The sequence below is a fragment of the Capricornis sumatraensis genome, chromosome 6 (genome assembly GCF_032405125.1).
Source record: "Capricornis sumatraensis isolate serow.1 chromosome 6, serow.2, whole genome shotgun sequence".
Taxonomy (NCBI): domain Eukaryota; kingdom Metazoa; phylum Chordata; class Mammalia; order Artiodactyla; family Bovidae; genus Capricornis; species Capricornis sumatraensis.
In genome coordinates this window covers 4,693,836-4,833,752 of record NC_091074.1, presented here as the reverse complement: position 1 = coordinate 4,833,752, position 139,917 = coordinate 4,693,836, and positions in this window count along the sequence as shown.

Genomic DNA, 139,917 nt, shown 5'->3' with positions numbered 1-139,917 from the left:
GAGTGGGGGCATGCACGGGCGCTTTTCTTCCAGGCTGTAGCAGCAATGTCACGCTTACCTCCGCGTGGATCAAAGGATCTGTGGTTTTCCCTCGAGGCTTTCCCTCGAGGCTTTCCCACAGGGCTGTCCCACTTGCCACCGTGGTGTGAGTCGATCCTCGGCGTGAAAGATGAGCCAGTGCAGGGCAAAGAGGTTCCTCTGGAATGGACTGAGACATCTGGGGGATTCTTGGAATGGTGGTACGACCATAGAGTTCCTCTCGCCTTTCCTGTTGAGAGTGCCTCCTCTTGAGATGCGACGGGAATGCCGGGAATTCTTTCCCGTTGAAAGCAGGGAAAGGATCCCTCATCTCGAGCTACGAGGGGGAAACGGGGCTCCTCTGGATATGGGCGGGACCATCGTGCTTCCTCTCGAGTGGAGTCGGGTATGGCGGTGAACTTCTTGAGTTGCAGCAAGGGTGTGAAAGACCCTTTCGAAGTTCCAGAGGTTAGGTGTCATTAGTCTCCAGACGCCTCATTGGAAATAGGCCTCATCTCGCCTGGAAGGGAGAACTTCCTGGATTTTCTCGAGTTGCGGCAGGTGTTCTCGAGTTACGACGGGGACCTCAGGGACCCGCCATGGTGGCCTCAGGAAAGGCCAGTCCCCATGCGAGTTGCTAGGGGGCCTCTCAGGATTCCTCTCCCGTCGATACCGGGGCCAAAAACCTTGTGTGAAGTCAGGGCCGGAACCTGGGATTCCTCTCAGGGGCTGACATGGATCTTTGGGTACTTCTGGAGTCTCCCCAGGGGAGTCAGGCCTCGTTTCGAGTGGAGGCATGCACGTGCGCTTTCCTTCCAGGCTGTAGCAGCAATGTCACGCTTCCCGTCGCGTGGATCAAAGGATCTGTGGTTTTCCCTCGAGGCTTTCCCTCGAGGCTTTCCCACAGGGCTGTCCCACGTGCCACCGTGGTGTGAGTCGATCCTCGGCGTGAAAGATGAGCCAGTGCAGGCAAAGAGGTTCCTCTGGAATGGACTGAGACATCTGGGGGACTCTTGGAATGGTGGTACGACCATGGAGTTCCTATCGCCTTTTCTGTTGAGACTGCCTCCTCTTGAGATGCGACGGGAACGCCGGGAATTCTTTCCCGTTGAAAGCAGGGAAAGGATCCCTCATCTCGAGCTACGAGAGGGAAACGGGGCTCCTCTGGATGTGGGCGGGACCATCGTGCTTCCTCTCGAGTGGAGACGGGTATGGCGGTGAACTTCTTGAGTTGCAGCAAGGGTGTGAAAGACCCTTTCGAAGTTCCAGAGGTTAGGTGTCATTAGTTTCCAGACGCCTCATTGGAAATAGGTCTCATCTCGCCTGGAAGGGAGAACTTCCTGGATTTTCTCGAGTTGCGGCAGGTGTTCTCGAGTTACGACGGGGACCTCAGGGACCCGCCATGGTGGCCTCAGGAAAGGCCAGTCCCCATGCGAGTTGATAGGGGGCCTCTCAGGATTCCTCTCCCGTCGATACCGGGGCCAAAAACCTTGTGTGGAGTCAGGGCCGGAACCGAGGTTTCCTCTCAGGGGTGACATGGAACTTTGGGTATTTCTGGAGTCTCCCCTGGGGAGTCAGGCCTCGTCTCGAGTGGGGGCATGCACGTGCGCTTTCCTTCCAGGCTGTAGCAGCAATGTCACGCTTCCCGTCGCGTGGATCAAAGGATCTGTGGATTTCCCTCGAGGCTTTCCCTCGAGGCTTTGCCGCAGGGCTATCCCACGTTCCACAGTGGTGTGAGTCGATCCTCGGCGTGAAAGATGAGCCAGTGCAGGCAAAGAGGTTCCTCTGGAATGGACTGAGACATCTGGGGGACTCTTGGAATGGTGGTACGACCATGGAGTTCCTATCGCCTTTTCTGTTGAGAGTTCCTTCTCTTGATATGCGACGGGAACGCCGGGAATTCTTTCCCGTTGAAAGCAGGGAAAGGATCCCTCATCTCGAGCTACGAGGGGGAAACGGGGCTCCTCTGGATGTGGGCGGGACCATCGTGCTTCCTCTCGAGTGGAGACGGGTATGGCGGTGAACTTCTTGAGTTGCAGCAAGGGTGTGAAAGACCCTTTCGAAGTTCCAGAGGTTAGGTGTCATTAGTCTCCAGACGCCTCATCGGAAATAGGCCTCATCTCGCCTGGAAGGGAGAACTTCCTGGATTTTCTCGAGTTGCGGCAGGTGTTCTCGAGTTACGACGGGGACCTCAGGGACCCGCCCTGGTGGCCTCAGGAGAGGCCAGTCCCCATGCGAGTTGCTAGGGGGCCTCTCGGGATTCCTCTCCCGTCGATAACGGGGCCAAAAACCTTGTGTGGAGTCAGGGCCGGAACCGAGGATTCCTCTCAGGGGCTGACATGGATCTTTGGGTACTTCTGGAGTCTCCGCAGGGGAGTCAGGCCCCGTCTCGAGTGGGGGCATGCACGTGCGCTTTCCTTCCAGGCTGTAGCAGCAATGTCACGCTTCCCGTCGCGTGGATCAAAGGATCTGTGGTTTTCCCTCTAGGCTTTGCCTCGAGGCTTTCCCACAGGGCTGTCCCACGTGCCACCGTGGTGTGAGTCGATCCTCGGCGTGAAAGATGAGCCAGTGCAGGGCAAAGAGGTTCCTCTGGAATGGACTGAGACATCTGGGGGACTCTTGGAATGGTGGTACGACCATGGAGTTCCTCTCGCCTTTCCTGTTGAGAGTGCCTCCTCTTGAGATGCGACGGGAATGCCGGGAATTCTTTCCCGTTGAAAGCAGGGAAAGGATCCCTCATCTCGAGCTACGAGGGGGAAACGGGGCTCCTCTGGATGTGGGCGGGACCATCGTGCTTCCTCTCGAGTGGACACGGGTATGGCGGTGAACTTCTTGAGTAGCAGCAAGGGTGTGAAAGACCCTTTCGAAGTTCCAGAGGTTAGGTGTCGTTAGTCTCCAGACGCCTCATCGGAAATAGGCCTCATCTCGCCTGGAAGGGAGAACTTCCTGGATTTTCTCGAGTTGTGGCAGGTGTTCTCGAGTTACGACGGGGACCTCAGGGACCCGCCCTGGTGGCCTCAGTAACGGCCAGTCCCCATGGGAGTTGCTAGGGGGCCTCTCGGGATTACTCTCCCGTCGATACCGGGGCCAAAAACCTTGTGTGGAGTCAGGGCCGGAATCGAGGATTCCTCTCAGGGGCTGACATGGATCTTTGGGTACTTGTGGAGTCTCCCCAGGGGAGTCAGGCCTCGTCTCGAGTGGGGGCATGCACGTGCGCTTTCCTTCCAGGCTGTAGCAGGAATGTCACGCTTCCCGTCGCGTGGATCAAAGGATCTGTGGTTTTCCCTCGAGGCTTTCCCTCGAGGCTTTCCCACAGGGCTGTCCCATGTGCCACCGTGGTGTGAGTCGATCCTCGGCGTAAAAGATGAGCCAGTGCAGGGCAAAGAGGTTCCTCTGGAATGGACTGAGACATCTGGGGGACTCTTGGAATGGTGGTACGACCATGGAGTTCCTCTCGCCTTTCCTGTTGAGAGTGCCTCCTCTTGAGATGCGACGGGAACGCCGGGAATTCTTTCCCGTTGAAAGCAGGAAAAGGATCCCTCATCTCGAGCTACGAGGGGGAAACGGGGCTCCTCTGGATGTGGGCGGGACCATCGTGCTTCCTCTCGAGTGGAGACGGGTATGGCAGAGAACTTCTTGAGTTGCAGCAAGGGAGTGAAAGACCCTTTCGAAGTTCCAGAGGTTAGGTGTCATTAGTCTCCAGGCGCCTCATCGGAAATAGGCCTCATCTCGCCTGGAAGGGAGAACTTCCTGGATTTTCTCGAGTTGCGGCAGGTGTTCTCGAGTTATGACGGGGACCTCAAGGACCAGCCCTGGTGGCCTCAGGAGAGGCCAATCCCCATGTGAGTTGCTAGGGGGACTCTGGGATTCCTATCCCGTCGATACCGGGTCCAAAAACCTTGTGTGGAGTCAGGGCCGGAAGCGAGGATTCCTCTCAGGGGCTGACATGGAACTTTGGGTACTTCTGGAGTCTCCCCAGGGGAGTCAGGCCTCGTCTCGAGTGGGGACAGGTACGTGCGCTTTCCTTCCAGGCTGTAGCAGCAATGTCACGCTTCCCGTGGCGTGGATCAAAGGATCTGTGGTTTTCCCACGAGTTTTTCCCTCGAGGCTTTCCCACAGGTCTGTCCCACGTGCCACCGTGGTGTGAGTTGATACTCGGCGTGAAAGATGAGCCAGTGCAGGGCAAAGAGGTTCCTCTGGAATGGACTGAGACATCTGGGGGACTCTTGGAATGGTGGTACCACCATGGAGTTCCTCTCGCCTTTCCTGTTGAGAGTGCCTCCTCTTGAGATGCGACGGGAAAGCCGGGAATTCTTTCCCGTTGAAAGCAGGGAAAGGATCCCTCATCTCGAGCTACGAGGGGGAAACGGGGCTCCTCTGGATGTGGGCGGGACCATCGTGCTTCCTCGCGAGTGGAGACGGGTATGGCGGTGAACTTCTTGAGTTGCAGCAAGGGTGTGAAAGACCCTTTCGAAGTTCCAGAGTTTAGGTGTCATTAGTCTCCAAACGCCTCATCGGAAATAGGATTCTTCTCGCCTGGAAGGGAGAACTTCCTGGATTTTCTCGAGTTGCGACAGGTGTTCTCGAGTTATGACGGAGACCTCAGGGACCCGCCCTGGTGGCCTCAGGAGAGGCCAGTCCCCATGCGAGTTGCTAGGGGGCCTCTCGGGATTCCTCTCCCATTGATACCGGGGCCAAAATCCTTGTGTGGAGTCAGGGCCGGAATCGAGGATTCCTCTCAGGGGCTGACATGGATCTTTGGGTACTTCTGGAGTCTCCCCAGGGCCGTCAGGCCTCGTCTCGAGTGGGGGCATGCACGTGCGCTTTCCTTCCAGGCTGTAGCAGCAATGTCACGCTTCCCGTCGCGTGGATCAAAGGATCTGTGGTTTTCCCTCGAGGCTTTGCCTCGAGGCTTTCCCACAGGGCTGTCCCACGTGCCACCGTGGTGTGAGTCGATCCTCGGCGTGAAAGATGAGCCAGTGCAGGGCAAAGAGGTTCCTCTGGAATGGACTGAGACATCTGGGGGACTCTTGGAATGGTGGTACGACCATGGAGTTCCTCTCGCCTTTCCTGTTGAGAGTGCCTCCTCTTGAGATGCGACGGGAAAGCCGGGAATTCTTTCCCGTTGAAAGCAGGGAAAGGATCCCTCATCTCGAGCTACGAGGGGGAAACGGGGCTCCTCTGGATTTGGGCGGGACCATCGTGCTTCCTCTCGAGTGGACACGGGTATGGCGGTGAACTTCTTGAGTTGCAGCAAGGGTGTGAAAGACCCTTTCGAAGTTCCAGAAGTTAGGTGTCGTTAGTCTCCAGACGCCTCATCGGAAATAGGCCTCATCTCGCCTGGAAGGGAGAACTTCCTGGATTTTCTCGAGTTGTGGCAGGTGTTCTCGAGTTACGACGGGTACCACAGGGACCCGCCCTGATGGCCTCAGGAGAGGCCAGTCCCCATGCGAGTTGCTAGGGGGCCTCTCGGGATTCCTCTCCCGTCGACACCGGGGCCAAAAACCTTGTGTGGAGTCAGGGCCAGAACCGAGGATTCCTCTCAGGGGCTGACATGGATCTTTGGGTACTTCTAGAGTCTCCCCAGGGGAGTCAGGCCTCGTCTCGAGTGGGGGCATGCACGTGTGCTTTCCTTCCAGGCTGTAGCAGCAATGTCACGCTTCCCGTCGCGTGGATCAAATGATCTGTGGTTTTCTCTCGAGGCTTTCCCTCGAGGCTTTCCCACAGGGCTGTCCCACGTGCCACCGTGGTGTGAGTCGATCCTCGGCGTGAAAGATGAGCCAGTGCAGGGCAAAGAGGTTCCTCTGGAATGGACTGAGACATCTGAGGGACTCTTGGAATGGTGGTACGACCATGGAGTTCCTCTCGCCTTTCCTGTTGAGAGTGCCTCCTCTTGAGATGCGACGGGAATGCCGGGAATTCTTTCCCGTTGAAAGCAGGGAAAGGATCCCTCATCTCGAGCTACCAGGGGGAACCGGGGCTCCTCTGGATGTGGGCGGGACCATCGTGCTTCCTCTCGAGTGGAGACGGGTATGGCGGTGAACTTCTTGAGTTGCAGCAAGGGTGTGAAAGACCCTTTCGAAGTTCCAGAAGTTAGGTGTCATTAGTCTCCAGACGCCTCATCGGAAATAGGCCTCATCTCGCCTGGAAGGGAGAACTTCCTGGATTTTCTCGAGTTGCGGCAGGTGTTCTCGAGTTACGACGGGGACCTCAGGGACCCGCCCTGGTGGCCTCAGGAGAGGCCAGTCCCCATGCGAGTTGCTAGGGGGCCTCTCGGGATTCCTCTCCCGTCGATACCGGGGCAAAAACCTTGTGTGGAGTCAGGGCCGGAACCGAGGATTCCTCTCAGGGGCTGACATGGATCTTTGGGTACTTCTGGAGTCTCCCCAGGCGAGTCAGGCCTCGTCTCGAGTGGGGGCATGCACGTGTGCTTTCCTTCCAGGCTGTAGCAGCAATGTCACGCTTCCCTTCGCGTGCATCAAAGGATCTGTGGTTTTCCCTCGAGGCTTTCCCTCGAGGCTTTCCCACAGGGCTGTCCCATGTGCCACCGTGGTGTGAGTCGATCCTCGGCGTGAAAGATGAGCCAGTGCAGGGCAAAGAGGTTCCTCTGGAATGGACTGAGACATCTGGGGGACTCTTGGAATGGTGGTACGACCATGGAGTTCCTCTCGCCTTTCCTGTTGAGAGTGCCTCCTCTTGAGATGCGACGGGAACGCCGGGAATTCTTTCCCGTTGAAAGCAGGGAAAGGATCCCTCATCTCGAGCTACGAGGGGGAAACGGGGCTCCTCTGGATGTGGGCGGGACCATCGTGCTTCCTCTCGAGTGGACACGGGTATGTCGGTGAACTTCTTGAGTTGCAGCAAGGGTGTGAAAGACCCTTTCGAAGTTCCAGAGGTTAGGTGTCATTAGTCTCCAGACGCCTCATCGGAAATAGGCCTCATCTAGCCTGGAAGGGAGAACTTCCTGGATTTTCTCGAGGTGCGGCAGATGTTCTCGAGTTACGACGGGTACCACAGGGACCCGCCCTGATGGCCTCAGGAGTGGCCAGTCCCCATGCGAGTTGCTAGGGGGCCTCTCGGGATTCCTCTCCCGTCGATACCGGGGCCAAAAACCTTGTGTGGAGTCAGGGCCGGAACCGAGGATTCCTCTCAGGGGCTGACATGGATCTTTGGGTACTTCTGGAGTCTCCCCAGGGGAGTCAGGCATCGTCTCGAGTGGGGGCATGCACGTGTGCTTTCCTTCCAGGCTGTAGCAGCAATGTCACGCTTCCCGTCGCGTGCATCAAAGGATCTGTGGTTTTCCCTCGAGGCTTTCCCTCGAGGCTTTCCCACAGGGCTGTCCCACGTGCCACCGTGGTGTGAGTCGATTTTCGGCGTGAAAGATGAGCCAGTGCAGGGCAAAGAGGTTCCTCTGGAATGGACTGAGACATCTGGGGGACTCTTGGAATGGTGGTACGACCATGGAGTTCCTCTCGCCTTTCCTGTTGAGAGTGCCTCCTCTTGAGATGCGACGGGAACACCGGGAATTCTTTCCCGTTGGAAGCAGGGAATGGATCCCTCATCTCGAGCTACGAGGGGGAAACGGGGCTCCTCGGGATGTGGGCGGGACCATCGTGCTTCCTCTCGAGTGGACACGGGTATGTCGGTGAACTTCTTGAGTTGCAGCAAGGGTGTGAAAGACCCTTTCGAAGTTCCAGAGGTTAGGTGTCATTAGTCTCCAGACGCCTCATCAGAAATAGGCCTCATCTAGCCTGGAAGGGAGAACTTCCTGGATTTTCTCGAGGTGCGGCAGGTGTTCTCGAGTTACGACGGGTACCACAGGGACCCGCCCTGATGGCCTCAGGAGAGGCCAGTCCCCATGCGAGTTGCTAGGGGGCCTCTCGGGATTCCTCTCCCGTCGATACCGGGGCCAAAAACCTTGTGTGGAGTCAGGGCCAGAACCGAGGATTCCTCTCAGGGGCTGACATGGATCTTTGGGTACTTCTGGAGTCTCCCCAGGGGAGTCAGGCCTCGTCTCGAGTGGGGGCATGCACGTGCGCTTTCCTTCCAGGCTGTAGCAGCAATGTCAAGCTTCCTGTCGCCTGGATCAAAGGATCTGTGGTTTTCCCTCGAGGCTTTCCCTCGAGGCTTTCCCACAGGGCTGTCCCACGTACCACCGTGGTGTGGGTCGATCCTCGGCGTGAAAGATGAGCCAGTGCAGGGCAAAGAGGTTCCTCTGGAATGGACTGAGACATCTGGGGGAGTCTTGGAATGGTGGTACGACCATGGAGTTCCTCTCGCCTTTCCTGTTGAGAGTGCCTCCTCTTGAGATGCGACGGGAACGCCGGGAATTCTTTCCCGTTGGAAGCAGGGAAAGGATCCCTCATCTCGAGCTACGAGGGGGAAACGGGGCTCCTCGGGATGTGGGCGGGACCATCGTGCTTCCTCTCGAGTGGACACGGGTATGTCGGTGAACTTCTTGAGTTGCAGCAAGGGTGTGAAAGACCCTTTCGAAGTTCCAGAGGTTGGGTGTCATTAGTCTCCAGACGCCTCATCGGAAATAGGCCTCATCTCGCCTGGAAGGGAGAACTTCCTGGATTTTCTCGAGTTGCGGCAGGTGCTCTCGAGTTACGACGGGGACCTCAGGGACCCGCCCTGGTGGCCTCAGGAGAGGCCAGTCCCCATGCGAGTTGCTAGGGGGCCTCTCGGGATTCCTCTCCCGTCGATACCGGGGCCAAAAACCTTGTGTGGAGTCAGGGCTGGAACCGAGGATTCCTCTCAGGGGCTGACATGGATCTTTGGGTACTTCTGGAGTCTCCCCAGGGGAGTCAGGCCTCGTCTCGAGTGGGGGCATGCACGTGTGCTTTCCTTCCAGGCTGTAGCAGCAATGTCACGCTTCCCGTCGCGTGCATCAAAGGATCTGAGGTTTTCTCTCGAGGCTTTCCCACAGGGCTGTCCCACGTGCCACCGTGGTGTGAGTCGATCCTCGGAGTGAAAGATGAGCCAGTGCAGCGCAAAGAGGTTCCTCTGGAATGGACTGAGACATCTGAGGGACTCTTGGAATGGTGGTACGACCATGGAGTTCCTCTCGCCTTTCCTGTTGAGAGTGCCTCCTCTTGAGATGCGACGGGATCGCTGGGAATACTTTCCCGTTGAAAGCAGGGAAAGGATCCCTCATCTCGAGCTACGAGGGGGAAACGGGGCTCCTCTGGATGTGGGCGGGACTATCGTGCTTCCTCTCGAGTGGAGACGGGTATGGCGGTGAACTTCTTGAGTTGCAGCAAGGGTGTGAAAGACCCTTTCGAAGTTCCAGAGGTTACGTGTCAGTCTCCAGACGCCTCATCGGAAATAGACCTCATCTCGCCAGGAAGGGAGAACTTCCTGGATTTTCTCGAGTTGCGGCAGGTGTTCCCGAGTTACGACGGGGACCTCAGGGACCCGCCCTGGTGGCCTCAGGAGAGGCCAGTCCCCATGCGAATTGCTAGGGGGCCTCTCGGGATTACTCTCCCGTCGATACCGGCGCCAAAAACCTTGTGTGGAGTCAGGGCCGGAACCGAGTATTCCTCTCAGGGGCTGACATGGATCTTTGGGTACTTCTGGAGTCTCCCCAGGGGAGTCAGGCCTCGTCTCGAGTGGGGGCATGCACGTGTGCTTTCTTTCCAGGCTGTAGCAGCAATGTCACGCTTCCCGTCGCGTGGATCAAAGGATCTGTGGTTTTCCCTCGAGGCTTTCCCTCGAGGCTTTCCCACAGGGCTCTCCCACGTGCCACCGTGGTGTAAGTCGATCCTCGGCGTGAAAGATGAGCCAGTGCAGGGCAAAGAGGTTCCTCTGGAATGGACTGAGACATCTGGGGGACTCTTGGAATGGTGGTACGACCATGGAGTTCCTCTCGCCTTTCCTGTTGAGAGTGCCTCCTCTTGAGTTGTGACGGGAACTCCGGGAATTCTTTCCCGTTGAAAGCAGGGAAAGGATCCCTCATCTCGAGCTACGAGGGGGAAACGGGGCTCCTCGGGATGTGGGCGGGAGCATCGTGCTTCCTCTCGAGTGGACACGGGTATGTCGGTGAACTTCTTGAGTTGCAGCAAGGGTGTGAAAGACCCTTTCGAAGTTCCAGAGGTTGGGTGTCATTAGTCTCCAGACGCCTCATCGGAAATAGGCCTCATCTCGCCTGGAAGGGAGAACTTCCTGGATTTTCTCGAGTTGCGGCAGGTGCTCTCGAGTTACGACGGGGACCTCAGGGACCCGCCCTGGTGGCCTCAGGAGAGGCCAGTCCCCATGCGAGTTGCTAGGGGGCCTCTCGGGATTCCTCTCCCGTCGATACCGGGGCCAAAAACCTTGTGTGGAGTCAGGGCCGGAACCGAGGATTCCTCTCAGGGGCTGACATGGATCTTTGGGTACTTCTGGAGTCTCCCCAGGGGAGTCAGGCCTCGTCTCGAGTGGGGGCATGCACGTGTGCTTTCCTTTCAGGCTGTAGCAGCAATGTCACGCTTCCCGTCGCGTGCATCAAAGGATCTGTGGTTTTCCCTCGAGGCTTTCCCTCGAGGCTTTCCCACAGGGCTGTCCCACGTGCCACCGTGGTGTGAGTCGATCCTCGGCGTGAAAGATGAGCCAGTGCAGGGCAAAGAGGTTCCTCTGGAATGGACTGAGACATCTGGGGGACTCTTGGAATGGTGGTACGACCATGGAGTTCCTCTCGCCTTTCCTGTTGAGAGTGCCTCCTCTTGAGATGCGACGGGAATGACGGGAATACTTTCCCGTTGAAAGCAGGGAAAGGATCCCTCATCTCGAGCTACGAGGGGGAAACGGGGCTCCTCTGGATGTGGGCGGGACCATCGTGCTTCCTCTCGAGTGGAGACGGGTATGGCGGTGAACTTCTTGAGTTGCAGCAAGTGTGTGAAAGACCCTTTCGAAGTTCCAGAGGTTAGGTGTCATTAGTCTCCAGACGCCTCATCGGAAATAGGCCTCATCTCCCCTGCAAGGGAGAACTTCCTGGATTTTCTCGAGTTGCGGTAGGTGTTCTCGAGTTACGACGGGGACCTCAGGGACCCGCCCTGGTTGCCTCAAGAGGCCAGTCCCCATGCGATTTGCTACGGGGCCTCTCGGGATTCCTCTCCCGTCGATACCGGGGCCAAAAACCTTGTGTGGAGTCAGGGCCGTAACCGAGGATTCCTCTCAGGGGCTGACATGGATCTTTGGGTACTTCTGGAGTCTCCCCAGGGGAGTCAGGCCTCGTCTCGAGTGGGGGCATGCACGTGCGCTTTCCTTCCAGGCTGTAGCAGCAATGTCACGCTTCCCGTGGCGTGGATCAAAGGATCTGTGGTTTTCCCTCGAGGCTTTCCCACAGGGCTGTCCCACGTGCCACCGTGGTGTGAGTCGATCCTCGGCGTGAAAGATGAGCCAGTGCAGGGCAAAGAGGTTCCTCTGGAATGGACTGAGACATCTGGGGGACTCTTGGAATGGTGGTACGACCATGGAGTTCCTCTCTCCTTTTCTGTTGAGAGTGCCTCCTCTTGAGATGCGACGGGAACGCCGGGAATTCTTTCCCGTTGAAAGCAGGGAAAGGATCCCTCATCTCGAGCTACGAGGGGGAAACGGGGCTCCTCTGGATGTGGGCGGGACCATCGTGCTTCCTCTCGAGTGGACACGGGTATGGCGGTGAACTTCTTGAGTTGCAACAAGGTTGTGAAAGACCCTTTCGAAGTTCCAGAGGTTAGGTGTCATTAGTCTCCAGACGCCTCATCGGAAATAGGCCTCATCTCGCCTGGAAGGGAGAACTTCCTGGATTTTCTCGAGTTGCGGCAGGTGTTCTCGAGTTACGACGGGGACCTCAGGGACCCGCTCTGGTGGCCTCAGGAGAGGCCAGTCCCCATGCGAGGTGCTAGGGGGCCTATCGGGATTCCTCTCCCGTCGATACCGGGGCCAAAAACCTTGTGTGCAGTCAGGGCCGGAACCGAGGATTCCTCTCAGGGGCTGACATGGATCTTTGGGTACTTCTGGAGTCTCCCCAGGGGAGTCAGGCCTCGTCTCGAGTGGGGGCATGCACGTGCGCTTTCCTTCCAGGCTGTAGCAGCAATGTCACGCTTCCCGTCGCGTGGATCAAAGGATCTGTGGTTTTCCCTCGAGGCTTTCCCACAGGGCTGTCCCACGTGCCACCGTGGTGTGAGTCGATCCTCGGCGTGAAAGATGAGCCAGTGCAGGGCAAAGAGGTTCCTCTGGAATGGACTGAGACATCTGGGGGACACTTGGAATGGTGGTACGACCATGGAGTTCCTCTCGCCTTTCCTGTTGAGAGTGCCTCCTCTTGAGATGCGACGGGAACGCCGGGAATTCTTTCCCGTTGAAAGCAGGGAAAGGATCCCTCATCTCGAGCTCCGAGGGGGAAACGGGGCTCCTCTGGATGTGGGCGGGACCATCGTGCTTCCTCTCGAGTGGAGACACATATGGCGGTGAACTTCTTGAGTTGCAGCAAGGGTGTGAAAGACCCTTTCGAAGTCCCAGAGGTTAGGTGTCATTAGTCTCCAGACGCCTCATCGGAAATAGGCCTCATCTCGCCTGGAAGGGAGAACTTCCTGGATTTTCTCGAGTTGCGGCAGGTGTTCTCGAGTTACAACGGGGACCTCAGGGACCCGCCCTGGTGGCCTCAGGAGAGGCCAGTCCCCATGCGAGTTGCTAGGGGGCCTCTCGGGATTCCTCTCCCGTCGATACCGGGGTCAAAAACCTTGTGTGGAGTCAGGGCCGGAACCGAGGATTCCTCTCAGGGGCTGACATGGATCTTTGGGTACTTCTGGAGTCTCCCCAGGGGAGTCAGGCCTCGTCTCGAGTCGGGGCATGCACGTGCGCTTTACTTCCAGGCTGTTGCAGCAATGTCACGCTTCCCGTCGCGTGCATCAAAGGATCTGTGGTTTTCCCTCGAGGCTTTCCCTCGAGGCTTTCCCACAGGGCTGTCCCACGTTCCACCGTGGTGTGAGTCGATCCTCGGCGTGAAAGATGAGCCAGTGCAGGGCAAAGAGGTTCCTCTGGAATGGACTGAGACATCTGGGGGAGTCTTGGAATGGTGGTACGACCATGGAGTTCCTCTCGCCTTTCCTGTTGAGAGTGCCTCCTCTTGAGATGCGACGGGAACGCCGGGAATTCTTTCCCGTTGAAAGCAGGGAAAGGATCCCTCATCTCGAGCTATGAGGGGGAAACGGGGCTCCTCTGGATGTGGGTAGGACCATCGTGCTTCCTCTCGAGTGGAGACGGGTATGGCGGTGAACTTCTTGAGTTGCAGCAAGGGTGTGAAAGACCCTTTCGAAGTTCCAGAGGTTACGTGTCCGTCTCCAGATGCCTCATCGGAAATAGACCTCATCTCGCCTGGAAGGGAGAACTTCCTGGATTTTCTCGAGGTGCGGCAGGTGTTCTCGAGTTACGACGGGGACCACAGGGACCCGCCCTGATGGCCTCAGGAGAGGCCAGTCCCCATGCGAGTTGCTAGGGGGCCTCTCGGGATTCCTCTCCCGTCGATACCGGGGCCAAAAACCTTGTGTGGAGTCAGGGCCGGAACCGAGGATTCCTCTCAGGGGCTGACATGGATCTTTGGGTACTTCTGGAGTCTCCCCAGGGGAGTCAGGCCTCGTCTCGAGTGGGGGCATGCACGTGCGCTTTCCTTCCAGGCTGTAGCAGCAATGTCACGCTTCCCGTGGCGTGGATCAAAGGATCTGTGGTTTTCCCTCGAGGCTTTCCCTCGAGGCTTTCCCACAGGGCTGTCCCACGTGCCACCGTGGTGTGAGTCGATCCTCGGCATGAAAGATGAGCCAGTGCAGGGCAAAGAGGTTCCTCTGGAATGGACTCAGACATCTGGAGGACTCTTGGAATGGTGGTACGACCATGGAGTTCCTCTCGCCTTTCCTGTTGAGAGTGCCTCCTCTTGAGATGCGACGGGAATGCCGGGAATTCTTTCCCGTTGAAAGCAGGGAAAGGATCCCTCATCTCTAGCTACGAGGGGGAAACGGGGCTCCTCTGGATGTGGGCGGGACCATCGTGCTTCCTCTCGAGTGGAGACGGGCAAGGAGGTGAACTTCTTGAGTAGCAGCAAGGGTGTGAAAGACCCTTTCGAAGTTCCAGAGGTTGGGTGTCATTAGTCTCCAGACGCCTCATAGGAAATAGGCCTCATCTCGCCTGGAAGGGAGAACTTCCTGGATTTTCTCGAGTTGCGGCAGGTGTTCTCGAGTTAAGACGGGGACCTCAGGGACCCGCCCTGGTGGCCTCAGGAGAGGCCAGTCCCCATGCGAGGTGCTAGGGGGCCTCTCGGGATTCCTCTCCCGTCGATACCGGGGCCAAAAAGCTTGTGTGGAGTCAGGGCCGGAACCGAGGATTCCTCTCAGGGGCTGACATGGATCTTTGGGTACTTCTGGAGTCTCCCCAGGGGAGTCAGGCCTCGACTCGAGTGGGGGCATGCACGTGCGCTTTCCTTCCAGGCTGTAGCAGCAATGTCACGCTTCCCGTCGCGTGGATCAAAGGATCTGTGGTATTCCCTCGAGGCTTTCCCTCGAGGCTTTCCCACAGGGCTGTCCCACGTGCCACCGTGGTGTGAGTCGATCCTCGGCGTGAAAGATTAGCCAGTGCAGGGCAAAGAGGTTCCTCTGGATTGGACTGAGACATCTGGGGGACTCTTGGAATGGTGGTACGACCATGGAGCTCCTCTCGCCTTTCCTGTTGAGAGTGCCTCCTCTTGAGATACGACGGGAACACCGGGAATTCTTTCCCGTTGAAAGCAGGGAAAGGATCCCTCATCTCGAGCTCCGAGGGGGAAACGGGGCTCCTCTGGATGTGGGCGGGACCATCGTGCTTCCTCTCGAGTGGAGACGGGTATGGCGGTGAACTTCTTGAGTTGCAGCAAGGGTGTGAAAGACCCTTTCGAAGTTCCAGAGGTTAGGTGTCATTAGTATCCAGACGCCTCATCGGAAATAGGCCTCATCTCGCCTGGAAGGGGGAACTTCCTGGATTTTCTCGAGTTGCGGCAGGTGTTCTCGAGTTACGACGGTGACCTCAGGGACCCGCCCTGGTGGCCTCAGGAGAGGCCAGTCCCCATGCGAGGTGCTAGGGGGCCTCTCGGGATTCCTCTCCCGTCGATACCGGGGCCAAAAACCTTGTGTGGAGTCAGGGCCGGAACCGAGGATTCCTCTCAGGGGCTGACATGGATCTTTGGGTACTTCTGGAGTCTCCCCAGGGGAGTTAGGCCTCTTCTCGAGTGGGGGCATGCACGTGCGCTTTCCTTCCCGGCTGTAGCAGCAATGTCACGCTTCCCGTCGCGTGGATCAAAGGATCTGTGGTTTTCCCTCGAGGCTTTCCCACAGGGCTGTCCCACGTGCCACCGTGGTGTGAGTCGATCCTCGGCGTGAAAGATGAGCCAGTGCAGGGCAAAGAGGTTCCTCTGGAATGGACTGAGACATCTGGGGGACTCTTGGAATGGTGGTACGACCATGGAGTTCCTCTCGCCTTTCCTGTTGAGAGTGCCTCCTCTTGAGATGCGACGGGCACGCCGGGAAATCTTCCCCGTTGAAAGCAGGGAAAGGATCCATTATCTCGAGCTCCGAGGGGGAAACGGGGCTCCTTTGGATGTGGGCGGGACCATCATGCTTCCTCTCGAGTGGAGACGGGTATGGCGGTGAACTTCTTGAGTTGCAGCAAGGGTGTGAAAGACCCTTTCGAAGTTTCAGAGGTTAGGTGTCATTAGTCTCCAGACGCCTCATCGGAAATAGGCCTCATCTCGCCTGGAAGGGAGAACTTCCTGGATTTTCTCGAGTTGCAGCAGGTGTTCTCGAGTTACGACGGGGACCTCAGGGACCCGCCCTGGTGGCCTCAGGAGAGGCCAGTCCCAATGCGAGTTGCTAGGGGGCCTCTCGGGATTCCTCTCCCGTCGATACCGGGGCCAAAAACTTTGTATGAAGTCAGGGCCGGAACCGAGGATTCCTCTCAGGGGCTGACATGGATCTTTGGGTTCTTCTGGAGTCCCCCCAGGGGAGTCAGGCCTCGTCTCGAGTGGGGGCATGCACGTGCGCTTTCCTTCCAGGCTGTAGCAGCAATGTCACGCTTCCCGTCGCGTGCATCAAAGGATCTGTGGTTTTCCCTCGAGGCTTTCCCTCGAGGCTTTCCCACAGGGCTGTCCCACGTGCCTCCGTGGTGTGAGTCGATCCTCGGTGTGAAAGATGAGCCAGTGCAGGGCAAAGAGGTTCCTCTGGAATGGACTGAGACATCTGGGGGACTCTTGGAATGGTGGTACGACCATGGAGTTCCTCTCGCCTTTCCTGTTGAGAGTGCCTCCTCTTGAGATGTGACGGGAACGCCGGGAATTCCTTCCCGTTGAAAGCAGGAAAGGATCCCTCATCTCGAGCTCCGAGAGGGAAACGGGGCTCCTCTGGATGTGGGCGGGACCATCGTGCTTCCTCTCGAGTGGAGACGGGTATGGCGGTGAACTTCTTGAGTTGCAGCAAGGGTGTGAAAGACCCTTTCGAAGTTCCAGAGGTTAGGTGTCATTAGTCTCCAGACGCCTCATCGGAAATAGGCCTCATCTCGCCTGGAAGGGAGAACTTCCTGGATTTTCTCGAGTTGCGGCAGGTGTTCTCGAGTTAAGACGGGGACCTCAGGGACCCGCCCTGGTGGCCTCAGGAGAGGCCAGTCCCCATGCGAGGTGCTAGGGGGCCTCTCGGGATTCCTCTCCCTTCGATACCGGGGCCAAAAAGCTTGTGTGGAGTCAGGGCCGGAACCGAGGATTCCTCTCAGGGGCTGACATGGATCTTTGGGTACTTCTGGAGTCTCCCCAGCGGAGTTAGGCCTCGACTCGAGTGGGGGCATGCACGTGCGCTTTCCTTCCAGGCTGTAGCAGCAATGTCACGCTTCCCGTGGCGTGTATCAATGGATCTGTGGTTTTCCCTCGAGACTTTCCCACAGGGCTGTCCCACGTGCCACCGTGGTGTGAGTCGATCCTCGGCGTGAAAGATGAGCCAGTGCAGGGCAAAGAGGTTCCTCTGGAATGGACTGAGACATCTGGGGGACTCTTGGAATGGTGGTACGACCATGGAGTTCCTCTCGCCTTTCCTGTTGAGAGTGCCTCCTCTTGAGATGCGACGGGAACGCCGGGAATTCTTTCCCGTTGAAAGCAGGGAAAGGATCCCTCATCTCGAGCTACGAGGGGGAAACGGGGCTCCTCTGGATGTGGGCGGGACCATCGTGCTTCCTCTCGAGTGGACACGGGTATGGCGGTGAACTTCTTGAGTTGCAGCAAGGGTGTGAAAGACCCTTTCGAAGTTCCAGAGGTTAGGTGTCATTAGTCTCCAGACGCCTCATCAGAAATAGGCCTCATCTCGCCTGGAAGGGAGAACTTCCTGGATTTTCTCGAGTTGCGGCAGGTGTTCTCGAGTTACTACGGGGACCTCAGGGACCCGCCCTGGTGGCCTCAGGAGAGGCCAGTCCCTATGCGAGTTGCTAGGGGGCCTCTCGGGATTCCTCTCCCGTCGATACCGGGGCCAACAACCTTGTGTGGAGTCAGGGCCGTAACCGAGGATTCCTCTCATGGGCTGACATGGATCTTTGGGTACGTCTGGAGACTCCCCAGTGGAGTCAGGCCTCGTCTCGAGTGGGGGCATGCACGTGCGCTTTCCTTCCAGGCTGTAGCAGCAATGTCACGCTTCCCTTCGCGTGGATCAAAGGATCTGTGGTTTTCCCTCGAGGCTTTCCCTCGAGGCTTTCCCTCAGGGCTGTCCCACGTGCCACCGTGGTGTGAGTCGATCCTCGGCATGAAAGATGAGCCAGTGCAGGGCAAAGAGTTTCCTCTGGAATGGACTGAGACATCTGGGGGACTCTTGGAATGGTGGTACGACCATGGAGTTCCTCTCGCCTTTCCTGTTGAGAGTGCCTCCTCTTGAGATGCGACGGGAATGACGGGAATACTTTCCCGTTGAAAGCAGGGAAAGGATCCCTCATCTCGAGCTACGAGGGGGAAACGGGGCTCCTCTGGATGTGGGCGGGACCATCGTGCTTCCTCTCGAGTGGAGACGGGTATGGCGGTGAACTTCTTGAGTTGCAGCAAGGGTGTGAAAGACCCTTTCGAAGTTCCAGAGGTTAGGTGTCATTAGTCTCCAGACGTCTCATCGGAAATAGGCCTCATCTCGCCTGAAAGGGAGAACTTCCTGGATTTTCTCGAGTTGCGGCAGGTGTTCTCGAGTTACGACGGGGACCTCAGGGACCCGCCCTAGTGGCCTCAGGAGAGGCCAGTCCCCATGCGAGGTGCTAGGGGGCCTCTCGGGATTCCTCTCCTGTCGATACCGGGGCCAAAAACCTTGTGTGGAGTCAGGGCCGGAACCGAGGATTCCTCTCAGGGGCTGACATGGATCTTTGGGTACTTCTGGAGTCTCCCCAGGGGAGTTAGGCCTCTTCTCGAGTGGGGGCATGCACGTGCGCTTTCCTTCCCGGCTGTAGCAGCAATGTCACGCTTCCCGTCGCGTGGATCAAAGGATCTGTGGTTTTCCCTCGAGGCTTTCCCACAGGGCTGTCCCACGTGCCACCGTGGTGTGAGTCGATCCTCGGCGTGAAAGATGAGCCAGTGCAGGGCAAAGAGGTTCCTCTGGAATGGACTGAAACATCTGGGGGACTCTTGGAATGGTGGTACGACCATGGAGTTCCTCTCGCCTTTCCTGTTGAGAGTGCCTCCTCTTGAGATGCGACGGGAACACCGGGAAATCTTCCCCGTTGAAAGCAGGGAAAGGATCCATCATCTCGAGCTCCGAGGGGGAAACGGGGCTCCTTTGGATGTGGGCGGGACCATCATGCTTCCTATCGAGTGGAGACGGGTATGGCGGTGAACTTCTTGAGTTGCAGCAAGGGTGTGAAAGACCCTTTCGAAGTTCCAGAGGTTACGTGTCAGTCTCCAGACGCCTCATCGGAAATAGACCTCATCTCGCCAGGAAGGGAGAACTTCCTGGATTTTCTCGAGTTGCGGCAGGTGTTCCCGAGTTACGACGGGGACCTCAGGGACCCGCCCTGGTGGCCTCAGGAGAGGCCAGTCCCCATGCGAATTGCTAGGGGGCCTCTCGGGATTACTCTCCCGTCGATACCGGCGCCAAAAACCTTGTGTGGAGTCAGGGCCGGAACCGAGTATTCCTCTCAGGGGCTGACATGGATCTTTGGGTACTTCTGGAGTCTCCCCAGGGGAGTCAGGCCTCGTCTCGAGTGGGGGCATGCACGTGTGCTTTCTTTCCAGGCTGTAGCAGCAATGTCACGCTTCCCGTCGCGTGGATCAAAGGATCTGTGGTTTTCCCTCGAGGCTTTCCCTCGAGGCTTTCCCACAGGGCTCTCCCACGTGCCACCGTGGTGTAAGTCGATCCTCGGCGTGAAAGATGAGCCAGTGCAGGGCAAAGAGGTTCCTCTGGAATGGACTGAGACATCTGGGGGACTCTTGGAATGGTGGTACGACCATGGAGTTCCTCTCGCCTTTCCTGTTGAGAGTGCCTCCTCTTGAGTTGTGACGGGAACTCCGGGAATTCTTTCCCGTTGAAAGCAGGGAAAGGATCCCTCATCTCGAGCTACGAGGGGGAAACGGGGCTCCTCGGGATGTGGGCGGGAGCATCGTGCTTCCTCTCGAGTGGACACGGGTATGTCGGTGAACTTCTTGAGTTGCAGCAAGGGTGTGAAAGACCCTTTCGAAGTTCCAGAGGTTGGGTGTCATTAGTCTCCAGACGCCTCATCGGAAATAGGCCTCATCTCGCCTGGAAGGGAGAACTTCCTGGATTTTCTCGAGTTGCGGCAGGTGCTCTCGAGTTACGACGGGGACCTCAGGGACCCGCCCTGGTGGCCTCAGGAGAGGCCAGTCCCCATGCGAGTTGCTAGGGGGCCTCTCGGGATTCCTCTCCCGTCGATACCGGGGCCAAAAACCTTGTGTGGAGTCAGGGCCGGAACCGAGGATTCCTCTCAGGGGCTGACATGGATCTTTGGGTACTTCTGGAGTCTCCCCAGGGGAGTCAGGCCTCGTCTCGAGTGGGGGCATGCACGTGTGCTTTCCTTTCAGGCTGTAGCAGCAATGTCACGCTTCCCGTCGCGTGCATCAAAGGATCTGTGGTTTTCCCTCGAGGCTTTCCCTCGAGGCTTTCCCACAGGGCTGTCCCACGTGCCACCGTGGTGTGAGTCGATCCTCGGCGTGAAAGATGAGCCAGTGCAGGGCAAAGAGGTTCCTCTGGAATGGACTGAGACATCTGGGGGACTCTTGGAATGGTGGTACGACCATGGAGTTCCTCTCGCCTTTCCTGTTGAGAGTGCCTCCTCTTGAGATGCGACGGGAATGACGGGAATACTTTCCCGTTGAAAGCAGGGAAAGGATCCCTCATCTCGAGCTACGAGGGGGAAACGGGGCTCCTCTGGATGTGGGCGGGACCATCGTGCTTCCTCTCGAGTGGAGACGGGTATGGCGGTGAACTTCTTGAGTTGCAGCAAGTGTGTGAAAGACCCTTTCGAAGTTCCAGAGGTTAGGTGTCATTAGTCTCCAGACGCCTCATCGGAAATAGGCCTCATCTCCCCTGCAAGGGAGAACTTCCTGGATTTTCTCGAGTTGCGGTAGGTGTTCTCGAGTTACGACGGGGACCTCAGGGACCCGCCCTGGTTGCCTCAAGAGGCCAGTCCCCATGCGATTTGCTACGGGGCCTCTCGGGATTCCTCTCCCGTCGATACCGGGGCCAAAAACCTTGTGTGGAGTCAGGGCCGTAACCGAGGATTCCTCTCAGGGGCTGACATGGATCTTTGGGTACTTCTGGAGTCTCCCCAGGGGAGTCAGGCCTCGTCTCGAGTGGGGGCATGCACGTGCGCTTTCCTTCCAGGCTGTAGCAGCAATGTCACGCTTCCCGTGGCGTGGATCAAAGGATCTGTGGTTTTCCCTCGAGGCTTTCCCACAGGGCTGTCCCACGTGCCACCGTGGTGTGAGTCGATCCTCGGCGTGAAAGATGAGCCAGTGCAGGGCAAAGAGGTTCCTCTGGAATGGACTGAGACATCTGGGGGACTCTTGGAATGGTGGTACGACCATGGAGTTCCTCTCTCCTTTTCTGTTGAGAGTGCCTCCTCTTGAGATGCGACGGGAACGCCGGGAATTCTTTCCCGTTGAAAGCAGGGAAAGGATCCCTCATCTCGAGCTACGAGGGGGAAACGGGGCTCCTCTGGATGTGGGCGGGACCATCGTGCTTCCTCTCGAGTGGACACGGGTATGGCGGTGAACTTCTTGAGTTGCAACAAGGTTGTGAAAGACCCTTTCGAAGTTCCAGAGGTTAGGTGTCATTAGTCTCCAGACGCCTCATCGGAAATAGGCCTCATCTCGCCTGGAAGGGAGAACTTCCTGGATTTTCTCGAGTTGCGGCAGGTGTTCTCGAGTTACGACGGGGACCTCAGGGACCCGCTCTGGTGGCCTCAGGAGAGGCCAGTCCCCATGCGAGGTGCTAGGGGGCCTATCGGGATTCCTCTCCCGTCGATACCGGGGCCAAAAACCTTGTGTGCAGTCAGGGCCGGAACCGAGGATTCCTCTCAGGGGCTGACATGGATCTTTGGGTACTTCTGGAGTCTCCCCAGGGGAGTCAGGCCTCGTCTCGAGTGGGGGCATGCACGTGCGCTTTCCTTCCAGGCTGTAGCAGCAATGTCACGCTTCCCGTCGCGTGGATCAAAGGATCTGTGGTTTTCCCTCGAGGCTTTCCCACAGGGCTGTCCCACGTGCCACCGTGGTGTGAGTCGATCCTCGGCGTGAAAGATGAGCCAGTGCAGGGCAAAGAGGTTCCTCTGGAATGGACTGAGACATCTGGGGGACACTTGGAATGGTGGTACGACCATGGAGTTCCTCTCGCCTTTCCTGTTGAGAGTGCCTCCTCTTGAGATGCGACGGGAACGCCGGGAATTCTTTCCCGTTGAAAGCAGGGAAAGGATCCCTCATCTCGAGCTCCGAGGGGGAAACGGGGCTCCTCTGGATGTGGGCGGGACCATCGTGCTTCCTCTCGAGTGGAGACACATATGGCGGTGAACTTCTTGAGTTGCAGCAAGGGTGTGAAAGACCCTTTCGAAGTCCCAGAGGTTAGGTGTCATTAGTCTCCAGACGCCTCATCGGAAATAGGCCTCATCTCGCCTGGAAGGGAGAACTTCCTGGATTTTCTCGAGTTGCGGCAGGTGTTCTCGAGTTACAACGGGGACCTCAGGGACCCGCCCTGGTGGCCTCAGGAGAGGCCAGTCCCCATGCGAGTTGCTAGGGGGCCTCTCGGGATTCCTCTCCCGTCGATACCGGGGTCAAAAACCTTGTGTGGAGTCAGGGCCGGAACCGAGGATTCCTCTCAGGGGCTGACATGGATCTTTGGGTACTTCTGGAGTCTCCCCAGGGGAGTCAGGCCTCGTCTCGAGTCGGGGCATGCACGTGCGCTTTACTTCCAGGCTGTTGCAGCAATGTCACGCTTCCCGTCGCGTGCATCAAAGGATCTGTGGTTTTCCCTCGAGGCTTTCCCTCGAGGCTTTCCCACAGGGCTGTCCCACGTTCCACCGTGGTGTGAGTCGATCCTCGGCGTGAAAGATGAGCCAGTGCAGGGCAAAGAGGTTCCTCTGGAATGGACTGAGACATCTGGGGGAGTCTTGGAATGGTGGTACGACCATGGAGTTCCTCTCGCCTTTCCTGTTGAGAGTGCCTCCTCTTGAGATGCGACGGGAACGCCGGGAATTCTTTCCCGTTGAAAGCAGGGAAAGGATCCCTCATCTCGAGCTATGAGGGGGAAACGGGGCTCCTCTGGATGTGGGTAGGACCATCGTGCTTCCTCTCGAGTGGAGACGGGTATGGCGGTGAACTTCTTGAGTTGCAGCAAGGGTGTGAAAGACCCTTTCGAAGTTCCAGAGGTTACGTGTCCGTCTCCAGATGCCTCATCGGAAATAGACCTCATCTCGCCTGGAAGGGAGAACTTCCTGGATTTTCTCGAGGTGCGGCAGGTGTTCTCGAGTTACGACGGGGACCACAGGGACCCGCCCTGATGGCCTCAGGAGAGGCCAGTCCCCATGCGAGTTGCTAGGGGGCCTCTCGGGATTCCTCTCCCGTCGATACCGGGGCCAAAAACCTTGTGTGGAGTCAGGGCCGGAACCGAGGATTCCTCTCAGGGGCTGACATGGATCTTTGGGTACTTCTGGAGTCTCCCCAGGGGAGTCAGGCCTCGTCTCGAGTGGGGGCATGCACGTGCGCTTTCCTTCCAGGCTGTAGCAGCAATGTCACGCTTCCCGTGGCGTGGATCAAAGGATCTGTGGTTTTCCCTCGAGGCTTTCCCTCGAGGCTTTCCCACAGGGCTGTCCCACGTGCCACCGTGGTGTGAGTCGATCCTCGGCATGAAAGATGAGCCAGTGCAGGGCAAAGAGGTTCCTCTGGAATGGACTCAGACATCTGGGGGACTCTTGGAATGGTGGTACGACCATGGAGTTCCTCTCGCCTTTCCTGTTGAGAGTGCCTCCTCTTGAGATGCGACGGGAATGCCGGGAATTCTTTCCCGTTGAAAGCAGGGAAAGGATCCCTCATCTCTAGCTACGAGGGGGAAACGGGGCTCCTCTGGATGTGGGCGGGACCATCGTGCTTCCTCTCGAGTGGAGACGGGCAAGGAGGTGAACTTCTTGAGTAGCAGCAAGGGTGTGAAAGACCCTTTCGAAGTTCCAGAGGTTGGGTGTCATTAGTCTCCAGACGCCTCATAGGAAATAGGCCTCATCTCGCCTGGAAGGGAGAACTTCCTGGATTTTCTCGAGTTGCGGCAGGTGTTCTCGAGTTAAGACGGGGACCTCAGGGACCCGCCCTGGTGGCCTCAGGAGAGGCCAGTCCCCATGCGAGGTGCTAGGGGGCCTCTCGGGATTCCTCTCCCGTCGATACCGGGGCCAAAAAGCTTGTGTGGAGTCAGGGCCGGAACCGAGGATTCCTCTCAGGGGCTGACATGGATCTTTGGGTACTTCTGGAGTCTCCCCAGGGGAGTCAGGCCTCGACTCGAGTGGGGGCATGCACGTGCGCTTTCCTTCCAGGCTGTAGCAGCAATGTCACGCTTCCCGTCGCGTGGATCAAAGGATCTGTGGTATTCCCTCGAGGCTTTCCCTCGAGGCTTTCCCACAGGGCTGTCCCACGTGCCACCGTGGTGTGAGTCGATCCTCGGCGTGAAAGATTAGCCAGTGCAGGGCAAAGAGGTTCCTCTGGATTGGACTGAGACATCTGGGGGACTCTTGGAATGGTGGTACGACCATGGAGCTCCTCTCGCCTTTCCTGTTGAGAGTGCCTCCTCTTGAGATACGACGGGAACACCGGGAATTCTTTCCCGTTGAAAGCAGGGAAAGGATCCCTCATCTCGAGCTCCGAGGGGGAAACGGGGCTCCTCTGGATGTGGGCGGGACCATCGTGCTTCCTCTCGAGTGGAGACGGGTATGGCGGTGAACTTCTTGAGTTGCAGCAAGGGTGTGAAAGACCCTTTCGAAGTTCCAGAGGTTAGGTGTCATTAGTATCCAGACGCCTCATCGGAAATAGGCCTCATCTCGCCTGGAAGGGGGAACTTCCTGGATTTTCTCGAGTTGCGGCAGGTGTTCTCGAGTTACGACGGTGACCTCAGGGACCCGCCCTGGTGGCCTCAGGAGAGGCCAGTCCCCATGCGAGGTGCTAGGGGGCCTCTCGGGATTCCTCTCCCGTCGATACCGGGGCCAAAAACCTTGTGTGGAGTCAGGGCCGGAACCGAGGATTCCTCTCAGGGGCTGACATGGATCTTTGGGTACTTCTGGAGTCTCCCCAGGGGAGTTAGGCCTCTTCTCGAGTGGGGGCATGCACGTGCGCTTTCCTTCCCGGCTGTAGCAGCAATGTCACGCTTCCCGTCGCGTGGATCAAAGGATCTGTGGTTTTCCCTCGAGGCTTTCCCACAGGGCTGTCCCACGTGCCACCGTGGTGTGAGTCGATCCTCGGCGTGAAAGATGAGCCAGTGCAGGGCAAAGAGGTTCCTCTGGAATGGACTGAGACATCTGGGGGACTCTTGGAATGGTGGTACGACCATGGAGTTCCTCTCGCCTTTCCTGTTGAGAGTGCCTCCTCTTGAGATGCGACGGGCACGCCGGGAAATCTTCCCCGTTGAAAGCAGGGAAAGGATCCATTATCTCGAGCTCCGAGGGGGAAACGGGGCTCCTTTGGATGTGGGCGGGACCATCATGCTTCCTCTCGAGTGGAGACGGGTATGGCGGTGAACTTCTTGAGTTGCAGCAAGGGTGTGAAAGACCCTTTCGAAGTTTCAGAGGTTAGGTGTCATTAGTCTCCAGACGCCTCATCGGAAATAGGCCTCATCTCGCCTGGAAGGGAGAACTTCCTGGATTTTCTCGAGTTGCAGCAGGTGTTCTCGAGTTACGACGGGGACCTCAGGGACCCGCCCTGGTGGCCTCAGGAGAGGCCAGTCCCAATGCGAGTTGCTAGGGGGCCTCTCGGGATTCCTCTCCCGTCGATACCGGGGCCAAAAACTTTGTATGAAGTCAGGGCCGGAACCGAGGATTCCTCTCAGGGGCTGACATGGATCTTTGGGTTCTTCTGGAGTCCCCCCAGGGGAGTCAGGCCTCGTCTCGAGTGGGGGCATGCACGTGCGCTTTCCTTCCAGGCTGTAGCAGCAATGTCACGCTTCCCGTCGCGTGCATCAAAGGATCTGTGGTTTTCCCTCGAGGCTTTCCCTCGAGGCTTTCCCACAGGGCTGTCCCACGTGCCTCCGTGGTGTGAGTCGATCCTCGGTGTGAAAGATGAGCCAGTGCAGGGCAAAGAGGTTCCTCTGGAATGGACTGAGACATCTGGGGGACTCTTGGAATGGTGGTACGACCATGGAGTTCCTCTCGCCTTTCCTGTTGAGAGTGCCTCCTCTTGAGATGTGACGGGAACGCCGGGAATTCCTTCCCGTTGAAAGCAGGAAAGGATCCCTCATCTCGAGCTCCGAGAGGGAAACGGGGCTCCTCTGGATGTGGGCGGGACCATCGTGCTTCCTCTCGAGTGGAGACGGGTATGGCGGTGAACTTCTTGAGTTGCAGCAAGGGTGTGAAAGACCCTTTCGAAGTTCCAGAGGTTAGGTGTCATTAGTCTCCAGACGCCTCATCGGAAATAGGCCTCATCTCGCCTGGAAGGGAGAACTTCCTGGATTTTCTCGAGTTGCGGCAGGTGTTCTCGAGTTAAGACGGGGACCTCAGGGACCCGCCCTGGTGGCCTCAGGAGAGGCCAGTCCCCATGCGAGGTGCTAGGGGGCCTCTCGGGATTCCTCTCCCTTCGATACCGGGGCCAAAAAGCTTGTGTGGAGTCAGGGCCGGAACCGAGGATTCCTCTCAGGGGCTGACATGGATCTTTGGGTACTTCTGGAGTCTCCCCAGCGGAGTTAGGCCTCGACTCGAGTGGGGGCATGCACGTGCGCTTTCCTTCCAGGCTGTAGCAGCAATGTCACGCTTCCCGTGGCGTGTATCAATGGATCTGTGGTTTTCCCTCGAGACTTTCCCACAGGGCTGTCCCACGTGCCACCGTGGTGTGAGTCGATCCTCGGCGTGAAAGATGAGCCAGTGCAGGGCAAAGAGGTTCCTCTGGAATGGACTGAGACATCTGGGGGACTCTTGGAATGGTGGTACGACCATGGAGTTCCTCTCGCCTTTCCTGTTGAGAGTGCCTCCTCTTGAGATGCGACGGGAACGCCGGGAATTCTTTCCCGTTGAAAGCAGGGAAAGGATCCCTCATCTCGAGCTACGAGGGGGAAACGGGGCTCCTCTGGATGTGGGCGGGACCATCGTGCTTCCTCTCGAGTGGACACGGGTATGGCGGTGAACTTCTTGAGTTGCAGCAAGGGTGTGAAAGACCCTTTCGAAGTTCCAGAGGTTAGGTGTCATTAGTCTCCAGACGCCTCATCAGAAATAGGCCTCATCTCGCCTGGAAGGGAGAACTTCCTGGATTTTCTCGAGTTGCGGCAGGTGTTCTCGAGTTACTACGGGGACCTCAGGGACCCGCCCTGGTGGCCTCAGGAGAGGCCAGTCCCTATGCGAGTTGCTAGGGGGCCTCTCGGGATTCCTCTCCCGTCGATACCGGGGCCAACAACCTTGTGTGGAGTCAGGGCCGTAACCGAGGATTCCTCTCATGGGCTGACATGGATCTTTGGGTACGTCTGGAGACTCCCCAGTGGAGTCAGGCCTCGTCTCGAGTGGGGGCATGCACGTGCGCTTTCCTTCCAGGCTGTAGCAGCAATGTCACGCTTCCCTTCGCGTGGATCAAAGGATCTGTGGTTTTCCCTCGAGGCTTTCCCTCGAGGCTTTCCCTCAGGGCTGTCCCACGTGCCACCGTGGTGTGAGTCGATCCTCGGCATGAAAGATGAGCCAGTGCAGGGCAAAGAGTTTCCTCTGGAATGGACTGAGACATCTGGGGGACTCTTGGAATGGTGGTACGACCATGGAGTTCCTCTCGCCTTTCCTGTTGAGAGTGCCTCCTCTTGAGATGCGACGGGAATGACGGGAATACTTTCCCGTTGAAAGCAGGGAAAGGATCCCTCATCTCGAGCTACGAGGGGGAAACGGGGCTCCTCTGGATGTGGGCGGGACCATCGTGCTTCCTCTCGAGTGGAGACGGGTATGGCGGTGAACTTCTTGAGTTGCAGCAAGGGTGTGAAAGACCCTTTCGAAGTTCCAGAGGTTAGGTGTCATTAGTCTCCAGACGTCTCATCGGAAATAGGCCTCATCTCGCCTGAAAGGGAGAACTTCCTGGATTTTCTCGAGTTGCGGCAGGTGTTCTCGAGTTACGACGGGGACCTCAGGGACCCGCCCTAGTGGCCTCAGGAGAGGCCAGTCCCCATGCGAGGTGCTAGGGGGCCTCTCGGGATTCCTCTCCTGTCGATACCGGGGCCAAAAACCTTGTGTGGAGTCAGGGCCGGAACCGAGGATTCCTCTCAGGGGCTGACATGGATCTTTGGGTACTTCTGGAGTCTCCCCAGGGGAGTTAGGCCTCTTCTCGAGTGGGGGCATGCACGTGCGCTTTCCTTCCCGGCTGTAGCAGCAATGTCACGCTTCCCGTCGCGTGGATCAAAGGATCTGTGGTTTTCCCTCGAGGCTTTCCCACAGGGCTGTCCCACGTGCCACCGTGGTGTGAGTCGATCCTCGGCGTGAAAGATGAGCCAGTGCAGGGCAAAGAGGTTCCTCTGGAATGGACTGAAACATCTGGGGGACTCTTGGAATGGTGGTACGACCATGGAGTTCCTCTCGCCTTTCCTGTTGAGAGTGCCTCCTCTTGAGATGCGACGGGAACGCCGGGAAATCTTCCCCGTTGAAAGCAGGGAAAGGATCCATCATCTCGAGCTCCGAGGGGGAAACGGGGCTCCTTTGGATGTGGGCGGGACCATCATGCTTCCTATCGAGTGGAGACGGGTATGGCGGTGAACTTCTTGAGTTGCAGCAAGGGTGTGAAAGACCCTTTCGAAGTTCCAGAGGTTAGGTGTCATTAGTCTCCAGACGTCTCATCGGAAATAGGCCTCATCTCGCCTGAAAGGGAGAACTTCCTGGATTTTCTCGAGTTGCGGCAGGTGTTCTCGAGTTACGACGGGGACCTCAGGGACCCGCCCTGGTGGCCTCAGGAGAGGCCAGTCCCCATGCGAGTTGCTTGGGGGCCTCTCGGGATTCCTCTCCCGTCGATACCGGGGCCAAAAACTTTGTATGGAGTCAGGGCCGGAACCGAGGATTCCTCTCAGGGGCTGACATGGATCTTTGGGTTCTTCTGGAGTCCCCCCAGGGGAGTCAGGCCTCGTCTCGAGTGGGGGCATGCACGTGCGCTTTCCTTCCAGGCTGTAGCAGCAATGTCACGCTTCCCGTCGCGTGCATCAAAGGATCTGTGGTTTTCCCTCGAGGCTTTCCCTCGAGGCTTTCCCACAGGGCTGTCCCACGTGCCTCCGTGGTGTGAGTCGATCCTCGGCGTGAAAGATGAGCCAGTGCAGGGCAAAGAGGTTCCTCTGGAATGGACTGAGACATCTGGGGGACTCTTGGAATGGTGGTACGACCATGGAGTTCCTCTCGCCTTTCCTGTTGAGAGTGCCTCCTCTTGAGATGTGACGGGAACGCCGGGAATTCCTTCCCGTTGAAAGCAGGAAAGGATCCCTCATCTCGAGCTCCGAGAGGGAAACGGGGCTCCTCTGGATGTGGGCGGGACCATCGTGCTTCCTCTCGAGTGGAGACGGGTATGGCGGTGAACTTCTTGAGTTGCAGCAAGGGTGTGAAAGACCCTTTCGAAGTTCCAGAGGTTAGGTGTCATTAGTCTCCAGACGCCTCATCGGAAATAGGCCTCATCTCGCCTGGAAGGGAGAACTTCCTGGATTTTCTCGAGTTGCGGCAGGTGTTCTCGAGTTAAGACGGGGACCTCAGGGACCCGCCCTGATGGCCACAGGAGAGGCCAGTCCCCATGCGAGGTGCTAGGGGGCCTCTCGGGATTCCTCTCCCTTCGATACCGGGGCCAAAAAGCTTGTGTGGAGTCAGGGCCGGAACCGAGGATTACTCTCAGGGGCTGACATGGATCTTTGGGTACTTCTGGAGTCTCCCCAGCGGAGTTAGGCCTCGACTCGAGTGGGGGCATGCACGTGCGCTTTCCTTCCAGGCTGTAGCAGCAATGTCACGCTTCCCGTGGCGTGTATCAAAGGATCTGTGGTTTTCCCTCGAGACTTTCCCACAGGGCTGTCCCACGTGCCACCGTGGTGTGAGTCGATCCTCGGCGTGAAAGATGAGCCAGTGCAGGGCAAAGAGGTTCCTCTGGAATGGACTGAGACATCTGGGGGACTCTTGGAATGGTGGTACGACCATGGAGTTCCTCTCGCCTTTCCTGTTGAGAGTGCCTCCTCTTGAGATGCGACGGGAACGCCGGGAATTCTTTCCCGTTGAAAGCAGGGAAAGGATCCCTCATCTCGAGCTACGAGGGGGAAACGGGGCTCCTCTGGATGTGGGCGGGACCATCGTGCTTCCTCTCGAGTGGACACGGGTATGGCGATGAACTTCTTGAGTTGCAGCAAGGGTGTGAAAGACCCTTTCGAAGTTCCAGAGGTTAGGTGTCATTAGTCTCCAGACGCCTCATCGGAAATAGGCCTCATCTCGCCTGGAAGGGAGAACTTCCTGGATTTTCTCGAGTTGCGGCAGGTGTTCTCGAGTTACGACGGGGACCTCAGGGACCCGCCCTGGTGGCCTCAGGAAAGGCCAGTCCCCATGCGAGTTGCTAGGGGGCCTCTCGGGATTCCTCTCCCGTCGATACCGGGGCCAAAAACCTTGTGTGGAGTCAGGGCCGGAACCGAGGATTCCTCTCAGGGGCTGACATGGATCTTTGGGTACTTCTGGAGTCTCCCCAGGGGAGTCAGGCCTCGTCTCGAGTGGGGGCATGCACGTGCGCTTTCCTTCCAGGCTGTAGCAGCAATGTCACGCTTCCCGAAGCGTGGATCATAGGATCTGTGGTTTTCCCTCGAGGCTTTCCCTCGAGGCTTTCCCACAGGGCTGTCCCACGTGCCACCGTGGTGTGAGTCGATCCTCGGCGTGAAAGATGAGCCAGTGCAGGGCAAAGAGGTTCCTCTGGAATGGACTGAGACATCTGGGGGACTCTTGGAATGGTGGTACGACCATGGAGTTCCTCTCGCCTTTCCTGTTGAGAGTGCCTCCTCTTGAGATGCGACGGGAACGCCGGGAATTCTTTCCCGTTGAAAGCAGGCAAAGGATCCCTCATCTCGAGCTACGAGGGGGAAACGGGGCTCCTCTGGATGTGGGCGGGACCATCCTGCTTCCTCTCGAGTGGAGACGGGTATGGAAGTGAACTTCTTGAGTTGCAGCAAGGGTGTGAAAGACCCTTTCGAAGTTCCAGAGGTTAGGTGTCATTAGTCTCCAGACGCCTCATCGGAAATAGGCCTCATCTCGCCTGGAAGGGAGAACTTCCTGGATTTTCTCGAGATGCGGCAGGTGTTCTCGAGTTACGACGGGGACCTCAGGGACCCGCCCTGGTGGCCTCAGGAGAGGCCAGTCCACATGCGAGTTGCTAGGGGGCCTCGCGGGATTCCTCTCCCGTCGATACCGGGGCCAAAAACCTTGTGTGGAGTCAGGGCCGGAAACGAGGATTCCTCTCAGGGGCTGACATGGATCTTTGGGTACTTCTGGAGTCTCCGCAGGGGAGTCAGGCCTCGTCTCGAGTCGGGGCATGCACGTGCGTTTTCTTTCCAGGCTGTAGCAGCAATGTCACGCTTCCCGTCGCGTGGATCAAAGGATCTGTGGTTTTCCCTCGAGGCTTTCCCACAGGGCTGTCCCACGTTCCACCGTGGTGTGAGTCGATCCTCGGCGTGAAAGATGAGCCAGTGCAGGGCACAGAGGTTCCTCTGGAATGGACTGAGACATCTGGGGGACTCTTGGAATGGTGGTACGACCATGGAGTTCCTCTCGCCTTTCCTGTTGAGAGTGCCTCCTCTTGAGATGCGACGGGAACGCCGGGAATTCTTTCCCGTTGAAAGCAGGGAAAGGATCCCTCATCTCGAGCTACGAGGGGGAAACGGGGCTCCTCTGGATGTGGGCGGGACCATCGTGCTTCCTCTCGAGTGGAGACGGGTATTGCCGGGGTCCAGCCCCGGTGGATCCAGGGAATTCGAAGGGTGGACGGCGTTGGCGTGGAAAGACTTGTTTTTTTATTAATATAAGATTAGATTAAGAAACTGTAGTGCAGTAGGAAGATTAAGTGGAGAAAGAGGGCTGAATAGCTTGGTTTACGCGGAAGACCAATAAAATTCCAGACAAGGAATTTGCACCATCTACGTTGGGCCACCGGTGCCCGCTTGAATATCTAAGGGTGCCTCGCCTTAAGCTCCCTTTCTCGCGGATCTTAATAACCAGGGCAAATAAGTAGACCTGGCGAGCCTCCGCGCCCCAGATGGAAATTCAGCCTGAAATTAAAGTAAAGAGCAGAGGGAAGAAAAGGGAGAGAAAAAGAGAGAGAGAGAGAGACACGGGGGGAGCCATATTCCCAAGACACCAGGCCGAGACTAGTCCGAGAAACTGGTCTGAGAATCTGGTCCCGTCCTTTATTGTTCAGAAGGCCTTTTATACTTTTGATAAAACATGGAGATCAATGGGTAACACAAAGTTATGCAGCGTTAGCAGTCCAGACTCTTATCAAAACCAGGCTTTTCTCTCTGCATACCTAATTGTATACACAAGTCTTAGGTAATTTACATCATCTTCCAACCAAAAGGGCCAATTAACATTTTACAGCCTTTTTTCTGATAAGGGTTTGTCAACCACAAGACTTATTTGTGTTGATCTTCCCAAGGTCTGGTGCCACTCTCGGAAAGCACTAAAGAAAGTTACATTCTTAGACAGCAAGGATACAGCAACTTATAACAAGTAGAGGGAGTGCAGTGATTTATAGCAAAAGAGAAGCAATTAACTCAAAAGTCTAGTGTTGCTAACATCAAAACTACTATGTATCTTTTTCTACATCCTGCTTACATTAACATCCTTCCAGGTGCCTAAAAGATAAAGAATAAGGAGGTCTGGCAGCAATCCTTGAGTCAACAGTGAAAACCCTCTACCAATATAATTTTTAACTCTTTAGAAAAGGCTCTGTATCTTTAAGATGCTTTTAAGCTTTGTGCCTCCCGCGGTTGGGGGGCTGTAAGCAATTCACAAGCTGTAAGCTTTGTGCCTCTCGCGGTTGGGGGGCTGTAAGCAATTCACAAGCTGTAAGAGGTCTGGGGAACCTGTTAGGCAGACTAGAGAGCTATCAGAGGGGTTTAACTGAAACATCCCTTTCAAATGCAGAAGACTAAAACCCTGAATTGACTTTTTTCCAGAGAATATCAGAAAAGTGGAAAAGCAGAGCACAAAAGCCGGCAGATTTTTGCTGGGGTACATGCTTAGGAATATCCAGAGGGGTCCCTGAAGTCTGAGCACGCCTTGCGTATGTCAGCTTCCTTCCTCATGACCTTGTCACGGGCGGGATTCCTCACACTGGCTTCCGGCAACTCCCCCTTCTTTATTAGTTTTTTAAAAAAATTAGGTGCAGTTCAGTCGCGAGATTCCGAATGCTCTGCCGAAGAGTCCTGACAACACAAGGAAGCACGATTACAAGGAGCAGGATTATGGCACCCACAGCAGCATAGCTAGAGACAGTAGTCAGAAGAGTTTTTCCAGAAATGAAGTCAGAGAAGGTGTGGAAAAAGTCATTGGCTTCTCCTGCGGCGGTAAAATCTAATCGGGAGTGTTCCAAGGTCTGAATCTGATTATGAAGTTTCCCTAAATCTAAACTAATATCTGAGCTGTTCCAGACACCTAAAATATGATTTTTGACCCTCTCCCATTTAAAATCTGTCTCATTTACTTTCAGGGATGTAACACATATCCACCGGTAATCGGCATGACATGAAAGAGCCAATTTCATTTTCAGACTCTGTAATTCATTCCCAATATGCATTACTGCTTCTTCTAAGGCATCAATCCTTATTTCTAGCTTCCTATCTATAATTTCCTGGGTTGCCAGCGTTAGAGAAACATTTTTGGATACGGTGTCAACATATTGGGCAGTATACACTTGTTGAGACAATGATAATGCCGCCACAGTAACAGAAGTAATTGCGGTTATCAAAGCTGATATTCCCAAAACAAGTAAGCCCACAAACCGTCGTGTTCGCATTAAATCTTGTAGCTGTTGCAGTACAGCTAGGCCATGGTTATCATACCAATACGTGGCTACAGTTACAGGTACCATGAGATAGGGCGGACGTTTTAAAACCATGAAAGAGCAAACTTTATATTGAGGAGTTAAACAGGATGAAAGCATACATTGTTCACAAGACACTACATGGGGTCCACCTGTATAATTCAATTGTATGTTAAGTCTTTCAGAATCATTAGTGAAAAGAAAAACATAAGGAGAGGGTAGACAAGCTAAAATAGAGTAAATAGAGGTATTTTTTGGTCGGATTAAAATAATAGGGGCGGTAGCCGCAAGGGCTCTCCAAATTTCTGGCTGCCAAAAGGTTTTACCTCTAGTTATATAAGACAGCATAGGGGGAACAAATTGGTTATGATGCCGTCTGGTGGCAACTAACGGCCAAGAAATTGAATATTCTTTCCAATTATCCAATCTATTGATAAAGTCATCGTCAGACTCAGGGTCTTGACCTGGATTTGGGTTGCTCCAGTCCTGAATCGCACAATTTCTTCCTCCCGGCATATTGTAATCTACTCTCGAATTATAAATACAAGATTTCCAAATCGGATATCCTGAATGATCATCTATAGTTTTCCAAATAACATCTGAGGGAGCAACATCATCACAATTTGGATATTCTGATGGAGTTTTGAGAGACAAAGACTTATAGGGGCCAAGGACCCCAGGCATACGGGCTCGTAATATCCAAGCAGACCGATCCCCTATAGATGCAAATTTAGAGGTTGGGGAATCTGTCATAACTGCTTTTGTGGAGGCTCCAATGCATCCTGTCTTGGTAAAGAAGTCTCCTGTAAGGCCAGGAGGAAAATTAAAGCAGACAGGAAAATCATCTGCTAGTCCTTTAAAGGTATAATTGAAATTAATAGGGTATTGGTCTTTTGTATAGGAAGTATAAGATCCTCCCAAAAGGCGAGGCTGGTCTGTACTAACTCGTATGGGGTCACTGTTCCAAGTAACAACTTGGAAAGTTGGAGGATCCGGGAGAAACGCCCAATATTTGGTTGGAATGGGAGCAGCGCTTACCTGGCAAGAGAGCAAGGCAAGCATGGCAATAAACACCTTTTCAGGAGAGACTGACGATCCCTGTAGGGTAGCTATCCCCTGTGCCTGGCGACAGAGAGCTTTAATCTGTCCCCAGGTGGGCAAGGAGGCTTGTTGGGTTGACTGAGCTGGGCGTCCTAATGGATTCCTGCGAGGCAAAAAATCAGGGGGTGCAATATCCTGTATCTGAAGTCGTGACATCTGTCCAGTGGGTGGCTCCGATCCGCGCCTATCCGGGATCTCCAATGTCAGCTGTCCTGGGGTCAGCGGCGTTTCCCGTGCTGGCGGAGGGAGCGGGGGAAGAGGGAGTTTCTTCCTTTTTAGAGATCGCGGTGGCGGGGGATTCTGGTATCCGGGGAGCTGAGACATGGCGAATTAGTCTGTCTGGAACCCAAATCGGAGCGTCCGCGTCCTGTGGAAAAACACAAGCATACCCTCGCCCATTGGTTAATAAGGGGTCAGGACCTTTCCATTGTCCGGAAAGAAGGTCCCTCCATTTTACTAATGGTTTTGCATTCAATTGCTCTGGGCACCAATGGCGAAGCATTGCAGTGTTTCCGGATGAATCAGCATTTAAGTTATTTATTACGAAAAGAGCATGTTGCAAAATCTGATGGGGGGAACTATATTTAAATTCCCCTTCTTTTAGTTTTTGAATATGGATTTTCAGTGTTTGATGTGCTCTTTCCACAATGGCTTGTCCTTGTGGGTTATAAGGGATGCCGGTGTTATGTTTAATTTGAAATCTTGTACAGAATTGCTGAAAAGATTTAGAAGTGTAAGCAGGAGCATTATCAGTTTTTAAAGCTTTTGGCAAGCCCAGATAGGAAAAGCATGTAAAAAGATGTTGTATTACATCTTTAACTGCTTCCCCTGTACGAGCAGTGGCAATAATAACATGAGAGAAGGTATCTACAGTTACATGAACAAAAGACAGTTTTCCAAATGAAGAGACATGGGTTACATCCATTTGCCAGAGTGCATTAGGTTTGAGACCGCGAGGGTTAACTCCCAGAGGCAAAGCATTCACGGTAGTAGGACAATGTGAACAAGAACGAACAATCTCTCGGGCAGATTCTCGAGGAATTTGAAACTGGTATCGTAAGGCAGTGGCATTTTGGTGATGAAGTGAGTGAGAAGCTCGAGCTTCTTCAAAAACAGAAGCCACTGAAATCCTGGTTAACGAATCTGCCAATTCATTGAGAGCATTTAAAGGGCCAGGCAGGCCGGAATGAGCCCGAATGTGGCCGATAAAGAACGCCCGATTTCTTTTCCATATTTGCTGCTGCAGTTTAGTTAACAAATGGAAGATAGCAGTTTTGTTTTCAGGTAAAACTGCAGTCTCAATGTGTGGAAACAGCCTGACCACATACTGAGAGTCAGAATAAAGGTTAAATTCTTTCTCCGCAAACATAACAAAGGCCTCAATAACAGCTGTGATTTCAGCCCTTTGAGCTGAAGTTTCTTGTGTTTCCAAAAGTTTTTGATGATCTCTTGTGACTATAGAGGCTCTACCGTTAGCCGATCCATCAGTAAAGACTACCTGAGCATCTGAAATAGGGAACTGTTTACACCGGACAGGAAAAATAACTGGATGGTTAGACATAAAATTTAGTAAAACATGCGAGGGTAAATGATGCAAAATTTGACCACAGTAATTCCCTATGGCAATCTGCCAGTCTTCATCAAACATTAAAAGAGCATCAAGCTGCTCCTTATTATATGGAATTACAATCTCTGATGGCTCTTTACCAAACAATTCAATGCTCCGCTTCCTTCCTTTTAGCATTAATGTGGCAATTAAACCAGGATAAGAAGCCACGACTTTTTTAGCTTGGGTAGGAAGATGGATCCATTCTAAAGGGCCGCGTTGCCACAGAACTCCCGTAGGCGCCGTTGGAGTAGCTAGGCAAAGGAACTGCCACGTCATCGTCAAATCAATTCTTTTTACATAGCTATTTGATAAGGCTGCTTCTACTTTGCCTAGGGCTTCTTGAGCCTCAGCTGTTAATTGTCTTTTTGAGGTTGGATCAGGATCCCCGCGTAAAGTGTTAAAAAGAGGTTTTAATTCGGCAGTGGTTAATTTTAAATATGGTCTAATCCAATTAATATCACCTAAGAGTTTTTGATAATCATTTAAAGTAATAAGATGGTCTTTTCTCAATTGCAGCGGGGTATGAGTCACCGTTTCCGAATTTATGACTCTTCCTAAGTAAGTTATGGGCGGATTGATTTGAATTTTTTCTGGGGCAATTTTTAGGCCTCTGTCTGTCAATGCCTGGGTCAGGTCCTGGAGCACAGTCTGCAGGTGAACTCTATCAGGATGAGCTATTAAAATATCATCCATATAGTGAATCATATACACGTGTTCATATTTAGCCCTAGTATCTTCTAGAGCGGCATTAACAAATTTTTGGCATAAAGTAGGGCTATTTTTCATTCCCTGAGGCAGAACCTTCCACTGAAACCGTAAATAAGGCTGTTTAAGATTTTCTGATGGCAGACTAAAGGCAAATCGCTTTTTATCCTCAGGATTTAAGGGAATAGTGAAAAAACAATCTTGTAAATCAATAACAATTATATTATATCCCTCTGGAACGGCTACTGGGGAAGGGAGCCCAGGCTGTAAGGCCCCCATGTCCTCCATGGTGGCATTAATAGCTCTCAAATCCTGTAAAAGTCGCCATTTACCAGATTTTTTCTTAATGACAAAAATAGGAGTGTTCCAGGGGCTATTGGAGGGCTCAATATGTCCCAATTCTAATTGTTCAAAGATTAATGCTTTAGCTGCCAATAATTTTTCCTTATGCAGAGGCCACTGTTCTACCCACACCGGATCTTGAGATTTCCATGTGATGGGGTCGGCAGCAAAAACAATGGCCTCAATTATAAATTTGGATATCCCAATCCAGCACGTAGCTTGCGAGGAGTTGGGCAAATTGGCTCAATTATTCCTGTCTGTTGTTTACCCAATCCTTTTGATGGATCATAGCCCATCTGCAACATCTGAGAGGTCACTTTATCATCAGGGCTAAAAAGTAACACTCCCATTTGAGATAGCACGTCCCTCCCCCACAGGGTAAGGGGGAGCGAAGGAACGACATAAGGTTGGAAAGTTCCACGGGTATCCTCAAATTGCCAATCTAAAATTTTTGCACTTTTGGCTATTGTGGGGGCTCTTCCTATCCCCACCAAGTTATTTTCAGTAGTATGTGTGGGCCAGGAGCTGGGCCAGTCTTTTCCTGAAATGCAAGAAACATCTGCTCCTGTGTCTAATAACCCCACAATAGACTTGCCATTAATCAGGATAGTCTTCATAGGACGTTTCTGAGTAATTTCTGTTATCCAAAAAACCATATCACTAGACCCAAATCCTTTATCCTGCCTTTCATTTTGAGTAGCTGTGCGCCCAATTGCAGTGTGGTAAGGCAAAAGCAAAAGTTGGGCTATTCTTTGTCCCTGATGTATTTGGAAAGTTTTAGTTGGGGGTGAAATCATTATCTGGATTTCTCCTGTATAATCTGAGTCAATTACTCCAGGGATGATTGTGAGACCTTGCATAGCTAAGGAACTTCTGCCTAGTATAATTCCTACTAAACCTGTTGGTAATGGGCCTTTAACTCCTGTAGGTATTTTTACAGTGGGGCTATCTGGTGTTAATATTGCTGAGGTGGTGGAACTGAGGTCCAGTCCTGCGCTGCCTGGGGTTGCTCTGATGAGTTCTGCGATGGGACGAAGGGAATGAATGGGTTCAGTGAGGCTGCCCCAATTGTTGTCGGGGCCTGAGGCTGGCCCCTCAATCCGTTTCCCGACTGCTGGTCGGGGCCCAAAAAGGCTCCATTTCTATGGAATTGTGACCTACATTCTTTTGCCCAGTGATATCCTTTTTGACAACGAGGGCAGAGAGATCTAGGGAGATTAGTAGGCACAGCCGGGGAGGGAGAATTCGGCAGAGAAGAACCGGCTGCTTTTTGGGGACAAGCTCGCATAAGGTGCCCTTCCCGTCCGCAAGAGAAGCAGGCCTTGGATAAACCAATATTCTGGCCTGGACTACTGGAATGACTCTTTGACGGGTTATTTCTATTTGTAAAAAAGGACTGTACTGCCTGCTGGTAAGAATTTCCCTTTATGGCTGCAGCTATGGCAACGCCCTGCATCATCGCTGGTCCTACATCTGCACATTGCCTGATATAATCTATTATTTCCCCAGTTTTTTTAATAGGACGTAAAATGGCCTGGCAGGTAGAATTAGCATTTTCAAATGCCAGTTGTTTTATCAATATACTAGCTGCCTCAGTGTTGGAAATTACTCTGTTGACTGCCTCTGCAAGTCTTGATATAAAGTCTTCATATGGCTCTTCTGGTTTTTGTTTAACATTTGAGAAGGAAGAGGTAGATTCTTTCCCTTCAGGCAACAAACGCCAAGCCCCAAGGGCGCAGGCGGTTACTTGATCTAAAGTGGTTTTATCTAATCCCATTTGATCTCTAAGTGTTCCAAAATCATTAGTCCCTGCCAACATATTTTTTATAATATATCTTGGGCCATATTTTTGGTTAGCATCAGCCTGTTTTTGGGCTAGATCTTCATATTCAGTTCTCCAAAGTACATATTGACCTCCAGACAGACAAGCTTTAGCGACTGTCTTCCAGTCATGGGGTGTCATCCATCTGCCCGCTAAAGCTTCCACCAATGATACAGTGTACGGGGCTTTAGGCCCATACAAAGCACAAGCCTGTTTGAGTTCTTTAATCATTTTCATTGGAATGGGTTCCCAGTGGGGGGCTGTTCTCCCACCACTTCCACCAAATATTATGGGGAAACAAGCCTCAAGGTGGGGATCAAGTTCATCATCTGGGCTAGAGAAAACTCTTCTTCGGGGAGCTTCTAGTGGAGGCCCCTCACCCTTATAGGGAGGGGGGGGGCAAGGGGTGTCCTATGTCACTTTCTTCGTACTTTGGGAATTTTTTATCCGTTCTGTGTTTAGGTCTTACGGATGTTTTATCTGGGGAATCTGGCCTTAAACTCTCAGGTGCATATAATCTGATGGGGGACATTTGTCTTGAGCCTCTGGAAGCAGAAGGCTTAATTAAGGAAATTTCTCTTGAATTTGTGGAAGCAGGTGGTCTGGTTGGGGAAGTTTTTATTAAGCTCTTTGGAGCAGATAATCTAATTGGAGAAGTTTCTCTTAAACTCCTTGGAGCATCTTTATTTAATAAAGACCAGTCCTCATCAGAATGATCTTGACTTACTTCCTCTTCCAAATCTTCCTCATCTGAAAGCTGCTCTTTTTTGTCATCTCTATCTATTACCTTTTCTTGGGCAGTCATTGCAGCTATCATTTGACTCAACTGCCGATAGTTAGGTGTAGCCTCCTTTTCATCACTCTCCTCTTCGATAGATACCTTTTTCTCTGCACTTTCCTCTTTAAGATGTACCTTTTCAGATTCAGGGGCAGGGTCTAGAGCGTCCCTAATTATATTCCATAAGGAAAAGGCGTCAGTAGGCACCTTTTGTGAGCCATGTTCAGCATGGTAAGTTTTTAGTTGTTTTCCTACTCTCTCCCAGGTGTCTAAGTTAACAGTGCCTTCTTCTGGAAACCAGGGACACTGTTCTTGTACAAAGGAAAAAAATGAATGAATATTGGATTTTTTAACTTTAATTCCTCGTTTAGTTAGTAACTGCAAGATTACTCCTGTAAAAAGCTGTCTTTCTTTTGATTCACTGTTACCCATGTCAGAAAATTAAGTCTTATAGAAAAGTCTACCTCAACAAAAAGGTTTTACCTTTGGCGAGGGGGGTTTTGTTTTCAACCCTAAGATAGCAGGTTTCTTTTCAACCTCTAGAGCACCAGGTTTCTCTTAAACCCTTGAACACTTCCCACTCCTCCTCACCCTGTCTATCCTACAGGGGGGTCCGCGGCACCCTGAGTGGGGTCCTAGCCGTCCCGAACACTCAACACTGGGGGAGTACCCGAAAGTACTCCGGGGGGAGTGATTAAGTCACTCCGGGGGGGAGCAACAGAGAGTGCTCCGGGGGGAGCAACAGAGAGTGCTCCGGGGGGAGCTACAGAGAGTGCTCCGGGGGGAGCTTTTGCTCCGAGGAACCTACCTTCGAATAGCCTGTTCCGGGCGCCACTTGCCGGGGTCCAGCCCCGGTGGATCCAGGGAATTCGAAGGGTGGACGGCGTTGGCGTGGAAAGACTTGTTTATTTATTAATATAAGATTAGATTAAGAAACTGTAGTGCAGTAGGAAGATTAAGTGGAGAAAGAGGGCTGAATAGCTTGGTTTACGCGGAAGACCAATAAAATTCCAGACAAGGAATTTGCACCATCTACGTTGGGCCACCGGTGCCCGCTTGAATATCTAAGGGTGCCTCGCCTTAAGCTCCCTTTCTCGCGGATCTTAATAACCAGGGCAAATAAGTAGACCTGGCGAGCCTCCGCGCCCCAGATGGAAATTCAGCCTGAAATTAAAGTAAAGAGCAGAGGGAAGAAAAGGGAGAGAAAAAGAGAGAGAGAGAGAGACAGGGGGGGAGCCAGATTCCCAAGACACCAGGCCGAGACTAGTCCGAGAAACTGGTCTGAGAATCTGGTCCCGTCCTTTATTGTTCAGAAGGCCTTTTATACTTTTGATAAAACATGGAGATCAATGGGTAACACAAAGTTATGCAGCGTTAGCAGTCCAGACTCTTATCAAAACCAGGCTTTTCTCTCTGCATACCTAATTGTATACACAAGTCTTAGGTAATTTACATCATCTTCCAACCAAAAGGGCCAATTAACATTTTACAGCCTTTTTTCTGATAAGGGTTTGTCAACCACAAGACTTATTTGTGTTGATCTTCCCAAGGTCTGGTGCCACTCTCGGAAAGCACTAAAGAAAGTTACATTCTTAGACAGCAAGGATACAGCAACTTATAACAAGTAGAGGGAGTGCAGTGATTTATAGCAAAAGAGAAGCAATTAACTCAAAAGTCTAGTGTTGCTAACATCAAAACTACTATGTATCTTTTTCTACATCCTGCTTACATTAACATCCTTCCAGGTGCCTAAAAGATAAAGAATAAGGAGGTCTGGCAGCAATCCTTGAGTCAACAGTGAAAACCCTCTACCAATATAATTTTTAACTCTTTAGAAAAGGCTCTGTATCTTTAAGATGCTTTTAAGCTTTGTGCCTCCCGCGGTTGGGGGGCTGTAAGCAATTCACAAGCTGTAAGCTTTGTGCCTCTCGCGGTTGGGGGGCTGTAAGCAATTCACAAGCTGTAAGAGGTCTGGGGAACCTGTTAGGCAGACTAGAGAGCTATCAGAGGGGTTTAACTGAAACATCCCTTTCAAATGCAGAAGACTAAAACCCTGAATTGACTTTTTTTCAGAGAATATCAGAAAAGTGGAAAAGCAGAGCACAAAAGCCAGCAGATTTTTGCTGGGGTACATGCTTAGGAATATCCAGAGGGGTCCCTGAAGTCTGAGCACGCCTTGCGTATGTCAGCTTCCTTCCTCATGACCTTGTCACGGGCGGGATTCCTCACACTGGTTTCCGGCAGGGTATGGTGGTGAACTTCTTGAGTTGCAGCAAGGCTGTGAAAGACCCTTTCGAAGTTCCAGAGGTAAGGTGTCATTAGTCTCCAGACGCCTCATCGGAAATAGGCCTCATCTCGCCTGGAAGGGAGAACTTCCTGGATTTTCTCGAGAAGCGGCAGGTGTTCTCGAGTTACGACGGGGACCTCATGGACCCGCCCTGGTGGCCTCAGGAGAGGCCAGTCCCTATGCGAGTTGCTAGGGGGCCTCTCGGGATTCCTCTCCCGTCGATACCGGGGCCAAAAACCTTGTGTGGAGTCAGGGCCGGAACCGAGGATTCCTCTCAGGGGCTGACATGGATCTTTGGGTACTTCTGGAGTCTCCCCAGCGGAGTCAGGCCTCGTCTCGAGTGGGGGCATGCACGTGCACTTTCCTTCCAGGCTGTAGCAGCAATGTCACGCTTCCCGTCGCGTGGATCAAATGATGTGTGGTTTTCCCTCGAGGCTTTCCCACAGGGCTGTCCCACGTGCCACCGTGGTGTGAGTCGATCCTCGGCGTGAAAGATGAGCCAGTGCAGGGCAAAGAGGTTCCTCTGGAATGGACTGAGACATCTGGGGGACTCTTGGAATGGTGGTACGACCATGGAGTTCCTCTCGCCTTTCCTGTTGAGAGTGCCTCCTCTTGAGATGCGACGGGAACGCCGGGAATTTTTTGCCGTTGAAAGCAGGGAAAGGATCCCTCATCTCGAGCTACGAGGGGGAAACGGGGCTCCTCTGGATGTGGGCGGGACCATCGTGCTTTCTCTCGAGTGGAGACGGGTATGGCGGTGAACTTCTTGAGTTGCAGCAAGGGTGTGAAAGACCCTTTCGAAGTTCCAGAGGTTAGGTGTCATTAGTCTCCAGACGCCTCATCGGAAATAGGCCTCATCTCGCCTGGAAGGGAGAACTTCCTTGATTTTCACGAGTTGCGGTAGGTGTTCTCGAGTTACGACGGGGACCTCAGGGACCCGCCCTGGTGGCCTCAGGAGAGGCCAGTCCCTATGCGTGTTGCTAGGGGGCCCCTCGGGATTCCTCTCCCGTCGATACCGGGGCCAAAAACCTTGTGTGGAGTCAGGGCCGGAACCGAGGATTCCTCTCAGGGACTGATATGGATCTTTGGGTACTTCTGGAGTCTCGCCAGGGGAGACAGGCCTCGTCTCGTGTGGGGGCATGCACGTGCACTTTCCTTCCAGGCTGTAGCAGCAATGTCACGCTTCCCGTCGCGTGGATCAAAGGATCTGCGGTTTTCGCTCGAGGCTTTCCCTCGAGGCTTTCCCACAGGGCTGTCCCACGTGACACCGTGGTGTGAGTCGACTCTCGGCGTGAAAAATGAGCCAGTGCAGGGCAAAGAGGTTCCTCTGGAATGGACTGAGACATCTGGGGGACTCTTGGAATGGTGGTACGACCATGGAGTTCCTCTCGCCTTTCCTGTTGAGAGTGCCTCCTCTTGAGATGCGACGGGAACGCCGGGAATTCTTTCCCGTTGAAAGCAGGGAAAGGATCCCTCATCTCGAGCTACGAGGGGGAAACGGGGCTCCTCTGGATGTGGGCGGGACCATCCTGCTTCCTCTTGAGTGGACACGGGTATGGCGGTGAACTTCTTGAGTTGCAGCAAGGGTGTGAAAGACCCTTTCGAAGTTCCAGAGGTTAGGTGTCATTAGTCTCCAGACGCCTCATCGGAAATAGGCCTCATCTCGCCTGGAAGGGAGAACTTCCTGGATTTTCTCGAGTTGCGGCAGGTGTTCTCGAGTTACGACGGGGACCTCTGGGACCCGCCCTGGTGGCCTCAGGAGAGGCCAGTCCCCATGCGAGTTGTTAGGGGGCCTCTCGGGATTCCTCTCCCGTCGATACCGGGGCCAAAAACCTTGTGTGGAGTCAGGGCCGGAACCGAGGATTCCTCTCAGGGGCTGACATGGATCTTTGGGTACTTCTGGAGTCTCCCCAGGGGAGTCAGGCCTCGTCTCGAGTGGGGGCATGCACGTGCGCTTTCCTTCCAGGCTGTAGCAGCAATGTCACGCTTCCCGTCGCGTGGATCAAAGGATCTGTGGTTTTCCCTCGAGGCTTTCCCTCGAGGCTTTCCCACAGGGCTGTCCCACGTGCCACCGTGGTGTGAGTCAATCCTGGGCGTGAAAGATGAGCCAGTGCAGAGCAAAGAGGTTCCTCTGGAATGGACTGAGACATCTGGGGAACTCTTGGAATGGTGGTACGACCATGGAGTTCCTCTCGCCTTTCCTGTTGAGAGTGCCTCCTCTTGAGATGCGACGGGAACGCCGGGAATTCTTTCCCGTTTAAAGCAGGGAAAGGATCCCTCATCTCGAGCTACGAGGGGGAAACGGGGCTCCTCTGGATGTGGGCGGGACCATCGTGCTTCCTCTCTAGTGGAGACGGGTATGGTGGTGAACTTCTTGAGTTGCAGCAAGGCTGTGAAAGACCCTTTCGAAGTTCCAGAGGTAAGGTGTAATTAGTCTCCAGACGCCTCATCGGAAATAGGCCTCATTTCGCCTGGAAGGGAGAACTTCCTGGATTTTCTCGAGTTGCGGCAGGTGTTCTCGAGTTACGACGGGGACCTCAGGGACCCGCCCTGGTGGCCTCAGGAGAGGCCAGTCCCTATGCGAGTTGCTAGGGGGCCTCTCGGGATTTCTCTCCCGTCGATACCGGGGCCAAAAACCTTGTGTGGAGTCAGGGCCGGAACCGAGGATTCCTCTCAGGGGCTGACATGGATCTTTGGGTACTTCTGGAGTCTCCCCAGGGGAGTCAGGCCTCGTCTCGAGTGGGGGCATGCACGTGCACTTTCCTTCCAGGCTGTAGCAGCAATGTCACGCTTCCCGTCGCGTGGATCAAATGATGTGTGGTTTTCCCTCGAGGCTTTCCCACAGGGCTGTCCCACGTGCCACCGTGGTGTGAGTCGATCCTCGGCGTGAAAGATGAGCCAGTGCAGGGCAAAGAGGTTCCTCTGGAATGGACTGAGACATCTTGGGGACTCTTGGAATGGTGGTACGACCATGGAGTTCCTCTCGCCTTTCCTGTTGAGAGTGCCTCCTCTTGAGATGCGACGGGAACGCCGGGAATTCTTTCCCGTTGAAAGCAGGGAAAGGATCCCTCATCTCGAGCTACGAGGGGGAAACGGGGCTCCTCTGGATGTGGGCGGGACCATCGTGCTTCCTCTCTAGTGGAGACGGGTATGGCGGTGAACTTCTTGAGTTGCAGCAAGGGTGTGAAAGACCCTTTCGAAGTTCCAGAGGTTAGGTGTCATTAGTCTCCAGACGCCTCATCGGAAATAGGCCTCATCTCGCCTGGAAGGGAGAACTTCCTGGATTTTCTCGAGTTGCGGCAGGTGTTCTCGAGTTACGACGGGGACCTCAGGGACCCGCCCTGGTGGCCTCAGGAGAGGCCAGTCCCTATGCGAGTTGCTAGGGGGCCTCTCGGGATTCCTCTCCCGTCGATACCGGGGCCAAAAACCTTGTGTGGAGTCAGGGCCGGAACCGAGGATTCCTCTCAGGGGCTGACATGGAACTTTGGGTACTTCTGGAGTCTCCCCAGGGGAGTCAGGCCTCGTCTCGAGTGGGGGCATGCACGTGCACTTTCCTTCCAGGCTGTAGCAGCAATGTCACGCTTCCCGTCGCGTGGATCAAATGATGTGTGGTTTTCCCTCGAGGCTTTCCCACAGGGCTGTCCCACGTGCCACCGTGGTGTGAGTCGATCCTCGGCGTGAAAGATGAGCCAGTGCAGGGCAAAGAGGTTCCTCTGGAATGGACTGAGACATCTGGGGGACTCTTGGAATGGTGGTATGACCATGGAGTTCCTCTCGCCTTTCCTGTTGAGAGTGCCTCCTCTTGAGATGCGACGGGAACGCCGGGAATTTTTTGCCGTTGAAAGCAGGGAAAGGATCCCTCATCTCGAGCTACGAGGGGGAAACGGGGCTCCTCTGGATGTGGGCGGGACCATCGTGCTTTCTCTCGAGTGGAGACGGGTATGGCGGTGAACTTCTTGAGTTGCAGCAAGGGTGTGAAAGACCCTTTCGAAGTTCCAGAGGTTAGGTGTCATTAGTCTCCAGACGCCTCATCGGAAATAGGCCTCATCTCGCCTGGAAGGGAGAACTTCCTTGATTTTCACGAGTTGCGGCAGGTGTTCTAGAGTTAAGACGGGGACCTCAGGGACCCGCCCTGTTGGCCTCAGGAGAGGCCAGTCCCTATGCGTGTTGCTAGGGGGGCCCTCGGGATTCCTCTCCCGTCGATACCGGGGCCAAAAACCTTGTGTGGAGTCAGGGCCGGAACCGAGGATTCCTCTCAGGGACTGATATGGATCTTTGGGTACTTCTGGAGTCTCGCCAGGGGAGACAGGCCTCGTCTCGTGTGGGGGCATGCACGTGCACTTTCCTTCCAGGCTGTAGCAGCAATGTCACGTTTCCCGTCGCGTGGATCAAAGGATCTGCGGTTTTCGCTCGAGGCTTTCCCTCGAGGCTTTCCCACAGGGCTGTCCCACGTGACACCGTGGTGTGAGTCGACTCTCGGCGTGAAAAATGAGCCAGTGCAGGGCAAAGAGGTTCCTCTGGAATGGACTGAGACATCTGGGGGACTCTTGGAATGGTGGTACGACCATGGAGTTCCTCTCGCCTTTCCTGTTGAGAGTGCCTCCTCTTGAGATGCGACGGGAACGCCGGGAATCCTTTCCCGTTGAAAGCAGGGAAAGGATCCCTCATCTCGAGCTACGAGGGGGAAACGGGGCTCCTCTGGATGTGGGCGGGACCATCGTGCTTCCTCTCGAGTGGAGACGGGTATGGCGGTGAACTTCTTGAGTTGCAGCAAGGGTGTGAAAGACCCTTTCGAAGTTCAAGAGGTTTGGTGTCATTAGTCTCCAGAGGCCTCATCGGAAATAGGCCTCATCTCGCCTGGAAGGGAGAACTTCCTGGATTTTCTCGAGTTGCGGCAGGTGTTCTTAAGTTACGACGGGGAACTCAGGGACCCGCCCTGGTGGCCTCAGGAGAGGCCAGTCCCCATGCGAGTTGCTAGGGGGCCTCTCGGGATTCCTCTCCCGTCGATACCGGGGCAAAAAACCTTGAGTGGAGTCAGGGCCGGAACCGAGGATTCCTCTCAGGGGCTGACATGGATCTTTGGGTACTTCTGGAGTCTCCCCAGGGGAGTCAGGCCTCGTCTCGAGTGGGTGCATGCACGTGCGCTTTCCTTCCAGGCTGTAGCAGCAATGTCACGCTTCCCGTCGCTTGGATCAAAGGATCTGTGGTTTTCCCTCGAGGCTTTCCCTCGAGGCTTTCCCACAGGGCTGTCCCACGTGCCACCGTGGTGTGAGTCGATCCTCGGCGTGAAAGATGAGCCAGTGCAGGGCAAAGAGCTTCCTCTGGAATGGACTGAGACATCTGGGGGACTCTTGGAATGGTGGTACGACCATGGAGTTCCTCTCGCCTTTCCTGTTGAGAGTGCCTCCTCTTGAGATGCGACGGGAACGCCGGGAATTCTTTCCCGTTTAAAGCAGGGAAAGGATCCCTCATCTCGAGCACCGAGGGGAAAACGGGGCTCCTCTGGATGTGGGCGGGACCATCTTGCTTCCTCTCGAGTGGAGACGGGTATGGCGGAGAACTGCTTGAGTTGCAGCAAGGGTGTGAAAGACCCTTTCAAAGTTCCAGAGGTTAGGTGTAATTAGTCTCCATACGCCTCATCGGAAATAGGCCTCATCTCGCCTGGAAGGGAGAACTTCCTGGATTTTCTCGAGTTGCGGCAGGTGTTCTTAAGTTACGACGGGGAACTCAGGGACCCGCCCTGGTGGCCTCAGGAGAGGCCAGTCCCCATGCGAGTTGCTAGGGGGCCTCTCGGGATTCCTCTCCCGTCGATACCGGGGCAAAAAACCTTGAGTGGAGTCAGGGCCGGAACCGAGGATTCCTCTCAGGGGCTGACATGGATCTTTGGGTACTTCTGGAGTCTCCCCAGGGGAGTCAGGCCTCGTCTCGAGTGGGTGCATGCACGTGCGCTTTCCTTCCAGGCTGTAGCAGCAATGTCACGCTTCCCGTCGCTTGGATCAAAGGATCTGTGGTTTTCCCTCGAGGCTTTCCCTCGAGGCTTTCCCACAGGGCTGTCCCACGTGCCACCGTGGTGTGAGTCGATCCTCGGCGTGAAAGATGAGCCAGTGCAGGGCAAAGAGCTTCCTCTGGAATGGACTGAGACATCTGGGGGACTCTTGGAATGGTGGTACGACCATGGAGTTCCTCTCGCCTTTCCTGTTGAGAGTGCCTCCTCTTGAGATGCGACGGGAATGCAGGGAATTCTTTCCCGTTGAAAGCAGGGAAAGGATCCCTCATCTCGAGCTACGAGGGGGAAACGGGGCTCCTTTGGATGTGGTCGGGACCATCGTGCTTCCTCTCGAGTGGAGACGGGTATGGTGGTGAACTTCTTGAGTTGCACCAAGGGTGTGAAAGACCCTTTCGAAGTTCCAGAGGTTAGGTGTCATTAGTCTCCAGACGCCTCATCGGAAATAGGCCTCATCTCGCCTGGAAGGGAGAACTTCCTGGATTTTCTCGAGTTGCGGCAGGTGTTCTCGAGTTACGACGGGGACCTCAGGGACCCGCCCTGGTGGCCTCAGGAGAGGCCAGTCCCTATGCGAGTTGCTAGGGGGCCTCTCGGGATTCCTCTCCCGTCGATACCGGGGCCAAAAACCTTGTGTGGAGTCAGGGCCGGAACCGAGGATTCCTCTCAGGGGCTGACATGGAACTTTGGGTACTTCTGGAGTCTCCCCAGGGGAGTCAGGCCTCGTCTCGAGTGGGGGCATGCACGTGCACTTTCCTTCCAGGCTGTAGCAGCAATGTCACGCTTCCCGTCGCGTGGATCAAATGATGTGTGGTTTTCCCTCGAGGCTTTCCCACAGGGCTGTCCCACGTGCCACCGTGGTGTGAGTCGATCCTCGGCGTGAAAGATGAGCCAGTGCAGGGCAAAGAGGTTCCTCTGGAATGGACTGAGACATCTGGGGGACTCTTGGAATGGTGGTATGACCATGGAGTTCCTCTCGCCTTTCCTGTTGAGAGTGCCTCCTCTTGAGATGCGACGGGAACGCCGGGAATTTTTTGCCGTTGAAAGCAGGGAAAGGATCCCTCATCTCGAGCTACGAGGGGGAAACGGGGCTCCTCTGGATGTGGGCGGGACCATCGTGCTTTCTCTCGAGTGGAGACGGGTATGGCGGTGAACTTCTTGAGTTGCAGCAAGGGTGTGAAAGACCCTTTCGAAGTTCCAGAGGTTAGGTGTCATTAGTCTCCAGACGCCTCATCGGAAATAGGCCTCATCTCGCCTGGAAGGGAGAACTTCCTTGATTTTCACGAGTTGCGGCAGGTGTTCTAGAGTTAAGACGGGGACCTCAGGGACCCGCCCTGTTGGCCTCAGGAGAGGCCAGTCCCTATGCGTGTTGCTAGGGGGGCCCTCGGGATTCCTCTCCCGTCGATACCGGGGCCAAAAACCTTGTGTGGAGTCAGGGCCGGAACCGAGGATTCCTCTCAGGGACTGATATGGATCTTTGGGTACTTCTGGAGTCTCGCCAGGGGAGACAGGCCTCGTCTCGTGTGGGGGCATGCACGTGCACTTTCCTTCCAGGCTGTAGCAGCAATGTCACGTTTCCCGTCGCGTGGATCAAAGGATCTGCGGTTTTCGCTCGAGGCTTTCCCTCGAGGCTTTCCCACAGGGCTGTCCCACGTGACACCGTGGTGTGAGTCGACTCTCGGCGTGAAAAATGAGCCAGTGCAGGGCAAAGAGGTTCCTCTGGAATGGACTGAGACATCTGGGGGACTCTTGGAATGGTGGTACGACCATGGAGTTCCTCTCGCCTTTCCTGTTGAGAGTGCCTCCTCTTGAGATGCGACGGGAACGCCGGGAATCCTTTCCCGTTGAAAGCAGGGAAAGGATCCCTCATCTCGAGCTACGAGGGGGAAACGGGGCTCCTCTGGATGTGGGCGGGACCATCGTGCTTCCTCTCGAGTGGAGACGGGTATGGCGGTGAACTTCTTGAGTTGCAGCAAGGGTGTGAAAGACCCTTTCGAAGTTCAAGAGGTTTGGTGTCATTAGTCTCCAGAGGCCTCATCGGAAATAGGCCTCATCTCGCCTGGAAGGGAGAACTTCCTGGATTTTCTCGAGTTGCGGCAGGTGTTCTTAAGTTACGACGGGGAACTCAGGGACCCGCCCTGGTGGCCTCAGGAGAGGCCAGTCCCCATGCGAGTTGCTAGGGGGCCTCTCGGGATTCCTCTCCCGTCGATACCGGGGCAAAAAACCTTGAGTGGAGTCAGGGCCGGAACCGAGGATTCCTCTCAGGGGCTGACATGGATCTTTGGGTACTTCTGGAGTCTCCCCAGGGGAGTCAGGCCTCGTCTCGAGTGGGTGCATGCACGTGCGCTTTCCTTCCAGGCTGTAGCAGCAATGTCACGCTTCCCGTCGCTTGGATCAAAGGATCTGTGGTTTTCCCTCGAGGCTTTCCCTCGAGGCTTTCCCACAGGGCTGTCCCACGTGCCACCGTGGTGTGAGTCGATCCTCGGCGTGAAAGATGAGCCAGTGCAGGGCAAAGAGCTTCCTCTGGAATGGACTGAGACATCTGGGGGACTCTTGGAATGGTGGTACGACCATGGAGTTCCTCTCGCCTTTCCTGTTGAGAGTGCCTCCTCTTGAGATGCGACGGGAATGCAGGGAATTCTTTCCCGTTGAAAGCAGGGAAAGGATCCCTCATCTCGAGCTACGAGGGGGAAACGGGGCTCCTTTGGATGTGGTCGGGACCATCGTGCTTCCTCTCGAGTGGAGACGGGTATGGTGGTGAACTTCTTGAGTTGCACCAAGGGTGTGAAAGACCCTTTCGAAGTTCCAGAGGTTAGGTGTCATTAGTCTCCAGACGCCTCATCGGAAATAGGCCTCATCTCGCCTGGAAGGGAGAACTTCCTGGATTTTCTCGAGTTGCGGCAGGTGTTCTCGAGTTACGACGGGGACCTCAGGGACCCGCCCTGGTGGCCTCAGGAGAGGCCAGTCCCTATGCGAGTTGCTAGGGGGCCTCTCGGGAATCCTCTCCCGTCGATACCGGGGCCAAAAACCTTGTGTGGAGTCAGGGCCGGAACCGAGGATTCCTCTCAGGGGCTGACATGGATCTTTGGGTACTTCTGGAGTCTCCCCAGGGGAGTCAGGCCTCGTCTCGAGTGGGGGCATGCACGTGCACTTTCCTTCCAGGCTGTAGCAGCAATGTCACGCTTCCCGTCGCGTGGATCAAATGATGTGTGGTTTTCCCTCGAGGCTTTCCCACAGGGCTGTCCCACGTGCCACCGTGGTGTGAGTCGATCCTCGGCGTGAAAGATGAGCCAGTGCAGGGCAAAGAGGTTCCTCTGGAATGGACTGAGACATCTGGGGGACTCTTGGAATGGTGGTACGACCATGGAGTTCCTCTCGCCTTTCCTGTTGAGAGTGCCTCCTCTTGAGATGCGACGGGAACGCCGGGAATTTTTTGCCGTTGAAAGCAGGGAAAGGATCCCTCATCTCGAGCTACGAGGGGGAAACGGGGCTCCTCTGGATGTGGGCGGGACCATCGTGCTTTCTCTCGAGTGGAGACGGGTATGGCGGTGAACTTCTTGAGTTGCAGCAAGGGTGTGAAAGACCCTTTCGAAGTTCCAGAGGTTAGGTGTCATTAGTCTCCAGACGCCTCATCGGAAATAGGCCTCATCTCGCCTGGAAGGGAGAACTTCCTTGATTTTCACGAGTTGCGGTAGGTGTTCTCGAGTTACGACGGGGACCTCAGGGACCCGCCCTGGTGGCCTCAGGAGAGGCCAGTCCCTATGCGTGTTGCTAGGGGGCCCCTCGGGATTCCTCTCCCGTCGATACCGGGGCCAAAAACCTTGTGTGGAGTCAGGGCCGGAACCGAGGATTCCTCTCAGGGACTGATATGGATCTTTGGGTACTTCTGGAGTCTCGCCAGGGGAGACAGGCCTCGTCTCGTGTGGGGGCATGCACGTGCACTTTCCTTCCAGGCTGTAGCAGCAATGTCACGCTTCCCGTCGCGTGGATCAAAGGATCTGCGGTTTTCGCTCGAGGCTTTCCCTCGAGGCTTTCCCACAGGGCTGTCCCACGTGACACCGTGGTGTGAGTCGACTCTCGGCGTGAAAAATGAGCCAGTGCAGGGCAAAGAGGTTCCTCTGGAATGGACTGAGACATCTGGGGGACTCTTGGAATGGTGGTACGACCATGGAGTTCCTCTCGCCTTTCCTGTTGAGAGTGCCTCCTCTTGAGATGCGACGGGAACGCCGGGAATTCTTTCCCGTTGAAAGCAGGGAAAGGATCCCTCATCTCGAGCTACGAGGGGGAAACGGGGCTCCTCTGGATGTGGGCGGGACCATCCTGCTTCCTCTTGAGTGGACACGGGTATGGCGGTGAACTTCTTGAGTTGCAGCAAGGGTGTGAAAGACCCTTTCGAAGTTCCAGAGGTTAGGTGTCATTAGTCTCCAGACGCCTCATCGGAAATAGGCCTCATCTCGCCTGGAAGGGAGAACTTCCTGGATTTTCTCGAGTTGCGGCAGGTGTTCTTGAGTTACGACGGGGACCTCTGGGACCCGCCCTGGTGGCCTCAGGAGAGGCCAGTCCCCATGCGAGTTGTTAGGGGGCCTCTCGGGATTCCTCTCCCGTCGATACCGGGGCCAAAAACCTTGTGTGGAGTCAGGGCCGGAACCGAGGATTCCTCTCAGGGGCTGACATGGATCTTTGGGTACTTCTGGAGTCTCCCCAGGGGAGTCAGGCCTCGTCTCGAGTGGGGGCATGCACGTGCGCTTTCCTTCCAGGCTGTAGCAGCAATGTCACGCTTCGCGTCGCGTGGATCAAAGGATCTGTGGTTTTCCCTCGAGGCTTTCCCTCGAGGCTTTCCCACAGGGCTGTCCCACGTGCCACCGTGGTGTGAGTCAATCCTGGGCGTGAAAGATGAGCCAGTGCAGGGCAAAGAGGTTCCTCTGGAATGGACTGAGACATCTGGGGAACTCTTGGAATGGTGGTACGACCATGGAGTTCCTCTCGCCTTTCCTGTTGAGAGTGCCTCCTCTTGAGATGCGACGGGAACGCCGGGAATTCTTTCCCGTTTAAAGCAGGGAAAGGATCCCTCATCTCGAGCTACGAGGGGGAAACGGGGCTCCTCTGGATGTGGGCGGGACCATCGTGCTTCCTCTCTAGTGGAGACGGGTATGGTGGTGAACTTCTTGAGTTGCAGCAAGGCTGTGAAAGACCCTTTCGAAGTTCCAGAGGTAAGGTGTAATTAGTCTCCAGACGCCTCATCGGAAATAGGCCTCATTTCGCCTGGAAGGGAGAACTTCCTGGATTTTCTCGAGTTGCGGCAGGTGTTCTCGAGTTACGACGGGGACCTCAGGGACCCGCCCTGGTGGCCTCAGGAGAGGCCAGTCCCTATGCGAGTTGCTAGGGGGCCTCTCGGGATTTCTCTCCCGTCGATACCGGGGCCAAAAACCTTGTGTGGAGTCAGGGCCGGAACCGAGGATTCCTCTCAGGGGCTGACATGGATCTTTGGGTACTTCTGGAGTCTCCCCAGGGGAGTCAGGCCTCGTCTCGAGTGGGGGCATGCACGTGCACTTTCCTTCCAGGCTGTAGCAGCAATGTCACGCTTCCCGTCGCGTGGATCAAATGATGTGTGGTTTTCCCTCGAGGCTTTCCCACAGGGCTGTCCCACGTGCCACCGTGGTGTGAGTCGATCCTCGGCGTGAAAGATGAGCCAGTGCAGGGCAAAGAGGTTCCTCTGGAATGGACTGAGACATCTTGGGGACTCTTGGAATGGTGGTACGACCATGGAGTTCCTCTCGCCTTTCCTGTTGAGAGTGCCTCCTCTTGAGATGCGACGGGAACGCCGGGAATTCTTTCCCGTTGAAAGCAGGGAAAGGATCCCTCATCTCGAGCTACGAGGGGGAAACGGGGCTCCTCTGGATGTGGGCGGGACCATCGTGCTTCCTCTCTAGTGGAGACGGGTATGGCGGTGAACTTCTTGAGTTGCAGCAAGGGTGTGAAAGACCCTTTCGAAGTTCCAGAGGTTAGGTGTCATTAGTCTCCAGACGCCTCATCGGAAATAGGCCTCATCTCGCCTGGAAGGGAGAACTTCCTGGATTTTCTCGAGTTGCGGCAGGTGTTCTCGAGTTACGACGGGGACCTCAGGGACCCGCCCTGGTGGCCTCAGGAGAGGCCAGTCCCTAGGCGAGTTGCTAGGGGGCCTCTCGGGATTCCTCTCCCGTTGATACCGGGGCCAAAAACCTTGTGTGGAGTCAAGGCCGGAACCGAGGATTCCTCTCAGGGGCTGACATGGATCTTTGGGTACTTGTGGAGTCTCCCCAGGGGAGTCAGGCCTCGTCTCGAGTGGGGGCATGCACGTGCGCTTTCCTTCCAGGCTGTAGCAGCAATGTCACGCTTCCCGTCGCGTGGATCAAAGGATCTGTGGTTTTCCCTCGAGGCTTTCCCTCGAGGCTTTCCCACAGGGCTGTCCCACGTGCCACCGTGGTGTGAGTCGATCCTCGGCGTGAAAGATGAGCCAGTGCAGGGCAAAGAGGTTCCTCTGGAATGGACTGAGACATCTGGGGGACTCTTGGAATGGTGGTACGACCATGGAGATCTTCTCGCCTTTCCTGTTGAGAGTGCCTCCTCTTGAGATGCGACGGGAACGCCGGGAATTCTTTCCCGTTTAAAGCAGGGAAAGGATCCCTCATCTCGAGCACCGAGGGGAAAACGGGGCTCTTCTGGATGTGGGCGGGACCATCGTGCTTCCTCTCGAGTGGAGACGGGTATGGCGGAGGCCTGCTTGAGTTGCAGCAAGGGTGTGAAAGACCCTTTCAAAGTTCCAGAGGTTAGGTGTAATTAGTCTCCATACGCCTCATCGGAAATAGGCCTCATCTCGCCTGGAAGGGAGAACTTCCTGGATTTTCTCGAGTTGCGGCAGGTGTTCTTAAGTTACGACGGGGAACTCAGGGACCCGCCCTGGTGGCCTCAGGAGAGGCCAGTCCCCATGCGAGTTGCTAGGGGGCCTCTCGGGATTCCTCTCCCGTGGATACCGGGGCAAAAAACCTTGAGTGGAGTCAGGGCCGGAACCGAGGATTCCTCTCAGGGGCTGACATGGATCTTTGGGTACTTCTGGAGTCTCCCCAGGGGAGTCAGGCCTCGTCTCGAGTGGGTGCATGCACGTGTGCTTTCCTTCCAGGCTGTAGCAGCAATGTCACGCTTCCCGTCGCTTGGATCAAAGGATCTGTGGTTTTCCCTCGAGGCTTTCCCTCGAGGCTTTCCCACAGGGCTGTCCCACGTGCCACCGTGGTGTGAGTCGATCCTCGGCGTGAAAGATGAGCCAGTGCAGGGCAAAGAGCTTCCTCTGGAATGGACTGAGACATCTGGGGGACTCTTGGAATGGTGGTACGACCATGGAGTTCCTCTCGCCTTTCCTGTTGAGAGTGCCTCCTCTTGAGATGCGACGGGAATGCAGGGAATTCTTTCCCGTTGAAAGCAGGGAAAGGATCCCTCATCTCGAGCTACGAGGGGGAAACGGGGCTCCTTTGGATGTGGTCGGGACCATCGTGCTTCCTCTCGAGTGGAGACGGGTATGGTGGTGAACTTCTTGAGTTGCACCAAGGGTGTGAAAGACCCTTTCGAAGTTCCAGAGGTTAGGTGTCATTAGTCTCCAGACGCCTCATCGGAAATAGGCCTCATCTCGCCTGGAAGGGAGAACTTCCTGGATTTTCTCGAGTTGCGGCAGGTGTTCTCGAGTTACGACGGGGACCTCAGGGACCCGCCCTGGTGGCCTCAGGAGAGGCCAGTCCCTATGCGAGTTGCTAGGGGGCCTCTCGGGATTCCTCTCCCGTCGATACCGGGGCCAAAAACCTTGTGTGGAGTCAGGGCCGGAACCGAGGATTCCTCTCAGGGGCTGACATGGAACTTTGGGTACTTCTGGAGTCTCCCCAGGGGAGTCAGGCCTCGTCTCGAGTGGGGGCATGCACGTGCACTTTCCTTCCAGGCTGTAGCAGCAATGTCACGCTTCCCGTCGCGTGGATCAAATGATGTGTGGTTTTCCCTCGAGGCTTTCCCACAGGGCTGTCCCACGTGCCACCGTGGTGTGAGTCGATCCTCGGCGTGAAAGATGAGCCAGTGCAGGGCAAAGAGGTTCCTCTGGAATGGACTGAGACATCTGGGGGACTCTTGGAATGGTGGTATGACCATGGAGTTCCTCTCGCCTTTCCTGTTGAGAGTGCCTCCTCTTGAGATGCGACGGGAACGCCGGGAATTTTTTGCCGTTGAAAGCAGGGAAAGGATCCCTCATCTCGAGCTACGAGGGGGAAACGGGGCTCCTCTGGATGTGGGCGGGACCATCGTGCTTTCTCTCGAGTGGAGACGGGTATGGCGGTGAACTTCTTGAGTTGCAGCAAGGGTGTGAAAGACCCTTTCGAAGTTCCAGAGGTTAGGTGTCATTAGTCTCCAGACGCCTCATCGGAAATAGGCCTCATCTCGCCTGGAAGGGAGAACTTCCTTGATTTTCACGAGTTGCGGCAGGTGTTCTAGAGTTAAGACGGGGACCTCAGGGACCCGCCCTGTTGGCCTCAGGAGAGGCCAGTCCCTATGCGTGTTGCTAGGGGGCCCCTCGGGATTCCTCTCCCGTCGATACCGGGGCCAAAAACCTTGTGTGGAGTCAGGGCCGGAACCGAGGATTCCTCTCAGGGACTGATATGGATCTTTGGGTACTTCTGGAGTCTCGCCAGGGGAGACAGGCCTCGTCTCGTGTGGGGGCATGCACGTGCACTTTCCTTCCAGGCTGTAGCAGCAATGTCACGTTTCCCGTCGCGTGGATCAAAGGATCTGCGGTTTTCGCTCGAGGCTTTCCCTCGAGGCTTTCCCACAGGGCTGTCCCACGTGACACCGTGGTGTGAGTCGACTCTCGGCGTGAAAAATGAGCCAGTGCAGGGCAAAGAGGTTCCTCTGGAATGGACTGAGACATCTGGGGGACTCTTGGAATGGTGGTACGACCATGGAGTTCCTCTCGCCTTTCCTGTTGAGAGTGCCTCCTCTTGAGATGCGACGGGAACGCCGGGAATTCTTTCCCGTTGAAAGCAGGGAAAGGATCCCTCATCTCGAGCTACGAGGGAGAAACGGGGCTCCTCTTGATGTGGGCGGGACCATCGTGCTTCCTCTCGAGTGGAAACGGGTATGGCGGTGAACTTCTTGAGTTGCAGCAAGGGTGTGAAAGACCCTTTCGAAGTTCCAGAGGTAAGGTGTCATTAGTCTCCAGACGGCTCATCGGAAATAGGCCTCATCTCGCCTGGAAGAGAGAAATTCCTGGATTTTCTCGAGTTGCGGCAGGAGTTCTCGAGTTACGGCGGTGACATCAGGGACCCGCCCTGGTGGCCTCAGGAGAGGCCAGTCCCCATGCGAGTTGCTAGGGGGCCTCTCGGGATTCCTCTCCCGTCGATACCGGGGCCAAAAACCTTGTGTGGAGTCAGGGCCGGAACCGAGGATTCCTCTCAGGGGCTGACATGGATCTTTGGGTACTTCTCGAGTCTCCCCAGGGGAGTCAGGCCTCGTCTCGAGTGGGGGCATGCACGTGCGCTTTCCTTCCAGGCTGTAACAGCAATGTCACGCTTCCCGTCGCGTGGATCAACGGATCTGTGGTTTTCCCTCGAGGCTTTCCCTCGAGGCTTTCCCACAGGGCTGTCCCGCGTGCCATCGTGGTGTGAGTCGATCCTCGGCGTGAAAGATGAGCCAGTGCAGGGCAAAGAGCTTCCTCTGGAATGGACTGAGACATCTGGGGGACTCTTGGAATGGTGGTACGACCATGGAGTTCCTCTCGCCTTTCCTGTTGAGAGTGCCTCCTCTTGAGATGCGACGGGAACGCCGGGAATTCTTTACCGTTGAAAGCAGGGAAAGGATCCCTCATATCGAGCTACGAGGGGGAAACGGGGCTCCTCTGGATGTGGGCGGGACCATCGTGCTTCCGCTCGAGTGGAGACGGGTTTGGCGGTGAACTTCTTGAGTTGCAGCAAGGGTGTGAAAGACCCTTTCAAAGTTCCAGAGGTTAGGTGTCATTAGTCTCCAGACACCTCATCGGAAATAGGCCTCATCTCGCCTGGAAGGGAGAACTTCCTGGATTTTCTCGAGTTGCGGCATGTGTTCTCGAGTTAGGACGGGGACCTCCGGGACCGGCCCTGGTGGCCTCAGGAACGGCCAGTCCCCATGCAAGTTGCTAGGGGGCCTCTCGGGATTCCTCTCCCGTCGATACCGGGGCCAAAATCCTTGTGTGGAGTCAGGGCCGGAACCGAGGATTCCTCTCAGGGGCTGACATGGATCTTTGGGTACTTCTGGAGTCTCCCCAGGGGAGTCAGGCCTCGTCTCGAGTGGGGGCATGCACGTGCGCTTTCCTTCCAGGCTGTAGCAGCAATGTCACGCTTCCCGTCGCGTGGATCAAAGGATCTGTGGTTTTCCCTCGAGGCTTTCCCACAGGGCTGTCCCACGTGCCAACGTGGTGTGAGTCGATCCTCGGCGTGAAAGATGAGCCAGTGCAGGGCAAAGAGGTTCCTCTGGAATGGACTGAGACCTCTGGGGGACTCTTGGAATGGTGGTACGACCATAGAGTTCCTCTCGCCTTTCCTGTTGAGAGTGCCTCCTCTTGAGATGCGACGGGAACGCCCGGAATTCTTTCCCGTTGAAAGCAGGGAAAGGATCCCTCATCTCGAGCTGCGAGGGGGAAACGGGGCTCCGCTGGATGTGGGCGGGACTATCGTGCTTCCGCTCGAGTGGAGACGGGTATGGCGGTGAACTTCTTGAGTTGCAGCAAGGGTGTGAAAAACCCTTTCGAAGTTCCAGAGTTTAGGTGTCATTAGTCTCCAGACGCCTCATCGGAAATAGGCCTCATCTCGCCTGGAAGGGAGAACTTCCTGGATTTTCTCGAGTTGCGGCAGGTGTTCTCGAGTTACGACGGGGACCTCAGGGACCCGCCCTGGTGGCCTCAGGAGAGGCCAGTCCCCATGAGACTTGCTAGGGGGCCTCTCGGGATTCCTCTCCCTTCGATACCGGGGCCAAAAACCTTGTGTGGAGTCAGGGCCGGAACCGAGGATTCCTCTCAGGGGCTGACATGGATCTTTGGGTACTTCTGGAGTCTCCCAAGCGGAGTCAGGTCTCGTCTCGTGTGGGGGCATGCACGTGCGCTTTCCTTCCAGGCTGTAACAGCAATGTCACGCTTCCCGTTGCGTGGAACAAAGGATCTGTGGTTTTCCCTCGAGGCTTTCCCACAGGGCTGTCCCGCGTGCCATCGTGGTGTGAGTCGATCCTCGGCGTGAAAGATGAGCCAGTGCAGGGCAAAGAGCTTCCTCTGGAATGGACTGAGACATCTGGGGGACTCTTGGAATGGTGGTACGACCATAGAGTTCCTCTCGCCTTTCCTGTTGAGAGTGCCTCCTCTTGAGATGCGACGGGAACGCCGGGAATTCTTTCCCGTTGAAAGCAGGGAAAGGATCCCTCATCTCGAGTTACGAGGGGGAAACGGGGCTCCTCTGGATGTGGGCGGGACCATCGTGCTTCCTCTCGAGTGGAGACGGGTATGGCGGTGAACTTCTTGAGTTGCAGCAAGGGTGTGAAAGACCCTTTCGAAGTTCCAGAGGTTAGGTGTCATTAGTCTCCAGACTCCTCATCGGAAATAGGCCTCATCTCGCCTGGAAGGGAGAACTTCCTGGATTTTCTCGAGTTGCGGCAGGTGTTCTCGAGTTACGACGGGGACCTCAGGGACCCGCCCTGGTGGCCTCAGGAACGGCCAGTCCCCATGCGAGTTGCTAGGGGGCCTCTCGAGATTCCTCTCCCGTCGATACCGGGGCCAGAAACCTTGTGTGGAGTCAGGGCCGGAACCCAGGATTCCTCTCAGGGGCTGACATGGATCTTTGGGTACTTCTGGAGTCTCCCCAGGGGAGTCAGGCCTCGTCTCGAGTGGGGGCATGCACGTGCACTTTCCTTCCAGGCTGTAGCAGCAATGTCACGCTTCCCGTCGCGTGGATCAAAGGATCTGTGGTTTTCCCTCGAGGCTTTCCCTCGAGGCTTTCCCACAGGGCTGTCCCTCGTGCCACCGTGGTGTGAGTCGATCCTCGGCGTGAAAGATGAGCCAGTGCAGGGCAAAGAGGTTCCTCTGTAATGGACTTTGACATCTGGGGGACTCTTGGAATGGTGGTACGACCATGGAGTTCCTCTCGCCTTTCCTGTTGAGAGTGCCTCCTCTTGAGATGCGACGGGAACACCGGGAATTCTTTCCCGTTGAAAGCAGGGAAAGGATCCCTCATTTCGAGCTACGAGGGGGAAACGGGGCTCCTATGGATGTGGGCCGGACCATCGTGCTTCCTCTCGAGTGGAGACGGGTATGGCGGCGAACTTCTTGAGTTGCAGCAAGGGTGTGAAAGACCCTTTCGAAGTTCCAGAGGTTAGGTGTCATTAGTCTCCAGACGCCTCATCGGAAATAGGCCTCATCTCGCCTGGAAGGGAGAACTTCCTGGATTTTCTCGAGTTGCGGCAGCTGTTCTCGAGTTACGACGGGGACCTCAGGGACCCGCCCTGGTGGCCTCAGGAACGGCCAGTCCCCATGCGCGTTGCTAGGGGGCCTCTCGGGATTCCTCTCCCGTCGATACCGGGGCAAAAAACCTTGTGTGGAGTCAGGGCCGGAACAGAGGATTCCTCTCAGGGGCTGACATGGATCTTTGGGTACTTCTGGAGTCTCCCCAGGGGAGTCAGGCCTCGTCTCGAGTGGGGGCATGCACGTGCGCTTTCCTTCCAGGCTGTAGCAGCAATGTCACGCTTCCCGTCGCGTGGATCAAAGGATCTGTGGTTTTCCCTCGAGGCTTTCCCTCGAGGCTTTCCCACAGGGCTGTCCCACGTGCCACCGTGGTGTGAGTCGATCTTCAGCGTGAAAGATGAGCCAGTGCAGGGCAAAGAGGTTCCTCTGGAATGGACTGAGACATCTGGGGGACTCTTGGAATGGTGGTACGACCATGGAGTTCCTCTGGCCTTTCCTGTTGAGAATGCCTCCTGTTGAGATGCGACGGGAACGCCGGGAATTCTTTCCCGTTGAAAGCAGGGAAAGGATCCCTCATCTCGAGCTACGAGGGAGAAACGGGGCTCCTCTTGATGTGGGCGGGACCATCGTGCTTCCTGTCGAGTGGAGACGGGTATGGCGGTGAACTTCTTGAGTTGCAGCAAGGGTGTGAAAGACCCTTTCGAAGTTCCAGAGGTAAGGTGTCATTAGTCTCCAGACGGCTCATCGGAAATAGGCCTCATCTCGCCTGGAAGAGAGAAATTCCTGGATTTTCTCGAGTTGCGGCAGGAGTTCTCGAGTTACGGCGGTGACATCAGGGACCCGCCCTGGTGGCCTCAGGAGAGGCCAGTCCCCATGCGAGTTGCTAGGGGGCCTCTCGGGATTCCTCTCCCGTCGATACCGGGGCCAAAAACCTTGTGTGGAGTCAGGGCCGGAACCGAGGATTCCTCTCAGGGGCTGACATGGATCTTTGGGTACTTCTGGAGTCTCCCCAGGGGAGTCAGGCCTCGTCTCGAGTGGGGGCATGCACGTGCGCTTTCCTTCCAGGCTGTAACAGCAATGTCACGCTTCCCGTCGCGTGGATCAACGGATCTGTGGTTTTCCCTCGAGGCTTTCCCTCGAGGCTTTCCCACAGGGCTGTCCCGCGTGCCATCGTGGTGTGAGTCGATCCTCGTCGTGAAAGATGAGCCAGTGCAGGGCAAAGAGGTTCCTCTGGAATGGACTGAGACATCTGGGGGACTCTTGGAATGGTGGTACGACCATGGAGTTCCTCTCGCCTTTCCTGTTGAGAGTGCCTCCTCTTGAGATGCGACGGGAACGCCGGGAATTCTTTACCGTTGAAAGCAGGGAAAGGATCCCTCATATCGAGCTACGAGGGGGAAACGGGGCTCCTCTGGATGTGGGCGGGACCATCGTGCTTCCGCTCGAGTGGAGACGGGTTTGGCGGTGAACTTCTTGAGTTGCAGCAAGGGTGTGAAAGACCCTTTCAAAGTTCCAGAGGTTAGGTGTCATTAGTCTCCAGACACCTCATCGGAAATAGGCCTCATCTCGCCTGGAAGGGAGAACTTCCTGGATTTTCTCGAGTTGCGGCATGTGTTCTCGAGTTAGGACGGGGACCTCCGGGACCGGCCCTGGTGGCCTCAGGAACGGGCAGTCCCCATGCAAGTTGCTAGGGGGCCTCTCGGGATTCCTCTCCCGTCGATACCGGGGCCAAAATCCTTGTGTGGAGTCAGGGCCGGAACCGAGGATTCCTCTCAGGGGCTGACATGGATCTTTGGGTACTTCTGGAGTCTCCCAAGCGGTGTCAGGTCTCGTCTCGTGTGGGGGCATGCACGTGCGCTTTCCTTCCAGGCTGTAACAGCAATGTCACGCTTCCCGTCGCGTGGAACAAAGGATCTGTGGTTTTCCCTCGAGGCTTTCCCACAGGGCTGTCCCGCGTGCCATCGTGGTGTGAGTCGATCCTCGGCGTGAAAGATGAGCCAGTGCAGGGCAAAGAGGTTCCTCTGGAATGGACTGAGACATCTGGGGGACTCTTGGAATGGTAGTACGACCATAGAGTTCCTCTCGCCTTTCCTGTTGAGAGTGCCTCCTCTTGAGATGCGACGGGAACGCTGGGAATTCTTTCCCGTTGAAAGCAGGGAAAGGATCCCTCATCTCGAGTTACGAGGGGGAAACGGGGCTCCTCTGGATGTGGGCGGGACCATCGTGCTTCCTCTCGAGTGGAGACGGGTATGGCGGTGAACTTCTTGAGTTGCAGCAAGGGTGTGAAAGACCCTTTCGAAGTTCCAGAGGTTAGGTGTCATTAGTCTCCAGACGCCTCATCGGAAATAGGCCTCATCTCGCCTGGAAGGGAGAACTTCCTGGATTTTCTCGAGTTGCGGCAGGTGTTCTCGAGTTACGACGGGGACCTCAGGGACCCGCCCTGGTGGCCTCAGGAACGGCCAGTCCCCATGCGCGTTGCTAGGGGGCCTCTCGGGATTCCTCTCCCGTCGATACCGGGGCCAAAAACCTTGTGTGGAGTCAGGGCCGAAACAGAGGATTTCTCTCAGGGGCTGACATGGATCTTTGGGTACTTCTGGAGTCTCCCCAGGGGAGTCAGGCCTCGTCTCGAGTGGGGGCATGCACGTGCACTTTCCTTCCAGGCTGTAGCAGCAATGTCACGCTTTCCGTCGCGTGGATCAAAGGATCTGTGGTTTTCCCTCGAGGCTTTCCCTCGAGGCTTTCCCACAGGGCTGTCCCTCGTGCCACCGTGGTGTGAGTCGATCCTCGGCGTGAAAGATGAGCCAGTGCAGGGCAAAGAGGTTCCTCTGTAATGGACTTTGACATCTGGGGGACTCTTGGAATGGTGGTACGACCATGGAGTTCCTCTCGCCTTTCCTGTTGAGAGTGCCTCCTCTTGAGATGCGACGGGAACACCGGGAATTCTTTCCCGTTGAAAGCAGGGAAAGGATCCCTCATTTCGAGCTACGAGGGGGAAACGGGGCTCCTATGGATGTGGGCCGGACCATCGTGCTTCCTCTCGAGTGGAGACGGGTATGGCGGCGAACTTCTTGAGTTGCAGCAAGGGTGTGAAAGACCCTTTCGAAGTTCCAGAGGTTAGGTGTCATTAGTCTCCAGACGCCTCATCGGAAATAGGCCTCATCTCGCCTGGAAGGGAGAACTTCCTGGATTTTCTCGAGTTGCGGCAGCTGTTCTCGAGTTACGACGGGGACCTCAGGGACCCGCCCTGGTGGCCTCAGGAACGGCCAGTCCCCATGCGCGTTGCTAGGGGGCCTCTCGGGATTCCTCTCCCGTCGATACCGGGGCAAAAAACCTTGTGTGGAGTCAGGGCCGGAACAGAGGATTCCTCTCAGGGGCTGACATGGATCTTTGGGTACTTCTGGAGTCTCCCCAGGGGAGTCAGGCCTCGTCTCGAGTGGGGGCATGCACGTGCGCTTTCCTTCCAGGCTGTAGCAGCAATGTCACGCTTCCCGTCGCGTGGATCAAAGGATCTGTGGTTTTCCCTCGAGGCTTTCCCTCGAGGCTTTCCCACAGGGCTGTCCCACGTGCCACCGTGGTGTGAGTCGATCTTCAGCGTGAAAGATGAGCCAGTGCAGGGCAAAGAGGTTCCTCTGGAATGGACTGAGACATCTGGGGGACTCTTGGAATGGTGGTACGACCATGGAGTTCCTCTGGCCTTTCCTGTTGAGAATGCCTCCTGTTGAGATGCGACGGGAACGCCGGGAATTCTTTCCCGTTGAAAGCAGGGAAAGGATCCCTCATCTCGAGCTACGAGGGAGAAACGGGGCTCCTCTTGATGTGGGCGGGACCATCGTGCTTCCTGTCGAGTGGAGACGGGTATGGCGGTGAACTTCTTGAGTTGCAGCAAGGGTGTGAAAGACCCTTTCGAAGTTCCAGAGGTAAGGTGTCATTAGTCTCCAGACGGCTCATCGGAAATAGGCCTCATCTCGCCTGGAAGAGAGAAATTCCTGGATTTTCTCGAGTTGCGGCAGGAGTTCTCGAGTTACGGCGGTGACATCAGGGACCCGCCCTGGTGGCCTCAGGAGAGGCCAGTCCCCATGCGAGTTGCTAGGGGGCCTCTCGGGATTCCTCTCCCGTCGATACCGGGGCCAAAAACCTTGTGTGGAGTCAGGGCCGGAACCGAGGATTCCTCTCAGGGGCTGACATGGATCTTTGGGTACTTCTGGAGTCTCCCCAGGGGAGTCAGGCCTCGTCTCGAGTGGGGGCATGCACGTGCGCTTTCCTTCCAGGCTGTAACAGCAATGTCACGCTTCCCGTCGCGTGGATCAACGGATCTGTGGTTTTCCCTCGAGGCTTTCCCTCGAGGCTTTCCCACAGGGCTGTCCCGCGTGCCATCGTGGTGTGAGTCGATCCTCGTCGTGAAAGATGAGCCAGTGCAGGGCAAAGAGGTTCCTCTGGAATGGACTGAGACATCTGGGGGACTCTTGGAATGGTGGTACGACCATGGAGTTCCTCTCGCCTTTCCTGTTGAGAGTGCCTCCTCTTGAGATGCGACGGGAACGCCGGGAATTCTTTACCGTTGAAAGCAGGGAAAGGATCCCTCATATCGAGCTACGAGGGGGAAACGGGGCTCCTCTGGATGTGGGCGGGACCATCGTGCTTCCGCTCGAGTGGAGACGGGTTTGGCGGTGAACTTCTTGAGTTGCAGCAAGGGTGTGAAAGACCCTTTCAAAGTTCCAGAGGTTAGGTGTCATTAGTCTCCAGACACCTCATCGGAAATAGGCCTCATCTCGCCTGGAAGGGAGAACTTCCTGGATTTTCTCGAGTTGCGGCATGTGTTCTCGAGTTAGGACGGGGACCTCCGGGACCGGCCCTGGTGGCCTCAGGAACGGGCAGTCCCCATGCAAGTTGCTAGGGGGCCTCTCGGGATTCCTCTCCCGTCGATACCGGGGCCAAAATCCTTGTGTGGAGTCAGGGCCGGAACCGAGGATTCCTCTCAGGGGCTGACATGGATCTTTGGGTACTTCTGGAGTCTCCCAAGCGGTGTCAGGTCTCGTCTCGTGTGGGGGCATGCACGTGCGCTTTCCTTCCAGGCTGTAACAGCAATGTCACGCTTCCCGTCGCGTGGAACAAAGGATCTGTGGTTTTCCCTCGAGGCTTTCCCACAGGGCTGTCCCGCGTGCCATCGTGGTGTGAGTCGATCCTCGGCGTGAAAGATGAGCCAGTGCAGGGCAAAGAGGTTCCTCTGGAATGGACTGAGACATCTGGGGGACTCTTGGAATGGTGGTACGACCATAGAGTTCCTCTCGCCTTTCCTGTTGAGAGTGCCTCCTCTTGAGATGCGACGGGAACGCTGGGAATTCTTTCCCGTTGAAAGCAGGGAAAGGATCCCTCATCTCGAGTTACGAGGGGGAAACGGGGCTCCTCTGGATGTGGGCGGGACCATCGTGCTTCCTCTCGAGTGGAGACGGGTATGGCGGTGAACTTCTTGAGTTGCAGCAAGGGTGTGAAAGACCCTTTCGAAGTTCCAGAGGTTAGGTGTCATTAGTCTCCAGACGCCTCATCGGAAATAGGCCTCATCTCGCCTGGAAGGGAGAACTTCCTGGATTTTCTCGAGTTGCGGCAGGTGTTCTCGAGTTACGACGGGGACCTCAGGGACCCGCCCTGGTGGCCTCAGGAACGGCCAGTCCCCATGCGCGTTGCTAGGGGGCCTCTCGGGATTCCTCTCCCGTCGATACCGGGGCCAAAAACCTTGTGTGGAGTCAGGGCCGAAACAGAGGATTTCTCTCAGGGGCTGACATGGATCTTTGGGTACTTCTGGAGTCTCCCCAGGGGAGTCAGGCATCGTCTCGATTGGGGGCATGCACGTGCGCTTTCCTTCCAGGCTGTAGCAGCAATGTCACGCTTCCCGTCGCGTGGATCAAAGGATCTGTGGTTTTCCCTCGAGGCTTTCCCTCGAGGCTTTCCCACAGGGCTGTCCCACGTGCCACCGTGGTGTGAGTCGATCCTCGGCGTGAAAGATGAGCCAGTGAAGGCAAAGAGGTTCCTCTGGAATGGACTGATATATCTGGGGGACCTTTGAAATGGTGGTATGAACATGGATTTCCTCTCGCCTTTCCTGTTGAGAGTGCCTCCTCTTGAGATGCGACGGGAACGCCGGGAATTCTTTCCCGTTGAAAGCAGGGAAAGGATCCCTCATCTCGAGCTACGGGGGGGAAACGGGGCTCCTCTGGATGTGGGCGGGACCTTCGTGCTTCGTCTCGAGTGGAGACGGGTATGGCGGTGAACTTCTTGAGTTGCAGCAAGGGTGTGAAAGTCCCTTTCGAAGTTTCAGAGGTTAGGTGTCATTAGTCTCCATGCGCCTCATCGGAAATAGGCCTCATCTCACCTGGAAGGGAGAACTTCCTAGATTTTCTCGAGTTGCGGCAGGTGTTCTCGAGTTACGACAGGGACTTCAGGGACCCGCCCTGGTGGCCTCAGGAGAGGCCAGTCCCCATGCGAATTGCTAGGGGGCCTCTCGGGATTCCTCTCCCGTCGATACCGGGGCCAAAAACCTTGTGTGGAGTCAGGGCCGGAACAAAGGATTCCTCTCAGGGGCTGACATGGATCTTTGGGTACTTCTGGAGTCTCCCCAGGGGAGTCAGGCCTCGTCTCGAGTGGGGGCATGCACGTGCGCTTTCCTTCCAGGCTGTAACAGCAATGTCACGCTTCCCGTCGCGTGGATCAAAGGATCTGTGGTTTTCCCTCGAGGCTTTCCCACAGGGCTGTCCCGCGTGCCATCGTGGTGTGAGTCGATCCTCGGCGTGAAAGATGAGCCAGTGCAGGGCAAAGAGGTTCCTCTGTAATGGACTGAGACATCTGGGGGACTCTTGGAATGGTGGTACGACCATAGAGTTCCTCTCGCCTTTCCTGTTGAGAGTGCCTCCTCTTGAGATGCGACGGGAACGCCGGGAATTCTTTCCCGTTGAAAGCAGGGAAAGGATCCCTCATCTCGAGCTACGAGGGGGAAACGGGGCTCCTCTGGATGTGGGCGGGACCATCGTGCTTCCTCTCGAGTGGAGACGGGTATGGCGGTGAACTTCTTGAGTTGCAGCAAGGGTGTGAAAGACCCTTTCGAAGTTCCAGAGGTTAGGTGTCATTAGTCTCCAGACGCCTCATCGGAAATAGGCCTCATCTCGCCTGGAAGGGAGAACTTCCTGGATTTTCTCGAGTTGCGGCAGGTGTTCTCGAGTTACGACGGGGACCTCAGGGACCCGCCCTGGTGGCCTCAGTAGAGGCCAGTCCCCATGAGACTTGCTAGGGGGCCTCTCGGGATTCCTCTCCCGTCGATACCGGGGCCAAAAACCTTGTGTGGAGTCAGGGCCGGAACCGAGGATTCCTCTCAGGGGCTGACATGGATTTTTGGGTACTTCTGGAGTCTCCCAAGCGGTGTCAGGCCTCGTCTCGTTTGGGGGCATGCACGTGCGCTTTCCTTCCAGGCTGTAACAGCAATGTCACGCTTCCCGTCGCGTGGATCAAAGTATCTGTGGTTTTCCCTCGAGGCTTTCCCACAGGGATGTCCCGCGTGCCATCGTGGTGTGAATCGATCCTCGGCGTGAAAGATGAGCCAGTGCAGGGCAAAGAGGTTCCTCTGGAATGGACTGAGACATCTGGGGGACTCTTGGAATGGTGGTACGACCATGGAGTTCCTCTCGCCTTTCCTGTTGAGAGTGCCTCCTCTTGAGATGCGACGGGAACGCCGGGAATTCTTTCCCGTTGAAAGCAGGGAAAGGATCCCTCATCTCGAGCTACGAGGGGGAAACGGGGCTCCTCTGGATGTGGGCGGGACCATCGTGCTTCCTCTCGAGTGGAGACAGGTATGGCGGTGAACTTCTTGAGTTGCAGCAAGGGTGTGAAAGACCCTTTCGAAGTTCCAGAGGTTAGGTGTCATTAGTCTCCAGACTCCTCATCGGAAATAGGCCTCATCTCGCCTGGAAGGGAGAACTTCCTGGATTTTCTCGAGTTGCGGCAGGTGTTCTCGAGTTACGACGGGGACCTCAGGGACCCGGCCTGGTGGCCTCAGGAGAGGCCAGTCCCCATGAGAGTTGCTAGGGGGCCTCTCGGGATTCCTCTCCCGTCGATACCGGAGCCAAAAACCTTGTGTGGAGTCAGGGCCGGAACCGAGGATTCCTCTCAGGGGCTGACATGGATCTTTGGGTACTTCTGGAGTCTCCCCAGGGGAGTCAGGACTCGTCTCGAGTGGGGGCATGCACGTGCGCTTTCCTTCCAGGCTGTAGTAGCAATGTCACACTTCCCGTGGCGTGGATCAAAGGATCTGTGGTTTTCCCTCTAGGCTTTCCCTCGAGGCTTTCCCACAGGGCTGTCCCACGTGCCACCGTGGTGTGAGTCGATCCTCGGCGTGAAAGATTAGCCAGTGCAGGGCAAAGAGGTTCCTCTGGAATGGACTGAGACATCTGGGGGACTCGTGGAATGGTGGTACGACCATGGAGTTCCTCTCGCCTTTCCTGTTGAGAGTGCCTCCTCTTGAGATGCGATGGGAACGCCGGGAAGTCTTTCCCGTTGAAAGCAGGGAAAGGATCCCTCATCTCGAGCTACGAGGGGGAAACGGGGCTCCTCTGGATGTGGGCGGGACCATCGTGCTTCCTCTCGAGTGGAGACAGGTATGGCGGTGAACTTCTTGAGTTGCAGAAAGGGTGTGAAAGACCCTTTCGAAGTTCCAGAGGTTAGGTGTCATTAGTCTCCAGACGCCTCATCGGAAATAGGCCTCATCTCGCCTGGAAGGGAGAACTTCCTGGATTTTCTCGAGTTGCGGCAGGTGTTCTCGAGTTACGACGGGGACCTCAGGGACCCGCCCTGGTGGCCTCAGGAGAGGCCAGTCCCCATGAGAGTTGCTAGGGGGCCTCTCGGGATTCCTCTCCCGTCGATACCGGAGCCAAAAACCTTGTGTGGAGTCAGGGCCGGAACCGAGGATTCCTCTCAGGGGCTGACATGGATCTTTGGGTACTTCTGGAGTCTCCCCAGGGGATTCAGGCCTCGTCTCGAGTGGGGGCATGCACGTGCGCTTTCCTTCCAGGCTGTAGTAGCAATGTCACACTTCCCGTGGCGTGGATCAAAGGATCTGTGGTTTTCCCTCTAGGCTTTCCCTCGAGGCTTTCCCACAGGGCTGTCCCACGTGCCACCGTGGTGTGAGTCGATCCTCGGCGTGAAAGATGAGCCAGTGCAGGGCAAAGAGGTTCCTCTGGAATGGACTGCGACATCTGGGGGACTCGTGGAATGGTGGTACGACCATGGAGTTCCTCTCGCCTTTCCTGTTGAGAGTGCCTCCTCTTGAGATGCGACGGGAACGCCGGGAATTCTTTCCCGTTGAAAGCAGGGAAAGGATCCCTCATCTCGAGCTGCGAGGGGGAAACGGGGCTCCTCTGGATGTGGGCGGGACCATCGTGCTTCCTCTCGAGTGGAGACGGGTATGGCGGTGAACTTCTTGAGTTGCAGCAAGGGTGTGAAAGACCCTTTCGAAGTTCCAGAGTTTAGGTGTCATTAGTCTCCAGAGGCCTCATCGGAAATAGGCCTCATCTCGCCTGGAAGGGAGAACTTCTTGGATTTTCTCGAGTTGCGGCAGGTGTTCTCGAGTTACGACGGGTACCTCAGGGACCCGCCCTGGTGGCCTCAGAAGTGGCCCGTCCCCATGAGACTTGCTAGGGGGCCTCTCGTGATTCCTCTCCCATCGATACCGGGGACAAAAACCTTGTGTGGAGTCAGGGCCGGAACCGAGGATTCCTCTCAGGGGCTGACATGGATCTTTGGGTACTTATGGAGTCTCCCCAGGGGAGTCAGGCCTCGTCTCGAGTGGGGGCATGCACGTGCGCTTTCCTTCCAGGCTGTAGCAGCAATGTCACGCTTCCCGTGGCGTGGATCAAAGGATCTGTGGTTTTCCCTCGAGGCTTTCCCTCGAGGCTTTCCCACAGGGCTGTCCCACGTGCCACCGTGGTGTGAGTCGATCCTCGGCGTGAAAGATGAGCCAGTGCAGGGCAAAGAGATTCCTCTGGAATGGACTGAGACATCTGGGGGACTCTTGGAATGGTGGTACGACCATGGAGTTCCTCTGGCCTTTCCTGTTGAGAATGCCTCCTGTTGAGATGCGACGGGAACGCCGGGAATTCTTTCCCGTTGAAAGCAGGGAAAGGATCCCTCATCTCGAGCTACGAGGGAGAAACGGGGCTCCTCTTGATGTGGGCGGGACCATCGTGCTTCCTGTCGAGTGGAGACGGGTATGGCGGTGAACTTCTTGAGTTGCAGCAAGGGTGTGAAAGACCCTTTCGAAGTTCCAGAGGTAAGGTGTCATTAGTCTCCAGACGGCTCATCGGAAATAGGCCTCATCTCGCCTGGAAGAGAGAAATTCCTGGATTTTCTCGAGTTGCGGCAGGAGTTCTCGAGTTACGGCGGTGACATCAGGGACCCGCCCTGGTGGCCTCAGGAGAGGCCAGTCCCCATGCGAGTTGCTAGGGGGCCTCTCGGGATTCCTCTCCCGTCGATACCGGGGCCAAAAACCTTGTGTGGAGTCAGGGCCGGAACCGAGGATTCCTCTCAGGGGCTGACATGGATCTTTGGGTACTTCTGGAGTCTCCCCAGGGGAGTCAGGCCTCGTCTCGAGTGGGGGCATGCACGTGCGCTTTCCTTCCAGGCTGTAACAGCAATGTCACGCTTCCCGTCGCGTGGATCAACGGATCTGTGGTTTTCCCTCGAGGCTTTCCCTCGAGGCTTTCCCACAGGGCTGTCCCGCGTGCCATCGTGGTGTGAGTCGATCCTCGTCGTGAAAGATGAGCCAGTGCAGGGCAAAGAGGTTCCTCTGGAATGGACTGAGACATCTGGGGGACTCTTGGAATGGTGGTACGACCATGGAGTTCCTCTCGCCTTTCCTGTTGAGAGTGCCTCCTCTTGAGATGCGACGGGAACGCCGGGAATTCTTTACCGTTGAAAGCAGGGAAAGGATCCCTCATATCGAGCTACGAGGGGGAAACGGGGCTCCTCTGGATGTGGGCGGGACCATCGTGCTTCCGCTCGAGTGGAGACGGGTTTGGCGGTGAACTTCTTGAGTTGCAGCAAGGGTGTGAAAGACCCTTTCAAAGTTCCAGAGGTTAGGTGTCATTAGTCTCCAGACACCTCATCGGAAATAGGCCTCATCTCGCCTGGAAGGGAGAACTTCCTGGATTTTCTCGAGTTGCGGCATGTGTTCTCGAGTTAGGACGGGGACCTCCGGGACCGGCCCTGGTGGCCTCAGGAACGGGCAGTCCCCATGCAAGTTGCTAGGGGGCCTCTCGGGATTCCTCTCCCGTCGATACCGGGGCCAAAATCCTTGTGTGGAGTCAGGGCCGGAACCGAGGATTCCTCTCAGGGGCTGACATGGATCTTTGGGTACTTCTGGAGTCTCCCAAGCGGTGTCAGGTCTCGTCTCGTGTGGGGGCATGCACGTGCGCTTTCCTTCCAGGCTGTAACAGCAATGTCACGCTTCCCGTCGCGTGGAACAAAGGATCTGTGGTTTTCCCTCGAGGCTTTCCCACAGGGCTGTCCCGCGTGCCATCGTGGTGTGAGTCGATCCTCGGCGTGAAAGATGAGCCAGTGCAGGGCAAAGAGGTTCCTCTGGAATGGACTGAGACATCTGGGGGACTCTTGGAATGGTGGTACGACCATAGAGTTCCTCTCGCCTTTCCTGTTGAGAGTGCCTCCTCTTGAGATGCGACGGGAACGCTGGGAATTCTTTCCCGTTGAAAGCAGGGAAAGGATCCCTCATCTCGAGTTACGAGGGGGAAACGGGGCTCCTCTGGATGTGGGCGGGACCATCGTGCTTCCTCTCGAGTGGAGACGGGTATGGCGGTGAACTTCTTGAGTTGCAGCAAGGGTGTGAAAGACCCTTTCGAAGTTCCAGAGGTTAGGTGTCATTAGTCTCCAGACGCCTCATCGGAAATAGGCCTCATCTCGCCTGGAAGGGAGAACTTCCTGGATTTTCTCGAGTTGCGGCAGGTGTTCTCGAGTTACGACGGGGACCTCAGGGACCCGCCCTGGTGGCCTCAGGAACGGCCAGTCCCCATGCGCGTTGCTAGGGGGCCTCTCGGGATTCCTCTCCCGTCGATACCGGGGCCAAAAACCTTGTGTGGAGTCAGGGCCGAAACAGAGGATTTCTCTCAGGGGCTGACATGGATCTTTGGGTACTTCTGGAGTCTCCCCAGGGGAGTCAGGCCTCGTCTCGAGTGGGGGCATGCACGTGCACTTTCCTTCCAGGCTGTAGCAGCAATGTCACGCTTTCCGTCGCGTGGATCAAAGGATCTGTGGTTTTCCCTCGAGGCTTTCCCTCGAGGCTTTCCCACAGGGCTGTCCCTCGTGCCACCGTGGTGTGAGTCGATCCTCGGCGTGAAAGATGAGCCAGTGCAGGGCAAAGAGGTTCCTCTGTAATGGACTTTGACATCTGGGGGACTCTTGGAATGGTGGTACGACCATGGAGTTCCTCTCGCCTTTCCTGTTGAGAGTGCCTCCTCTTGAGATGCGACGGGAACACCGGGAATTCTTTCCCGTTGAAAGCAGGGAAAGGATCCCTCATTTCGAGCTACGAGGGGGAAACGGGGCTCCTATGGATGTGGGCCGGACCATCGTGCTTCCTCTCGAGTGGAGACGGGTATGGCGGCGAACTTCTTGAGTTGCAGCAAGGGTGTGAAAGACCCTTTCGAAGTTCCAGAGGTTAGGTGTCATTAGTCTCCAGACGCCTCATCGGAAATAGGCCTCATCTCGCCTGGAAGGGAGAACTTCCTGGATTTTCTCGAGTTGCGGCAGCTGTTCTCGAGTTACGACGGGGACCTCAGGGACCCGCCCTGGTGGCCTCAGGAACGGCCAGTCCCCATGCGCGTTGCTAGGGGGCCTCTCGGGATTCCTCTCCCGTCGATACCGGGGCAAAAAACCTTGTGTGGAGTCAGGGCCGGAACAGAGGATTCCTCTCAGGGGCTGACATGGATCTTTGGGTACTTCTGGAGTCTCCCCAGGGGAGTCAGGCCTCGTCTCGAGTGGGGGCATGCACGTGCGCTTTCCTTCCAGGCTGTAGCAGCAATGTCACGCTTCCCGTCGCGTGGATCAAAGGATCTGTGGTTTTCCCTCGAGGCTTTCCCTCGAGGCTTTCCCACAGGGCTGTCCCACGTGCCACCGTGGTGTGAGTCGATCTTCAGCGTGAAAGATGAGCCAGTGCAGGGCAAAGAGGTTCCTCTGGAATGGACTGAGACATCTGGGGGACTCTTGGAATGGTGGTACGACCATGGAGTTCCTCTGGCCTTTCCTGTTGAGAATGCCTCCTGTTGAGATGCGACGGGAACGCCGGGAATTCTTTCCCGTTGAAAGCAGGGAAAGGATCCCTCATCTCGAGCTACGAGGGAGAAACGGGGCTCCTCTTGATGTGGGCGGGACCATCGTGCTTCCTGTCGAGTGGAGACGGGTATGGCGGTGAACTTCTTGAGTTGCAGCAAGGGTGTGAAAGACCCTTTCGAAGTTCCAGAGGTAAGGTGTCATTAGTCTCCAGACGGCTCATCGGAAATAGGCCTCATCTCGCCTGGAAGAGAGAAATTCCTGGATTTTCTCGAGTTGCGGCAGGAGTTCTCGAGTTACGGCGGTGACATCAGGGACCCGCCCTGGTGGCCTCAGGAGAGGCCAGTCCCCATGCGAGTTGCTAGGGGGCCTCTCGGGATTCCTCTCCCGTCGATACCGGGGCCAAAAACCTTGTGTGGAGTCAGGGCCGGAACCGAGGATTCCTCTCAGGGGCTGACATGGATCTTTGGGTACTTCTGGAGTCTCCCCAGGGGAGTCAGGCCTCGTCTCGAGTGGGGGCATGCACGTGCGCTTTCCTTCCAGGCTGTAACAGCAATGTCACGCTTCCCGTCGCGTGGATCAACGGATCTGTGGTTTTCCCTCGAGGCTTTCCCTCGAGGCTTTCCCACAGGGCTGTCCCGCGTGCCATCGTGGTGTGAGTCGATCCTCGTCGTGAAAGATGAGCCAGTGCAGGGCAAAGAGGTTCCTCTGGAATGGACTGAGACATCTGGGGGACTCTTGGAATGGTGGTACGACCATGGAGTTCCTCTCGCCTTTCCTGTTGAGAGTGCCTCCTCTTGAGATGCGACGGGAACGCCGGGAATTCTTTACCGTTGAAAGCAGGGAAAGGATCCCTCATATCGAGCTACGAGGGGGAAACGGGGCTCCTCTGGATGTGGGCGGGACCATCGTGCTTCCGCTCGAGTGGAGACGGGTTTGGCGGTGAACTTCTTGAGTTGCAGCAAGGGTGTGAAAGACCCTTTCAAAGTTCCAGAGGTTAGGTGTCATTAGTCTCCAGACACCTCATCGGAAATAGGCCTCATCTCGCCTGGAAGGGAGAACTTCCTGGATTTTCTCGAGTTGCGGCATGTGTTCTCGAGTTAGGACGGGGACCTCCGGGACCGGCCCTGGTGGCCTCAGGAACGGGCAGTCCCCATGCAAGTTGCTAGGGGGCCTCTCGGGATTCCTCTCCCGTCGATACCGGGGCCAAAATCCTTGTGTGGAGTCAGGGCCGGAACCGAGGATTCCTCTCAGGGGCTGACATGGATCTTTGGGTACTTCTGGAGTCTCCCAAGCGGTGTCAGGTCTCGTCTCGTGTGGGGGCATGCACGTGCGCTTTCCTTCCAGGCTGTAACAGCAATGTCACGCTTCCCGTCGCGTGGAACAAAGGATCTGTGGTTTTCCCTCGAGGCTTTCCCACAGGGCTGTCCCGCGTGCCATCGTGGTGTGAGTCGATCCTCGGCGTGAAAGATGAGCCAGTGCAGGGCAAAGAGGTTCCTCTGGAATGGACTGAGACATCTGGGGGACTCTTGGAATGGTGGTACGACCATAGAGTTCCTCTCGCCTTTCCTGTTGAGAGTGCCTCCTCTTGAGATGCGACGGGAACGCTGGGAATTCTTTCCCGTTGAAAGCAGGGAAAGGATCCCTCATCTCGAGTTACGAGGGGGAAACGGGGCTCCTCTGGATGTGGGCGGGACCATCGTGCTTCCTCTCGAGTGGAGACGGGTATGGCGGTGAACTTCTTGAGTTGCAGCAAGGGTGTGAAAGACCCTTTCGAAGTTCCAGAGGTTAGGTGTCATTAGTCTCCAGACGCCTCATCGGAAATAGGCCTCATCTCGCCTGGAAGGGAGAACTTCCTGGATTTTCTCGAGTTGCGGCAGGTGTTCTCGAGTTACGACGGGGACCTCAGGGACCCGCCCTGGTGGCCTCAGGAACGGCCAGTCCCCATGCGCGTTGCTAGGGGGCCTCTCGGGATTCCTCTCCCGTCGATACCGGGGCCAAAAACCTTGTGTGGAGTCAGGGCCGAAACAGAGGATTTCTCTCAGGGGCTGACATGGATCTTTGGGTACTTCTGGAGTCTCCCCAGGGGAGTCAGGCATCGTCTCGATTGGGGGCATGCACGTGCGCTTTCCTTCCAGGCTGTAGCAGCAATGTCACGCTTCCCGTCGCGTGGATCAAAGGATCTGTGGTTTTCCCTCGAGGCTTTCCCTCGAGGCTTTCCCACAGGGCTGTCCCACGTGCCACCGTGGTGTGAGTCGATCCTCGGCGTGAAAGATGAGCCAGTGAAGGCAAAGAGGTTCCTCTGGAATGGACTGATATATCTGGGGGACCTTTGAAATGGTGGTATGAACATGGATTTCCTCTCGCCTTTCCTGTTGAGAGTGCCTCCTCTTGAGATGCGACGGGAACGCCGGGAATTCTTTCCCGTTGAAAGCAGGGAAAGGATCCCTCATCTCGAGCTACGGGGGGGAAACGGGGCTCCTCTGGATGTGGGCGGGACCTTCGTGCTTCGTCTCGAGTGGAGACGGGTATGGCGGTGAACTTCTTGAGTTGCAGCAAGGGTGTGAAAGTCCCTTTCGAAGTTTCAGAGGTTAGGTGTCATTAGTCTCCATGCGCCTCATCGGAAATAGGCCTCATCTCACCTGGAAGGGAGAACTTCCTAGATTTTCTCGAGTTGCGGCAGGTGTTCTCGAGTTACGACAGGGACTTCAGGGACCCGCCCTGGTGGCCTCAGGAGAGGCCAGTCCCCATGCGAATTGCTAGGGGGCCTCTCGGGATTCCTCTCCCGTCGATACCGGGGCCAAAAACCTTGTTTGGAGTCAGGGCCGGAACAAAGGATTCCTCTCAGGGGCTGACATGGATCTTTGGGTACTTCTGGAGTCTCCCCAGGGGAGTCAGGCCTCGTCTCGAGTGGGGGCATGCACGTGCGCTTTCCTTCCAGGCTGTAACAGCAATGTCACGCTTCCCGTCGCGTGGATCAAAGGATCTGTGGTTTTCCCTCGAGGCTTTCCCACAGGGCTGTCCCGCGTGCCATCGTGGTGTGAGTCGATCCTCGGCGTGAAAGATGAGCCAGTGCAGGGCAAAGAGGTTCCTCTGTAATGGACTGAGACATCTGGGGGACTCTTGGAATGGTGGTACGACCATAGAGTTCCTCTCGCCTTTCCTGTTGAGAGTGCCTCCTCTTGAGATGCGACGGGAACGCCGGGAATTCTTTCCCGTTGAAAGCAGGGAAAGGATCCCTCATCTCGAGCTACGAGGGGGAAACGGGGCTCCTCTGGATGTGGGCGGGACCATCGTGCTTCCTCTCGAGTGGAGACGGGTATGGCGGTGAACTTCTTGAGTTGCAGCAAGGGTGTGAAAGACCCTTTCGAAGTTCCAGAGGTTAGGTGTCATTAGTCTCCAGACGCCTCATCGGAAATAGGCCTCATCTCGCCTGGAAGGGAGAACTTCCTGGATTTTCTCGAGTTGCGGCAGGTGTTCTCGAGTTACGACGGGGACCTCAGGGACCCGCCCTGGTGGCCTCAGTAGAGGCCAGTCCCCATGAGACTTGCTAGGGGGCCTCTCGGGATTCCTCTCCCGTCGATACCGGGGCCAAAAACCTTGTGTGGAGTCAGGGCCGGAACCGAGGATTCCTCTCAGGGGCTGACATGGATTTTTGGGTACTTCTGGAGTCTCCCAAGCGGTGTCAGGCCTCGTCTCGTTTGGGGGCATGCACGTGCGCTTTCCTTCCAGGCTGTAACAGCAATGTCACGCTTCCCGTCGCGTGGATCAAAGTATCTGTGGTTTTCCCTCGAGGCTTTCCCACAGGGATGTCCCGCGTGCCATCGTGGTGTGAATCGATCCTCGGCGTGAAAGATGAGCCAGTGCAGGGCAAAGAGGTTCCTCTGGAATGGACTGAGACATCTGGGGGACTCTTGGAATGGTGGTACGACCATGGAGTTCCTCTCGCCTTTCCTGTTGAGAGTGCCTCCTCTTGAGATGCGACGGGAACGCCGGGAATTCTTTCCCGTTGAAAGCAGGGAAAGGATCCCTCATCTCGAGCTACGAGGGGGAAACGGGGCTCCTCTGGATGTGGGCGGGACCATCGTGCTTCCTCTCGAGTGGAGACAGGTATGGCGGTGAACTTCTTGAGTTGCAGCAAGGGTGTGAAAGACCCTTTCGAAGTTCCAGAGGTTAGGTGTCATTAGTCTCCAGACTCCTCATCGGAAATAGGCCTCATCTCGCCTGGAAGGGAGAACTTCCTGGATTTTCTCGAGTTGCGGCAGGTGTTCTCGAGTTACGACGGGGACCTCAGGGACCCGGCCTGGTGGCCTCAGGAGAGGCCAGTCCCCATGAGAGTTGCTAGGGGGCCTCTCGGGATTCCTCTCCCGTCGATACCGGAGCCAAAAACCTTGTGTGGAGTCAGGGCCGGAACCGAGGATTCCTCTCAGGGGCTGACATGGATCTTTGGGTACTTCTGGAGTCTCCCCAGGGGAGTCAGGCCTCGTCTCGAGTGGGGGCATGCACGTGCGCTTTCCTTCCAGGCTGTAGTAGCAATGTCACACTTCCCGTGGCGTGGATCAAAGGATCTGTGGTTTTCCCTCTAGGCTTTCCCTCGAGGCTTTCCCACAGGGCTGTCCCACGTGCCACCGTGGTGTGAGTCGATCCTCGGCGTGAAAGATTAGCCAGTGCAGGGCAAAGAGGTTCCTCTGGAATGGACTGAGACATCTGGGGGACTCGTGGAATGGTGGTACGACCATGGAGTTCCTCTCGCCTTTCCTGTTGAGAGTGCCTCCTCTTGAGATGCGATGGGAACGCCGGGAAGTCTTTCCCGTTGAAAGCAGGGAAAGGATCCCTCATCTCGAGCTACGAGGGGGAAACGGGGCTCCTCTGGATGTGGGCGGGACCATCGTGCTTCCTCTCGAGTGGAGACAGGTATGGCGGTGAACTTCTTGAGTTGCAGAAAGGGTGTGAAAGACCCTTTCGAAGTTCCAGAGGTTAGGTGTCATTAGTCTCCAGACGCCTCATCGGAAATAGGCCTCATCTCGCCTGGAAGGGAGAACTTCCTGGATTTTCTCGAGTTGCGGCAGGTGTTCTCGAGTTACGACGGGGACCTCAGGGACCCGCCCTGGTGGCCTCAGGAGAGGCCAGTCCCCATGAGAGTTGCTAGGGGGCCTCTCGGGATTCCTCTCCCGTCGATACCGGAGCCAAAAACCTTGTGTGGAGTCAGGGCCGGAACCGAGGATTCCTCTCAGGGGCTGACATGGATCTTTGGGTACTTCTGGAGTCTCCCCAGGGGATTCAGGCCTCGTCTCGAGTGGGGGCATGCACGTGCGCTTTCCTTCCAGGCTGTAGTAGCAATGTCACACTTCCCGTGGCGTGGATCAAAGGATCTGTGGTTTTCCCTCTAGGCTTTCCCTCGAGGCTTTCCCACAGGGCTGTCCCACGTGCCACCGTGGTGTGAGTCGATCCTCGGCGTGAAAGATGAGCCAGTGCAGGGCAAAGAGGTTCCTCTGGAATGGACTGCGACATCTGGGGGACTCGTGGAATGGTGGTACGACCATGGAGTTCCTCTCGCCTTTCCTGTTGAGAGTGCCTCCTCTTGAGATGCGACGGGAACGCCGGGAATTCTTTCCCGTTGAAAGCAGGGAAAGGATCCCTCATCTCGAGCTGCGAGGGGGAAACGGGGCTCCTCTGGATGTGGGCGGGACCATCGTGCTTCCTCTCGAGTGGAGACGGGTATGGCGGTGAACTTCTTGAGTTGCAGCAAGGGTGTGAAAGACCCTTTCGAAGTTCCAGAGTTTAGGTGTCATTAGTCTCCAGAGGCCTCATCGGAAATAGGCCTCATCTCGCCTGGAAGGGAGAACTTCTTGGATTTTCTCGAGTTGCGGCAGGTGTTCTCGAGTTACGACGGGTACCTCAGGGACCCGCCCTGGTGGCCTCAGAAGTGGCCCGTCCCCATGAGACTTGCTAGGGGGCCTCTCGTGATTCCTCTCCCATCGATACCGGGGACAAAAACCTTGTGTGGAGTCAGGGCCGGAACCGAGGATTCCTCTCAGGGGCTGACATGGATCTTTGGGTACTTATGGAGTCTCCCCAGGGGAGTCAGGCCTCGTCTCGAGTGGGGGCATGCACGTGCGCTTTCCTTCCAGGCTGTAGCAGCAATGTCACGCTTCCCGTGGCGTGGATCAAAGGATCTGTGGTTTTCCCTCGAGGCTTTCCCTCGAGGCTTTCCCACAGGGCTCTCCCACGTGCCACCGTGGTGTGAGTCGATCCTCGGCGTGAAAGATGAGCCAGTGCAGGGCAAAGAGATTCCTCTGGAATGGACTGAGACATCTGGGGGACTCTTGGAATGGTGGTACGACCATGGAGTTCCTCTCGCCTTTCCTGTTGAGAGTGCCTCCTCTTGAGATTCGACGGGAACGCCGGGAAATCTTTCCCGTTGAAAGCAGGGAAAGGATCCCTCATCTCGAGCTACGAGGGGGAAACGGGGCTCCTCTGGATGTGGGCCGGACCATCGTGCTTCCTCTCGAGTGGAGACAGGTATGGCGGTGAACTTCTTGAGTTGCAGCAAGGGTGTGAAAGACCCTTTCGAAGTTCCAGAGGTTAGGTGTCATTAGTCTCCAGACGCCTCATCGGAAATAGGCCTCATCTCGCCTTGAAGGGAGAACTTCCTGGATTTTCTCGAGTTGCGGCATGTGTTCTCGAGTTACGACGGGGACCTCAGGGACCCGCCCTGGTGGCCTCAGGAAAGGCCAGTCCCCATGCGAGTTGCTAGGGGGCCTCTCGAGATTCCTCTCCCGTCGATACCGGGGCCAAAAACCTTGTGTGGAGTCAGGGCCGGAACCGAGGATTCCTCTCAGGGGCTGACATGGATCTTTGGGTACTTCTGGAGTCTCCCCAGGGGAGTCAGGCCTCGTCTCGAGTGGGGGCATGCACGTGCGCTTTCCTTCCAGGCTGTAGCAGCAATGTCACGCTTCCCGACGCGTGGATCAAAGGATCTGTGGTTTTCCCTCGAGGCTTTCCCTCGAGGCTTTCCCACAGGGCTGTCCCACGTGCCACCGTGGTGTGAGTCGATCCTCGGCGTGAAAGATGAGCCAGTGCAGGGCAAAGAGGTTCCTCTGGAATGGACTGCGACATCTGGGGGACTCTTGGAATGGTGGTACGACCATGGAGTTCCTCTCGCCTTTCCTGTTGAGAGTGCCTCCTCTTGAGATGCGACGGGAATGCCGGGAATTCTTTCCCGTTGAAAGCAGGGAAAGGATCCCTCATCTCGAGCTACGAGGCGGAAACGGGGCTCCTCTGGATGTGGGCGGGACCATCGTGCTTCCTCTCGAGTGGAGACGGGTACGGCGGTGAACTTCTTGAGTTGCAGCAAGGGTGTGAAAGACCCTTTCGAAGTTCCAGAGGTTAGGTGTCATTAGTCTCCAGACGCCTCATCGGAAATAGGCCTCATCTCGCCTGGAAGGGAGAACTTCCTGGATTTTCTCGAGTTGCGGCAGGTGTTCTCGAGTTACGACGGGGACCTCAGGGATCCGCCCTGGTGGCCTCAGGAGAGGCCAGTCCCTATGAGAGTTGCTAGGGGGCCTTTCGGGATTCCTCTCACGTCGATACTGGGGCCAAAAACCTTGTGTGGAGTCAGGGCCGGAACCGAGGATTCCTCTCAGGGGCTGACATGGATCTTTGGGTACTTCTGGAGTCTCCCCAGGGGAGTCAGGCCTCGTCTCGAGTGGGGGCATGCACGTGCACTTTCCTTCCAGGCTGTAGCAGCAATGTCACTCTTCCCTTCGCGTGGAACAAAGGATCTGTGGTTTTCCCTCGAGGCTTTCCCTCGAGGCTTTCCCACAGGGCTGTCCCACGTGCCACTGTGGTGTGAGTCGATCCTCGGCGTGAAAGATGAGCCAGTGCAGGGCAAAGAGGTTCCTCTGGAATGGACTGAGACATCTGGGGGACTCTTGGAATGGTGGTACGACCATGGAGTTCCTCTCGCCTTTCCTGTTGAGAGTGCCTCCTCTTGAGATGCGACGGGAATGCCGGGAATTCTTTCCCGTTGAAAGCAGGGAAAGGATCCCTCATCTCGAGCTACGAGGCGGAAACGGGGCTCCTCTGGATGTGGGCGGGACCATCGTGCTTCCTCTCGAGTGGAGACGGGTACGGCGGTGAACTTCTTGAGTTGCAGCAAGGGTGTGAAAGACCCTTTCGAAGTTCCAGAGGTTAGGTGTCATTAGTCTCCAGACGCCTCATCGGAAATAGGCCTCATCTCGCCTGGAAGGGAGAACTTCCTGGATTTTCTCGAGTTTCGGCAGGTGTTCTCGAGTTACGACGGGGACCTCAGGGACCCGCACTGGTGGCCTCAGGAACGGCCAGTCCCCATGCGAGTTGCTAGGGGGCCTCTCGGGATTCCTCTCCCGTCGATACCGGGGCCAAAAACCTTGTGTGGAGTCAGGGCCGGAACAGAGGATTTCTCTCAGGGGCTGACATGGATCTTTGGGTACTTCTGGAGTCTCCCCAGGGGAGTCAGGCCTCGTCTCGAGTGGGGGCATGCACGTGCACTTTCCTTCCAGGCTGTAGCAGCAATGTCATGCTTCCCGTCGCGTGGATCAAAGGATCTGTGGTTTTCCCTCGAGGCTTTCCCTCGAGGCTTTCCCACAGGGCTGTCCCTCGTGCCACCGTGGTGTGAGTCGATCCTCGGCGTGAAAGATGAGCCAGTGCAGGGCAAAGAGGTTCCTCTGTAATGGACTTTGACATCTGGGGGACTCTTGGAATGGTGGTACGACCATGGAGTTCCTCTCGCCTTTCCTGTTGAGAGTGCCTCCTCTTGAGATGCGACGGGAACACCGGGAATTCTTTCCCGTTGAAAGCAGGGAAAGGATCCCTCCTTTCGAGCTACGAGGGGGAAACGGGGCTCCTCTGGATGTGGGCCGGACCATCGTGCTTCCTCTCGAGTGGAGACGGGTATGGCGGCGAACTTCTTGAGTTGCAGCAAGGGTGTGAAAGACCCTTTCGAAGTTCCAGAGGTTAGGTGTCATTAGTCTCCAGACGCCTCATCGGAAATAGGCCTCATCTCGCCTGGAAGGGAGAACTTCCTTTATTTTCTCGAGTTGCGGCAGGTGTTCTCGAGTTACGACGGGGACCTCAGGGACCCGCCCTGGTGGCCTCAGGAACGGCCAGTCCCCATGCGCGTTGCTAGGGGGCCTCTCGGGATTCCTCTCCCGTCGATACCGGGGCCAAAAACCTTGTGTGGAGTCAGGGCCGAAACAGAGGATTTCTCTCAGGGGCTGACATGGATCTTTGGGTACTTCTGGAGTCTCCCCAGGGGAGTCAGGCATCGTCTCGATTGGGGGCATGCACGTGCGCTTTCCTTCCAGGCTGTAGCAGCAATGTCACGCTTCCCGTCGGGTGGATCAAAGGATCTGTGGTTTTCCCTCGAGGCTTTCCCTCGAGGCTTTCCCACAGGGCTGTCCCACGTGCCACCGTGGTGTGAGTCGATCCTCGGCGTGAAAGAGGAGCCAGTGAAGGCAAAGAGGTTCCTCTGGAATGGACTGATATATCTGGGGGACCTTTGAAATGGTGGTATGAACATGGATTTCCTCTCGCCTTTCCTGTTGAGAGTGCCTCCTCTTGAGATGCGACGGGAACGCCGGGAATTCTTTCCCGTTGAAAGCAGGGAAAGGATCCCTCATCTCGAGCTACGAGGGGGAAACGGGGCTCCTCTGGATGTGGGCGGGACCATCGTGCTTCGTCTCGAGTGGAGACGGGTATGGCGGTGAACTTCTTGAGTTGCAGCAAGGGTGTGAAAGTCCCTTTCGAAGTTTCAGAGGTTAGGTGTCATTAGTCTCCATGCGCCTCATCGGAAATAGGCCTCATCTCACCTGGAAGGGAGAACTTCCTGGATTTTCTCGAGTTGCGGCAGGTGTTCTCGAGTTACGACAGGGACTTCAGGGACCCGCCCTGGTGGCCTCAGGAGAGGCCAGTCCCCATGCGAATTGCTAGGGGGCCTCTCGGGATTGCTCTCCCGTCGATACCGGGGCCAAAAACCTTGTGTGGAGTCAGGGCCGGAACAAAGGATTCCTCTCAGGGGCTGACATGGATCTTTGGGTACTTCTGGAGTCTCCCCAGGGGAGTCAGGCCTCGTCTCGAGTGGGGGCATGCACGTGCGCTTTCCTTCCAGGCTGTAACAGCAATGTCACGCTTCCCGTCGCGTGGATCAAAGGATCTGTGGTTTTCCCTCGAGGCTTTCCCACAGGGCTGTCCCGCGTGCCATCGTGGTGTGAGTCGATACTCGGCGTGAAAGATGAGCCAGTGCAGGGCAAAGAGGTTCCTCTGGAATGGACTGAGACATCTGGGGGACTCTTGGAATGGTGGTACGACCATAGAGTTCCTCTCGCCTTTCCTGTTGAGAGTGCCTCCTCTTGAGATGCGACGGGAACGCCGGGAATTCTTTCCCGTTGAAAGCAGGGAAAGGATCCCTCATCTCGAGCTACGAGGGGGAAACGGGGCTCCTCTGGATGTGGGCGGGACCATCGTGCTTCCTCTCGAGTGGAGACGGGTATGGCGGTGAACTTCTTGAGTTGCAGCAAGGGTGTGAAAGACCCTTTCGAAGTTCCAGAGGTTAGGTGTCATTAGTCTCCAGACGCCTCATCGGAAATAGGCCTCATCTCGCCTGGAAGGGAGAACTTCCTGGATATTCTCGAGTTGCGGCAGGTGTTCTCGAGTTACGACGGGGACCTCAGGGACCCGCCCTGGTGGCCTCAGTAGAGGCCAGTCCCCATGAGACTTGCTAGGGTGCCTCTCGGGATTCCTCTCCCGTCTTTAACGGTGCCAAAAACCTTGTGTGGAGTCAGGGCCGGAACCGAGGATTCCTCTCAGGGGCTGACATGGATTTTTGGGTACTTCTGGAGTCTCCCAAGCGGTGTCAGGCCTCGTCTCGTTTGGGGGCATGCACGTGCGCTTTCCTTCCAGGCTGTAACAGCAATGTCACGCTTCCCGTCGCGTGGATCAAAGGATCTGTGGTTTTCCCTCGAGGCTTTCCCACAGGGATGTCCCGCGTGCCATCGTGGTGTGAATCGATCCTCGGCGTGAAAGATGAGCCAGTGCAGGGCAAAGAGGTTCCTCTGGAATGGACTGAGACATCTGGGGGACTCTTGGAATGGTGGTACGACCATGGAGTTCCTCTCGCCTTTCCTGTTGAGAGTGCCTCCTCTTGAGATGCGACGGGAATGCCGGGAATTCTTTCCCGTTGAAAGCAGGGAAAGGATCCCTCATCTCGAGCTACGAGGGGGAAACGGGGCTCCTCTGGATGTGGGCGGGACCATCGTGCTTCCTCTCGAGTGGAGACGGGTATGGCGGTGAACTTCTTGAGTTGCAGCAAGGGTGTGAAAGACCCTTTCGAAGTTCCAGAGGTTAGGTGTCATTAGTCTCCAGGCGCCTCATCGGAAATAGGCCTCATCTCGCCTGGAAGGGAGAACTTCCTGGATTTTCTCGAGTTGCGGCAGGTGTTCTCGAGTTACGACGGGGACCTCAGGGACCCGGCCTGGTGGCCTCAGGAGAGGCCAGTCCCCATGAGAGTTGCTAGGGGGCCTCTCGGGATTCCTCTCCCGTCGATACCGGAGCCAAAAACCTTGTGTGGAGTCAGGGCCGGAACCGAGGATTCCTCTCAGGGGCTGACATGGATCTTTGGGTACTTCTGGAGTCTCCCCAGGGGAGTCAGGCCTCGTCTCGAGTGGGGGCATGCACGTGCGCTTTCCTTCCAGGCTGTAGTAGCAATGTCACACTTCCCGTGGCGTGGATCAAAGGATCTGTGGTTTTCCCTCTAGGCTTTCCCTCGAGGCTTTACCACAGGGCTGTCCCACGTGCCACCGTGGTGTGAGTCGATCCTCGGCGTGAAAGATTAGCCAGTGCAGGGCAAAGAGGTTCCTCTGGAATGGACTGCGACATCTGGGGGACTCTTGGAATGGTGGTACGACCATGGAGTTCCTCTCGCCTTTCCTGTTGAGAGTGCCTCCTCTTGAGATGCGATGGGAACGCCGGGAATTCTTTCCCGTTGAAAGCAGGGAAAGGATCCCTCATCTCGAGCTACGAGGGGGAAACGGGGCTCCTCTGGATGTGAGCCGGACCATCGTGCTTCCTCTCGAGTGGAGACAGGTATGGCGGTGAACTTCTTGAGTTGCAGAAAGGGTGTGAAAGACCCTTTCGAAGTTCCAGAGGTTAGGTGTCATTAGTCTCCAGACGCCTCATCGGAAATAGGCCTCATCTCGCCTGGAAGGGAGAACTTCCTGGATTTTCTCGAGTTGCGGCAGGTGTTCTCGAGTTACGACGGGGACCTCAGGGACCCGCCCTGGTGGCCTCAGGAGAGGCCAGTCCCCATGAGAGTTGCTAGGGGGCCTCTCGGGATTCCTCTCCCGTCGATACCGGAGCCAAAAACCTTGTGTGGAGTCAGGGCCGGAACCGAGGATTCCTCTCAGGGGCTGACATGGATCTTTGGGTACTTCTGGAGTCTCCCCAGGGGAGTCAGGCCTCGTCTCGAGTGGGGGCATGCACGTGCGCTTTCCTTCCAGGCTGTAGTAGCAATGTCACACTTCCCGTGGCGTGGATCAAAGGATCTGTGGTTTTCCCTCGAGGCTTTCCCTCGAGGCTTTCCCACAGGGCTGTCCCACGTGCCACCGTGGTGTGAGTCGATCCTCGGCGTGAAAGATGAGCCAGTGCAGGGCAAAGAGGTTCCTCTGGAATGGACTGCGACATCTGGGGGACTCGTGGAATGGTGGTACGACCATGGAGTTCCTCTCGCCTTTCCTGTTGAGAGTGCCTCCTCTTGAGATGCGACGGGAACGCCGGGAATTCTTTCCCGTTGAAAGCAGGGAAAGGATCCCTCATCTCGAGCTGCGAGGGGGAAACGGGGCTCCTCTGGATGTGGGCGGGACCATCGTGCTTCCTCTCGAGTGGAGACGGGTATGGCGGTGAACTTCTTGAGTTGCAGCAAGGGTGTGAAAGACCCTTTCGAAGTTCCAGAGTTTAGGTGTCATTAGTCTCCAGAGGCCTCATCGGAAATAGGCCTCATCTCGCCTGGAAGGGAGAACTTCCTGGATTTTCTCGTGTTGCGGCAGGTGTTCTCGAGTTACGACGGGTACCTCAGGGACCCGCCCTGGTGGCCTCAGAAGTGGCCCGTCCCCATGAGACTTGCTAGGGGGCCTCTCGTGATTCCTCTCCCATCGATACCGGGGACAAAAACCTTGTGTGGAGTCAGGGCCGGAACCGAGGATTCCTCTCAGGGGCTGACATGGATCTTTGGGTACTTATGGAGTCTCCCCAGGGGAGTCAGGCCTCGTCTCGAGTGGGGGCATGCACGTGCGCTTTCCTTCCAGGCTGTAGCAGCAATGTCACGATTCCCGTGGCGTGGATCAAAGGATCTGTGGTTTTCCCTCGAGGCTTTCCCTCGAGGCTATCCCACAGGGCTGTCCCACGTGCCACCGTGGTGTGAGTCGATCCTCGGCGTGAAAGATGAGCCAGTGCAGGGCAAAGAGATTCCTCTGGAATGGACTGAGACATCTGGGGGACTCTTGGAATGGTGGTACGACCATGGAGTTCCTCTCGCCTTTCCTTTTGAGAGTGCCTCCTCTTGAGATTCGACGGGAACGCCGGGAAATCTTTCCCGTTGAAAGCAGGGAAAGGATCCCTCATCTCGAGCTACGAGGGGGAAACGGGGCTCCTCTGGATGTGGGCCGGACCATCGTGCTTCCTCTCGAGTGGAGACAGGTATGGCGGTGAACTTCTTGAGTTGCAGCAAGGGTGTGAAAGACCCTTTCGAAGTTCCAGAGGTTAGGTGTCATTAGTCTCCAGACGCCTCATCGGAAATAGGCCTCATCTCGCCTGGAAGGGAGAACTTCCTGGATTTTCTCGAGTTGCGGCAGGTGTTCTCGAGTTACGACGGGGACCTCAGGGACCCGCCCTGGTGGCCTCAGGAACGGCCAGTCCCCATGCGAGTTGCTAGGGGGCCTCTCGAGATTCCTCTCCCGTCGATACCGGGGCCAAAAACCTTGTGTGGAGTCAGGGCCGGAACCGAGGATTCCTCTCAGGGGCTGACATGGATCTTTGGGTACTTCTGGAGTCTCCCCAGGGGAGTCAGGCCTCGTCTCGAGTGGGGGCATGCACGTGCACTTTACTTCCAGGCTGTAGCAGCAATGTCACGCTTCCCGTCGCGTGGATCAAAGGATCTGTGGTTTTCCCTCGAGGCTTTCCCTCGAGGCTTTCCCACAGGGCTGTCCCACGTGCCACCGTGGTGTGAGTCGATCCTCGGCGTGAAAGATGAGCCAGTGCAGGGCAAAGAGGTTCCTCTGGAATGGACTTTGACATCTGGGTGACTCTTGGAATGGTGGTACGACCATGGAGTTCCTCTCGCCTTTCCTGTTGAGAGTGCCTCCTCTTGAGATGCGACGGGAACACCGGGAATTCTTTCCCGTTGAAAAAGGGAAAGGATCCCTCATTTCGAGCTACGAGGGGGAAACGGGGCTCCTCTGGATGTGGGCCGGACCATCGTGCTTCCTCTCGAGTGGAGACGGGTATGGCGGTGAACTTCTTGAGTTGCAGCAAGGGTGTGAAAGACCCTTTCGAAGTTCCAGAGGTTAGGTGTCATTAGTCTCCAGACGCCTCATCAGAAATAGGCCTCATCTCGCCTGGAAGGGAGAACTTCCTGGATTTTCTCGAGTTGCGGCAGGTGTTCTCAAGTTACGACAGGGACATCAGGGACCCGCCCTGGTGGCCTCAGGAGAGGCTGGTCCTCATGCGAGTTGCTAGGGGGCCTCTCGGGATTCCTCTCCCGTCGATACCGGGGCCAAAAACCTTGTGTGGAGTCAGGGCCGGAACCGAGGATTCCTCTCAGGGGCTGACATGGATCTTTGGGTACTTCTGGAGTCTCCCCAGGGGAGTCAGGCCTCGTCTCGAGTGGGGGCATGCACGTGCGCTTTCCTTCCAGGCTGTAGCAGCAATGTCACGCTTCCCATCGCGTGGATCAAAGGATCTGTTGTTTTCCCTCGAGGCTTTCCCTCGAGGCTTTCCCACAGGGCTGTCCCACGTGCCACCGTGGTGTGAGTCGATCCTCGGCGTGAAAGATGTGCCAGTGCAGGGCAAAGAGGTTCCTCTGGAATGGACTGAGACATCTGGGGGACTCTTGGAATGGTGGTACGACCATGGAGTTCCTCTCGCCTTTCCTGTTGAGAGTGCCTCCTCTTGAGATGCGACGGGAACTTCGGGAATTCTTTCCCGTTGAAAGCAGGGAAAGGATCCCTCATCTCGAGCTACGAGGGGGAAACGGGGCTCCTCTGGATGTGGGCGGGACCATCGTGCTTCCTCTCGAGTGGAGACGGGTATGGCGGTGAACTTCTTGAGTTGCAGCAAGGGTGTGAAAGACCCTTTCGAAGTTCCAGAGGTTAGGTGTCATTAGTCTCCAGACGCCTCATCGGAAATAGGCCTAATCTCGCCTGGAAGGGAGATCTTCCTGGATTTTCTCGAGTTGCGGCAGGTGTTCTCGAGTTACTACGGGGACCTCAGGGACCCGCTCTGGTGGCCTCAGGAGAGGCCAGTCCTCATGCGAGTTGCTAGGGGGCCTCTCGGGATTCCTCTCCCGTCGATACCGGGGCCAAAAACCTTGTGTGGAGTCAGGGCCGGAACCGAGGATTCCTCTCAGGGGCTGACATGGATCTTTGGGTACTTCTGGAGTCTCCCCAGGGGAGTCAGGCCTCGTCTCGAGTGGGGGCATGCACGTGCGCTTTCCTTCCAGGCTGTAGCAGCAATGTCACGCTTCCCGTCGCGTGGATCAAAGGATCTGTGGTTTTCCCTCGAGGCTTTCCCTCGAGGCTTTCCCACAGGGCTGTCCCACGTGCCACCGTGGTGTGAGTCGATCCTCGGTGTGAAAGATGTGCCAGTGCAGGGCAAACTGGTTCCTCTGGAATGGACTGAGACATCTGGGGGACTCTTGGAATGGTGGTACGACCATGGAGTTCCTCTCGCCTTTCCTGTTGAGAGTGCCTCCTCTTGAGATGCGACGGGAACTTCGGGAATTCTTTCCCGTTGAAAGCAGGGAAAGGATCCCTCATCTCGAGCTACGAGGGGGAAACGGGGCTCCTCTGGATGTGGGCGGGACCATCGTGCTTCCTCTCGAGTGGAGACGGGTATGGCGGTGAACTTCTTGAGTTGCAGCAAGGGTGTGAAAGACCCTTTCGAAGTTCCAGAGGTTAGGTGTCATTAGACTCCAGACGCCTCATCGGAAATAGGCCTCTTCTCGCCTGGAAGGGAGAACTTCCTGGATTTTCTCGAGTTGCGGCAGGTGTTCTTGAGTTACGACGGGGACCTCAGGGACCCGCCCTGGTGGCCTCAGGAGAGGCCAGTCCCCATGCGAGTTGCTAGGGGGCCTCTCGGGATTCCTCTCCCGTCGATACCGGGGCCAAAAACCTTGTGTGGAGTCAGGGCCGGAACCGAGGATTCCTCTCAGGGCCTGACAGAGATCTTTGGGTACTTCTGGAGTCTCCCCAGGGGAGTCAGGCCTCGTCTCGAGTTGGGGCATGCACGTGCGCTTTCCTTCCAGGCTGTAGCAGCAATGTCACGCTTCCCGTCGCGTGGATCAAAGGATCTGTGGTTTTCCCTCGAGGCTTTCCCTCGAGGCTTTCCCACAGGGCTGTCCCACGTGCCACCGTGGTGTGAGTCGATCCTCGGCGTGAAAGATGAGCCAGTGCAAGGCAAAGAGGTTCCTCTGGAATGGACTGAGACATCTGGGGGACTCTTGGAATGGTGGTACGACCATGGAGTTCCTCTCGCCTTTCCTGTTGAGAGTTCCTCCTGTTGAGATGCGACGGGAACTCCGGGAATTCTTTCCCGTTGAAAGCAGGGAAAGGATCCCTCATCTCGAGCTACGAGAGGGAAACGGGGCTCCTCTGGATGTGGGCGGGACCATCGTGCTTCCTCTCAAGTGGAGACGGGTATGGCGGTGAACTTCTTGAGTTGCAGCAAGGGTGTGAAAGACCCTTTCAAAGTTCCAGAGGTTAGGTGTCATTAGTCTCCAGACGCCTCATCGGAAATAGGCCTCATCTCGCCTGGAAGGGAGAACTTCCTGGATTTTCTCGAGTTGCGGCAGGTGTTCTCGAGTTACGACGGGGACCTCAGGGACCCGCCCTGGTGGCCTCAGGAGAGGCCAGTCCCCATGCTAGTTGCTAGGGGGCCTCTCAGTATTCCTCTCCCGTCGATACCGGGGCCAAAAACCTTGTGTGGAGTCAGGGCCGGAACCGAGGATTCCTCTCAGGGGCTGACATGGATCTTTGGGTACTTCTGGAGTCTCCCCAGGGGAGTCAGGCCTCGTCTCGAGTGGGGGCATGCACGTGCGCTTTCCTTCCAGGCTGTAGCAGCAATGTCAGGCTTCCCGTGTCATGGATCAAAGGATCTGTGGTTTTCCCTCGAGGCTTTCCCTCGAGGCTTTCCCACAGGTCTTTCCCTCGTGTCACCGTGGTGTGAGTCGATCCTCGGCGTGAAAGATCAGCCAGTGCAGGGCAAAGAGGTTCCTCTGGAATGGACTGAGACATCTGGGGGACTCTTGGAATGGTGGTAGGACCATGGAGTTCCTCTCGCCTTTCCTGTTGAGAGTGCCTCCTCTTGAGATGCGACGGGAACGCCGGGAATTCTTTCCCGTTGAAAGCAGGGAAAGGATCCCTCATCTCGAGCTACGAGGGGGAAACGGGGCTCCTCTGGATGTGGGCGGGACCATCGTGCTTCCTCTCGAGTGGAGACGGGTATGGCGGTGAACTTCTTGAGTTGCAGCAAGGGTGTGAAAGACCCTTTCGAAGTTCCAGAGGTTAGGTGTCATTAGTCTCCAGACGCCTCATCGGAAATAGGCCTCATCTCGCCTTCAAGGGAGAACTTCCTGGATTTTCTCGAGTTGCGGCAGGTGTTCTCGAGTTACGACGGGGACCTCAGGGACCCGCCCTGGTGGCCTCAGGAGAGGCCAGTCCCCATGCGAGTTGCTAGGGGGCCTCTCGGGATTCCTCTCCCGTCGATACCGGGGCCAAAAACCTTGTGTGGAGTCAGGGCCGGAACCGAGGATTCCTCTCAGGGGCTGACATAGATCTTTGGGTACTTCTGGAGTCTCCCCAGGGGAGTCAGGCCTCGTCTCGAGTGGGGGCATGCACGTGCGCTTTCCTTCCAGGCTGTAGTAGCAATGTCACGCTTCCCGTTGCGTGGATCAAAGGATCTGTGGTTTTCCCTCGAGGCTTTCCCTCGAGGCTTTCCCACAGGGCTGTCCCAGGTGCCACCATGGTGTGAGTCGATCCTCGGCGTGAAAGATGAGCCAGTGCAGGGCAATGAGGTTCCTCTGCATTGGACTGAGACATCTGGGGGACTCTTGGAATGGTGGTACGACCATGGTGTTCCTCTCGCCTTTCCTGTTGAGAGTGCCTCCTCTTGAGATGCGACGGGAACGCCGGGAATTCTTTCCCGTTGAAAGCAGGGAAAGGATCCCTCATCTCGAGCTACGAGGGAGAAACGGGGCTCCTCTGGATGTGGGCGGGACCATCGTGCTTCCTCTCGAGTGGAGACGGGTATGGCGGTGAACTTCTTGAGTTGCAGCAAGGGTGTGAAAGACCCTTTCGAAGTTCCAGATGTTAGGTGTCATTAGTCTCCAGACGCCTCATCGGAAATAGGCCTCCTCTCGCCTGGAAGGGAGAAATCCTGGATTTTCTCGAGTTTCGGCAGGTGTTCTCGAGTTTCGACGGGAACCTCAGGGACCCGCCCTGGTGGCCTCAGGAAAGGCCAGTCCCCATGCGAGTTGCTAGGGGGCCTCTCTGGATTCCTCTCCCGTCGATACCGGGGCCAAAAACCTTGTGTGGAGTCAGGGCCGGAACCGAGGATTCCTCTCAGGGGCTGACATGGATCTTTGGGTACTTCTGGAGGCTCCCCAGGGGAGTCAGGCCTCGTCTCGAGTGGGGGCATGCACGAACGCTTTTCTTCCAGGCTGTAGCAGCAATGTCACGCTTCCCGTCCCGTAGATCAAAGGATCTGTGGTTTTCCCTCGAGGCTTTCCCTCGAGGCTTTCCCACAGGGCAATCCCACGTGCCACCGTGGTGTGAGTCGAACCTCGGCGTGAAAGATGAGCCAGTGCAGGGCAAAGAGGTTCCTCTGGAATGGACTGAGACATCTGGGGGACTCTTGGAATGGTGGTAGGACCATGGAGTTCCTCTCGCCTTTCCTGTTGAGAGTGCCTCCTCTTGAGGTGCGACGGGAACGCTGGGAATTCTTTCCCGTTGAAAGCAGGGAAAGGATCCCTCATCTCGAGCTACGAGGGGGAAACGGGGCTCCTCGGGATGTGGGCGGGACCATCGTGCTTCCTCTCGAGTGGAGACGGGTATGGCGGTGAACTTCTTGAGTTGCAGCAAGGGTGTGAAAAACCCTTTCGAAGTTCCAGAGGTTAGGTGTCATTAGTCTCCAGACACCTCATCGGATATAGGCCTCATCTCGCCTGGACGGGAGAACTTCCTGGATTTTCTCGAGTTTCGGCAGGTTTTCTCGAGTTACGACGGGAACCTCAGGGACCCGCCCTGGTGGCCTCAGGAAAGGCCAGTCCCCATGCGAGTTGCTAGGGGGCCTCTCTGGATTCCTCTCCCGTCGATACCGGGGCCAAAAACCTTGTGTGGAGTCAGGGCTGGAACCGAGGATTCCTCTCAGGTGCTGACATGGATCTTTGGGTACTTCTGGAGTCTCCCCAGGGGAGTCAGGCCTCGTCTCGAGTGGGGGCATGCACGAACGCTTTTCTTCCAGGCTGTAGCAGCAATGTCACGCTTCCCGTCCCGTAGATCAAAGGATCTGTGGTTTTCCCTCGAGGCTTTCCCTCGAGGCTTTCCCACAGGGCTGTCCCACGTGCCACCGTGGTGTGAGTCGATCCTCGGCGTGAAAGATCAGCCAGTGCAGGGCAAAGAGGTTCCTCTGGAATGGACTGAGACATCTGGGGGACTCTTGGAATGGTGGTACGACCATGGAGTTCCTCTCGCCTTTCCTGTTGAGAGTGCCTCCTCTTGAGATGTGACCGGAACGCCAGGAATTCTTTCCCGTTGAAAGCAGGGAAAGGTTCCCACATTTAGAGCTAGGAGGGGGAAACGGGGCTCCTCTGGATGTGGGCGGGACCATCGTGCTTCCTCTCGAGTGGAGACGGGTATGGCGGTGAACTTCTTGAGTTGCAGCAAGGGTGTGAAAGACCCTTTCGAAGTTCCAGAGGTTAGGTGTCATTAGTCTCCAGACGCCTCATCGGAAATAGGCCTCATCTTGCCTGGAAGGGAGAACTTCCTGGATTTTCTCGAGTTGCGGCAGGTGTTCTCGAGTTATGACGGGAACCTCAGGGACCCGCCCTGGTGGCCTCAGGAAAGGCCAGTCCCCATGCGAGTTGCTAGGGGGCCTCTCTGGATTCCTCTTCCGTCGATACCGGGGCCAAAAACCTTGTGTGGAGTCAGGGCCGGAACCGAGGATTCCTCTCAGGGGCTGACATGGATCGTTGGGTACTTCTGGAATCTCCCCAGGGGAGTCAGGCCTCGTCTCGAGAGGGGGCATGCACGTGCGCTTTCCTTCCAGGCTGTAGCAGCATTGTCACGCTTCCCGTCGCGTGGATCAAAGGATCTGTGGTTTTCCCTCGAGGCTTTCCCTCGAGGCTTTCCCACAGGGCTGTCCCACGTGCCACCGTGGTGTGAGTCGATCCTCGGCGTGAAAGATGAGCCAGTGCAGGGCAAAGAGGTTCCTCTGGAATGGACTGAGACATCTGGGGGACTCTTGGAATGGTGGTACGACCATGGAGTTCCTCTCGCCTTTCCTGTTGAGAGTGCCTCCTCTTGAGATGCGACGGGAACGCTGGGAATTCTTTCCCGTTGAAAGCAGGGAAAGGATCCCTCATCTCGAGCTACGAGGGGGAACCGGGGCTCCTATGGATGTGGGCGGGACCATCGTGCTTCCTCTCGAGTGGAGACGGGTATGGCGGTGAACTTCTTGAATTGCAGCAAGGGTGTGAAAGACCCTTTCGAAGTTCCAGAGGTTAGGTGTCATTAGTCTCCAGACGCCTCATCGGAAATAGGCCTCATCTCGCCTGGAAGGGAGAACCTCCTGGATTTTCTCGAGTTGCGGCAGGTGTTCTTGAGTTACGACGGGGACATCAGGGACCCGCCCTGGTGGCCTCAGGAGAGGCCAGTCCTCATGCGAGTTGCTAGCGGGCCTCTCGGGATTCCTCTCCCGTCGATACCGGGGCCAAAAACCTTGTGTGGAGTCAGGGCCGGAACCGAGGATTCCTCTCAGGGGCTGACATGGATCTTTGGGTACTTCTGGAGTCTCCCCAGGGGAGTCAGGCCTCGTCTCGAGTGGGGGCATGCACGTGCGCTTTCCTTCCAGGCTGTAGCAGCAATGTCACGCTTCCCGTCGCGTGGATCAAAGGATCTGTGGTTTTCCCTCGAGGCTTTCCCTCGAGGCTTTCCCACAGGGCTGTCCCACGTGCCACCGTGGTGTGAGTCGATCCTCGACGTGAAAGATGAGCCAGTGCAGGGCAAAGAGGTTCCTCTGGAATGGACTGAGACATCTGGGGGACTCTTGGAATGGTGGTACGACCATGGAGTTCCTCTCGCCTTTCCTGTTGAGAGTGCCTCCTCTTGAGTTGCGACGGGAACGCCGGGAATTCTTTCCCGTTGAAAGCAGGGAAAGGATCCCTCATCTCGAGCTACGAGGGGAAACGGGGCTCCTCTGGATGTGGGCGGGACCATCGTGCTTCCTCTCGAGTGGAGACGGGTATGGCGGTGAACTTCTTGAGTTGCAGCAAGGGTGTGAAAGACCCTTTCGAAGTTCCAGAGGTTAGGTGTCATTAGTCTCCAGACGCCTCATCGGATATAGGCCTCATCTCGCCTGGAAGGGAGAACTTCCTGGATTTTCTCGAGTTGCGGCAGGTGTTCTCGAGTTACGACGGGGACATCAGGGACCGCCCTGGTGGCCTCAGGAGAGGCTGGTCCTCATGCGAGTTGCCAGGGGGCCTCTCGGGATTCCTCTCCCGTCGATACCGGGGCCAAAAACCTTGTGTGGAGTCAGGGCCGGAACCGAGGATTCCTCTCAGGGGCTGACATGGATCTTTGGGTACTTCTGGAGTCTCCCCAGGGGAGTCAGGCCTCGTCTCGAGTGGGGCATGCACGTGCGCTTTCCTTCCAGGCTGTAGCAGCAATGTTCCGATTCCCGTGGCGTGGATCAAAGGATCTGTGGTTTTCCCTCGAGGCTTTCCCTCGAGGCTTTCCCACACGGCTGTCCCACGTGCCACCGTGGTGTGAGCCGATCCTCGGCGTGAAAGATGTGCCAGTGCAGGCCAAAGAGGTTCCTCTGGAATGGACTGAGACATCTGGGGGACTCTTGGAATGGTGGTACGACCATGGAGTTCCTCTCGCCTTTCCTGTTGAGAGTGCCTCCTCTTGAGATGCGACGGGAACACCGGGAATTCTTTCCCAATGAAAGCAGGGAAAGGATCCCTCATCTCGAGCTACGAGGGGGAAACGGGGCTCCTCTGGATGTGGGCGGTACCATCGTGCTTCCTCTCGAGTGGAGACGGGTATGGCGGTGAACTTCTTGAGTTGCAGCAAGGGTGTGAAAGACCCTTTCGAAGTTCCAGAGGTTAGGTGTCATTAGTCTCCAGACGCCTCATCGGAAATAGGCCTCATCTCGCCTGGAAGGGAGAACTTCCTGGATTTTCTCGAGTTGCGGCAGGTGTTCTCGAGTTACGACGGGGACCTCAGGGACCCGCCCTGGTGGCCTCAGGAGAGGCCAGTCCCCATGCGACTTGCTAGGGGGCCTCTCGCGATTCCTCTCCCGTCGATACCGGGGCCAAAAACCTTGTGTGGAGTCAGGGCCGGAACCGAGGATTCCTCTCAGGGGCTGACATGGATCTTTGGGTTCTTCTGGAGTCTCCCCAGGGGAGTCAGGCCTCGTCTCGAGTGGGGGCATGCACGTGCGCTTTCCTTCCAGGCTGTAGCAGCAATGTCACGCTTCCCGTGGCGTGGATCAAAGGATCTGTGGTTTTCCCTCGAGGCTTTCCCTCGAGGCTTTCCCACAGGGCTGTCCCACGTGCCACCGTGGTGTGAGCCGATCCTCGGCGTGAAAGATGAGCCAGTGCAGGGCAAAGAGGTTCCTCTGGAATGGAGTGAGACATCTGGGGGACTCTTGGAATGGTGGTACGACCATGGAGTTCCTCTCGCCTTTCCAGTTGAGAGTGCCTCCTCTTGAGATGCGAGGGGAACGCCGGGAATTCTTTCCCGTTGAAAGCAGGGAAAGGATCCCTCATCTCGAGCTACGAGGGGGAAACGGGGCTCCTCTGGATGTGGGCGGGATCATCGTGCTTCCTCTCGAGTGGAGACGGGTATGGCGGTGAACTTCTTGAGTTGCAGCAAGGGTGTAAAAGACCTTTTCGAAGTTCCAGAGGTTAGGTGTCATTAGTCTCCAGACGCCTCATCGGAAATAGGCCTCATCTCGCCTGGAAGGGAGAACTTCCTGGATTTTCTCGAGTTGCGGCAGGTGTTCTCCAGATACGACCGGGACCTCAGGGACCCGCCCTGGTGGACTCAGGAGAGGCCAGTCCCCATGCGACTTGCTAGGGGGCCTCTCGGGATTCCTCTCCCGTCGATACCGGGGCCAAAAACCTTGTGTCGAGTCAGGGCCAGAACCGAGGATTCCTCTCAGGGGCTGACATGGATCTTTGGGTTCTTCTGGAGTCTCCCCAGGGGACTCAGGCCTCGTCTAGAGTGGGGGCATGCACGTGCGCTTTCCTTCCAGCCTGTAGCAGCAATGTCACACTTCCCGCCGCGTGGATCAAAGGATCTGTGGTTTTCCCTCGAGGCTTTCCCTCGAGGCTTTCCCACAGGGCTGTCCCACGTGCCACCGTGGTGTGAGCCGATCCTCGGCGTGAAAGATGAGCCAGTGCAGGGCAAAGAGGTTCCTCTGGAATGGACTGAGACATCTGGGGGACTCTTGGAATGGTGGTACGACCATGGAGTTCCTCTCGCCTTTCCTGTTGAGAGTGCCTCCTCTTGAGATGCGACGGGAACGCCGGGAATTCTTTCCCGTTGAAAGCAGGGAAAGGATCCCTCATCTCGAGCTACGAGGGGGAAACGGGGCTCCTCTGGATGTGGGCGGGACCATCGTGCTTCCTCTCGAGTGGAGACGGGTATGGTGGTGAACTTCCTGAGTTGCAGCAAGGGTGTGAAAGACCCTTTCGAAGTTCCAGAGGTTAGGTGTCATTAGTCTCCAGACGCCTCATCGGAAATAGGCCTCATCTCGCCTGGAAGGGAGAACTTCCTGGATTTTCTCGAGTTGCGGCAGGTGTTCTCGAGTTACGACGGGGACCTCAGGGACCCGCCCTGGTGGCCTCAGAAGAGGCCAGTCTTCATGCGAGTTGCTAGGGGGCCTCTCGGGATTCCTCTCCCGTCGATACCGGGGCCAAAAACCTTGTGTGGAGTCAGGGCCGGAACCGAGGATTCCTCTCAGGGGCTGACATGGATCTTTGGGTACTTCTGGAGTCTCCCCAGGGGAGTCAGGCCTCGTCTCGAGTGGGGGCATGCACGTGCGCTTTCCTTCCAGGCTGTAGCAGCAATGTCACGCTTCCCGTGGCGTGGATCAAAGGATCTGTGGTTTTCCCTCGAGGCTTTCCCTCGAGGCTTTCCCAAAGGGCTGTCCCACGTGCCACCGTGGTGTGAGTCGATCCTCGGCGTGAAAGATGAGCCAGTGAAGGGCAAAGAGGTTCCTCTGGAATGGACTGAGACATCTGGGGGACTCTTGGAATGGTGGTACGACCATGGAGTTCCTCTCGCCTTTCCTGTTGAAAGTGCCTCCTCTTGAGATGCGACGGGAACGCCGGGAATTCTTTCCAGTTGAAAGCAGGGAAAGGATCCCTCATCTCGAGCTACGAGGGGGAAACGGGGCTCCTCTGGATGTGGGCGGGACCATCGTGCTTCCTGTCGAGTGGAGACGGGTATGGCGGTGAACTTCTTGAGTTGCAGAAAGGGTGTGAAAGACCCTTTCGAAGTTCCAGAGGTTAGGTGTCATTAGTCTCCAGACGCCTCATCGGAAATAGGCCTCATCTCGCCTGGAAGGGAGAACTTCCTGGAATTTCTCGAGTTGCGGCAGGTATTCTCGAGTTACGACGGGGACCTCAGGGACCCGCCCTGGTGGCCTCAGGAGAGGCCAGTCCCCATGCGAGTTGCTAGGGGGCCTCTCGGGATTCCTCTCCCGTCGATACCGGGGCCAAAAACATTGTGTGGAGTCAGGGCCGGAACCGAGGATTCCTCTCAGGGGCTGACATGGATCTTTGGGTACTTCTGGAGTCTCCCCAGGGGAGTCAGGCCTCGTCTCGAGTGGGGGCATGCACGTGCGCTTTCCTTCCAGGCTGTAGCAGCAATGTCACGCTTCCCTTGGCGTGGATCAAAGGATCTGTGGTTTTCCCTCGAGGCTTTCCCTCGAGGCTTTCCCACAGGGCTGTCCCACGTGCCACCGTGGTGTGAGTCGATCCTCGGCGTGAAAGATGAGCCAGTGCAGGGCAAAGAGGTTCCTCTGGAATGGACTGAGACATCTGGGGGACTCTTGGAATGGTGGTACGACCATGGAGTTCCTCTCGCCTTTCCTGTTGAGAGTGCCTCCTCTTGAGATGCGACGGGAACGCCGGGAATTCTTTCCCGTTGAAAGCAGGGAAAGGATCCCTCATCTCGAGCTACGAGGGGGAAACGGGGCTCCTCTGGATGTGGGCGGGACCATCGTGCTTCCTGTCGAGTGGAGACGGGTATGGCGGTGAACTTCTTGAGTTGCAGCAAGGGTGTGAAAGACCCTTTCGAAGTTCCAGAGGTTAGGTGTCATTAGTCTCCAGACGCCTCATCGGAAATAGGCCTCATCTCGCCTGGAAGGGAGAACTTCCTGGATTTTCTCGAGTTGCGGCAGGTGTTCTCGAGTTACGACGGGGACCTCAGGGACCCGCCCTGGTGGCCTCAGGAGAGGCCAGTCCCCATGCGAGTTGCTAGGGGGCCTCTCGGGATTCCTCTCCCGTCGATACCGGGGCCAAAAACCTTGTGTGGAGTCAGGGCCGGAACCGAGGATTCCTCTCAGGGGCTGACATGGATCTTTGGGTACTTCTGGAGTCTCCCCAGGGGAGTCAGGCCTCGTCTCGAGTGGGGGCATGCACTTGCGCTTTCCTTCCAGGCTGTAGCAGCAATGTCACACTTCCCGTCGCGTGGATCAAAGGATCTGTGGTTTTCCCTCGAGGCTTTCCCTCGAGGCTTTCCCACTGGGCTGTCCCACGTGCCACCGTGGTGTGAGCCGATCCTCGGCGTGAAAGATGAGCCAGTGCAGGGCAAAGAGGTTCCTCTGGAATGGACTGAGACATCTGGGGGACTCTTGGAATGGTGGTAGGACCATGGAGTTCCTCTCGCCTTTCCTGTTGAGAGTGCCTCCTCTTGAGATGCGACGGGAACGCCGGGAATTCTTTCCCGTTGAAAGCAGGGAAAGGATCCCTCATCTCGAGCTACGAGGGGGAAACGGGGCTCCTCTGGATGTGGGCGGGACCATCGTGCTTCCTCTCGAGTGGAGACGGGTATGGCGGTGAACTTCTTGAGTGGCAGCAAGGGTGTGAAAGACCCTTTCGAAGTTCCAGAGGTTAGGTGTCATTAGTCTCCAGACGCCTCATCGGAAATAGGCCTCATCTCGCCTGGAAGGGAGAACTTCCTGGATTTTCTCGAGTTGAGGCAGGTGTTCTCGAGTTACGACGGGGACCTCAGGGACCCGCCCTGGTGGCCTCAGGAGAGGCCAGTCCCCATGCGACTTGCTAGGGGGCCTCTCGGGCTTCCTCTCCCGTCGATACCGGGGCCAAAAACCTTGTGTCGAGTCAGGGCCAGAACCGAGGATTCCTCTCAGGGGCTGACATGGATCTTTGGGTTCTTCTGGAGTCTCCCCAGGGGAGTCAGGCCTCGTCTAGAGTGGGGGCATGCACGTGCGCTTTCCTTCCAGCCTGTAGCAGCAATGTCAGACTTCCCGTCGCGTGGATCAAAGGATCTGTGGTTTTCCCTCGAGGCTTTCCCTCGAGGCTTTCCCACAGGGCTGTCCCACGTGCCACCGTGGTGTGAGTCGATCCTCGGCGTGAAAGATGAGCCAGTGCAGGGCAAAGAGGTTCCTCTGGAATGGACTGAGACATCTGGGGGACTCTTGGAATGGTGGTACGACCATGGAGTTCCTCTCGCCTTTCCTGTTGAGAGTGCCTCCTCTTGAGATGCGACGGGAACGCCGGGAATTCTTTCCCGTTGAAAGCAGGGAAAGGATCCCTCATCTCGAGCTACGAGGGGGAAACGGGGCTCCTCTGGATGTGGGCGGGACCATCGTGCTTCCTCTCGAGTGGAGACGGGTATGGCGGTGAACTTCTTGAGTTGCAGCAAGGGTGTGAAAGACCCTTTCGAAGTTCCAGAGGTTAGGTGTCATTAGTCTCCAGAAGCCTCATCGGAAATAGGCCTCATCTCGCCTGGAAGGGAGAACTTCCAGGATTTTCTCGCGTTGCGGCTCGTGTTCTCGAGTTACGACGGGGACCTCAGGGACCCGCCCTGGTGGCCTCAGGAGAGGCCAGTCCCCATGCGACTTGCTAGGGGGCCTCTCGGGATTCCTCTCCCGTCGATACCGGGGCCAAAAACCTTGTGTGGAGTCAGGGCCGGAACCGAGGATTCCTCTCAGGGGCTGACATGGATCTTTGGGTACTTCTGGAGTCTCCCCAGGGGAGTCAGGCCTCGTCTCGAGTGGGGGCATGCACGTGCGCTTTCCTTCCAGGCTGTAGCAGCAATGTCACGCTTCCCGTGGCGTGGATCAAAGGATCTGTGGTTTTCCCTCGAGGCTTTCCCTCGAGGCTTTCCCAAAGGGCTGTCCCACGTGCCACCGTGGTGTGAGTCGATCCTCGGCGTGAAAGATGAGCCAGTGAAGGGCAAAGAGGTTCCTCTGGAATGGACTGAGACATCTGGGGGACTCTTGGAATGGTGGTACGACCATGGAGTTCCTCTCGCCTTTCCTGTTGAGAGTGCCTCCTCTTGAGATGCGACGGGAACGCCGGGAATTCTTTCCAGTTGAAAGCAGGGAAAGGATCCCTCATCTCGAGCTACGAGGGGGAAACGGGGCTCCTCTGGATGTGGGCGGGACCATCGTGCTTCCTGTCGAGTGGAGACGGGTATGGCGGTGAACTTCTTGAGTTGCAGCAAGGGTGTGAAAGACCCTTTCGAAGTTCCAGAGGTTAGGTGTCATTAGTCTCCAGACGCCTCATCGGAAATAGGCCTCATCTCGCATGGAAGGGAGAACTTCCTGGAATTTCTCGAGTTGCGGCAGGTGTTCTCGAGTTACGACGGGGACCTCAGGGACCCGCCCTGGTGGCCTCAGGAGAGGCCAGTCCCCATGCGAGTTGCTAGGGGGCCTCTCGGGATTCCTCTCCCGTCGATACCGGGGCCAAAAACATTGTGTGGAGTCAGGGCCGGAACCGAGGATTCCTCTCAGGGGCTGACATGGATCTTTGGGTACTTCTGGAGTCTCCCCAGGGGAGTCAGGCCTCGTCTCGAGTGGGGGCATGCACGTGCGCTTTCCTTCCAGGCTGTAGCAGCAATGTCACGCTTCCCGTGGCGTGGATCAAAGGATCTGTGGTTTTCCCTCGAGGCTTTCCCTCGAGGCTTTCCCACAGGGCTGTCCCACGTGCCACCGTGGTGTGAATCGATCCTCGGCGTGAAAGATGAGCCAGTGCAGGGCAAAGAGGTTCCTCTGGAATGGACTGAGACATCTGGGGGACTCTTGGAATGGTGGTACGACCATGGAGTTCCTCTCGCCTTTCCTGTTGAGAGTGCCTCCTCTTGAGATGCGACGGGAACGCCGGGAATTCTTTCCCGTTGAAAGCAGGGAAAGGATCCCTCATCTCGAGCTACGAGGGGGAAACGGGGCTCCTCTGGATGTGGGCGGGACCATCGTGCTTCCTGTCGAGTGGAGACGGGTATGGCGGTGAACTTCTTGAGTTGCAGCAAGGGTGTGAAAGACCCTTTCGAAGTTCCAGAGGTTAGGTGTCATTAGTCTCCACACGCCTGATCGGAAATAGGCCTCATCTCGCCTGGAAGGGAGAACTTCCTGGATTTTCTCGAGTTGCGGCAGGTGTTCTCGAGTTACGACGGGGACCTCAGGGACCCGCCCTGGTGGCCTCAGGAGAGGCCAGTCCCCATGCGAGTTGCTAGGGGCCTCTCGGGATTCCTCTCCCGTCGATACCGGGGCCAAAAACCTTGTGTGGAGTCAGGGCCGGAACCGAGGATTCCTCTCAGGGGCTGACATGGATCTTTGGGTACTTCTGGAGTCTCCCCAGGGGAGTCAGGCCTCGTCTCGAGTGGGGGCATGCACTTGCGCTTTCCTTCCAGGCTGTAGCAGCAATGTCACACTTCCCGTCGCGTGGATCAAAGGATCTGTGGTTTTCCCTCGAGGCTTTCCCTCGAGGCTTTCCCACTGGGCTGTCCCACGTGCCACCGTGGTGTGAGCCGATCCTCGGCGTGAAAGATGAGCCAGTGCAGGGCAAAGAGGTTCCTCTGGAATGGACTGAGACATCTGGGGGACTCTTGGAATGGTGGTACCACCATGGAGTTCCTCTCGCCTATCCTGTTGAGAGTGCCTCCTCTTGAGATGCGACGGGAACGCCGGGAATTCTTTCCCGTTGAAAGCAGGGAAAGGATCCCTCATCTCGAGCTACGAGGGGGAAACGGGGCTCCTCTGGATGTGGGCGGGACCATCGTGCTTCCTCTCGAGTGGAGACGGGTATGGCGGTGAACTTCTTGAGTTGCAGCAAGGGTGTGAAAGACCCTTTCGAAGTTCCAGAGGTTAGGTGTCATTAGTCTCCAGATGCCTCATCGGAAATAGGCCTCATCTCGCCTGGAAGGGAGAACTTCCTGGATTTTCTCGAGTTGCGGCAGGTGTTCTCGAGTTACAACGGGGACCTCAGGGACCCGCCCTGGTGTCCTCACAAGAGGCCAGTCTTCATGCGAGTTGCTAGGGGGCCTCTCGGGATTCCTCTCCCGTCGATACCGGGGCCAAAAACCTTGTGTGGAGTCAGGGCCGGAACCGAGGATTCCTCTCAGGGTCTGACATGGATCTTTGGGTACTTCTGGAGTCTCCCCAGGGGAGTCAGGCCTCGTCTCGAGTGGGGGCATGCACGTGCGCTTTCCTTCCAGGCTGTAGCAGCAATGTCACGCTTCCCGTGGCGTGGATCAAAGGATCTGTGGTTTTCCCTCGAGGCTTTCCCTTGAGGCTTTCCCACAGGGCTGTCCCACGTGCCACCGTGGTGTGAGCCGATCCTCGGCGTGAAAGATGAGCCAGTGCAGGGCAAAGAGATTCCTCTGGAATGGACTGAGACATCTGGGGGACTCTTGGAATGGTGGTACGACCATGGAGTTCCTCTCGCCTTTCCTGTTGAGAGTGCCTCCTCTTGAGATGCGACGGGAATGCCGGGAATTCTTTCCCGTTGAAAGCAGGGAAAGGATCCCTCATCTCGAGCTACGAGGGGGAAACGGGGCTCCTCTGGATGTGGGCGGGACCATCGTGCTTCCTCTCGAGTGGAGACGGGTATGGCGGTGAACTTCTTGAGTTTCAGCAAGGGTGTGAAAGACCCTTTCGAAGTTCCAGAGGTTAGGTGTCATTAGTCTCCAGACGCCTCATCGGAAATAGGCCTCTTCTCGCCTGGAAGGGAGAACTTCCTGGATTTTCTCGAGTTGCGGCAGGTGTTCTCCAGATACGACCGGGACCTCAGGGACCCGCCCTGGTGGCCTCAGGAGAGGCCAGTCCCCATGCGACTTGCTAGGGGGCCTCTCGGGATTCCTCTCCCGTCGATACCGGGGCCAAAAACCTTGTGTCGAGTCAGGGCCAGAACCGAGGATTCCTCTCAGGGGCTGACATGGATCTTTGGGTTCTTCTGGAGTCTCCCCAGGGGAGTCAGGCCTCGTCTACAGTGGGGGCATGCACGTGCGCTTTCCTTCCAGCCTGTAGCAGCAATGTCACGCATCCCGTCGCGTGGATCAAAGGATCTGGGGTTTTCCCTCGAGGCTTTCGCACAGGGCTGTCCCACGTGCCACCGTGGTGTGAGTCGATCCTCGGCGTGAAAGATGAGCCAGTGCAGGGCAAAGAGGTTCCTCTGGAATGGACTGAGACATCTGGGGGACTCTTGGAATGGTGGTTCGACCATGGAGTTCCTCTCGCCTTTCCTGTTAAGAGTGCCTCCTCTTGAGATGCGACGGGAACGCCGTGATTCTTTCCCGTTGAAAGCAGGGAAAGGATCCCTCATCTCGAACTACGAGTGGGAAACGGGGCTCCTCTGGATGTGGGCGGGACCATCGTGCTTCCTCTCGAGTGAAGACGGGTATGGCGGTGAACTTCTTGAGTTGCAGCAAGGGTGTGAAAGAACCTTTCGACCTTCCAGAGGTTAGGTGTCATTAGTCTCCAGACGCCTCATCGGAAATAGGCCTCATCTCGCCTGGACGGGAGAACTCCCTGGATTTTCTCGAGTTGCGGCAGGTGTTCTCGAGTTACGACGGGGACCTCAGGGACCCGCCCTGTTGGCCTCAGGAAGGCCAGTCCCCATGCGAGTTGCTAGGGGGCCTCTCGGGTTTCCTCTCCCGTCGATACCGGGGCCAAAAACCTTGTGTGGAGTCAGGGCCGGAACCGATGATTCCTCTCAGGGGCTGACATGGATCTTTGGGTACTTCTGGAGCCTCCCCAGGGGAGTCAGGCCTCGTCTCGAGTGGGGGCATGCACGTGCGCTTTCCTTCCAGGCTGTAGCAGCAATGTCACGCATCCCGTCGCGTGGATCAAATGATCTGGGGTTTTCCCTCGAGGCTTTCGCACAGGGCTGTCCCACGTGCCACCGTGGTGTGAGTCGATCCTCGGCGTGAAAGATGAGCCAGTGCAGGGCAAAGAGGTTCCTCTGGAATGGACTGAGACATCTGGGGGACTCTTGGAATGGTGGTTCGATCATGGAGTTCTTCTCGCCTTTCCTGTTGAGAGTGCCTCCTCTTGAGATGCGATGGGAACGCCGGGAATTCTTTCCCGTTGAAAGCAGGGAAAGGATCCCTCATTTCGAGCTACGAGGGGGAAACGGGGCTCCTCTGGATGTGGGCGGGACCATCGTGCTTCCTCTCGAGTGGAGAGGGGTATGGCGGTGAACTCCTTGAGAGCAGCATGGGTGTGGAAGACCCTTTCGAAGTTCCAGAGGTTAGGTGTCATTAGTCTCCAGACGCCTCATCGGAAATAGGCCTCATCTCACCTGGAAGGGAGAACTTCCTGGATTTTCTCGAGTTGCGGCAGGTGTTCTCGAGTTACGACGGGGACCTCAGGGACCCACCCTTGTGGCCTCAGGAAAGGCCAGTCCCCATGCGAGTTGCTAGGGGGCCTCTCGGGATTCCTCTCCCTTCGATACCAGGGCCAAAAAACTTGTGTGGATTCAGGGCCGGAACCGAGTATTCCTCTCATGGGCTGACATGGATCTTTGGGTACTTCTGGAGTATCCCCAGGGGAGTCAGGCCTCGTCTCTAGTGGGGGAATGCACGTGCGCTTTCCTTCCTGGCTGTAACAGCAATGTCACGCTTCCCGTCGCGTGGATCAAAGGATCTGGGTTTTTCCCTCGAGGCTTTCCCTCGAGGCTTTCCCACAGGGCTGTCCCACGTGCCACCGTGGTGTGAGTCGATCCTCGGCGTGAAAGATGAGCCAGTGCAGGGCAAGCACGTTCCGCTGGAATGGACTGAGACATCTGGGGGACTCTTGGAATGGTGATACGACCATGGAGTTCCTCTCGCCTTTCTGTTGAGAGTGCCTCCTCTTGAGATGCGACGGGAACGCCGGGAATGCTTTCCCGTTGAAAGCAGGGAAAGGAACCCTCATCTCGAGCTACGAGGGGGAAACGGGGCTCCTCTGGATGTGGGCGGGACCATCGTGCTTCCTCTCAAGTGGAGGCGGGTATGGCAGTTAACTTCTTGAGTTGCAGCAAGGGTGTGAAAGACCCTTTCGAGGTTGTAGAGGTTAGGTGTCATTAGTCTCCAAACGCCTCATCGGAAATAGGCCTCATCTCGCCTGGAACGGAGAACTTCCTGGATTTTCTCGAGTTGCAGCAGGTGTTCTCGAGTTACGACGGGGACCTCAGGGACCCGCCCTGGTTGCCTCAGGAAAGGCCAGTCCCCATACGAGTTGCTAGGGGGCCTCTCGTGATTCCTTTCCCGTCGATACCGGGGCCAAAAACGTTGTGTGGAGTCAGGGCCGGAACCGAGGATTCCTCTCAGGGGCTGACATGGATCTTTGGGTACTTCTGGAGTCGCCCCAGGGGAGTAAGGCCTCTTCTCGAGTGGAGGCATGCACGTGCGCTTTCCTTCCAGGCTGTAGCAGCATTGTCACGCTTCCCATCGCATGGATCATAGGATCTCTGGTTTTCCCTCGAGGCTTTCCCACAGGTCTGTCCCACGTGCCACCGTGGTGTGACTCGATCCTCGGCGTGAAAGATGAGCCAGTGCAGGGCAAAGAGGTTCCTCTGGAATGGACTGAGACATTAGGGGGACTCTTGGAATGGTGATACGACCATAGAGTTCCTCTCGGCTTTCCTGTTGAGAGTGCCTCCTCTTGAGATGCAACGGGAACGCCGGGAATTCTTTCCCGTTGAAAGCAGGGAAAGGATCCCTCATCTCGAGCTACGAGGGGGAAACGGGGCTCCTCTGGATGTGGGCGGGACCATCGTGCTTCCTCTCGAGTGGAGACGGGTATGGCGGTGAACTTCTTGAGTTGCAGCAAGGGTGTGAAAGACCCTTTCGAAGTTCCAGAGTTTAGGTGTCATTAGTCTCCAGACGCCTCATCGGAAATAGGCCTCATCTCGCCTGGAAGGGAGAACTTCCTGGATTTTCTCGAGTTCTGGCAGGTGATCTCGAGTTTCGACGGGGACCACAGGGACCAGCCCTGGTGGCCTCAGGAGAGGCCAATCCCAATGCGAGTTGCTAGGGGGCCTCTGGGATTCCTCTCCCGTCGATACCGGGTCCAAAAACCTTGTGTGGAGTCAGGGCCGGAAACGAGGATTCCTCTTAGGTGCTGACATGGATCTTTGGTTACTTCCGGAGTCTCCCCAGGGGAGTCAGGCCTCGTCTCGAGTGGGGACAGGCACGTGCGCTTTCCTTCCAGGCTGTAGCAGTAATGTCACGCTTCCCGTGGCGTGGATCAAAGGATCTGTGGTTTTCCCACGAGGCTTTCACTCGAGGCTTTCCCACAGGTCTGTCCCACGTGCCACCGTGGTGTGAGTCGATCCTCAGCATGAAAGATGAGCCAGTGCAGGGCAAAGAGGTTCCTATGGAATGGACTGAGACATCTGGGGGACTCTTGGAATGGTGGTACGACCATGGAGTTCCTCTCGCCTTTCCTGTTGAGAGTGCCTCCACTTGAGATGCGACGGGAACGCCGGGAATTCTTTCCCGTTGAAAGCAGGGAAAGGATCCCTCATCTCGAGCTACGAGGGGGAAACGGGGCTCCTCTGGATGTGGGCGGGACCATCGTGCTTCCTCGCGAGTGGAGACGGGTATGGCGGTGAACTTCTTGAGTTGCAGCAAGGGTGTGAAAGACCCTTTCGAAGTTCCAGAGGTTAGGTGTCATTAGTCTCCAGACGCCTCATCGGAAATAGGCCTCATCTCGCCTGGAAGGGAGAACTTCCTGGATTTTCTCGAGTTGCGGCAGGTGTTCTCGAGTTACAGCGGGGACCTCAGGGACCAGCCCTGGTGGCCTCAGGAGAGGCCAATCCCCATGCGAGTTGCTAGGGGGACTCTGGAATTCCTCTCCCGTCGATACCGGGTCCAAAAACCTTGTGTGGAGTCAGGGCAGGAACCGAGGTTTCCTCTCTGGGGCTGACATGGATCTTTGGGTACTTCTGGAGTCTCCCCAGGGGAGTCAGGCCTCGTCTCGAGTGGGGACAGGCACGTGCGCTTTCCTTCCAGGCTGTAGCAGCAATGTCACGCTTCCCGTGGCGTGGATCAAAGGATCTGTGGTTTTCCCACGAGGCTTTCCCTCGAGGCTTTCCCACAGGTCTGTCCCACGTGCCACCGTGGTGTGAATCGATCCTCGGCGTGAAAGATGAGCAAGTGCAGGGCAAAGTGGTTCCTCTGGAATGGACTGAGACATCTGGGGGACTCTTGGAATGGTGGTACGACCATGGAGTTCCTCTCACCTTTCCTGTTGAGAGTGCCTCCTCTTGAGATGCGACGGGAACGCCGGGAATTCTTTCCCGTTGAAAGCAGGGAAAGGATCCCTCATCTCGAGCTACGAGGGGGAAACGGGTCTCCTCTGGATGTGGGCGGGACCATCGTGCTTCGTCTCAAGTGGAGACGGGTATGGCGGTGAACTTCTTGAGTTGCAGCAAGGGTGTGAAAGACCCTGTCGAAGTTCCAGAGGTTAGGTGTCATTAGCCTCAAGACGCCTCATTGGAAATAGGCCTCATCTAGCCTGGAAGGGAGAACTTCCTGGATATTCTCGAGTTGCGGCAGGTGTTCTTGAGTTACGACGGGGACCTCAGGGACCAGCCAAGGTGGCCTCAGGAGAGGCCAATCCCCATGCGAGTTGCTAGGGGGCCTCTGGGATTCCTCTCCCGTCCATACCGGGTCCAAAAACCTTGTGTGGAGTCAGGGCCGGAAACGAGGATTCCTCTCAGGTGCTGACATGGATATTTGGGTACTTCTGGAGTCTCCCCAGGGGAGTCAGGCCTCGTCTCGTGTGGGGGCATGCACGTGCGCTTTCCTTCCAGGCTTTAGCAGCAATGTCACGCTTCCCGTGGCCTGGATCAAAGGATCTGTTCTTTTCCCTCGAGGCTTTCCCTGGAGGCTTTCCCACAGGGCTGTCCCACGTGCCACCGTGGTGTGAGTCGATCCTCGGCGTGAAAGATGAGCCAGTGCAGGGCAAAGAGGTTCCTCTGGAATGGACTGAGACATCTGGGGGACTCTTGGAATGGTGGTACGACCATGGAGATCCTCTCGCCTTTCCTGTTGAGAGTGCCTCCTCTTGAGATGCGACGGGAACGCCGGGAATTCTTTCCCGTTGAAAGCAGGGAAAGGATCCCTCATCTCGAGCTACGAGGGGGAAACGGGGCTCCTCTGGATGTGGGCGGGACTATCGTGCTTCCTCTCGAGTGGAGACGGGTATGGCGGTGAACTTCTTGAGTTGCAGCAAGGGTGTGAAAGACCCTTTCGAAGTTCCAGAGGTTAGGTGTCATTAGTCTCCAGACGCCTCATCGTAAATAGGCCTCATCTCGCCTGGAAGGGAGAACTTCCTGGATTTTCTCGAGTTGCGGCAGGTGTTCTCGAGATACGACGGGGACCTCAGGGACCCGCCCTGGTGGCCTCAGGAGAGGCCAGTCCTCATGCGAGTTGCTAGGGGGCCTCTCGGGATTCCTCTCCCGTTGATACTGGGGCCAAAAACCTTGTGTGGAGTCAGGGCCGGAACAGAGGATTCCTCTCAGGGGCTGACATGGATCTTTGGGTACTTCTGGAGTCTCCCCAGGGGAGTCAGGCCTCGTCTCGAGTGGGGGCATGCACGTGCGATTTCCTTCCAGGCTGTAGCAGCAATGTCACGCTTCTCGTGACGTGGATCAAAGGATGTGTGGTTTTCCCTCGAGGCTTTCCCTCGAGGATTTCCCACAGGGCTGTCCCACGTGCCACCGTGGTGTGAGTCGATCCTCGGCGTGAAAGATGAGCCAGTGCAGGGCAAAGAGGTTCCTCTGGAATGGACTGAGACATCTGGGGGACTCGTGGAATGGTGGTACGACCATGGAGTTCCTCTGGCCTTTTCTGTTGAGAGTGCCTCCTCTTGAGATGCGACGGGAACGCCGGGAATTCTTTCCCGTTGAAAGCAGGGAAAGGATCCCTCATCTCGAGCTACGAGGGGGAAACGGGTCTCCTCTGGATGTGGGCGGGACCATCGTGCTTCCTTTCGAGTGGAGACGGGTATGGCGCTGAACTTCTTGAGTTGCAGCAAGGCTGTGAAAGACCCTTTCGAAGTTCCAGAGGTTAGGTGTCATTAGTCTCCAGACGCATCATCGGAAATAGGCCTCATCTCACCTGGAAGGGAGAACTTCCTGGATTTTCTCGAGTTGCGGCAGGTGTTCTCGAGTTACGACGGGGACCTCAGGGACCCGCCCTGGTGGCCTCAGCAGAGGCCAGTCCCATGCGATTTGCTAGGGGGCCTCTCGGGATTCCTCTCCCATCGATACCGGGGCCAAAAACCTTGTGTGGAGTCAGGGCCGGAACCGAGGATTCCTCTCAGGGGCTGACATGGATCTTTGGGTACTTCTGGAGTCTCCCCAGGGGAGTCAGGCCTCGTCTCGAGTGGGGGCATGCACGTGCGCTTTCCTTCCAGGCTGTAGCTGCAATGTCTCGCTTCCCGTCGCGTGGATCAAAGGATCTGTGGTTTTCCCTCGAGGCTTTCCCTCGAGGCTTTCCCACAGGGCTGTCCCACGTGCCACCGTGGTGTGAGTCGATCCTCGGCGTGAAAGATGAGCCAGTGCAGGGCAAAGAGGTTCCTCTGGAATGGACTGAGACATCTGGGGGACTCTTGGAATGGTGGTACGACCATGGAGTTCCTCTCGCCTTTCCTGTTGAGAGTGCCTCCTCTTGAGATGCGACGGGAACGCCGGGAATTCGTTCCCGTTGAAAGCAGGGAAAGGATCCCTCATCTCGAGCTACGAGGGGGAAACGGGGCTCCTCTGGATGTGGGCGGGACCATCGTGCTTCCTCTCGAGTGGAGACGGGTATGGCGGAGAACTTATTGAGTTGCAGCAAGGGTGTGAAAGACCCTTTCGAAGTTCCAGAGGTTAGGTGTCATTAGTCTCCAGACGCCTCATCGGAAATAGGCCTCATCTCGCCTGGAAGGGAGAACTTCCTGGATTTTCTCGAGTTGCGGCAGGTGTTCTCGAGATACGACGGGGACCTCAGGGACCCGCCCTGGTGGCCTCAGGAGAGGCCAGTCCTCATGCGAGTTGCTAGGGGGCCTCTCGGGATTCCTCTCCCGTTGATATCGGGGCCAAAAACCTTGTGTGGAGTCAGGGCCGGAACCGAGGATTCCTCTCAGGGGCTGACATGGATCTTTGGGTACTTCTGGAGTCTCCCCAGGGGAGTCAGGCCTCGTCTCCAGTGGGGGCATGCACGTGCGCTCTCCTTCCAGGCTGTAGCAGCAATGTCACACTTCCCGTTGCGTGGATCAAAGGATCTGTGGTTTTCCCTCGAGGCTTTCCCTCGAGGCTTTCGCACAGGGCTGTCCCACGTGCCACCGTGGTGTGAGTCGATCCTCGGCGTGAAAGATGAGCCAGTGCAGGGCAAAGAGGTTCCTCTGGAATGGACTGAGACATCTGGGGGACTCTTGGAATGGTGGTACGACCATGGAGTTCCTCTCGCCTTTCCTGTTGAGAGTGCCTCCTCTTGAGATGCGACGGGAACGCCGGGAATTCTTTCCCGTTGAAAGCAGGGAAAGGATCCCTCATCTCGAGTTACTAGGGGGAAACGGGGCTCCTCTGGATGTGGGCGGGACCATCGTGCTTCCTCTCGAGTGGAGACGGGTATGGCGGTGAACTTCTTGAGTGGCAGCAAGGGTGTGAAAGACGCTTTCGAAGTTCCAGAGGTTAGGTGTCATTAGTCTCCAGACGCCTCATCGGAAATAGGCCTCATCTCGCCTGGAAGGGAGAACTTCCTGGATTTTCTCGATTTGCGGCAGGTGTTCTCGAGTTTCGACGGGGACCTCAGGGACCCGCCCTGGTGGCCTCAGGAGAGGCCAGTCCCCATGCGAGTTGCTAGGGGGCCTCTCGGGATTCCTCTCCCGTCGATACCGGGGCCAAAAACCTTGTGTGGAGTCAGGGCCGGAACCGAGGATTCCTCTCAGGGGCTGACATGGATCTTTGGGTACTTCTGGAGTCTCCCCAGGGGAGTCAGGCCTCGTCTCCAGTGGGGGCATGCACGTGCGCTTTCCTTCCATGCTGTAGCAGCAATGTCACACTTCCCGTCGCGTGGATCAAAGGATCTGTGGTTTTCCCTCGAGGCTTTCCCTCGAGGCTTTCCCACAGGGCTGTCCCACGTGCCACCGTGGTGTGAGCCGATCCTCGGCGTGAAAGATGAGCCAGTGCAGGGCAAAGAGGTTCCTCTGGAATGGACTGAGACATCTGGGGGACTCTTGGAATGGTGGTACGACCATGGAGTTCCTCTCGCCTTTCCTGTTGAGAGTGCCTCCTCTTGAGATGCGACGGGAACGCCGGGAATTCTTTCCCGTTGAAAGCAGGGAAAGGATCCCTCATCTCGAGCTACGAGGGGGAAACGGGGCTCCTCTGGATGTGGGCGGGACCATCGTGCTTCCTCTCGAGTGGAGACGGGTATGGCGGAGAACTTCTTGAGTTGCAGCAAGGGTGTGAAAGACCCTATCGAAGTTCCAGAGGTTAGGTGTCATTAGTCTCCAGACGCCTCATCGGAAATAGGCCTCATCTCGCCTGGAAGGGAGAACTTCCTGGATTTTCTCGAGTTCCGGCAGGTGTTCTCGAGATACGACGGGGACCTCAGGGACCCGCCCTGGTGGCCTCAGGAGAGGCCAGTCCTCATGCGAGTTGCTAGGGGGCCTCTCGGGATTCCTCTCCCGTTGATATCGGGGCCAAAAACCTTGTGTGGAGTCAGGGCCGGAACCGAGGATTCCTCTCAGGGGCTGACATGGATCTTTGGGTACTTCTGGAGTCTCCCCAAAGGAGTCAGGCCTCGTCTCGAGTGGGGGCATGCACGTGCGCTCTCCTTCCAGGCTGTAGCAGCAATGTCACACTTCCCGTTGCGTGGATCAAAGGATCTGTGGTTTTCCCTCGAGGCTTTCCCTGGAGGCTTTCCCACAGGGCTGTCCCACGTGCCACCGTGGTGTGAGTCGATCCTCGGCGTGAAAGATGAGCCAGTGCAGGGCAAAGAGGTTCCTCTGGAATGGACTGAGACATCTGGGGGACTCTTGGAATGGTGGTACGACCATGGAGTTCCTCTCGCCTTTCCTGTTGAGAGTGCCTCCTCTTGAGATGCGACGGAAACGCCGGGAATTCGTTCCCGTTGAAAGCAGGGAAAGGATCCCTCATCTCGAGCTACGAGGGGGAAACGGGGCTCCTCTGGATGTGGGCGGGACCATCGTGCTTCCTCTCGAGTGGAGACGGGTATGGCGGAGAACTTCTTGAGTTGCAGCAAGGGTGTGAAAGACCCTTTCGAAGTTCCAGAGGTTAGGTGTCATTAGTCTCCAGACGCCTCATCGGAAATAGGCCTCATCTCGCCTGGAAGGGAGAACTTCCTGGATTTTCTCGAGTTCCGGCAGGTGTTCTCGAGATACGACGGGGACCTCAGGGACCCGCCCTGGTGGCCTCAGGAGAGGCCAGTCCTCATGCGAGTTGCTAGGGGGCCTCTCGGGATTCCTCTCCCGTTGATATCGGGGCCAAAAACCTTGTGTGGAGTCAGGGCCGGAACCGAGGATTCCTCTCAGGGGCTGACATGGATCTTTGGGTACTTCTGGAGTCTCCCCAGGGGAGTCAGGCCTCGTTTCCAGTGGGGGCATGCACGTGCGCTCTCCTTCCAGACTGTAGCAGCAATGTCACACTTCCCGTTGCGTGGATCAAAGGATCTGTGGTTTTCCCTCGAGGCTTTCCCTCGAGGCTTTCCCACAGGGCTGTCCCACGTGCCACCGTGGTGTGAGTCGATCCTCGGCGTGAAAGATGAGCCAGTGCAGGGCAAAGAGGTTCCTCTGGAATGGACTGAGACATCTGGGGGACTCTTGGAATGGTGGTACGACCATGGAGTTCCTCTCGCCTTTCCTGTTGAGAGTGCCTCCTCTTGAGATGCGACGGGAACGCCGGGAATTCTTTCCCGTTGAAAGCAGGGAAAGGATCCCTCATCTCGAGTTACTAGGGGGAAACGGGGCTCCTCTGGATGTGGGCGGGACCATCGTGCTTCCTCTCGAGTGGAGACGGGTATGGCGGTGAACTTCTTGAGTGGCAGCAAGGGTGTGAAAGACGCTTTCGAAGTTCCAGAGGTTAGGTGTCATTAGTCTCCAGACGCCTCATCGGAAATAGGCCTCATCTCGCCTGGAAGGGAGAACTTCCTGGATTTTCTCGAGTTGCGGCAGGTGTTCTCGAGTTACGACGGGGACCTCAGGGACCCGCCCTGGTGGCCTCAGGAGAGGCCAGTCCCCATGCGAGTTGCTAGGGGGCCTCTCGGGATTCCTCTCCCGTCGATACCGGGGCCAAAAACCTTGTGTGGAGTCAGGGCCGGAACCGAGAATTCCTCTCAGGGGCTGACATGGATATTTGGGTACTTCTGGAGTCTCCCCAGGGGAGTCAGGCCTCGTCTCGTGTGGGGGCATGCACGTGCGCTTTCCTTCCAGGCTTTAGCAGCAATGTCACGCTTCCCGTGGCCTGGATCAAAGGATCTGTTCTTTTCCCTCGAGGCTTTCCCTGGAGGCTTTCCCACAGGGCTGTCCCACGTGCCACCGTGGTGTGAGTCGATCCTCGGCGTGAAAGATGAGCCAGTGCAGGGCAAAGAGGTTCCTCTGGAATGGACTGAGACATCTGGGGGACTCTTGGAATGGTGGTACGACCATGGAGATCCTCTCGCCTTTCCTGTTGAGAGTGCCTCCTCTTGAGATGCGACGGGAACGCCGGGAATTCTTTCCCGTTGAAAGCAGGGAAAGGATCCCTCATCTCGAGCTACGAGGGGGAAACGGGGCTCCTCTGGATGTGGGCGGGACTATCGTGCTTCCTCTCGAGTGGAGACGGGTATGGCGGTGAACTTCTTGAGTTGCAGCAAGGGTGTGAAAGACCCTTTCGAAGTTCCAGAGGTTAGGTGTCATTAGTCTCCAGACGCCTCATCGTAAATAGGCCTCATCTCGCCTGGAAGGGAGAACTTCCTGGATTTTCTCGAGTTGCGGCAGGTGTTCTCGAGATACGACGGGGACCTCAGGGACCCGCCCTGGTGGCCTCAGGAGAGGCCAGTCCTCATGCGAGTTGCTAGGGGGCCTCTCGGGATTCCTCTCCCGTTGATACTGGGGCCAAAAACCTTGTGTGGAGTCAGGGCCAGAACAGAGGATTCCTCTCAGGGGCTGACATGGATCTTTGGGTACTTCTGGAGTCTCCCCAGGGGAGTCAGGCCTCGTCTCGAGTGGGGGCATGCACGTGCGATTTCCTTCCAGGCTGTAGCAGCAATGTCACGCTTCTCGTGACGTGGATCAAAGGATGTGTGGTTTTCCCTCGAGGCTTTCCCTCGAGGATTTCCCACAGGGCTGTCCCACGTGCCACCGTGGTGTGAGTCGATCCTCGGCGTGAAAGATGAGCCAGTGCAGGGCAAAGAGGTTCCTCTGGAATGGACTGAGACATCTGGGGGACTCGTGGAATGGTGGTACGACCATGGAGTTCCTCTGGCCTTTTCTGTTGAGAGTGCCTCCTCTTGAGATGCGACGGGAACGCCGGGAATTCTTTCCCGTTGAAAGCAGGGAAAGGATCCCTCATCTCGAGCTACGAGGGGGAAACGGGTCTCCTCTGGATGTGGGCGGGACCATCGTGCTTCCTTTCGAGTGGAGACGGGTATGGCGCTGAACTTCTTGAGTTGCAGCAAGGCTGTGAAAGACCCTTTCGAAGTTCCAGAGGTTAGGTGTCATTAGTCTCCAGACGCATCATCGGAAATAGGCCTCATCTCACCTGGAAGGGAGAACTTCCTGGATTTTCTCGAGTTGCGGCAGGTGTTCTCGAGTTACGACGGGGACCTCAGGGACCCGCCCTGGTGGCCTCAGGAGAGGCCAGTCCCATGCGATTTGCTAGGGGGCCTCTCGGGATTTCTCTCCCATCGATACCGGGGCCAAAAACCTTGTGTGGAGTCAGGGCCGGAACCGAGGATTCCTCTCAGGGGCTGACATGGATCTTTGGGTACTTCTGGAGTCTCCCCAGGGGAGTCAGGCCTCGTCTCGAGTGGGGGCATGCACGTGCGCTTTCCTTCCAGGCTGTAGCTGCAATGTCTCGCTTCCCGTCGCGTGGATCAAAGGATCTGTGGTTTTCCCTCGAGGCTTTCCCTCGAGGCTTTCCCACAGGGCTGTCCCACGTGCCACCGTGGTGTGAGTCGATCCTCGGCGTGAAAGATGAGCCAGTGCAGGGCAAAGAGGTTCCTCTGGAATGGACTGAGACATCTGGGGGACTCTTGGAATGGTGGTACGACCATGGAGTTCCTCTCGCCTTTCCTGTTGAGAGTGCCTCCTCTTGAGATGCGACGGGAACGCCGGGAATTCGTTCCCGTTGAAAGCAGGGAAAGGATCCCTCATCTCGAGCTACGAGGGGGAAACGGGGCTCCTCTGGATGTGGGCGGGACCATCGTGCTTCCTCTCGAGTGGAGACGGGTATGGCGGAGAACTTATTGAGTTGCAGCAAGGGTGTGAAAGACCCTTTCGAAGTTCCAGAGGTTAGGTGTCATTAGTCTCCAGACGCCTCATCGGAAATAGGCCTCATCTCGCCTGGAAGGGAGAACTTCCTGGATTTTCTCGAGTTGCGGCAGGTGTTCTCGAGATACGACGGGGACCTCAGGGACCCGCCCTGGTGGCCTCAGGAGAGGCCAGTCCTCATGCGAGTTGCTAGGGGGCCTCTCGGGATTCCTCTCCCGTTGATATCGGGGCCAAAAACCTTGTGTGGAGTCAGGGCCGGAACCGAGGATTCCTCTCAGGGGCTGACATGGATCTTTGGGTACTTCTGGAGTCTCCCCAGGGGAGTCAGGCCTCGTCTCCAGTGGGGGCATGCACGTGCGCTCTCCTTCCAGGCTGTAGCAGCAATGTCACACTTCCCGTTGCGTGGATCAAAGGATCTGTGGTTTTCCCTCGAGGCTTTCCCTCGAGGCTTTCGCACAGGGCTGTCCCACGTGCCACCGTGGTGTGAGTCGATCCTCGGCGTGAAAGATGAGCCAGTGCAGGGCAAAGAGGTTCCTCTGGAATGGACTGAGACATCTGGGGGACTCTTGGAATGGTGGTACGACCATGGAGTTCCTCTCGCCTTTCCTGTTGAGAGTGCCTCCTCTTGAGATGCGACGGGAACGCCGGGAATTCTTTCCCGTTGAAAGCAGGGAAAGGATCCCTCATCTCGAGTTACTAGGGGGAAACGGGGCTCCTCTGGATGTGGGCGGGACCATCGTGCTTCCTCTCGAGTGGAGACGGGTATGGCGGTGAACTTCTTGAGTGGCAGCAAGGGTGTGAAAGACGCTTTCGAAGTTCCAGAGGTTAGGTGTCATTAGTCTCCAGACGCCTCATCGGAAATAGGCCTCATCTCGCCTGGAAGGGAGAACTTCCTGGATTTTCTCGAGTTGCGGCAGGTGTTCTCGAGTTTCGACGGGGACCTCAGGGACCCGCCCTGGTGGCCTCAGGAGAGGCCAGTCCCCATGCGAGTTGCTAGGGGGCCTCTCGGGATTCCTCTCCCGTCGATACCGGGGCCAAAAACCTTGTGTGGAGTCAGGGCCGGAACCGAGGATTCCTCTCAGGGGCTGACATGGATCTTTGGGTACTTCTGGAGTCTCCCCAGGGGAGTCAGGCCTCGTCTCCAGTGGGGGCATGCACGTGCGCTTTCCTTCCATGCTGTAGCAGCAATGTCACACTTCCCGTCGCGTGGATCAAAGGATCTGTGGTTTTCCCTCGAGGCTTTCCCTCGAGGCTTTCCCACAGGGCTGTCCCACGTGCCACCGTGGTGTGAGCCGATCCTCGGCGTGAAAGATGAGCCAGTGCAGGGCAAAGAGGTTCCTCTGGAATGGACTGAGACATCTGGGGGACTCTTGGAATGGTGGTACGACCATGGAGTTCCTCTCGCCTTTCCTGTTGAGAGTGCCTCCTCTTGAGATGCGACGGGAACGCCGGGAATTCTTTCCCGTTGAAAGCAGGGAAAGGATCCCTCATCTCGAGCTACGAGGGGGAAACGGGGCTCCTCTGGATGTGGGCGGGACCATCGTGCTTCCTCTCGAGTGGAGACGGGTATGGCGGAGAACTTCTTGAGTTGCAGCAAGGGTGTGAAAGACCCTATCGAAGTTCCAGAGGTTAGGTGTCATTAGTCTCCAGACGCCTCATCGGAAATAGGCCTCATCTCGCCTGGAAGGGAGAACTTCCTGGATTTTCTCGAGTTCCGGCAGGTGTTCTCGAGATACGACGGGGACCTCAGGGACCCGCCCTGGTGGCCTCAGGAGAGGCCAGTCCTCATGCGAGTTGCTAGGGGGCCTCTCGGGATTCCTCTCCCGTTGATATCGGGGCCAAAAACCTTGTGTGGAGTCAGGGCCGGAACCGAGGATTCCTCTCAGGGGCTGACATGGATCTTTGGGTACTTCTGGAGTCTCCCCAAAGGAGTCAGGCCTCGTCTCGAGTGGGGGCATGCACGTGCGCTCTCCTTCCAGGCTGTAGCAGCAATGTCACACTTCCCGTTGCGTGGATCAAAGGATCTGTGGTTTTCCCTCGAGGCTTTCCCTGGAGGCTTTCCCACAGGGCTGTCCCACGTGCCACCGTGGTGTGAGTCGATCCTCGGCGTGAAAGATGAGCCAGTGCAGGGCAAAGAGGTTCCTCTGGAATGGACTGAGACATCTGGGGGACTCTTGGAATGGTGGTACGACCATGGAGTTCCTCTCGCCTTTCCTGTTGAGAGTGCCTCCTCTTGAGATGCGACGGGAACGCCGGGAATTCGTTCCCGTTGAAAGCAGGGAAAGGATCCCTCATCTCGAGCTACGAGGGGGAAACGGGGCTCCTCTGGATGTGGGCGGGACCATCGTGCTTCCTCTCGAGTGGAGACGGGTATGGCGGAGAACTTCTTGAGTTGCAGCAAGGGTGTGAAAGACCCTTTCGAAGTTCCAGAGGTTAGGTGTCATTAGTCTCCAGACGCCTCATCGGAAATAGGCCTCATCTCGCCTGGAAGGGAGAACTTCCTGGATTTTCTCGAGTTCCGGCAGGTGTTCTCGAGATACGACGGGGACCTCAGGGACCCGCCCTGGTGGCCTCAGGAGAGGCCAGTCCTCATGCGAGTTGCTAGGGGGCCTCTCGGGATTCCTCTCCCGTTGATATCGGGGCCAAAAACCTTGTGTGGAGTCAGGGCCGGAACCGAGGATTCCTCTCAGGGGCTGACATGGATCTTTGGGTACTTCTGGAGTCTCCCCAGGGGAGTCAGGCCTCGTTTCCAGTGGGGGCATGCACGTGCGCTCTCCTTCCAGGCTGTAGCAGTAATGTCACACTTCCCGTTGCGTGGATCAAAGGATCTGTGGTTTTCCCTCGAGGCTTTCCCTCGAGGCTTTCGCACAGGGCTGTCCCACGTGCCACCGTGGTGTGAGTCGATCCTCGGCGTGAAAGATGAGCCAGTGCAGGGCAAAGAGGTTCCTCTGGAATGGACTGAGACATCTGGGGGACTCTTGGAATGGTGGTACGACCATGGAGTTCCTCTCGCCTTTCCTGTTGAGAGTGCCTCCTCTTGAGATGCGACGGGAACGCCGGGAATTCTTTCCCGTTGAAAGCAGGGAAAGGATCCCTCATCTCGAGTTACTAGGGGGAAACGGGGCTCCTCTGGATGTGGGCGGGACCATCGTGCTTCCTCTCGAGTGGAGACGGGTATGGCGGTGAACTTCTTGAGTGGCAGCAAGGGTGTGAAAGACGCTTTCGAAGTTCCAGAGGTTAGGTGTCATTAGTCTCCAGACGCCTCATCGGAAATAGGCCTCATCTCGCCTGGAAGGGAGAACTTCCTGGATTTTCTCGAGTTGCGGCAGGTGTTCTCGAGTTACGACGGGGACCTCAGGGACCCGCCCTGGTGGCCTCAGGAGAGGCCAGTCCCCATGCGAGTTGCTAGGGGGCCTCTCGGGATTCCTCTCCCGTCGATACCGGGGCCAAAAACCTTGTGTGGAGACAGGGCCGGAACCGAGGATTCCTCTCAGGGGCTGACATGGATCTTTGGGTACTTCTGGAGTCTCCCCAGGGGAGTCAGGCCTCGTCTCCAGTGGGGGCATGCACGTGCGCTTTCCTTCCATGCTGTAGCAGCAATGTCACACTTCCCGTCGCGTGGATCAAAGGATCTGTGGTTTTCCCTCGAGGCTTTCCGTCGAGGCTTTCCCACAGGGCTGTCCCACGTGCCACCGTGGTGTGAGCCGATCCTCGGCGTGAAAGATGAGCCAGTGCAGGGCAAAGAGGTTCCTCTGGAATGGACTGAGACATCTGGGGGACTCTTGGAATGGTGGTACGACCATGGAGTTCCTCTCGCCTTTCCTGTTGAGAGTGCCTCCTCTTGAGATGCGACGGGAACGCCGGGAATTCTTTCCCGTTGAAAGCAGGGAAAGGATCCCTCATCTCGAGCTACGAGGGCGAAACCGGGCTCCTCTGGATGTGGGCGGGACCATCGTGCTTCCTCTCGAGTGGAGACGGGTATGGCGGTGAATTTCTTGAGTCGCAGCAAGGGTGTGAAAGACCCTTTCGAAGTTCCAGAGGTTAGGTGTCATTAGTCTCCAGACGCCTCATCGGAAATAGGCCTCATCTCGCCTGGAAGGGAGAACTTCCTGGATTTTCTCGAGTTGCGGCAGGTGTTCTCGAGTTACGACGGGGACCTCAGGGACCCGCCCTGGTGGCCTCAGAAGAGGCCAGTCTTCTTGCGAGTTGCTAGGGGGCCTCTCGGGATTCCTCTCCCGTCGATACCGGGGCCAAAAACCTTGTGTGGAGTCAGGGCCGGAACCGAGGATTCCTCTCAGGGGCTGACTTGGATCTTTGGGTACTTCTGGAGTCTCCCCAGGGGAGTCAGGCCTCGTCTCGAGTGGGGGCATGCACGTGCGCTTTCCTTCCAGGCTGTAGCAGCAATGTCACGCTTCCCGTGGCGTGGATCAAAGGAACTGTGGTTTTCCCTCGAGGCTTTCCCTCGAGGCTTTCCCACAGGGCTGTCCCACGTGCCACCGTGGTGTGAGTCGATCCTCGGCGTGAAAGATGAGCCAGTGCAGGGCAAAGAGGTTCCTCTGGAATGGACTGAGACATCTGGGGGACTCTTGGAATGGTGGTACGACCATGGAGTTCCTCTCGCCTTTCCTGTTGAGAGTGCCTCCTCTTGAGATGCGACGGGAACGCCGGGAATTCGTTCCCGTTGAAAGCAGGGAAAGGATCCCTCATCTCGAGCTACGAGGGGGAAACGGGGCTCCTCTGGATGTTGGCAGGACCATCGTGCTTCCTCTCGAGTGGAGACGGGTATGGCGGAGAACTTCTTGAGTTGCAGCAAGGGTGTGAAAGACCCTATCGAAGTTCCAGAGATTAGGTGTCATTAGTCTCCAGACGCCTCATCGGAAATAGGCCTCATCTCGCCTGGAAGGGAGAACTTCCTGGATTTTCTCGAGTTGCGGCAGGTGTTCTCGAGATACGACGGGGACCTCAGGGACCCGCCCTGGTGGCCTCAGGAGAGGCCAGTCCTCATGCGAGTTGCTAGGGGGCCTCTCGGGATTCCTCTCCCGTTGATATCGGGGCCAAAAACCTTGTGTGGAGTCAGGGCCGGAACCGAGGATTCCTCTCAGGGGCTGACATGGATCTTTGGGTACTTCTGGAGACTCCCCAGGGGAGTCAGGCCTCGTCTCGAGTGGAGGCATGCACGTGCGCTCTCCTTCCAGGCTGTAGCAGCAATGTCACACTTCCCGTTGCGTGGATCAAAGGATCTGTGGTTTTCCCTCGAGGCTTTCCCTCGAGGCTTTCCCACAGGGCTGTCCCACGTGCCACCGTGGTGTGAGTCGATCCTCGGCGTGAAAGATGAGCCAGTGCAGGGCAAAGAGATTCCTCTGGAATGGAGTGAGACATCTGGGGGACTCTTGGAATGGTGGTACGACCATGGAGTTCCTCTCGCCTTTCCTGTTGAGAGTGCCTCCTCTTGAGATGCGACGGGAACGCCGGGAATTCTTTCCCGTTGAAAGCAGGGAAAGGATCCCTCATCTCGAGCTACGAGGGGGAAACGGGGCTCCTCTGGATGTGGGCGGGACCATCGTGCTTCCTCTCGAGTGGAGACGGGTATGGCGGTGAACTTCTCGAGTGGCAGCAAGGGTGTGAAAGACCCTTTCGAAGTTCCAGAGGTTAGGTGTCATTAGTCTCCAGACGCCTCATCGGAAATAGGCCTCATCTCGCCTGGAAGGGAGAACTTCCTGGATTTTCTCGAGTTGCGGCAGGTGTTCTCGAGTTACGACGGGGACCTCAGGGACCCGCCCTGGTGGCCTCAGGAGAGGCCAGTCCCCATGCGAGTTGCTAGGGGGCCTCTCGGGATTCCTCTCCCGTCGATACCGGGGCCAAAAACCTTGTGTGGAGTCAGGGCCGGAACCGAGGATTCCTCTCAGTGGCTGACATGGATCTTTGGGTACTTCTGGAGTCTCCCCAGGGGAGTCAGGCCTCGTCTCCAGTGGGGGCATGCACGTGCGCTTTCCTTCCAGGCTGTAGCAGCAATGTCACACTTCCCGTCGCGTGGATCAAAGGATCTGTGGTTTTCCCTCGAGGCTTTCCCTCGAGGCTTTCCCACAGGGCTGTCCCACGTGCCACCGTGGTGTGAGCCGATCCTCGGCGTGAAAGATGAGCCAGTGCAGGGCAAAGAGGTTCCTCTGGAATGGACTGAGACATCTGGGGGACTCTTGCAATGGTGGTACGACCATGGAGTTCCTCTCGCCTTTCCTGTTGAGAGTGCCTCCTCTTGAGATGCGACGGGAACGCCGGGAATTCTTTCCCGTTGAAAGCAGGGAAAGGATCCCTCATCTCGAGCTACGAGGGGGAAACGGGGCTCCTCTGGATGTGGGCGGGACCATCGTGCTTCCTCTCGAGTGGAGACGGGTATGGCGGTGAACTTCTTGAGTCGCAGCAAGGGTGTGAAAGACCCTTTCGAAGTTCCAGAGGTTAGGTGTCATTAGTCTCCAGACGCCTCATCGGAAATAGGCCTCATCTCGCCTGGAAGGGAGAACTTCCTGGATTTTCTCGAGTTGTGGCAGGTGTTCTCGAGTTACGACGGGGACCTCAGGGACCCGCCCTGGTGGCCTCAGAAGAGGCCAGTCTTCTTGCGAGTTGCTAGGGGGCCTCTCGGGATTCCTCTCCCGTCGATACCGGGGCCAAAAACCTTGTGTGGAGTCAGGGCCGGAACCGAGGATTCCTCTCAGGGGCTGACTTGGATCTTTGGGTACTTCTGGAGTCTCCCCAGGGGAGTCAGGCCTCGTCTCGAGTGGGGGCATGCACTTGCGCTTTCCTTCCAGGCTGTAGCAGCAATGTCACGCTTCCCGTGGCGTGGATCAAAGGATCTGTGGTTTTCCCTCGAGGCTTTCCCTCGAGGCTTTCCCACAGGGCTGTCCCACGTGCCACCGTGGTGTGAGTCGATCCTCGGCGTGAAAGATGAGCCAGTGCAGGGCATAGAGATTCCTCTGGAATGGACTGAGACATCTGGTGGACTCTTGGAATGGTGGTACGACCATGGAGTTCCTCTCGCCTTTCCTGTTGAGAGTGCCTCCTCTTGAGATGCGACGGGAATGCCGGGAATTCTTTCCCGTTGAAAGCAGGGAAAGGATCCCTCATCTCGAGCTACGAGGGGGAAACGGGGCTCCTCTGGATGTGGGCGGGACCATCGTGCTTCCTCTCGAGTGGAGACGGGTATGGCGGTGAACTTCTTGAGTTGCAGCAAGGGTGTGAAAGACCCTTTCGAAGTTCCAGAGGTTAGGTGTCATTAGTCTCCAGACGCCTCATCGTAAATAGGCCTCATCTCGCCTGGAAGGGAGAACTTCCTGGATTTTCTCGAGTTGCGGCAGGTGTTCTCGAGATACGACGGGGACCTCAGGGACCCGCCCTGGTGGCCTCAGGAGAGGCCAGTCCTCATGCGAGTTGCTAGGGGGCCTCTCGGGATTCCTCTCCCGTTGATACTGGGGCCAAAAACCTTGTGTGGAGTCAGGGCCGGAACAGAGGATTCCTCTCAGGGGCTGACATGGATCTTTGGGTACTTCTGGAGTCTCCCCAGGGGAGTCAGGCCTCGTCTCGAGTGGGGGCATGCACGTGCGATTTCCTTCCAGGCTGTAGCAGCAATGTCACACTTCCCGTGGCGTGGATCAAAGGATGTGTGGTTTTCCCTCGAGGCTTTCCCACAGGGCTGTCCCACGTGCCACCGTGGTGTGAGTCGATCCTCGGCGTGAAAGATGAGCCAGTGCAGGGCAAAGAGGTTCCTCTGGAATTGACTGAGACATCTGTGGGACTCTTGGAATGGTGGTACGACCATGGAGTTCCTCTCGCCTTTCCTGTTGAGAGTGCCTCCTCTTGAGATGCGACGGGAACGCCGGGAATTTTTTCCCGTGGAAAGCAGGGAAAGGATCCCTCATCTCGAGCTACGAGCGGGAAACGGGGCTCCTCTGGATGTGGGCGGGACCATCGTGCTTCCTCTCGAGTGGAGACGGGTATGGCGGTGAACTTCTTGAGTTGCAGAAAGGGTTTGAAAGACCCTTTCGAAGTTCCAGAGGTTAGGTGTCATTAGTCTACAGACGCCTCATCGGAAATAGGCCTCATCTCGCCTGGAAGGGAGAACTTCCTGGATTTTCTCGAGTTGCGGCAGGTGTTCTCGAGATACGACGGGGACCTCAGGGACCCGCCCTGGTGGCCTCAGGAGAGGCCAGTCCTCATGCGAGTTGCTAGGGGGCCTCTCGGGATTCCTCTCCCGTTGATATCGGGGCCAAAAACCTTGTGTGGAGTCAGGGCCGGAACCGAGGATTCCTCTCAGGGGCTGACATGGATCTTTGGGTACTTCTGGAGTCTCCCCAGGGGAGTCAGGCCTCGTCTCGAGTGGGGGCATGCACGTGCGCTCTCCTTCCAGGCTGTAGCAGCAATGTCACACTTCCCGTTGCGTGGATCAAAGGATCTGTGGTTTTCCCTCGAGGCTTTCCCTCGAGGCTTTCCCACAGGGCTGTCCCACGTGCCACCGTGGTGTGAGTCGATCCTCGGCGTGAAAGATGAGCCAGTGCAGGGCAAAGAGATTCCTCTGGAATGGAGTGAGACATCTGGGGGACTCTTGGAATGGTGGTACGACCATGGAGTTCCTCTCGCCTTTCCTGTTGAGAGTGCCTCCTCTTGAGATGCGACGGGAACGCCGGGAATTCTTTCCCGTTGAAAGCAGGGAAAGGATCCCTCATCTCGAGCTACGAGGGGGAAACGGGGCTCCTCTGGATGTGGGCGGGACCATCGTGCTTCCTCTCGAGTGGAGACGGGTATGGCGGTGAACTTCTTGAGTTGCAGCAAGGGTGTGAAAGACCCTTTCGAAGTTCCAGAGGTTAGGTGTCATTAGTCTCCAGACGCCTCATCGGAAATAGGCCTCATCTCGCCTGGAAGGGAGAACTTCCTGGATTTTCTCGAGTTGCGGCAGGTGTTCTCGAGTTACGACGGGGACCTAAGGGACCCGCCCTGGTGGCCTCAGGAGAGGCCAGTCCTCATGCGAGTTGCTAGGGGTCCTCTCGGGATTCCTCTCCTGTCGATACCGGGGCCAAAAACCTTGTGTGGAGTCAGGGCCGGAACCGAGGATTCCTCTCAGGGGCTGACATGGATCTTTGGGTACTTCTGAAGTCTCCCCAGGGGAGTCAGGCCTCGTCTCCAGTGGGGGCATGCACGTGCGCTCTCCTTCCAGGCTGTAGCAGCAATGTCACACTTCCCGTTGCGTGGATCAAAGGATCTGTGGTTTTCCCTCGAGGCTTTCCCTCGAGGCTTTCCCACAGGGCTGTCCCACGTGCCACCGTGGTGTGAGTCGATCCTCGGCGTGAAAGATGAGCCAGTGCAGGGCAAAGAGGTTCCTCTGGAATGGACTGAGACATCTGGGGGACTCTTGGAATGGTGGTACGACCATGGAGTTCCTCTCGCCTTTCCTGTTGAGAGTGCCTCCTCTTGAGATGCGACGAGAACGCCGGGAATTCTTTCCCGTTGAAAGCAGGGAAAGGATCCCTCATCTCGAGTTACTAGGGGGAAACGGGGCTCCTCTGGATGTGGGCGGGACCATCGTGCTTCCTCTCGAGTGGAGACGGGTATGGCGGTGAACTTCTTGAGTGGCAGCAAGGGTGTGAAAGACCCTTTCGAAGTTCCAGAGGTTAGGTGTCATTAGTCTCCAGACGCCTCATCGGAAATAGGCCTCATCTCGCCTGGAAGGGAGAACTTCCTGGATTTTCTCGAGTTGCGGCAGGTGTTCTCGAGTTACGACGGGGACCTCAGGGACCCGCCCTGGTGCCCTCAGGAGAGGCCAGTCCCCATGCGAGTTGCTAGGGGGCCTCTCGGGATTCCTCTCCCGTCGATACCGGGGCCAAAAACCTTGTGTGGAGTCAGGGCCGGAACCGAGGATTCCTCTCAGTGGCTGACATGGATCTTTGGGTACTTCTGGAGTCTCCCCAGGGGAGTCAGGCCTCGTCTCGAGTGGGGGCATGCACGTGCGCTTTCCTTCCAGGCTGTAGCAGCAATGTCACACTTCCCGTCGCGTGGATCAAAGGATCTGTGGTTTTCCCTCGAGGCTTTCCCTCGAGGCTTTCCCACAGGGCTGTCCCACGTGCCACCGTGGTGTGAGCCGATCCTCGGCGTGAAAGATGAGCCAGTGCAGGGCAAAGAGGTTCCTCTGGAATGGACTGAGACATTTGGGGGACTCTTGGAATGGTGGTACGACCATGGAGTTCCTCTCGCTTTTCCTGTTGAGAGTGCCTCCTCTTGAGATGCGACGGGAACGCCGGGAATTCTTTCCCGTTGAAAGCAGGGAAAGGATCCCTCATCTCGAGCTACGAGGGGGAAACGGGGCTCCTCTGGATGTGGGCGGGACCATCGTGCTTCCTCTCGAGTGGAGACGGGTATGGCGGTGAACTTCTTGAGTCGCAGCAAGGGTGTGAAAGACCCTTTCGAAGTTCCAGAGGTTAGGTGTCATTAGTCTCCAGACGCCTCATCGGAAATAGGCCTCATCTCGCCTGGAAGGGAGAACTTCCTGGATTTTCTCGAGTTGCGGCAGGTGTTCTCGAGTTACGACGGGGACCTCAGGGACCCGCCCTGGTGGCCTCAGAAGAGGCCAGTCTTCTTGCGAGTTGCTAGGGGGCCTCTCGTGATTCCTCTCCCGTCGATACCGGGGCCAAAAACCTTGTGTGGAGTCAGGGCCGGAACCGAGGATTCCTCTCAGGGGCTGACTTGGATCTTTGGGTACTTCTGGAGTCTCCCCAGGGGAGTCAGGCCTCGTCTCGAGTGGGGGCATGCACGTGCGCTTTCCTTCCAGGCTGTAGCAGCAATGTCACGCTTCCCGTGGCGTGGATCAAAGGATCTGTGGTTTTCCCTCGAGGCTTTCCCTCGAGGCTTTCCCACAGGGCTGTCCCACGTGCCACCGTGGTGTGAGTCGATCCTCAGCGTGAAAGATGAGCCAGTGCAGGGCAAAGAGGTTCCTCTGGAATGGACTGAGACATCTGGGGGACTCTTGGAATTGTGGTACGACCATGGTGTTCCTCTCGCCTTTCCTGTTGAGAGTGCCTCCTCTTGAGATGCGACCGGAACGCCGGGAATTCTTTCCCGTTGAAAGCAGGGAAAGGATCCCTCATCTCGAGCTACGAGGGGGAAACGGGGCTCCTCTGGATGTGGGCGGGACCATCGTGCTTCCTCTCGAGTGGAGACGGGTATGGCGGTGAACTTCTTGAGTTGCAGCAAGGGTGTGAAAGACCCTTTCGAGGTTGTAGAGGTTAGGTGTCATTAGTCTCCAAACGCCTCATCGGAAATAGGCCTCATCTCGCCTGGAAGGGAGAACTTCCTGGATTTTCTCGAGTTGCAGCAGGTGTTCTCGAGTTACGACGGGGACCTCAGGGACCCGCCCTGGTTGCCTCAGGAAAGGCCAGTCCCCATACGAGTTTCTAGGGGGCCTCTCGTGATTCCTTTCCCGTCGATACCGGGGCCAAAAACGTTGTGTGGAGTCAGGGCCGGAACCGAGGATTCCTCTCAGGGGCTGACATGGATCTTTGGGTACTTCTGGAGTCGCCCCAGGGGAGTAAGGCCTCTTCTCGAGTGGAGGCATGCACGTGCGCTTTCCTTCCAGGCTGTAGCAGCATTGTCACGCTTCCCATCGCATGGATCATAGGATCTCTGGTTTTCCCTCGAGGCTTTCCCACAGGTCTGTCCCACGTGCCACCGTGGTGTGACTCGATCCTCGGCGTGAAAGATGAGCCAGTGCAGGGCAAAGAGGTTCCTCTGGAATGGACTGAGACATTAGGGGGACTCTTGGAATGGTGATACGACCATAGAGTTCCTCTCGGCTTTCCTGTTGAGAGTGCCTCCTCTTGAAATGCAACGGGAACGCCGGGAATTCTTTCCCGTTGAAAGCAGGGAAAGGATCCCTCATCTCGAGCTACGAGGGGGAAACGGGGCTCCTCTGGATGTGGGCGGGACCATCGTGCTTCCTCTCGAGTGGAGACGGGTATGGCGGTGAACTTCTTGAGTTGCAGCAAGGGTGTGAAAGACCCTTTCGAAGTTCCAGAGTTTAGGTGTCATTAGTCTCCAGACGCCTCATCGGAAATAGGCCTCATCTCGCCTGGAAGGGAGAACTTCCTGGATTTTCTCGAGTTCTGGCACGTGATCTCGAGTTTCGACGGGGATCACAGGGACCAGCCCTGGTGGCCTCAGGAGAGGCCAATCCCCATGCGAGTTGCTAGGGGGCCTCTGGGATTCCTCTCCCGTCGATACCGGGTCCAAAAACCTTGTGTGGAGTCAGGGCCGGAACCGAGGTTTCCTCTCTGGGGCTGACATGGATCTTTGGGTACTTCTGGAGTCTCCCCAGGGGAGTCAGGCCTCGTCTCGAGTGGGGACAGGCACGTGCGCTTTCCTTCCAGGCTGTAGCAGCAATGTCACGCTTCCCGTGGCGTGGATCAAAGGATCTGTGGTTTTCCCACGAGGCTTTCCCTCGAGGCTTTCCCACAGGTCTGTCCCACGTGCCACCGTGGTGTGAATCGATCCTCGGCGTGAAAGATGAGCCAGTGCAGGGCAAAGAGGTTCCTCTGGAATGGACTGAGACATCTGGGGGACTCTTGGAATGGTGGTACGACCATGGAGTTCCTCTCACCTTTCCTGTTGAGAGTGCCTCCTCTTGAGATGCGACGGGAACGCCGGGAATTCTTTCCCGTTGAAAGCAGGGAAAGGATCCCTCATCTCGAGCTACGAGGGGGAATCGGGTCTCCTCTGGATGTGGGCGGGACCATCGTGCTTCGTCTCAAGTGGAGACGGGTATGGCGGTGAACTTCTTGAGTTGCAGGAAGGGTGTGAAAGACCCTGTCGAAGTTCCAGAGGTTAGGTGTCATTAGCCTCAAGACGCCTCATTGGAAATAGGCCTCATCTAGCCTGGAAGGGAGAACTTCCTGGATATTCTCGAGTTGCGGCAGGTGTTCTTGAGTTACGACGGGGACCTCAGGGACCAGCCAAGGTGGCCTCAGGAGAGGCCAATCCCCATGCGAGTTGCTAGGGGGCCTCTGGGATTCCTCTCCCGTCGATACCGGGTCCAAAAACCTTGTGTGGAGTCAGGGCCGGAAACGAGGATTCCTCTCAGGTGCTGACATGGATCTTTGGTTACTTCCGGAGTCTCCCCAGGGGAGTCAGGCCTCGTCTCGAGTGGGGACAGGCACGTGTGCTTTCCTTCCAGGCTGTAGCAGCAATGTCACGCTTCCCGTGGCATGGATCAAAGGATCTGTGGTTTTCCCACGAGGCTTTCCCTCGAGGCTTTCCCACAGGTCTGTCCCACGTGCCACCGTGGTGTGAGTCGATCCTCGGCGTGAAAGATGAGCCAGTGCAGGGCAAAGAGGTTCCTCTGGAATGGACTGAGACATCTGGGGGACTCTTGGAATGGTGGTACGACCATGGAGTTCCTCTCGCCTTTCCTGTTGAGAGTGCCTCCTCTTGAGATGCGACGAGAACGCCGGGAATTCTTTCCCGTTGAAAGCAGGGAAAGGATCCCTCATCTCGAGTTACTAGGGGGAAACGGGGCTCCTCTGGATGTGGGCGGGACCATCGTGCTTCCTCTCGAGTGGAGACGGGTATGGCGGTGAACTTCTTGAGTGGCAGCAAGGGTGTGAAAGACCCTTTCGAAGTTCCAGAGGTTAGGTGTCATTAGTCTCCAGACGCCTCATCGGAAATAGGCCTCATCTCGCCTGGAAGGGAGAACTTCCTGGATTTTCTCGAGTTGCGGCAGGTGTTCTCGAGTTACGACGGGGACCTCAGGGACCCGCCCTGGTGCCCTCAGGAGAGGCCAGTCCCCATGCGAGTTGCTAGGGGGCCTCTCGGGATTCCTCTCCCGTCGATACCGGGGCCAAAAACCTTGTGTGGAGTCAGGGCCGGAACCGAGGATTCCTCTCAGTGGCTGACATGGATCTTTGGGTACTTCTGGAGTCTCCCCAGGGGAGTCAGGCCTCGTCTCGAGTGGGGGCATGCACGTGCGCTTTCCTTCCAGGCTGTAGCAGCAATGTCACACTTCCCGTCGCGTGGATCAAAGGATCTGTGGTTTTCCCTCGAGGCTTTCCCTCGAGGCTTTCCCACAGGGCTGTCCCACGTGCCACCGTGGTGTGAGCCGATCCTCGGCGTGAAAGATGAGCCAGTGCAGGGCAAAGAGGTTCCTCTGGAATGGACTGAGACATTTGGGGGACTCTTGGAATGGTGGTACGACCATGGAGTTCCTCTCGCTTTTCCTGTTGAGAGTGCCTCCTCTTGAGATGCGACGGGAACGCCGGGAATTCTTTCCCGTTGAAAGCAGGGAAAGGATCCCTCATCTCGAGCTACGAGGGGGAAACGGGGCTCCTCTGGATGTGGGCGGGACCATCGTGCTTCCTCTCGAGTGGAGACGGGTATGGCGGTGAACTTCTTGAGTCGCAGCAAGGGTGTGAAAGACCCTTTCGAAGTTCCAGAGGTTAGGTGTCATTAGTCTCCAGACGCCTCATCGGAAATAGGCCTCATCTCGCCTGGAAGGGAGAACTTCCTGGATTTTCTCGAGTTGCGGCAGGTGTTCTCGAGTTACGACGGGGACCTCAGGGACCCGCCCTGGTGGCCTCAGAAGAGGCCAGTCTTCTTGCGAGTTGCTAGGGGGCCTCTCGTGATTCCTCTCCCGTCGATACCGGGGCCAAAAACCTTGTGTGGAGTCAGGGCCGGAACCGAGGATTCCTCTCAGGGGCTGACTTGGATCTTTGGGTACTTCTGGAGTCTCCCCAGGGGAGTCAGGCCTCGTCTCGAGTGGGGGCATGCACGTGCGCTTTCCTTCCAGGCTGTAGCAGCAATGTCACGCTTCCCGTGGCGTGGATCAAAGGATCTGTGGTTTTCCCTCGAGGCTTTCCCTCGAGGCTTTCCCACAGGGCTGTCCCACGTGCCACCGTGGTGTGAGTCGATCCTCAGCGTGAAAGATGAGCCAGTGCAGGGCAAAGAGGTTCCTCTGGAATGGACTGAGACATCTGGGGGACTCTTGGAATTGTGGTACGACCATGGTGTTCCTCTCGCCTTTCCTGTTGAGAGTGCCTCCTCTTGAGATGCGACCGGAACGCCGGGAATTCTTTCCCGTTGAAAGCAGGGAAAGGATCCCTCATCTCGAGCTACGAGGGGGAAACGGGGCTCCTCTGGATGTGGGCGGGACCATCGTGCTTCCTCTCGAGTGGAGACGGGTATGGCGGTGAACTTCTTGAGTTGCAGCAAGGGTGTGAAAGACCCTTTCGAGGTTGTAGAGGTTAGGTGTCATTAGTCTCCAAACGCCTCATCGGAAATAGGCCTCATCTCGCCTGGAAGGGAGAACTTCCTGGATTTTCTCGAGTTGCAGCAGGTGTTCTCGAGTTACGACGGGGACCTCAGGGACCCGCCCTGGTTGCCTCAGGAAAGGCCAGTCCCCATACGAGTTTCTAGGGGGCCTCTCGTGATTCCTTTCCCGTCGATACCGGGGCCAAAAACGTTGTGTGGAGTCAGGGCCGGAACCGAGGATTCCTCTCAGGGGCTGACATGGATCTTTGGGTACTTCTGGAGTCGCCCCAGGGGAGTAAGGCCTCTTCTCGAGTGGAGGCATGCACGTGCGCTTTCCTTCCAGGCTGTAGCAGCATTGTCACGCTTCCCATCGCATGGATCATAGGATCTCTGGTTTTCCCTCGAGGGTTTCCCACAGGTCTGTCCCACGTGCCACCGTGGTGTGACTCGATCCTCGGCGTGAAAGATGAGCCAGTGCAGGGCAAAGAGGTTCCTCTGGAATGGACTGAGACATTAGGGGGACTCTTGGAATGGTGATACGACCATAGAGTTCCTCTCGGCTTTCCTGTTGAGAGTGCCTCCTCTTGAAATGCAACGGGAACGCCGGGAATTCTTTCCCGTTGAAAGCAGGGAAAGGATCCCTCATCTCGAGCTACGAGGGGGAAACGGGGCTCCTCTGGATGTGGGCGGGACCATCGTGCTTCCTCTCGAGTGGAGACGGGTATGGCGGTGAACTTCTTGAGTTGCAGCAAGGGTGTGAAAGACCCTTTCGAAGTTCCAGAGTTTAGGTGTCATTAGTCTCCAGACGCCTCATCGGAAATAGGCCTCATCTCGCCTGGAAGGGAGAACTTCCTGGATTTTCTCGAGTTCTGGCACGTGATCTCGAGTTTCGACGGGGATCACAGGGACCAGCCCTGGTGGCCTCAGGAGAGGCCAATCCCCATGCGAGTTGCTAGGGGGCCTCTGGGATTCCTCTCCCGTCGATACCGGGTCCAAAAACCTTGTGTGGAGTCAGGGCCGGAACCGAGGTTTCCTCTCTGGGGCTGACATGGATCTTTGGGTACTTCTGGAGTCTCCCCAGGGGAGTCAGGCCTCGTCTCGAGTGGGGACAGGCACGTGCGCTTTCCTTCCAGGCTGTAGCAGCAATGTCACGCTTCCCGTGGCGTGGATCAAAGGATCTGTGGTTTTCCCACGAGGCTTTCCCTCGAGGCTTTCCCACAGGTCTGTCCCACGTGCCACCGTGGTGTGAATCGATCCTCGGCGTGAAAGATGAGCCAGTGCAGGGCAAAGAGGTTCCTCTGGAATGGACTGAGACATCTGGGGGACTCTTGGAATGGTGGTACGACCATGGAGTTCCTCTCACCTTTCCTGTTGAGAGTGCCTCCTCTTGAGATGCGACGGGAACGCCGGGAATTCTTTCCCGTTGAAAGCAGGGAAAGGATCCCTCATCTCGAGCTACGAGGGGGAATCGGGTCTCCTCTGGATGTGGGCGGGACCATCGTGCTTCGTCTCAAGTGGAGACGGGTATGGCGGTGAACTTCTTGAGTTGCAGCAAGGGTGTGAAAGACCCTGTCGAAGTTCCAGAGGTTAGGTGTCATTAGCCTCAAGACGCCTCATTGGAAATAGGCCTCATCTAGCCTGGAAGGGAGAACTTCCTGGATATTCTCGAGTTGCGGCAGGTGTTCTTGAGTTACGACGGGGACCTCAGGGACCAGCCAAGGTGGCCTCAGGAGAGGCCAATCCCCATGCGAGTTGCTAGGGGGCCTCTGGGATTCCTCTCCCGTCGATACCGGGTCCAAAAACCTTGTGTGGAGTCAGGGCCGGAAACGAGGATTCCTCTCAGGTGCTGACATGGATCTTTGGTTACTTCCGGAGTCTCCCCAGGGGAGTCAGGCCTCGTCTCGAGTGGGGACAGGCACGTGTGCTTTCCTTCCAGGCTGTAGCAGCAATGTCACGCTTCCCGTGGCATGGATCAAAGGATCTGTGGTTTTCCCACGAGGCTTTCCCTCGAGGCTTTCCCACAGGTCTGTCCCACGTGCCACCGTGGTGTGAGTCGATCCTCGGCGTGAAAGATGAGCCAGTGCAGGGCAAAGAGGTTCCTCTGGAATGGACTGAGACATCTGGGGGACTCTTGGAATGGTGTTACCACCATGGAGTTCCTCTCGCCTTTCCTGTTGAGAGTGCCTCCTCTTGAGATGCGACGGGAACGCCGGGAATTCTTTCCTGTTGAAAGCAGGGAAAGGATCCCTCATCTCGAGCTACCAGGGGGAAACGGGGCTCCTCTGGATGTGGGCGGGACCATCGTGCTTCCTCTCGAGTGGAGTCGGGTATGGCGGTGAACTTCTTGAGTTGCAGCAAGGGTGTGAAAGACCCTTTCGAAGTTCCAGAGGTTTGGTGTCATTAGTCTCCAGACGCCTCATTGGAAATAGGCCTCATCTCGCCTGGAAGGGAGAACTTCCTGGATTTTCTCGAGTTGCGGCAGGTGTTCTCGAGTTACGACGGGGACCTCAGGGACCCGCCCTGGTGGCCTCAGGAGAGGCCAGTCCCCATGCGAGTTGCTAGGGGGCCTCTCGGGATTCCTCTCCCATCGATACCGGGGCCAAAAACCTTGTGTGGAGTCAGGGCCGGAACCGAGAATTCCTCTCAGGGGCTGACATGGATATTTGGGTACTTCTGGAGTCTCCTCAGGGGAGTCAGGCCTCGTCTCGTGTGGGGGCATGCACGTGCGCTTTCCTTCCAGGCTTTAGCAGCAATGTCACGCTTCCCGTGGCCTGGATCAAAGGAACTGTTCTTTTCCCTCGAGGCTTTCCCTGGAGGCTTTCCCACAGGGCTGTCCCACGTGCCACCGTGGTGTGAGTCGATCCTCGGCGTGAAAGATGAGCCAGTGCAGGGCAAAGAGGTTCCTCTGGAATGGACTGAGACATCTGGGGGACTCTTGGAATGGTGGTACGACCATGGAGTTCCTCTCGCCTTTCCTGTTGAGAGTGCCTCCTCTTGAGATGCGACGGGAACGCCGGGAATTCTTTCCCGTTGAAAGCAGGGAAAGGATCCCTCATCTCGAGCTACGAGGGGGAAACGGGGCTCCTCTGGATGTGGGCGGGACCATCGTGCTTCCTCTCGAGTGGAGACGGGTATGGCGGAGAACTTATTGAGTTGCAGCAAGGGTGTGAAAGACCCTTTCGAAGTTCCAGAGGTTAGGTGTCATTAGTCTCCAGACGCCTCATCGGAAATAGGCCTCATCTCGCCTGGAAGGGAGAACTTCCTGGATTTTCTCGAGTTGCGGCAGGTGTTCTCGAGATACGACGGGGACCTCAGGGACCCGCCCTGGTGGCCTCAGGAGAGGCCAGTCCTCATGCGAGTTGCTAGGGGGCCTCTCGGGATTCCTCTCCCGTTGATATCGGGGCCAAAAACCTTGTGTGGAGTCAGGGCCGGAACCGAGGATTCCTCTCAGGGGCTGACATGGATCTTTGGGTACTTCTGGAGTCTCCCCAGGGGAGTCAGGCCTCGTCTCCAGTGGGGGCATGCACGTGCGCTCTCCTTCCAGGCTGTAGCAGCAATGTCACACTTCCCGTTGCGTGGATTAAAGGATCTGTGGTTTTCCCTCGAGGCTTTCCCTCGAGGCTTTCGCACAGGGCTGTCCCACGTGCCACCGTGGTGTGAGTCGATCCTCGGCGTGAAAGATGAGCCAGTGCAGGGCAAAGAGGTTCCTCTGGAATGGACTGAGACATCTGGGGGACTCGTGGAATGGTGGTACGACCATGGAGTTCCTCTGGCCTTTTCTGTTGAGAGTGCCTCCTCTTGAGATGCGACGGGAACGCCGGGAATTCTTTCCCGTTGAAAGCAGGGAAAGGATCCCTCATCTCGAGTTACTAGGGGGAAACGGGGCTCCTCTGGATGTGGGCGGGACCATCGTGCTTCCTTTCGAGTGGAGACGGGTATGGCGCTGAACTTCTTAAGTTGCAGCAAGGCTGTGAAAGACCCTTTCGAAGTTCCAGAGGTTAGGTGTCATTAGTCTCCAGACGCATCATCGGAAATAGGCCTCATCTCACCTGGAAGGGAGAACTTCCTGGATTTTCTCGAATTGCGGCAGGTGTTCTCGAGTTACGACGGGGACCTCAGGGACCCGCCCTGGTGGCCTCAGGAGAGGCCAGTCCCATGCGATTTGCTAGGGGGCCTCTCGGGATTCCTCTCCCATCGATACCGGGGCCAAACACCTTGTGTGGAGTCAGGGCCGGAACCGAGGATTCCTCTCAGGGGCTGACATGGATCTTTGGGTACTTCTGGAGTCTCCCCAGGGGAGTCAGGCCTCGTCTCGAGTGGGGGCATGCACGTGCGCTTTCCTTCCAGGCTGTAGCTGCAATGTCTCGCTTCCCGTCGCGTGGATCAAAGGATCTGTGGTTTTCCCTCGAGGCTTTCCCTCGAGGCTTTCCCACAGGGCTGTCCCACGTGCCACCGTGGTGTGAGTCGATCCTCGGCGTGAAAGATGAGCCAGTGCAGGGCAAAGAGGTTCCTCTGGAATGGACTGAGACATCTGGGGGACTCTTGGAATGGTGGTACGACCATGGAGTTCCTCTCGCCTTTCCTGTTGAGAGTGCCTCCTCTTGAGATGCGACGGGAACGCCGGGAATTCGTTCCCGTTGAAAGCAGGGAAAGGATCCCTCATCTCGAGCTACGAGGGGGAAACGGGGCTCCTCTGGATGTGGGCGGGACCATCGTGCTTCCTCTCGAGTGGAGACGGGTATGGCGGAGAACTTATTGAGTTGCAGCAAGGGTGTGAAAGACCCTTTCGAAGTTCCAGAGGTTAGGTGTCATTAGTCTCCAGACGCCTCATCGGAAATAGGCCTCATCTCGCCTGGAAGGGAGAACTTCCTGGATTTTCTCGAGTTGCGGCAGGTGTTCTCGAGATACGACGGGGACCTCAGGGACCCGCCCTGGTGGCCTCAGGAGAGGCCAGTCCTCATGCGAGTTGCTAGGGGGCCTCTCGGGATTCCTCTCCCGTTGATATCGGGGCCAAAAACCTTGTGTGGAGTCAGGGCCGGAACCGAGGATTCCTCTCAGGGGCTGACATGGATCTTTGGGTACTTCTGGAGTCTCCCCAGGGGAGTCAGGCCTCGTCTCCAGTGGGGGCATGCACGTGCGCTCTCCTTCCAGGCTGTAGCAGCAATGTCACACTTCCCGTTGCGTGGATTAAAGGATCTGTGGTTTTCCCTCGAGGCTTTCCCTCGAGGCTTTCGCACAGGGCTGTCCCACGTGCCACCGTGGTGTGAGTCGATCCTCGGCGTGAAAGATGAGCCAGTGCAGGGCAAAGAGGTTCCTCTGGAATGGACTGAGACATCTGGGGGACTCTTGGAATGGTGGTACGACCATGGAGTTCCTCTCGCCTTTCCTGTTGAGAGTGCCTCCTCTTGAGATGCGACGGGAACGCCGGGAATTCTTTCCCGTTGAAAGCAGGGAAAGGATCCCTCATCTCGAGTTACTAGGGGGAAACGGGGCTCCTCTGGATGTGGGCGGGACCATCGTGCTTCCTCTCGAGTGGAGACGGGTATGGCGGTGAACTTCTTGAGTGGCAGCAAGGGTGCGAAAGACGCTTTCGAAGTTCCAGAGGTTAGGTGTCATTAGTCTCCAGACGCCTCATCGGAAATAGGCCTCATCTCGCCTGGAAGGGAGAACTTCCTGGATTATCTCGAGTTGCGGCAGGTGTTCTCGAGTTTCGACGGGGACCTCAGGGACCCGCCCTGGTGGCCTCAGGAGAGGCCAGTCCCCATGCGAGTTGCTAGGGGGCCTCTCGGGATTCCTCTCCCGTCGATACCGGGGCCAAAAACCTTGTGTGGAGTCAGGGCCGGAACCGAGGATTCCTCTCAGGGGCTGACATGGATCTTTGGGTACTTCTGGAGTCTCCCCAGGGGAGTCAGGCCTCGTCTCCAGTGGGGGCATGCACGTGCGCTTTCCTTCCATGCTGTAGCAGCAATGTCACACTTCCCGTCGCGTGGATCAAAGGATCTGTGGTTTTCCCTCGAGGCTTTTCCTCGAGGCTTTCCCACAGGGCTGTCCCACGTGCCACCGTGGTGTGAGCCGATCCTCGGCGTGAAAGATGAGCCAGTGCAGGGCAAAGAGGTTCCTCTGGAATGGACTGAGACATCTGGGGTCTCTTGGAATGGTGGTACGACCATGGAGTTCCTCTCGCCTTTCCTGTTGAGAGTGCCTCCTCTTGAGATGCGACGGGAACGCCGGGAATTCTTTCCCGTTGAAAGCAGGAAAAGGATCCCTCATCTCGAGCTACGAGGTGGAAACGGGGCTCCTCTGGATGTGGGCGGGACCATCGTGCTTCCTCTCGAGTGGAGACGGGTATGGCGGTGAACTTCTTGAGTCGCAGCAAGGGTGTGAAAGACCCTTTCGAAGTTCCAGAGGTTAGGTGTCATTAGTCTCCAGACGCCTCATCGGAAATAGGCCTCATCTCGCCTGGAAGGGAGAACTTCCTGGATTTTCTCGAGTTGCGGCAGGTGTTCTCGAGATACGACGGGGACCTCAGGGACCCGCCCTGGTGGCCTCAGGAGAGGCCAGTCCTCATGCGAGTTGCTAGGGGGCCTCTCGGGATTCCTCTCCCGTTGATATCGGGGCCAAAAACCTTGTGTGGAGTCAGGGCCGGAACCGAGGATTCCTCTCAGGGGCTGACATGGATATTTGGGTACTTCTGGAGTCTCCCCAGAGGAGTCAGGCCTCGTCTCGAGTGGGGGCATGCACGTGCGCTCTCCTTCCAGGCTGTAGCAGCAATGTCACACTTCCCGTTGCGTGGATCAAAGGATCTGTGGTTTTCCCTCGAGGCTTTCCCTGGAGGCTTTCCCACAGGGCTGTCCCACGTGCCACCGTGGTGTGAGTCGATCCTCGGCGTGAAAGATGAGCCAGTGCAGGGCAAAGAGGTTCCTCTGGAATGGACTGAGACATCTGGGGGACTCTTGGAATGGTGGTACGACCATGGAGTTCCTCTCGCCTTTCCTGTTGAGAGTGCCTCCTCTTGAGATGCGACGGGAACG